Source organism: Trachypithecus francoisi, unplaced genomic scaffold, assembly GCF_009764315.1.
Source record: "Trachypithecus francoisi isolate TF-2019V2 unplaced genomic scaffold, Tfra_2.0 Lachesis_group1, whole genome shotgun sequence".
NCBI classification, from domain to species: domain Eukaryota; kingdom Metazoa; phylum Chordata; class Mammalia; order Primates; family Cercopithecidae; genus Trachypithecus; species Trachypithecus francoisi.
Genome location: NW_022681454.1, coordinates 6,027,651 through 6,171,829, shown reverse-complemented (window position 1 = coordinate 6,171,829; position 144,179 = coordinate 6,027,651). Strand labels below are relative to the sequence as shown.

General features: G+C 45.0%; 1 protein-coding gene across 9 annotated transcripts; it reads left to right on the top strand.

The window, feature by feature from the left end:
• Positions 1–45,525: 45,525 nt before the first annotated feature.
• KIAA0232 (KIAA0232 ortholog) lies at positions 45,526–143,830 on the top strand. 9 transcript variants are annotated; one of them, XM_033213676.1, is made up of 10 exons: positions 45,531–45,778; positions 84,844–85,343; positions 102,733–102,870; positions 117,823–117,889; positions 119,086–119,167; positions 121,873–125,155; positions 127,181–127,249; positions 132,544–132,652; positions 137,636–137,733; positions 141,271–143,830. In XM_033213676.1, the coding sequence occupies exons 2-10, from the start codon at positions 85,113–85,115 to the stop codon at positions 141,448–141,450; spliced, it is 4,257 nt and encodes a 1,418-aa protein (XP_033069567.1). In that variant the 5' UTR covers positions 45,531–45,778; positions 84,844–85,112; the 3' UTR covers positions 141,451–143,830. The 9 variants fall into 9 exon arrangements, with proteins under 9 accessions (XP_033069572.1, XP_033069574.1, XP_033069567.1 ...); XM_033213678.1 differs by lacking the exon at positions 45,531–45,778 and adding an exon at positions 70,223–70,243; XM_033213677.1 differs by lacking the exon at positions 45,531–45,778 and adding an exon at positions 82,699–82,817.
• The last annotated feature ends 349 nt before the right edge of the window (positions 143,831–144,179 follow it).

Below are 144,179 nucleotides of genomic sequence, written 5' to 3'. Positions count from 1 at the left end.
GGAGGCCGAGACGGGCGGATCACGAGGTCAGGAGATCGAGACCATCCTGGCTAACACGGTGAAACCCCGTCTCTACTAAAAAATACAAAAAACTAGCCGGGCAAGGTGGCGGGTGCCTGTGGTCCCAGCTACTTGGGAGGCTGAGGCAGGAGAATGGCATAAACCCAGGAGGCGGAGCTTGCAGTGAGCTGAGATCCGGCCACTGCACTCCAGCCTGGGTGACAGAGCGAGACTCCGTCTCAAAAAAAAAAAAAAAAAAAACTGGGATCTTTATTCTAACCCATTGATTTCTATGTCTGTCTTCATGCCAGTATCACACTATTTTGAAAACTGTAGCTTTGTAGTAAGTTTTGATCAGGAAGGGTATTTTGAACTTTGTTCTTTTCCAAGATTATTTCACTATTTGAGATCCTTTGAGATTCCATATAAATTTTAGGAAGGATTTTCCTATTTCTACAAAAAAAAAGTAATTAGTATTTTGACTGGAATTGCATTGAACCTGTAGATCACTTTGAGTAGTATTGACATCTTACCAATATTAAAGATAAATTTTTCTTTTTTTTTTTGAGACAGAGTCTCACTCTGTCATCCAGGCTGGAGTGCAGGGGCACGATCTCAGCTCACTGCAACCTCCACCTCCCGGGTTCAAGCAATTCTTCTGTCTCAGCCTCCTGAGTAGCTGGGACTACAGGCGCATGCCACCATACCTGGCTAATTTTTGTATTTTTTGTAGAGATGGGGTTTCACCATATTGGTCAGGCTGGTCTGGAACTCCTAACCTCAGGTGATCCACCCACCTTGGCCTCCTGAAGTGCTGGGATTACAGGCATGAGTCACTGTGCCCGACTAGGATAAATTGTTCAAAATGACATTTAGTCATGAAACTGCTGTGGAAAATAGTCTGGCAGTTTCTCAGAAAGTTAAGCATAGATTTACCGCATGATCCAGAAGTTCCTTTCCTAGATGTATACTCAAAAGAACTGAAAGCAGGGACTAGAACAGATACTTGTATATCAGTGTTCAGCATTATTCACAAAAAACAAAAGATGAAAGCAACCTGAGTGTGCAGCAACAGATGAATGGATAAGCAAAATGTAGTGTATGCATACAGTGAAATATTGTTTGTCTGTAAAAAGGAATGAACTTCTGATACATGCTACAACATGGATGCACCTTGAAGACATTATGGTAAGTGAAACAAGCCAGACACGAAAAGAAAAATATTGTATTATTCCACTTATATAAGGTTCCTAGAATAGACAAATTTATAGAGACAGGAAATAGAATAAAGATTACCAGTGGGGAGGGAGAAATAGGGAGTTATTGTTCAATGGGTACAGAGTTTCTGTTTGGGATGATGAAAAAAAAGTTCTGGAAATAGATAGTGCTGATGGTTATACAGTGTTGTGAATGTACTTAATGCCACTGAACTGGACACTTAGAATGGTTAAAATGGTAAATTTTATGTTACATGATATAAATGTGATATGATTAGGCTTTGTGTCCCCTCCCATATCTCATCTCGAATTGTAGTCCCCAGGTATTGAGGGAGGGACCTGGTGAGAGGTGATTGGATCATGGAGGTAGTTTCCCCCAAGCTGTTCTCATGATAGTGAGTGAGTTCTCATGAGACCTGTTAGTCTTATAAGGCAGTTTTCCCTGCTGTTACATGCTCTCTCTTGCCTGCCACCATGTAAGATGTGCCTGCTTTGCCTTCCGCCATGATTGTAAGTTTCCTGAGGACTTCCCAGCCATGTGAATCAATTAAACCACTTTCTTTTATAAATTACCCAGTCTAAGGCAGTTCTTTATCGCAGTGTGAAATCAGACTAATATTAATACAAAACATATATTTTACCATAATAGAAAATGTTTTGAAAGGCGACGTTTATTCCCTGATTACCAGTGTCATGCATTTTCATAGATGACAATGTGGAAATACAGAGAACACACAGAAGGAATGCAGGGAAAGGATGCAAAATGCAAAGAGCTGTCAGATTTGGGGCAGCAGTCCAATTTTTCGGTGATTGCCCCGGGACACGGATGAAGTGGCTTCCCTGTGAGTTCGCCAGCCGTGCACTGACTCTGCTTTCTGGCGGTCACGTCCCTCCATGTGCAGGTGAGCACGTGCCTCTGAGGAGACGTCGTCGCCCTTTAGTTGGCTTGGACACACATTTCCCTTGGCTGTTCCTACTTGAGTTTCTCTCTGCTCCCAGAAAGCTTAGTGAGGATGACTGGGATTCCAAGATTCCAAGATTGTATCTCGCAAGAGTGAAACACTAGGTTTTTTCTGCTGCTGTAGTTATTTATTTATTTATTTATTTCTAAGAATGTTGTACTGGACTTTCTAGTTTTATGTCAAAAGATTGTTTTTGTTATTGTTTTGAGACAGGAGTTTCGCTCTTATCGCTCAGGGTGGAGTACAATGACTCTATCTCACTCCCTGCAGCCTCCGCCTCCCAGGTTCAAGTGATTCTCCTGCTTCAGCCTCCCAACTAGCTGGAATTATAGGTGCAGACCATCATGCCCAGCTAATTTTTTGTATTTTCATTAGAGACAGGGTTTCGCTGTGTTGGCCAGGGTGGTCTCGAACTCCTGACCTCAGGTGATCCACCTGCCTCAGCCTCCCAAAGTGCTGGGATTACAGGTGTGAGCCACTGCGCCTGGCCAATGTCAAAAGAATGTTGATTGCTGGTCATTTTCACACCTACAAAATTATGAAGGCAAATTCTGCAAAATGACTCTTAAACAGAACCTCAACATTACTCATACTCTTTCCTGATAAACCCATGTATAGGAACCTATCCAGAGGAAACATTTGACTTATAAAACAGTGTTTTGCAGCATCATTTACAACAGCAAAGACCTGTCCATCAAGAGGATTATGACCATCCACTCATGGATGCATTTGCATATGTCACTTGCAAGGAGGGCTGTGTTAAAACTGCATGATCTTGCAAGAAGGGTAGAATAAGTGAAACAAGCAGGATACAAAAGTTTCATGCAGTATATGCTGAAACTTTATTAGAGAGGCACAGCAATAAAATCTTTTCAAATACTTTTAACAGCATGGAACAGTTCAGTCCATGATTTTTAGTGAAAAAGACCATGAAACTGTGGATGAAAATTGCTACAATGTCATGTATGATACAATTATGAAAAATATAGGCTGCTGGGTGCAGTTGCTCACACCTATAATCCCAGCACTTTGGGAGGCTGAGGCAGGCAGATCACCTGAGATCAGGAGTTCGAGACCAGCCTGGCCAACATGGCAAAACCCTGTCTCCACAAATACAAAAATTAGCAGGTGTGGTGGGGCACGCCTGTAATCCCAGCTACTCGGGAGGCTGAGGCAAGAGAATTGCTTGAACCCAAGAGGTAGAGGTTGCAGTGAACTGAGATCATGCCACTGTACTCCAGCTCAGGTGACAGAGCAAGACTCTATCTCAAAAGAAAAAAAGAAAAGAAAAGAAAAAAATATAGGCTGGGCATAGTGGCTCAGGCCAGGCAAGGTGGTGCATGCCTGTAATCCCAGCACTTTGGGAGGCCAAGGCAGGAGGATCACCTTAAGGACCCCAGGAGTTTGGAACCAGCTTGGGGAACAAAGTGAGATCCCATCTCAACAAAAACAAAACAAAACAAAACAAACAAACAAACAAAAAAAAACGACAATTAGTTGGGTGTGGTGCCACATGCCTATAGTCGCTGCTACTTGGGAGACTGGGGTGGGAGGATTGCTTGAGCCCAGGAGTTTGAAGCTGCAGTGAACTATTATTGCACCACTGTACTCCAGTCTCCAGGTGATAGAGGGTATCTCTAGAAAAGCAAAAAGGAAGGAACGGAAAGAAGGAAGGCAGGCAGGGAGGAAGGAAGGAAGGACTTTAATAACAAAGACTGGAAGGAAATATACAAACATGTTAATAATGATTGGCTTTAACTTGTGGTACAATGAGTCACTTTTCTTTTTCTCTTTTCTTTTTTTTTTTTTTTTTTGAGATGGAGTCTTGCTCTGTTGCCCAGGCTGGAATGCAGTGGCACAATCTCAGCTCACTGCAAGCTCCGCCTCCCAGGTTCATGCCATTCTCCTGCCTCAGCCTCCTGAGTAGCTGGGACTACAGGCGCCCGCCATCACGCCCAGCTAATTTTTGTATTTTCAGTAGAGACGGGGTTTCACCTTGTTAGCCAGGATGGTCTCGATCTCCTGAACTTGTGATCTGCCCTCCTCGGTCTCCCAAGTGCCGGGATTACAGGCGTGAGCCACCACGCCAGCCCTTTTTTCTTTTCACCTTTTTTTTTTTTTTTTTTAACGTTTTCACTATCACAAAGCCATCCAACTCTTAAAATCAGGAAAGAAAGTAGGTTGTTTTTATGCTTAGGCAAATTGAAACTTCATCAAAATGTAAGTCCTTGTGTTAAGGTGAGAATAGAGGTGTTTTTTCTTTCTATTTATTAAATTTTTATTTGCTTTATTGTATTGCCATTATAATAAATTCTGTGTATCATTTTTAACCCATTGAATTTAGCCATTTCCCTTGTCACCTTCCCACTGTCCCAACGCCAACCCCACTTCCCAGTGACTAGAGCCCAAACTTAGCTGGGAGCGACAGTGTGTAGTTGGCAATGATCCTTCCTTGTTATTTGGAGTGAACAGCAGGAACCAGGCACAGGTGAGACCAGCGAGAACCTCTGGGGAGCTGGCCTGACCTCCCCACCCCTTTGTGACTCTGTGAACTTAGTTCCCAGGTCTCAGGCCCTCTGGCCCGTGCCTCTTCCCATATGTTCCCCTCCACGGAGCCACCCCAGGGTGGGCAGGTGCAGAGGCAGAAACCTGCTGAGGATGCCCACTATGACTTGTTGTCCATTCCCCACAGGCTGGGGGCGCCTTCTCCACCCAGATCGGGTGCCTGAAAACACGTTGGCCATGGAAACCCCTATTAACGTGAAGGTGTCTCGCTTCAGCCGTCAACACTGTCACCACCAAACAAGATTGCCAGGGCTCCCAGAGCAGGAGAGAGGAAAAGGGTTGTGTGGACAATTTAGAGTTGCCAGCTCTGTTTTTCCCTTCCAAAGACATTTTGTTAAAATTTTTCTTGCTAGAATTCTTCTTCTTCCCCTTCCCCTTCCCCTCCTCCTCCTCCTCCTCCTCCTTCTTATTCTTCCTCCTCCTCCTCTTTCTTATTCTTCCTCCTCCTCCTCCTTCTCCTCCTCCTCCTCTTTCTTCTTCTTCTTTGTCCTCCTCCTCTTCCTCTTCCTCTTCCCCTTCTCTTTCTCCTTCTCCTTCTTCTTCCAGGGTTTGGCTCTGTCACCCAGCCTGGAATGCGGTGGTGTGACCTCAGCTCACTGCAACCTCCACCTCCCAGGCTCAAGCAATCCTCCCACCCCAGCCTCCCAAATAGCTGGGACTACAGGTATGTGCCTCCATGTCCAGCTAATTTTTTGTGTGTTTTTAGTAGAGAAAGGGTTTCACCATGTTGCCCAGGCTGGTCTCAAACACCTAGGCTCAGGCAATCTGCCCATCTCAGCCTCTCAAAGTGCTAGGATTACAGGAGTGAGCCATTGCACCTGGCCCACCATTCCTTTTTTTAATTTTTTTTTTTTTTTTTTTTTTTTTTTTTTTTTTTGAGACGGAGTCTCGCTCTGTCACCCAGGCTGGAGTGCAGTGGCCAGATCTCAGCTCACTGCAAGCTCCGCCTCCGGGGTCACGCCATTCTCCTGCCTCAGCCTCCCAAGTAGCTGGGACTACAGGCGCCGCCTCGTCGCCCGGCTAGTTTTTTGTATTCTTTAGTAGAGACTGGGTTTCACCGTATTAGCCAGGATGGTCTCGATCTCCTGACCTTGTGATCCGCCCGTCTCGGCCTCCCAAAGTGCTGGGATTACAAGCTTGAGCCACCGCGCCCGGCCTTTTTTTTTTTTTTTTAGAGACAGGATCTCACTATGTTGCCCAGGCTGGACTCAAATTCCTGGGACCAAGTGATCCTTCTGCCTCAGCCTCACCAGTAGATGGAACAATAGGCATGAATACCACACCTGGCTACTACCATTTCTTAAAAGAAAAACACTTAAATGTAGGAGGAACTTAATCTCAGAATATGGAAAATAGCAAGAGAGAACAGTTGTCAACTGCATACTGATATTTCCAAAATTCTTTTGTAGAGAACATGTGTTAAAAGTTCATTTCAAACAGCGCAAATGTCTATCAACTGATGAATGGGTAAGTGCAAGGTGGTCTATCCACACAGTGAAATATTATTCAGTCATGAGAAGGAATGAAGTGACTGGACGCGGTGGCTCATGCCTGTAATCCCAGCACTTTGGGAAGCTGAGGCAGGTGGATCACCTGAGGCTGGGAGTTCAAGACCAGCCTGGACAGCATGGTGAAATCCCATCTCTACTAAAATACAAAAATTAGCCCAGCATGATGGTGGGTGCCTGTAATCCCAGCTACTTAGGAGGCTGAGGCAGGAGAATCACTTGAACCCGGGAAACAGAGGTTGCAGTGAGCTGAGATCGTGACATTGTACTCCAGCCTGGGTGACAGAGCAAGACTCCCTCTCAAAAACAAACAAACAAACGAACAGACAAAAACAGAAAAGGAATGAAGCACTGATACACCTCAAAAACATGGCGCTAACTGAGAGAAGCCAGGCACAAAAGGCCACACATCGTATGATTCCATTCACATAATGTTCAAAATAGGCGAACTGATTGAAAATAGAAGTGGGTTGCTGGTTGCCAGGGACTGAGAGGAGGGAGAAATGGTGAGTGACTGCTAATGGGTGTGAGGTTTCTTTTGAGGGTGATGAAAATGTTCTAGAACTAAGTAGTAGTGATAGTTGTACAACATTGTAAACATACTAAAAACTACTGAGTCGTATATGTAAAATGATAAATTGTATGTTACGTGAATTATATGGCAATAAAACATACATTAAAAACTAAATGTAGGTTAGGTACAGTGGCTCAGGTTTGTAATCTCAGGACTTTGGGCTTTGGAGGCGGGCAGATCTCTTGAGGTCAGGAGTTCAAGACCAGTCTGGCCAACATGGTGAAACCCCCGTCTCTACTAAAAACACAAAAAATTAGCCGGGCCAGGTGGCCCAAGCCTGTAATCCCAGCTACCTGGGAGAAGGACGCATGAGAATCACTTGAACCCAGGAGGCGGAGGTTGCAGTGAGCTGAGATCGTGCCACTGCACTCCAGCCTGGGCGACATAGTGAGGCTCTGTCTTAAGAAACAAAAAATAAAACAACAACAACAACAAACCCAAAAAGGAAAAACAAAAGCTAAATGTAAGGAAAGGTCTGAGAATGTACACAAATGACAACACTGAGCTTTCTTTTGTATCCTTCTGTCATGGGTTGTTGTCAACTTCCCCTGGATTTTGCAACTGTTGCAAATTCATTTTCAGAGTGGGGTGGGCCGGGGCGGAAGTCAAAGAGCTCACACTTCCACTCAAGGCACAATATTCTGTCTGAGCTGTCCCTGGTCGAGGCTGCTGTGCAGTGTCAACCCCTGGCCTTTCCATCCTGCCCTGAATTGGACAGAGAGGCTTCCAAGAATCCCGTAGGCACAAAGATGCAGATGCTGCCTCCAGCAGAGGGTCTGATGTCCCAGGAGAGGCCCTGAGGGCAGTGGCTGCCTCCTCCGATGGCCGTCCACCTCCGAAGGACGTCTTTGGTGCAGGTGAGGGGTGCCTCTCCCTTTGGAGTTGCTCGTGCTGCTGCCCTGGGAAGCCCCCTCCTGCCTTTGCCCCTCCCCCATTGCTTAGATCTTGCTCTGTTCCTGATGATGGCTGGGAGTGGAATTTTGATGTACACCATGAATTGGAAGCTGACTGTCACACCATGGCAGCAGGGACCAGCACAGAGGCAGTGCTGCCCATAGACACAGAGAGCCCTGAGTGAGGAGAGAGCTGGGAAGGCTTCGGCCGTCCACTGGCAAAGAACAATGGATCTCCAAGGGGAGCAGCGGCTGATGGGTGATGGCATGGATGGAGGGTGGGTACATCAATGCTGGAGCATCAACTCTGTGTGCCCCCATGGGGAGAATCGCCCCTGCTGAAGCCCCGGCTGGTCCAGATCCACACCAGCCACTTTAGGGGTGTCTGTGGACCCAGGACCCACACAGCCTCCAGAGCCAAGAGTCCCGAGTGTGTGCACCTGTCGGCCTGGGTCTGGACTTGCAGCCCCAGCCAATGGGGCCCAGGTCATGCTACCCATGGGTGCACACAGCTGAGCATGAACGCGGGCACTCCTGCACTTGTGTGAGTGCTGGCAGGCATGTGTCCCTCCCAACTGAGCTGTGGGAGAGTGAGGGCAGGCGTGAGAATGTGGGAGTGTGCCAGGGTGCTGCATTCCTGCGCGAGCGACGGCGCTTGTGCATGAAGGTTTGTTGGTGGGCGGGCACCTGTGTGCTTGCCTGGGAGTGAGAGGGAGTTGTTGGGGTGGCTACTGCTGGGAGCAGGGAGGAGGGGACTACAGAGGACCGCCGGGGACCTTCCCTGGCTGGCTGCCTGCCCAGGCTTCCGTGTGTTTTGGTAGGGCTGCCCAGGCCCAAGGGCCCTCAGCGTCCAGGTAGAACTGCTCTGTCCAGACACTGCCCCTCCGCAGCCTCCTTCCCTCCCGCCTCTCTCCTCCCCATACTCCCAGTTTCTTGCTTTGTCTCTGTCTGTGGGTCTGTGGCCCTTTCCATTTCCATCTTTCCCCCTCCATCTCTGTTTCTCTGTCTCCCATTCACCCCCGGCGAAGGATCCTCCTTAGAGGCCCCAGGCCCTGCCAGGCCTTCCCGGCAAGCACAGCCGGCAGCCTTCCCTCCCAGGCACGGTGTGAGTCGGGGAAGGCCTCCGGGAAGTCCTCCCTCTTCATCTCTGACATGGCTCATTGTGACTTCGTTTTATGGGGCCTTAATGAGTCCATTCAGACAGATGGAGCTGCACCAAGGTGTGGGGACAGACGTGATCATTAAAGAGGTTGCCAGTAGCCAGCACGGCTGGCACCAGGGTGTTCAGAAGTGTGACTAAAAAAGGAGCCACCCTACAAACCGGGCAGTGGGTGGGGCCTTCAGAGAGCCAGAGCCCAGGGTAACAGCCCTGAGTGTGCAACAGCCTTGCTCTCTGCTAAGTCTTCCTGGGCACAGATCTGGCAGACTGTCCTCTCACAGATGGAAAAATCGAGGCCAAGGGAGGGTCAGTGGATGGTCTGAGGCCACACAGCACAGCAAGGGTTTGCATGGAGACCGCCCTGCCCCTGGGCTATACAGACTGGGGAGAGCCCCACCCAGCTCCTGGCAGAGAAAAAGGCCTAGGAAGGGGACCTGAGCCAAGTAGCACAGGAGGCAAGGGGGACTGTCTGCCACTCAGACAGCAAACGCTTCCTGACGCCTCCATCACCACTCAACAAGCTCAGCTAGGTGATTTCCCAAAGTCGAGTTCTCTCCCTGCAAAGAATTCTGGGGCCTGCTATAAGGATAATTAAATATTCTCCACGTCACTTCGTTCCTGCACTCCTTCACTCATTCCATGCACTCACTGGACTCCTAGGGCCCCAAGCCACCTGTTAGAAGTTGGGGAGCCAGCAATGAATCTGCACCCGAGAAGCGGCACAAAGGGCAGGTGCTGAGGCCACGGGGCCCCTCCAAGGTCCAACTGAGGGCCCTTCCTCGGGAAAGCCTGGCCCAACACCCTCCCTACCCTGAGCTCCGTCTTATGGCGTGGCTGTCCATCTGTCTCCACTGGCCTGAGGCTCCTGTGGGCCCAGTGCAGGAGCCACCCACAGCTGTAGCTGAACAGCATTGTTTGTCAAAGAGGGTGACAGCACCATTTGGGTGAAAAGCTTTATAAACAGCACGGGTTCACGCACAGGCGAAGGGTCATGAGAGTGTGCACTTAGGCTGGCTGGGTCTGGGGGGCAGGAGAGGGGTCAGCCCAGGGCAGGGGCGGTGTCAGGAGGCCAGAGTGGTGACTTGGCCTTGGTCCAAGAGGATGCTGCCCCTGGCTTGGGAGAAGACCCTGCTGCCGGTCCCACCCTCCCAGGCTGACCTTGGCCAACACAGAGCCCAAGCACTCGCCCTTCTGAAATATTTACAGATTGGGAAATTGAGTTGGAGACGTGATTTCCCAGATCCACAGCTACTCAGAAAGGCGACTAGAATTCAAGTTCTGATATCTCTGGTTTCTCCCACTGAATCCAGCAGCCCCCCTTGTGTCAGTCTTATTTATTTAGTTATTTATTTTTGAGACAGAGTCTCGCTCTGTTGCCCAGGCTGGAGTGCAGTGGTGTGATCTCCGCCTCCCAGGTTCACACCATTCTCCTCCCTCAGCCTCCTGAGTAGCTGGGACTACAGGTGTCCACCATCACGCCTGGCTAATTTTTTGTATTTTTAGTAGAGACGGGGTTTCACCTAGTTAGCCAGGATTGTCTCGATCTCCTGACCTTGTCATCTGCCCGCCCCAGCCTCTCAAAGTGCTGGGATTACAGGCGTGAGCCACCACACCTGGCCCCATGTGTCAGTCTTAACAATAACATAGTAATAACAATAGCAACAGCGGCAGCAACCCTTTGCCGATGAGCCTCGGTGTTAAAATGCACTTTCTCTAATTCTCTAATATGATCTTATTGGATGCTCTTGGGAGCTCTGGGAAGTAGAAGTTCCCACTTGCCTTGATAGCTGGGGAAAAGGAGGCACACCCCAGCCAGGCACCTCCTCACACTGCAGGGCACATCCAGCCCATGCAAAGCTGGGCCTGGTTCCTGGGTGGGGCTGTGTCGGGACAGCTGGGTGTGGACGGGGCTTCCACCCACGCTGGGGCTCCTGCTCAGCCAGGCTGCCTGGTGGGGCGGTGACTGAATGACAAACTTGCTGTGTGGGCTGGACGTCAGGGCGGGAGTAACAGCTCCAGGAAGGCCAGAGTTCAGCCCAGTCAGCCCACTCGGCCCCACTGCTAGGGCTGCCTGCGGAGCATGTGTCATCCTGCCAGGGTCCATCCCACTGCGACCTGCCTTCCTGGCAGCTGCTGTTCAGGAGTGCTGCACCCCGCCCTGGGTGTGCTGCCAAAGCCGAGGTGGCCGTGCGGTCAGGGGCAGCGTCCTCTGCCCTCCCAGTCTCCCTGCCTGTGTGTGCCTTCCATGGCCGAGAGCCTTTCTCCTCTCCCTTCTCGTCTTGTCAGACTCCCACCCAACTGTCACAACCTGCCAAAGAGGCGCTGCTCCAGGCAGCTCCTGGACTCGCCCAGATGCAGCCAGACCCTCTGCTGCGCTCACTGCATCGTCGTGGATGTAGCTGTCTCTCTGCCTGTCCGGACATCCTGACTACGGCAGAGGTCCCCAGCCCATGTGGGATGGGGATGGGCAGGGTGGGGGGTCCATGTCCCCTTTTCTTAGGTGAGGGCAGTCACTTGAAGCCAGGGCAGGTGTGGGGATGGGGGGCCCCAGACTTCAGCATGTGCCAAGCAGAGGGAAAGGGAGCTCCAGAGAGGTCGAGTCAGGGTAGGGGGCTTGATGGCCACACCCAAGCCAAAGAGGAAGCCAGGAGGCTGTGGGCCAGCCCAGAACCCAGCAGCCTCTGCTATGATGAACTAGGGCGCCCCACTCTACCCAGCAGCTCAGCCGACCCCCTCAGACACTCAATTTTATTTAACCAGCACATATCCTGTGCACTCTGGACCAGGAGTGGTTCATTTACTCCTCACGAGCAGGCTGCTAGCAGCAGGGACATGTGCACAGAGGGGCTAGGGAACTTGCCCAAGGTCACACTGCTGGTCGGTGGCAGAACTGAGATTGGAGCACTGACCACTTGGAACCACTGTCCAAGCGCTGCTGCCCAGCTCTTTCCCAGGGAGCCACTCCGGGTGGAAACCGGACCCCAAAGAGCAGGGGGCTGGACTGGGGTGGAGACGGCTGGCGTGAACCTGATGGAGCGCCATGGCCCAGCCTCTTCCTGGCTATGTGGCCTTAGACAAGTTGCTTCGCCTCTCCGGGCCTCAGATGTCTCCGTTCTAGAGTAGGGATAGTAGCAATAACTATGCACTCAGAATGTGTTAAGCACTTTCTGTGTGCCAGGTCCTATTCTGGAATCCAGGACCACAGCTGTGGTGAGGACAGGCGAGACCTGCCTCACGGTGGGACTGGGATGGTGAGGACCACCTGAGACAGGGTGTGGACAAACACCTTCGTCTACTTGTGGCTGGCTGTCCTTAATGCTCCACTGGGCCCTGCAAATTGGCGAAGATTTGGGAACCGCACACCCGGGGGTGAAGGAGATTGCAGGGCGAGGCAGCGCAGGAGCCAGGGCCAGGGGGCTAGGCTGGGCGGGGCAGTGCTGGGACAGCGTTTGGGTGGGGCCTGGGGATGAGATGTCCCTGCTCTAGAGGCTGTGCTGGCGGTCCCGAGGTTGGAATGTCCTCTCTGTGTCCTGGGGTGGGGATGGGTGACAAACGGTAGCATCAGGTCAGCAATCCCTGGGCACGTCTTGAGGTGCAGGAACATCCTGTCTGGCGGCTTCCGCATGACTTCCCTGCCCCGTGAGCAGTCCAGGCTCACCTGCCCAGCTGGGCCCAAAGCATGAACACCCACGGGCGTGGGCTGGGAACAGCTTTTTTTTTTTCCCTGAGAATCCCTTTCTTTCTGAATTCAAAAGCGACATTTGATCATCATAAAAATAAGATTGGCAAAGCTAGGAAGATACCAACATTATATGAAAAAAAAATCATAAAATCACCCCATCCAGCCCCCTAGAGATAAGTGCTAGTAATATGTTGGTGGACAGTCCTCTGGCTGTTTTCCTGTGCAACTTTCAACCTGGCTGGGACGAAGCTATGCACAGACATTGTGTCGGGTTCTTTTTGTTTAACATGTAATATGCCATCCCCTAGAATTATGTTTACGGTTTCTTTCTGATCACAAAATTAGTATGTGCTCATTGTGAAAACAAAGCAAAACCATTATGGAAATGTGGAACCGTGAGAGGCCAGGGTGGAAAAGAAAGTGAAAGTCCCCCTTAGTTCCCAGCCCAGAGACATCGCAGTGTAAACTGTAAATTTTACAGTTTACTGTAAATCGCCAGGTAAACACTGCTGTGTAAACTCCTGGAGGAGTGCAGACCAGCAGGAGTGTTTAGAGCACAGGCCCAGGATCAGGTTGGCCTGGGAGCCAATCCTGCCTCTGCAGGCAAAGCCTTAGCTGACCTCTCTGAGCCTTGGTTTTCTGCAAGCGAAATTGATGAGAGCAGGGCCTACCTCATAATGTTGCTGGAGGAATTAAGGAATATACCAAAAGCATGGCCATCAGTGAGTTACAACAGGTAAAGTGCTCTAAGTAGGACACAGGAAGTGCTGGAAGCACGTTAGGTTGTACAGTAAACACTTGACAGAAACCACAAAGGGGAACGCAGAACTCACCCTGTGCCAGGTAAGGGCTTTGCATCTGTCTCATTTGATCCTCCCCCAAGCTCTGTGAGGTAGGTACTTTGATTATCCCCATTTTACAGATGTGAGAACCGAGGCTGAGAGAAGTTGAGTGTCATAGAAGCACTATTCACAATAGCCCAAAGCAAAAGCAGCCCGAATGTCCATCAAAAAACAAATAAATAAATCGTGATATATCCAATATACATAAAAAGGAATGAAAGGCCAGGCATGGTGGCTCACGCCTGTAATCCCAGCATTTTGGGAGGCTGAGGCAGGAGGAGGCCAAAGCAGGAGGAGGCCAGGAGTTCAAGACCAGCCTGGGCAACATGGCGAAACCCCGCCCCTACAAAAAATACACCAATTAGCCAGGCATGGTGGCATGTCCCTGTAGTCCCAGCTGCGGCAGAAGGATCGTTTGAGCCTAGGAGGCAGAGGTTGCAATGAGCCAAGATTTCGCCAGTACACTCCAGCCTGGTGACAGAGCAAGACCCTGTCTCAAAAAACTTAAAAAAGAATGGAATACTGACATATGCTACAAAACGGACGAGCCTTGAAAACATTATGCTAAGTGAAAAAAGCCAATCAGAAAAGACCACATGTTGTATGCTTCCTTTTCTACGAAATGTCCAGAATAGGGAAGTCCACAGAAACAGAAATAGATTAGTGGTTGCCAGGGAATGGGGGAAGGAGAGTGTGGGGAGAGACTGCTTAATAGGTAATGGAGTCTCCCTTGGAACTAGATAGAGATGGTGGTCACACAGCATTGTGAATGTACTAAATGCTACTGAATTGCTCACTTTAAAATGGTTAATCTTACATTATGTGAGTTTAACCTCAATTAAAATTTAAAAAATGAAAAAGGAAGGAAGGGTGAGTGACTTGCCCAAGCTCAGGCCACACGGCCAGTGATGGTTCTCCTGCTGGGCAGACCGGAGACCACATGGCAGAGCCCTTTCTTTGTAGTGTTTCTGCCCATCACCATGACCCCAATTTCCAGAGTGGAGTCACCAGGTCAGAGGTGGCAACCTGTACACGGATGACACGCTGGGGGACTGGGCCTTGCCCTGCAGGGGACCTGGGTGGGGGGGAACGCCAGCCAGCCACCCCAGCCAGAATCCCACAAGACTGGTCAGTGCAGTTATCCCCAGAGCCCAGCAGGGTGGAGGGTGGGGCCGCCCTTTGGCCTGCACTTTTTGGTTAAGCCTGTGCTTTCAACACCCACCTCCTGCCTGCCTGGGTTATATTTAATCCTGCTCGCTTCCGGAAACCAGGACTCCGAGGACAGCGTGGCCTCCTTCTGGCTTCAGAGCCCCGTGGGGTCTGTCACGGCACGGACCTGCCTTTGGTCACTGCGCAGCCTCAGAACCCTGCTGTGCTTTCTGAGCCCCAGTTTCCCCATCTGAAAACAGATGCGACAATGGCCCAACCACAGGGAGGTTTCGATAGGAGGATGGACCTGCAGGGCCGGCTCGGAGCTAGGCCTATTCAGATGAAGGCACCAGGAAAGGAACTGTTTGTTCAGTTGGCCCTAAGATGTTCCGGGTTTCTCTTGTAGTACCTTGGAAAGTTGACGGTGAATCTAGAAATATGTCCAAGGTCTCTCATTACGTGGAAAAGCAAGCTCAGTGGGTGAGGGGGCCCCTAGCAAACACTCAAGTGGGAGCTATTATTATTTATTTGGGCTTTTGATGTTTGTTCCACATATGTTTCCATACACACAGAACATTTCTAGAAGACTTCATGAGAAACTGTGAACAGCAATTAGTTCCTTCTGGGGATGGGCAGGAAATGAGATTTTTCACTTAATACATTTCTGTTCTCCTGAAAGTTTTCACCATGAGCATGTATTACTTTTATAATAACAGTTTAAAATAACATTAAACTCTGAAATAAAAAATGTTAGTTATTATGACCCTTTCAATTAATGGAAGAGGAAAATGGCACCCAGCCTCACCTCCTCCAAGAAGTCCTCCTGATAGCCCAGGCACCCGGCTTCTCCCAGGCAGAAGGAGTCACCCTGTCCATCACTCGGTTTCCTTGTCTGCCTCTCCTAGGAAAGTAGCAGACTGGGAGGGATGCGCCTGTTTGACTCATCCCTGAGTCCCTAGCACCCAGCCCTGATGAGTGCACTGATGGGCACGGATGAGTGAAGGAATGAGGCTCCTACAGGCGAAGCCAGCCAACTGGGACCACAGAGTAAGTGGTTTTGCAGGGTGAAACCCTGGTCTCTGGGCTCCAACTCAGCCATACCCTGACTTCTCTAGGCCAGCTCCCATCCACTCACCATAAATATCTAATAGGGGCAGCCTGAGAATTGTCCAGATGGCCTCAGGCCTCCTGCAGGTGCTATGGCATTTGGGGCTTGGGAGAAAAAGTTGTTCAGGCTCCAAGTGGGAGCTGGGGATGCCCAAGGTGTGGAAAATTCCAGAGGGTGGTCCAAACAGAGCCAACCAGAGAGGCCACCAAAGAAGAGTGGTTTGTTCTCCCCATTTCCTTATCTGACACTTTAAAATTAAGATTTCAGCCTCCTTAATCAGGTACAAAGTTTTCTGATGATGGCAAAGTCCCTCCCAGGTGAAGAGCAACTGCCACTGCCCGGAAGGCTTTAGAACCCAAAGGTCTGGTAAGGCATCTCTTATGAACCCATTTTGCAGATGGGAAAACTGAGGATCAGAGAGATGTAATGCCTTGAAGAGCAAGGTCTTGCATTGACCCTTCAAAGGCTGGAATGTCTGTGTTGACACCAGTGTCCCACACATGACATGGCTTTGAGTCAGGCTGCCTGGGTTTCTAATCATTCCTAATTCATAAGTCTGTGGAGGATTAAATAACATAGTGCAGTATACAGAAGGCACTTAAGGCTAGTGCCTGGCACAGGGTAAGCACACAATAATAACTACCATTAGTGGCTGTTGCTGACATTGCCGAGGCAGATTTTTGGGGTGTGTATGGCCTTTATTGGTGACCCTCCCAACATGTGCCCATCTACCCCTTAGAAGCATCAAAATGTCTCACCACCCTATCCACCAACCTTCCACTGCAGGGAGAGGCTCCACCCCTATCTTAGAAGAGCTGGAGCCTCTGTAAGCTCCACCCACCCTGGGGGCAGCACCTGGCCTGGCTCTAGCCCTTTGGCCTGCTGTCTGCCTGAAGGCCAGAGGCCAGCACGTGGTCAGTGCTTGCCAGAGAGCCTGGCCGGGCCAGAGAGGGCTGACCTTGACCTCTAAACTGGACTTAGGGGATGTCTTCTTGGCAGACCCTCAACCAACAGCAAACATTTCCACGTGCCTTAAAACAAACAAGTGCAAATTACACTCCTAAATGACAGAGACAGGGAAAATCACCTCCTGCTGTTCTGGGTTGCTTTTGAAGAGGTATCCTTGGAATCATGATCTTCAAACTTTCTGGATTCATATAAGCCGTAAACATTTTCGGTGGCTAGGCATGGTGGATTGCTTGAGGCCAGGAGTTCGAGATCAGCCAGGGCAACATAGCGAGATCTTATCTCTATAAAAATTTAAAAATTAGCCAGGCATGGTGGCACATGCCTGCAGTCCCAGCTACTCAGGAGGCTGAGGTGTGAGGATTGGTAGAGTGGAGGAGTTCAGTGCTGCAGTGAGCTACAATCACGCCACTGCACTCCAGCCTCACTCCAGCAAGAACCTGTCTTAAAAAATTAAAAAATAGGCCGGGCGCGGTGGCTCAAGCCTGTAATCCCAGCACTTTGGGAGACCGAGACGGGCGGATCACGAGGTCAGGAGATCAAGACCATCCTGGCTAACACGGTGAAACTCCGTCTCTACTAAAAAAAATACAAAAAACTAGCCGAGCGATGTGGCGGGCGCCTGTAGTCCCAGTTACTCGGGAGGCTGAGGCAGGAGAATGGCGTAAACCCGGGAGGCGGAGCTTGCAGTGAGCCGAGATCCCGCCACTGTACTCCAGCCTGGGCGACAGGGCGAGACTCCGTCTCAAAAAAAAAAAAATAATAATTAAAAAATAATAAAAAATAAAAAACTGGGAGGAGGAGTCCCATTATGTACTCCCTTGTATATTTATAGGCTGACTCTCCACATTTGTTCCCTGTATTTACACAGCTGCAAATAATGCAATTTCAAATTTCTTTTTTTTTTTTAAAGACACGGACTTGCTGTGTCACCCAGGCTGGAGTGCAATGCCACCATCATAGCTCGATACAACCTCAAACTCCTGGGCTTGAGGAAATTCTCCCACTTTAGCCTCCTGAGTAGCTGGGACTACAGGTGCACACCACTCACTGCACACAGCTAATTAAGAATATATATATTTTTCTAGAGATGGGGGTCTCACTTTGTTGCCCAGGCTGGTCTTGAACTCCTGGCCTCCAGCAATCCTCCCTCCTCAGTCTCCCAAAGTGCTGGGATTACAAGCGTGAGCAACCATGCCCAGCTCTAATGTATTGTGAATGCTGACATTTTAAAACAAAAATTGTGGCCAAGTGTGGTGGCTCATGACTGTAATCCCAGCACTTTGCGAGACTGAGGCGAGTGGATTGCCTGAGCTCAGCAGTTCGAGACCACCTTGGCAACATGGTGAAACCCCATTGTTTCTACTAAAATACAAAAAATTAGCCGGCCCTGGTGGCTCAAGCCTGTAATCCCAGCACTTTGGGAGGCTGAGGGAGGATCACTTGAGGTCGGGAGTTTGAGATCAGCCCAACCAACATGGAGAAACTCCATCTCATTAAAAATAAAAAATTAGCTGGGCATGGTGGAACATGCCTGTAATCCCGGCTACTTGGGAGGCTGAGGAGAAGAGCTTGAACCCGGGAGGCAGAGGTTGTGGTAAGCCGAGATAGCCCATTGCACTCCAGTCTGGGCAACAGAAGCGAAACTCTGTCTCAAAAAAAAAAAAAAAAAAAAATTAGCCAGGCATGGTGGTGCAAGCCTGTAGTCCCAGCTACTCAGGAGGCTGAGGCAGGAGAATCGCTTGAGCCCAGAAGGCAGAGGTTACAGTGAGCCGAGATCACAACACTACATACCAGCTTGGGTTATAGAGTGAGATTGTCTCAAAAAAAAAAAAAAAAGTCACATTACTCTTTTAAATATACTGTAGCTATTTAATATCTACTTTCTTCCACTTAAAAATTCTAGAATGAGCTTTTTAGCAATTGATGGGTTTGCTTTGTTTTTTTCCTCTGTGCTTTTTTTTGTGTGTATATTTCCATTCCACTCTTCCCCCAGAACTTTATACTAATCGAATAGGATATATATATATATATATGTCTTTTTTTTTTTTTTTTTTTAGACGGAGTCTCACTCTGTCGCCCAGGCTGGAGTGCAGTGGCACTATCTTGGCTCACAGAAAGCTCCGCCTCCCGGTTTCACACCATTCTCCTGCCTTAGACTCCTGAGTAGCTGGGACTACAGGCGCTCACCACTATGCCTGGCTAATTTTTTTTTTGTATTTTTAGTAGAGACGGGTTTTACCATGTTAGCCAGGATGGTCTCAATCTCCTGACCTTGTGATCTGCCTGCCTCGGCCTCCCAACATGCTGGGATTATAGGTGTGAGCCACCACATCCGGCCCAAATAGGGTATATTTTTATGCTTAAAAGTATTTTGCTTGCCTGGGCAGCATGGCAAAACCCTGTCTCTACAAAAAATACAAAAATTAGCCAGGTATGGTGGTGTGTGCCTATGGTCCCAGCTACTTGGGAGGCTGAGGTGGGAGGATTAATTAAGTCTGGGAGGTCGAGGCTGCAGTGAGTGATGACTGTGCCACTGCACTCCAGCCTGGGTGACACAGTGAGACTGTTTCAAAAAAAAAAACAAGTATTTCACTATTACCCAATTGTTACTTTCTCTAACAAATAAACATACAAGTTGAAATTAATTTTCTATAACTTCAAGGTTCTATGAGTTTTAAAAACATACTTACGGATTGAGTTCTCATTACCAAAGCGTTCGTCAAAAATATATTATGTGGGGCCAGGCGAGATGGCTCACGCCTGTAATCCCAGCACTTTGGAAGGCTGAGGCGGGCTGATCATCTAAGGTCAGGAGTTTGAGACCAGCCTGACTAACATGGCGAAACTGAGTCTCTACTAAAAATACAAAATTAGCCGGGCATGATGGTACATGCCTGTAATCCCAGCTACTCGGGAGACTGAGGCAGGAGAATTGCTTGAACCCGGGAGGCAGAGGTTGCAGTGAGCCAAGATCACGCCATTGCACTTTCAGCCTGGGCAACAAGAGTGAAACTCCATCTCAAAAAAAAAAAATATATATATATATATAGAGAGAGAGAGAGAGAGAGTTATATATTTGATAAGTAATTATGGAACATAAAAGTAAATTGCTATTAGAAATGTGTTAATTACACAAATAGGCCTTGTTTTCTGAAGTAGTTCATGACATCTGCAGATTAATATTTCTTATAGCTAGAATGAGACATGGTTTAGGGTAGGTTTTATTCTTTTTTGTATTTATAGATATAAAACATGTAGAAAATTTATTCATATAAAGAAGTGTATGGAAAGGAAAGAACATTTGTTATAGAAATGTCCCTTAAGGCCAGGCACAGTGGCTCACGCCTATAATCCCAGCACTCATGCCTGTAATCCCAGCACCCATGCCTATAATCCCAGCACGCCAGTAATCCCAGCCCACCTGTAATCCCAGCACAAGGGGTGGTGGATCACTTGAGGTCAAGAGTTCAAGACCAGCCTGGGCAATATGCGAAACCCCTGTTCATACTACAAATACAAAAATTCGCCAGGAATCATGGTGCGTGCCTGTAATCCCAGCTACTCGGGAGGCTGAGGCACAAGAATCACTTGAACCCGGGAGGAGAAGGTTGCAGTGAGCCGAGATCATGTTACTGCACTCCTAGCCTGGGTGACAGAGTAAGACTTCACCTCAAAAAAAAAAGAAATAACACTTAATTATCTGAATGTCTTAAAAGATATATGGCCAAAAAGTCATAATGATGTTCCATTATCTAAATCAGGGAGGCCAATCTTTTGACTTCCCTGGGCGCCACATTAGAAGAAGAATTGTCTTGGGCCACTCATAAAATACACTAACATCAACGATAGCTGGTGAGCTAAAACAACAACAACAACACAAAAAAACAACTCATAATATTTTAAGAAAGTTAAGGAGGTTTACAAATTTGTGTTGAGCTGCTTTCAAAGCCATCCTGGGCTACATGTGGCCCACAAGCCGTGGGCTGGACAGGTTTGATCTGGATTGTTTTTTTGATAAGTCAGTGGACAACATGGTTAGGATTTTCTTCAATGTGTTGGAAATGCCTGGCCTACGCAGGGATTTGTTACTCAGTCTCTAGAGTCCTTCACTTTCTCAGTTTCTGGATAAGTGTATATATGGCAGACACACCTGACAGCAAGAGCGTGACATAAGCACACCCCGAGAATGACCCCAGGATCTGGGAAGAATGTGTGTTCCGAGTTCCGAGCTAAGGAATCTGGGAGTGGCCAGCCCAGAGATTCATTCCTTATCTGAGGAACATATGAGCCTCCAGCTCATCCCATGGAACTCAGGCTGTGCAGGAGATCGAGACCTTTTGTTTTGGGTTAGATGAAGGTTGCCAGGTGGAGGGTGCTGTGGGGAGGTAGGGTGTCAAGGGAAAAGGCTATATAAACTGCATCCTTTTTACAAGCAACTGTGACTCTCCTGCCCAGCCAACTACCACTGGACCACCCTGGATGTAAGTCCCCTCAATAAACCCCACATCTCATTCTCCAGCCTCTGGAACATGGTGCCATCCCTATTGAAGTCAACAGGAGTCCAGCATAACTGCACCAAAAAGAGTTTCCCAAGAATCACCCAGGAGCTGGTGATTATACCTGTCACTCTTTCACTTAAATAAAGGCACCTTGTTTAACCAGACATTTGCAGAAAGAATTGGAACAATTTAATGTTGTTAATTTCAATATACTTTCCCCCAAAACTATTGTTAAAGGCTCTTGTAATATGATTCATATACACACACACACACACACACACATATATATATATATATATTTTTTTTTTGAGACAGAGTCTTGCTCTGTCACCCAGGCTGGAGTACAGTGGCATGATCTTGGCTCACTGCAACCTCCACCTCCCAGGTTCAAGCAATTCTCCTGCCTCAGCCTCCTGAGTAGCTGGGATTACAGACATGCGCCACCATGCCAGGCTAATTTTTGCATGTTTTTTTAGTAGAGACGGGGTTTTGCCATGTTGGCCAGGCTGGTCTTGAACTCCTGACTTCAGGTGATCCGTCCACCTTGGCCTCCCAAAGTGTCGGGATTACAGGCCTGAACCACCGCACCCAGCCATATTTTCGACAAAACTTTGGAGCTTTAGACTTAATTCATCTGATTTCTGGGAAATATCCACTGTATAAGCAGTTGGCAAAGGCAGTCCTCATTGTTGGTCCAATACGCCAATCAGACATGCTTTCCTCAAGAGGAAATATATATATTTCCCCAAGAGGAAAGCATGTCTTCATCTTTCAGTTCAAATTAAGGGGGCAATATGCATCTCTGTGACCATCACCCCCACTTCTGAGCTTCAGATGAATGATGGGGCGGGTGGAGAAGCCTTTGGTCTTTCTGCCAATGAGCTCTTCGCTCAATCCCACAAGACTCTTGCTCTGAAAACATAAGGCAAAAGAATTGTGTTCATTCAAAGGAAAACAAACAAACAAATAAACAAACAAAAGTCCTCACTCCTGCCCTACTCAACAATAGATCTGTATTCAGAACATTCCAGCAGGAGGCCAAATCCCCGTTTCCAACACCTGGTCTGCTCCTAATAGGGCTAAAAAAGACGGGAAGTCCCATCTCTGTGTCGGGATTAAATGAGCTCTGCCAATCCCCATGGCCTGGGTTCTGATCTGGGGGCCTTCCTCCTACATGGTAGGAGAAGCAGGGTACCGAAGTGGAGCTTGGGAGAAAATGCTGACCTGTCACTCAACAGGGAGGGCTGGAAATCAAGCTCCTTAAACTCTCCATGCCCACGTGCCACTTGGAAAGTCTGTGCAGACCCCCAGAAGACACACTGCCCCATGAAGGCTGCTGCCTTGGGGGCACTCTTAGAACTGGAGGGACCACTGTGTCATTTGCCCAAGGAAAGCAGATCTTACCTGAAAATGTCCTCAGCTGGGAAGGAGCAGGGATGGCTGAGGCCTCCTAGTCCTCTCCCACCAGCCCAGACCTTTCTGCTATGCCCAGAGCCTCATGTGGTTTCTCCTGCTATGTCTCCAGGCACCTCACACACAGCCCAGTTTGTCCCATCCTGCTCCACCTCCTGGGCTCCTCTCTCAGTGAGTACACCACCTTCCACTAGAAATCTAGAAACTATCCCTTAATCAAGGCACCATGGTCAAGCAATCACCAAATGCTACCATGTCCCCCTTCTGGTCATCCAGGGGTCAGTCCCCTCTCTACTGCCATAGACACAGGCCTGGCTGAGACCCTCATCACAGCCCTCCTGGGCCATGGCACCTGCCTCCTAGCAGGTCCACGGATCCCGCCTTGTTCCTCCCACTTAATCCCCCTCCCAGACGCCAAGGGCTCTTTCCGAAGCCTGAGCTTGAGTCTCCTCTGCTCAAAGCCCTCCATGGCTCCATGCAGGCTGGGCATTCGAAGCGCGGTGCCGTCTCATGCATCCTGGCCCTCCACTCCCTCTTCGGCCGGCCCTGACCCCCACCTCACATTGCACACCGGCCACACTCACACTGTATGTGAGTGAGCCCAGCTACCCTCTCTCTGCTCTGTAGAACGGAGCAAGAGCACATCTGTCCATTGTACAGTGGTTGCTAGAATTAAATAAGTACCCACAGTGCTAATCCAGAAAGGGTACTCCTCGGTGTTCACAGCCACACTCCCCTGACCCTGTAACTTTCCGTTTTGGGCCTCAAACTGGTGGGCTTGCAACATGGAAGACAGTTCAAAACAATGCAGGGTCCTGGGTGCAGGCCGGACCAACGCGTGGCAGCCTGGGCTCATGTGTGTGACCTAAGAAAAGTCCTTTTTGTCTCCTGACTTCAGCTTCCCCATCTGAAAAAGGAGAGGGTTGGATTGAAGGATGCCCAGTGTCTCTAGGTGTCTTCTTCATCCACATCCCTTCTTGTCCCAGATGGCAACGGCTCTATCTCGTTTCTCAACTGTCTGTGGACAGGGATCTTGTAAAGGAACCTCCATGTGGCCCTTAACATCCCGCCCTCCCATTCTTTCACCCACCCACCCTCAACAGAACAGGAAACTGTTCCCCTCTAGCCTGCAGCCCTGGCTTCCCGCCACTGAAGGAACACCGCGTCACCAGTGCCGGCAGGCGGAGGACAAAGGCGGCTCTGTCCCCCAGGGCAGTAGTTATCCGCTGTCACCGTGCAGCCTGGACCATCATCATATGCCCCTTGTCTCCCACCTTAGGGTGCTGAGGGTGGGCTGAGGCTTACGTTTCTATACTGGCCCTATTTCTTGCTGCAGAAACGCACTGACTGCCTTCACAGGCTTCCTGCGGCTGAGCTGGGGGCCTCCGCCTGGCAGCCAGGGAGGAGGCGGGCAGGAGGAGCCGCGCAGCCCTCAGGGCCCATCTGGAATGGAGCAGCCTGGAGGACTGATGCGGGTGGAAGTAGCCAGCAGCCAGCCAGCTGCGGGGGCTGGGCCAGGCATGGGGAGGGTGGGTGCCAGGGTGAAGCGGGCTCCCAAACCATGATGGCATGTACCAGCCTGTCTAGTGGAGCAGGCACAGCCCCTGGAACACTGATGTGCATGGTCTGGCTTTTACGTTCATTTATGTGAATGTTAACTATAAATGGATCTTTTACATCGGGTTATCCACAGCACCTGGCTCTGAGTAGGCACTCAGTGCATGTTAGCTATTTTTTCATTGCTCTGATATGCTCCAGTGGTTTTAAGGCATGGCCCTGAAATCCTCGATACTTATTGCCATGAGATGTGGGTTCTGGGTCCCTACCTCCTGACTGCTTCACCTGAAAAATACCGAGGAAGCTTGCCTCGTGCAGGTGGGGTGAAGTTACCTAACCTCTTGTTATGGTCTGAATGTCTGTGTCCCCCAAAGTTCTTATGTTGGAATCCTAACTCCCAAGATGATGGTGTTAGGGGGTGGGGCCTTTGGGAGGTGATTTGGTCATGAGAGGGTACCCTCGTGAATGGGATTGGAGCCCTCATAAAACAGACCAGAGTGGGCATGGTGGCTCATACCTGTGATCCCAGCACTTTGGGAGGCTGAGGTGGGCGGATCACAAGGTCAAGAGATCGAGACCATCCTGGCCAAAATGGTGAAACCCCATCTCTACTAAAAAATACAACAAATTGCCAGCATGGTGGTGGGTGCCTATAGTCCCAGTTACTTGGGAGGCTGAGGCAGGAGAATCGCTTGAACCCGGGAGGCAGAGGTTGCAGTGAGCCGTGATCACGCCACTGCACTCCAGCCTGGTGGACAGAGTGAGATTCTGTCTCGAAAAAAAAAAGAGGTCGGGCGCGGAGGCTCAAGCCTGTAATCCCAGCACTTTGGGAGGCCGAGGCGGGTGGATCACGAGGTCAGGAGATCGAGACCATCCTGGCTAACACGGTGAAACCCCGTCTCTACTAAAAATACAAAAAAAACTAGCCGGGCGAGGTGGCGGGCGCCTGTAGTCCCAGCTACTCGGGAGGCTGAGGCAGGAGAATGGCGTGAATCCGGGAGGCGGAGCTTGCAGTGAGCTGAGATCCGGCCACCGCACTCCAGCCTGGGTGACAGAGCAAGACTCCATCTCGAAAAAAGAAAGAAAGAAAGAAAAACAGACACCAAAGAGCTCCCTGGCTCCTTCTCCTGGATGAGGAGGACCCAGCAAGAAGGCACCTCTGTGAGTTAGGGCGCGGCGCCTCGGTAGACACCAAAATTGCCAGCCCCTTGATTTTGGACTTCCTGCATCCAGAATTCTGAGAAATCAGCTTGTGTTGTCTGAGTCTATAGTCTTCTGTTAATAGCCTGAACAGACTGAAACACCTGTCTAGGTTTACTCTAAGAGGAGATGATGGAGGTCCCTTCCTGCCAAGATGCCTACACAGGACAGAGAGGGCGCATGCAGGCAGAGTGAGTGGCTGGCACCATGCGCCATCTCCCCAACCTGCGTCTCAGCCCCTGCCTCTCCCAGGCCAGCTGCATGTGGCCACCCCTTGTTCCTGTGTGTCCCTTGGCCCACTCCCTTCACCACATCTGCTTTTCCTGTCTCCCTCAAGCACAACCCTTGTTCAGATGTCCATACACACTTCTCCCAAAATCCTGTGCTTAACACGTCTTTACTGAGCACACGGGAGTGCTGGGGCAAGCGACGGGAATATGAAGCGAACGCCACACGCCAGGACGCACCCTGGGAGCTGGCCTCCGGTGGGGGACGCAGGTGTTGAAGACATAATCACATGACCGGTGATTTCATCATGATCTTGCCGAAGGCTATGAAGGAAAGTTCCTAGGGGAGGAAGCCCACAGCCTGTGGGCCAGGGAAGGCTTTGCAGAGAGAAAGCGGGTGAGTGACCTGCACAGAGGTAGGAGGCAGGGCTGGTGAGTGAAGGTGCAATGAGGACAGGACACACGGCACAGAAATGCTGTCCCATAGCCAGGAGACCCGCCTAACCTACCGCCTGTATGCGCCTCTATTCCCCACACATTTTGTAATTAAAGAAAAAAAAAAAAAAGAGCCAGCCTGAATCCACATATATGTTCAGAAACAGGCCGGGCACAGTGGTTCACACCTGTAGTCCCAGCACTTTGAGGGCAACAGAGTGAGACTCTGTCTCAAAACAAACAAACAACAACAACAACAAAAACCCAGAAACAGCTGAAAACAAATCTGTGGGGTTAGGAATCTGAGCAGGAGTTGCCTTTTGGAGGGGTCAGCTGCGAAGAGGTGTGAGGGGGCACTCTGGGCTTGGGAATTTCTGTCTTGATTGGAGGGGTGGCAGCAAGAGTGAATGCATTTGATGCAACTGCATTTTATACCATGTAATTATACCTAAAAAGAAAGAGAGAGAGAGAGAGAGATGGTGGGGGGTGGGGGAAGAGGAAAGGAGGACACATGGACAAAAGCAAGAGGCAATAAAATAATATGAAATGAAGTGCTGGGAAAAAAACAAAGGAGTCAGCCTCGTGGCCTCACACAGGTTTAATTTTTCTGAGCCTCAGTTTCTCCATTCATAAAATGGAATAATCACCTGACCTCCTAGAGCTCCATGGGCCTACATGTCTCTGCCCACAGTGTCTGGTAGACAAGGGTACTCGGTCGTCAGTCCCCTCCTGCTGTTTCTTTCGGGACTGCATCATCCTCGCCCACGAAATAGGGATGAGGGCCTGATGAAGGCTAAGAAAAGCCCCAGTTGGCTACCCAGGGATCTCTACCTGTGACTGACTTCCCTGTTCCTGTTGCCTGCTTTGGCTATATCGATCTTCAAAACATTCCTTTTTGGCCAGGTGTGGTGGCTAACACCTGTAATCCCAGCACTTTGGGAGGATGAGGCTGGAGGATCACTTGAGCCCAGGAGTTCAAGACCAGCCTGAGCAACAAAGTGAGACCCCATTTCTACCAAAAAAAAAAAAAAAAAATCAAAAAATTAGTTGGACATGGTAGCAGGCACCTGTGGTCCCAGTTACTTGGGAGGCTGAGGTGGGGGAATTGCTTGAGCCTAGGAAGTGGAGGCTGCAGTGAGCCATGATTGCAACACCATACCCAGCCTGGGTGACACAGTGAGATGCTGTCTCAAAATAAATAAAAACAAAACAAAACAAAAAACCTCAAAACATTCCTTTTCGTTTGCTTCCTAGAACTATCTGCCACCAACCTGTACTAACTTCTATCTCTCACCCGGGACCATGCAGCCGGCAGCTCCTCCTGCAAGGGATCATTGCTTAGCGCCGTCCACCCCAACATCTCGGAGCTGCCTCACTCTGCAGGAGGAGGCCCTTGCAGGGATGGTGGTGGCAACTGCACGGCAATGAACAAAACCGCTTTTTAAATGTCACTAGTAATTCCCAGGATCACGCACTGCTCTAGAAAGCACTGCAGTAACTATTCCTTCTGAATACCTTGGCACACGAGACACGGAGTGACCCTATGTGGCTTTCACCCAGGGGAATCATGTCCGGGGCTAAATACTAGGACAAGGGAGAGAGAAGCCTGGGGGATGTTGGCTGGGGCAGTAGCCATCAGAGAGCAAAGGGCTTGAAGGTCATACCAAGGAGTCTGAATTGTGTTGTGTACAACACAGAGGGGTGTGGGAGAGGGTTAAGTGGAGAAGTAAGAGACAGTGTACCAGAGATTGTTGCCTCCCCACTATCTGTTTCTCCCTCCTTCCCTTCCAATGAAACCTTGATTTTATTCTGGCCAGAAATGTGTCTGGCCAAAGACTATATTTCCCAGTCTCCCTTGCAGCCAGATGTGGCATGTGACTGTGTTCTAATCAATGAGACATGGGAGAAGTTGATGAGGGTGCCTTGTGGAAAGCTCAGTAAAAAGAGGACACAGCTCTTCTTCCTCCTGCTTTCCACCTGGGATGAAGATATGATTGATGGTTGGTGCTCCAGCAGTTATTTTGGGCTATGAGGTGGTTTCCAGGTTAGAGGCCAGAACTTAGGTAAGGCAGATCAAAGATAGGTTAGTCGCTCCTGATCCTAGTCCAGTGATCAGTAGCCCAAGGATGTCTGGTAGACCGAAGCAGAAATGCATTTAGCCTTTCACATCCCATTCGGAGCTATCGTCTGATGCCTATCCCCCTACATCCTCCCCACCTGGCAATGTGCCGCTATGCTCTAGTTTCTTAGACCAGAAACATGAGTGTCATCCTCCATTGCCAGTTTCTCATCTGAAAATCCCACCAGTTGTGCCTCTAGTTCACCCACTTCTGTTTATTCCTATCACTGGCAGTCTGGCCCAGGCCACCCTCCCCTCCCACCTGGGACACTGCACCCACATCTTATCCGCTCTCCTGGCTTCCACCCTCCTCACAGCAGCCTGATGTTATAGAATGGTAATCCACTCCTGTCTTTGTCTTGTAGCTTCCTCCTGAACTTAGAAAAGAATCTGCACTCCCTGCCTTGACCTTCCAGGACTACCTTCCCTTCCTAACCTGCTCCCACTCTCTCCACTTTTCAAATAAGAAAACTCACCTGTGATGAGCCCGAGGTCACAGAGTGTACTAGGCACAGCAGACACAGAGATGAGCAAGACATGTGTCCCCTCCACGAGCCCCCAGCCAGGTGCTGGACACAGCAGACAGAGAGATGAGCAAGATATATGTCCCCCTCCATGAGCCCCGAGTTGGGTGCTGGGCACAGCACACAGAGATGAACAAGACACAGGTTCCCCTCCATGAGCCCCTGATTGGATGAGAAACCCAGACAAGTGAGATGGTAGCAAAACAACAGGGCTCCTTCTCTCCTTAGGGTCTCCCCACATGCTGTTCTCTCTGCCTGCTGCCTTCCCCTTCTCTCCCATCTGGCTAAGGCCTGGTTAGTCTTTTCTTTTTCTTGAGGATGGTCTCACTCTGTCACCTAGGCTGGAGTGCAGTGGTGCAATCATGGCTCACTGCAGCCTGCCCCTCCTGGGCTCAAGCGATCCTCCCACCTCAGCCTCCCCGAACAGCTAGGACTACAAACACATCTCACCACGCCCACCTAATTTTTGTTTTTGTTTTTTAAATAGAGACATCTCGCTGTGTTGCCCAGGCTGGTTTTGAACTCCTGGCCTCATGCAATCCTCTCACCTCACCCTCCCAAAGTGCTGGGATTATAGGCATGAGCCATTGTGCCTGGCCCTGCTTAGCCTTTGGATCTCACTCAGAAGCCTTCGCTGGTTCCTCCAGCCCCCGAGTCTAAGCTGGTTCCTTGTTATATTCTTGTAGCCAATGGTGTGCTGCCACTGGGGGGGAAGCCATGATTTGCTGTTTGCCAATTTCCAAGGTGGAACTACTCCCACCACAGCTGATTTCAACCTGCCAATATGACGTGAATGTGGAGTCAGGAACAGTAGTTCGTGATCCGGTCCCATAAATCAGTGAGCGCCAATTCCTTGTTATAGTATACCATGAACGCACAAATCCCCATTCCTAGTCGTTTTTGTTTCTTTAAGGTCAGTGTTTCCCACTGCTCTGCAAGGTGACCCTTCCTAGGGTCCAGCACAGTGTCTGTGTCAACACAGGCTCCAGATCAGCACTCAGAGAATGAATGAAAGGGAGAGGTATGGACATCCACTTCCTCCTGGGGTCAGCAGTGTCCTGTCAGGAAAACAGACTAATTTATGTTTTTTTTTTTTTTTTTTCTCTGTTGCCCAGGCTGGAGTGCAGGGTGCGATCTCGATCTCGGCTCACTGCAAGCTCCGCCTCCTGGGTTCAGGCCATTCTCCTGCCTCAGCCTCCCGAGTAGCTGGGACTACAGGCGCCCGCCACCACGCCCGGCTAATTTTTTTTTTTTGTATTTTCAGTAGAGACGGGGTTTCATCATGTCAGCCAGGATGGTCTCGCTCACCTGACCTTGTGATCCACCCACCTTGGCCTCCCAAAGTGCTGGGATTGCAGGTGTGAGCCACTGTGCCCAGCCTGAAAACAGACCAATTTCAAAGAATTGGCTCACACAATTGTAGGTCTGACTGGGCAAGTCTGAAATCCGCAGGTGGGGGCCTGCAAGCTGGAAACTCCAGGGCAGGGGCTGATTCTGTATGATTGGCAGAATTTCTTTTCTTTTTCAGAGAAACCTCAGTTTTGCTCTGAAGGCCTTCAACTGCCTGGCCGAGGCTCACCCACATCAAGGAGAATCCCTTCCCTTAAAGTCAACTGATGGTAGATGTTAAGCACAGCGACAAAACACCATCACAGCAACACCTGGGTTAGCGTTTGATTGAATAAATATGAGTGGAGCCTGGTTAAGTTGATACATAAAATCAACCGGCACATTCCTCTTAGGTGAGGATTCTTTCCCTCTCTCTTTGAGGTTCCTGCTGGAGTAATTCTCCCCAGAGCTAAGTCCACTGTCTTTGGAATGAGTGTTTGGGGGGTGGCCAGTCCCCCTGCCACCCGCTCAGGCCAGGGAGCTTGCCAATGCACGATGGGCTCACTCCTATTCCCTCCTCACTCATGAGTCTGGTGGGACGACTCACCCGGTCAGTCATGGCACCGAAATCTCTGCGGGGAACCCCTGCCCTGAGAGGTCCAGATGGGCTCAGCCTCATGGCACCAGAGCAGAGGGCTCATGAGCAGCCCCAGGGGACCAGCAGGTCACTGGCAACTGTTAAGCTGTGGAGCACTTCTCAGGGCCCAGCTGGCATTCCCACCTCCTTTGCTTCCCACGGGCCTGGGCAGGGCCCCTTCCTTTCGTCCTCAGCCAGCCGCCATTCTGTCCTCTACTGGGAGTCCCTGCCCTCATTACTGCACCAGCTCCCCTCCCCCCACCCTGAGGACACCCACCCTGTTCATTATAAAGGAACACAGGCACAGATAACAAGGAACAATTGTGGGCAGAGTCCAAAGTTCAGGGTTTTAAGGACACTGTTCCCGCCCCGGCCTCGTCTCTGAGATGATTCTGGGCCCACCAGAAGCTTCCGGCTTCTCCTTTTGTGACCCTGAGCTTGTCAGTCTCCCCATCCTCATGCCCCCTGCCCTTGGAGAGGCCCAGCCTTCCTTCTACAAGATCCCCTGTGGAGGGAGAAGGAGCTGGCTGGGGCAGGGCTGTAGGCTCAGGCTACATGCCCCAAGTTCACTCTCAGCTCAAATGCTTGAGACATTGTCCTGGTGCTCAGCCTGCCATCCAGGAGGCCCCTCCCAAGCTCTTGGGCTTCTGTCCTCAGTGATCCAGTGGCCCTGGTTCCCAGAGCTGGGTGGAAAAGGGCCCCTTGCCTCTGGGATGGGAGGAAAATGCTCAGTCCTCCGTCAAGCTGGTTGCAGACTCTGACGAGCCTTTCCAGGGCCATGAGTCATGCCGTTTTCCAAAAGAGGAAGGAGCCTCAGGGAGAATAAGTGTCTTGCCCAAAGTCACACAGTGGAGTCAGCACTTGAATTTAGCTCTGACTCCCAGGGCACCTGCTGAGTCCCTGACCTGACCCCTCCATCCCCCATGACTTGCCTGCTTCATGGTGCAAGGATCACCTCAGCTGTCACAGCTTTAGAAGTGAGCTGTGCGTGAACCCCTGAACCCCAAAGCATCAGGGAGGGTCACACAGAACCCCATACCTGGTGGATGCTGAAGTCATGCCAAATAAATGGGACAACCCTACTCATCATGCAAAGCTCCAGGGATGCTTTAGCTTCCCAGGAAATCGCTCTTGTAATGAGCACCAGTAGCAAGTGACGGCCAGCAGGCCCCACTACAAGCCTGACACTAGGAAGAGGTGTTCCCAGCCCACCACAGACGCCTGAAGAATCACTGATCTGCTGCCCATTCTTGCTGGGAAGAGAATTTTCTGGGAGGAAGGGCTTTGCATGCTCTATCTCACTTAACACACCTAGGAGAAGGAACTGTTATTATGCTCATTTTACAGATGAGGAGACTGAGGTGGTTACTGGTCCAAGGCCACACAAATAGTAAGTGGTAGAGGCAGGTGCAGCATCAAAACCCTCATTCTTTGAACCATATGACAGAAACTCTTTGCAGAAGTTTGCCCCAAGCCCTTTAAAAGTGATTTAATTCCAGAGGGGCTCGGAAACCTGTTCCTAAGCTCTTAACCAGAATTGGATTCTGTCCTGGGGAAGGCTGACTGTGGACATAATTATTCGCTGCTGAACAGATCTGTAGCTTGTTGTTAACCAACACCCTGGCACCTAGAACTGCCATTGGGTCCCTGTGATTCTAGCCAAGGGATTGGCCATCCAGAGCAGGGTATGGGGGGCCCTCTCGGAGCTTGAACCTCTAACAGGATGGGGCCCATACCTGGGTGCAGCTGTGGTCATGGGGACGCCTCTCCTGAGCAGCCGCTGCCTCTGTGTGCCCCCCTTCCTCTCCCCACCCCCACTCTCTCCCCAGGCTCTCTCTGCTTACTACCCAGCATGGGCAAAAGCAGCTGCACCCAATATGGACCAATAGGGGCATGCCCATTTTGAGGTGCTCAATGTGGTGCTGATAACAGAGTCTCCAGGCCTGGCCTGGCCCAAGGATGGTGCACCCCAACACCCCAGCTGTCTCAGGAGCCCACTGCTCAGCGTGGCTCACTACCCGAGGGTGGGTGGTCTCTAAGTGCAGCTGGTGGGCTTGTATGTGATGGTGGACGGAGTCTGGAGTTTAGCAGGGTGACTGCGGCCAAGCTGTTTCTCTCTGGAACTGTTCCTTAGTGTTACTGATGTTGTTGACAGCTGACCGGTCCTGTGCTAATCATTTTACATGGAGAAGCTCCATGTACAGCTTCTAGATTGTAATTCTCATCACAACCCCGTGAGGTAGCTCATATGATCACCTCCATCCATTTTACAGATAAAGAAACAGGACCATAGAGCTCAAACTGATGTGCCTTAGGTCACACAGCTAGTGAGCAACTGAGCCAGGCCTTGAACCCAGGCAGTCCGGCTCCAGGACAAGCCCGCACAATATCTGCACAGAAACAGGACCTCATGCGTTTTAGGGTTGCTGTGATTTTATCCTTATCTGCAGGGGCTTTTACCTCTGATTTCATTTGCCCTATGACCTGTATGGTAGGTTTTATTACCTTGGTTTTATCACACTTTCACCCTCCTCCAGGTCAGAATCAGCTTACAGATGAGGTGACAGGTTCAAAGGGGTTAAGCAACTTGTCCGGTGTCCCACAGCTGGTACGTGTGACAACCTGAATTCAAAGAAGTCTCCTCTCACTGCAAAGCCTCCCATTCACGAGGGACCTCGAGGTGTCACAGAATTCAGACATTCTGAACGTCCTTACTTTATGAGTCCAGATTCAAATCAGTAACAACCCAGTGTCGGAGGAGCTGAAGAATTCTTCCATATATTTGTCCAACCTTGTTCCAGACCTTGTCCTAGGATCCTGGGGGTTGCAGTGGTGGGGATGAAACCATAGAGATGAACAAGTCATAGATCTAGGAACTGGAATTTCAGCAATGCTTTGGGGTTTTCTGACAACGTGCAGGTAGGCCACCTTTCTTGTATGACAGGGCAGGACAGGGCCGGCCTGTGTTCCCGTTCTGGCCATGTCACTCTCATGCTGTGTAACTTAGGACAAGGTTCTGCTCTCTCTGTACATTGGGTCACCAGGCAGGGATGAGCTGCCTGGTATGGTGACTCCAGGTGGCTCCAGGAGGAAGGCAGGAGCCCTCTCAGATGAGCAGCCACATTCCTCCCTATGGCTTGTCCACAAAATAAAGGGATCTCACAGAGACAGTTCTGCACACCTGTCATACTGCAGCCTAGGAGGGACTTGGAACAAGGCTGCAGCTTCCTTGGGGTTGGATCATCACAGGGGCCATAGTCGTGAAGCCAACTGGCTCTGAGCATGGGCTGTGGGGTCCAAAGACCCAGGGTTAACTCCTGGCTCTGCCACCAGCCAGCTGTGTGACCCTGGCCAAGTTACTTAGCCTCTCTGAGCCTCAATTGCTTCATTCATAAAATGGGGAACCTAGCACCGTGCCTAGCCGCTGCTCAATTACGCAGGCACAGTCACTGAAGCTGAGAATTACGAGGCTGATGAGGATAGAGGGTCCAGCCTAGAAAGTGCCACCTACAAGCACCTACTATGTGCCAAGACAAGGAGATAAGAAGGGGACGTGATTTACTTCTGGGCACACAGCAAGAACATGGCAAAGCTGGACCTGAGCATTGGATGCATTGGCGCCTGCCGTGCCTGATGGCTCTGAGCCTGTAGCTAGCTCCCTGGCTGAGGTCTGGGGCCGTGCCCTAGAGGAGGAGTCCCTGTGGCCACTCCTGCAGGCCTTTGGCTGGGGCAGCACCAGCAAATGTCTTCAGTCCGTCTGGCAGGTCTCACTTGCTTGGTCTGAGAACCTGCCCCACAGGCCTGAGCTCTGCAGGGAAAAGAAATAAAAATAGCCAGGTCTGAGAGGGCAGTGGCTGGGCCGTGGGCAGCAATGCGTGCCTTTCCCATGACTCCTGCTCTGCAGAGCAGAATCCTTCCCTGAGCCGTCCTGTGTGCCAGGCCCTGGGCTGGGCGCCCGGGAAGCAGAGTCATGGCAGGCAAAGCTGCTCTCCAGAGTAGCCCATAGCTTGGTGGGTAGGACAGGTTTGTCCAGCACGGCACCTTGGGGTGGGGGCCCGAGAGGGCTAGCAGTGGAGCATGCAAGAGAGACCCTCACCCACCTGGAGGACCACAAGGTAAGCTTCCAGAAAGAGGACCCACTGGAGAAAACAGTTGTTAAGCAGAGTGGCAGGGCAGGGGGGCAGGCATTCCAGGTAGTGGGACCAGCATATGCAAAGACAGAGAGGTGTGACAAGCACAGCCCACTGAGAGAAGTGTAACTATCTGGGTACATCCAGAGGCTGGGGTGCCTATAGGGGCAGGATGCAGGGTCAGGCTAGGAAAGCCGGGAGCCTGGGACTGTGGGGATGATGGGGAGCCAAGGGAGGTTATAAAACAGGGGGTCACGGTCTCTCCTTCTCAAGATCCATAGCCTTAATCCCATCAGCAAAGTCCCTTTTGCCAGATAAGGTAACATAGGCGCTGGTTCCAGGGATTAGGAGGTACACTTCTTTGGGGGGCATATTCTGCAGACCCTATCTCTCTAATAAACTGCCCTGAATCCTCGTCCAAAGGCTTCTAGGGACTCCAAACTAAGATACTCCCAACCTTAATTCTGGTCCCTGGGCTCCCCGTCATGGACCCCAGCTCCAGATCCTTGGCTCAGCCCCTCCAAAAATCTTGGCAGGTCATTCTCTAAACAGGCAGAGCTGGGTTCAAATCCTGCCTCTGCTGCTTACTTGATCTGTGACCTTGGGCACCCCACTGGCCTCTGTCAGAGCCTTGGTTTCCTCATCTGACAAAGGGGGTAAGGGGCCCAAGAGATGACTAAGCAGGTTAAAGAGTCAATAAGTGCCTGGCGCATAGTAGGTGCTCCAGAAACAAGAGCTGTTGTCAGTTACCAGGTAGTTCCAACCCTTCGTTTCCTTCCCCTGTGCAGAAAACAATCATCATAATTACACGCTCTGCTGTCACCCTGACCTACCAACCCTCCTGGGGCAAAGAAGTTTGTTTTGTTTATTTGTTTCCTGGATGCAGAGAATCTGTTGATTTCTCCAAGCCTGGCGCTGGCTGAAATTGTCCCAGCCTACACTGACGCTGCCTAGAAGGTGGCTGAAGTTTTGGGGTGGCACCGGAAAGGGCTCTTTTAAGGAGCCACCAGCACCTTCACCTCAAAATCAAGAACAATACCAGGCCCCGTGACAGCCACAGGAGTAATTAGGCTAGATGGTTTCAAGGCAGAAATTCCAATAGTCCCTGAAATGCTATAAATCTAGCCACAGACTGGAGGTGTGGTGACTTGACAGCAATTTCTCCCTAAGGCAAGGCCTCCGCGGCATCGCAGCCAGCCTCCCCTCCATTTGACGGCAGAAATAAAAGAAATGATGGATGGTGGTGGTTCTTTGCGTTGAATGAAATGGATTCCCTGTGAATGCTGTTTGATATTCTTCTCGATCGTGTCAACTAGACAGACTGTGTTTTTCTAGCATTTGTTTTTCAAAAAAAAGATGTGCGAAATAGGAATTTTCACATAATTCCTGAACAGGTTTTGGTGGCGGTGGTGTTTGTTTTCCAAAAGCCGGGACAGGAACTGCAGAGCCTTCTAGTGCTTTCCTTCATCATCTCCCCAGGGCAGCCAGAACTCGCCCCTGGGGTGGCCGACTCTCCCCACTGGGAGCAGCAGAGACAGCCAGCAGCACAGGCTCGGGCTGTGGGCTGGCAGAATGCTCCCCCGTGAACTCACAAGCACACGTTAGGTGCTCTGGATACAAGAAGCCCAGTCATATGGACGGTATGTGGTTGGGCGGCCAGGCTTTGGAGCCGGTGGCCTGAGTGGTTGTCCCAGCTCTGCCACTTTCTGGCTTTGTGACCTGAGGCAAGGTTGGTATTTCTCTCTGCTTCCATAAGATGGGATAAAAATGGCACCCACTTCATAAGGCAGTGACAGTTCGATGCATACAGACAGGTAGTCTGTAGAAGGTCACCTGGCACACAGTGGGCACCCAGCAAATGCTAGTAATTTACCTCTGCTGATAAAGCCCCTTGTTAAGCAGATGACAGGCAAAGTGAATCACGTATACACCTGAGGACAGGAACACCATTTTGCAAGTGAGGAATAAGGCTTAAGAAAAAAAGAACCAGGCCGGGAGCGGTGGCTCACACCTGCAATCCCAACAGTTTGGGAGGCTGAAGTGAGAGGATCACTTGAGCCCAGGAGTTGGAGACCACACTGGGCAACACAGTAAGACCCCATGTCGATTAAAAAAATATAAAAATTAGCTGGGAGACCTGTAGTCCCAGCTACTCCCAGGCTGAGGCAGAAGAATCTCCTAAGCTCAGGAGGTCCAGGCTGCAGTGAGCTGGGATTGCACTACTGCACGCCAGCCTGGGGGACGAAAAAGTCTCTGCCCCCACCGCCAAAAAAAGAAAAGAAAAGAAGAAGCGAACCGTAGCAACATTAGGCCTAGAAGCCGACAGGTGGAGGCAACCGAAGTGTCCATTGATGGAAGAATGTATAAACAAAATGTGGTCTATCCTACAATGAAGTATTACTCAGCTTTGAAAAGGAAGGAAAGTCTGACACATGTTGCCATGTGGATGATCTCTGAGGACCTGATACCAAGTGAAACAAGTCAGTCACAAAAGGACAAAGACTGCGTGATTATGCTTATATGAGGTCCTTAGAGGAGCCAAATTCATTGAAACAGAAAGTAGAACGGTGGTTGCCAGGGAGGGAGCGGGGAGGGGAATAGGGGGTGAATGTTTAACAGGAATAGAGTTTCAGTTATGCAAGATGAAAGTCCTGGAGATGGACGGTGGTGACGGTTGCACAACGATGTTAATGTCCTTGACACTGAACTGTACGCTTAGAAATGGTTGAGATGGTAAATTTTATGTTATGTGTATTTCATCACAATTAACAATTTAAAGGAAATGAACCAACTTGGCTGGGTGCAGTGACACATGCCAGTAATCCCAGCACTTTGGGAGGCCGAGGTGTGTGAATCACTTGAGTTCAGGAGTTCAAGACCAGCCTGTCCAACATGGTGAAACCCTGTCTCTACTAAAAGTACAAAGATTAGCCGGGTGTGGTGGCGCATGCCTGTAATCTCAGCTACTTGGGAGGCTGAGGCAGGAGAATTGCTTGAACCTGGGAAGTGGAGGTTGTAGTGAGCCAGGATCTGACAAAAAAGAAAAAGGAGAAGGAGGAGGAGGAGGAGGAGGAGGAGAAGAAGAAAGGGAAGGGAAGGAAGGGAGGGGAGGGGACGGGAGGGTAGGGGAGGGAAGGGAAGGGAAGGGAAGGGAAGGAACTGGCCCAGGTCCCTCTTCTGGGAGGTATGAAAAGCAGAATGTAGACCCAAGTTTGAGTGACTACCCAACATGAAAGCCCCTTGCCTTCTAGCTATTGGATGGGTAAAATTTAGCAGAAGCTGGTGGCTTCAGGAAAGAAAATACTTTACCAAGGGAAGACAAGAGGAGACAGAAAGAGATGACAGATCAGTAGGCATGAAGCCAGGAGAATGGGTGTCAGGCTACTTCCGCTGTGTGACTTTGGCACACCACTCACCCTCTCTGGGCTTTGGGTCTCCACTCTTACATAAAGGTTAGGTTGGGAGGGCATCCAGGGCCTTTCAGCTCTAAGGTCTAGGGTTTGGTGGGATGGGATGCCCAGGCATGCTGTGAGAGCTCCACTAGGCATGAGTACTCACCCCATCCCAGGATCCTTGGAGAGCCCACAGTTGGAGGGGAGGGACAAGTTACAGACAAGCACCAATTGGCAAGTGTTGGCTGAGCACCTACCACGTACCAAGCTCTGTCCTAGGCTAGGCTTCTGCTCTGAGGCTGACATCCTGCTGGGGAGGAAAGGCAATAGAGAAGTAAGCAAATAGGAATAGATCACACGGAGAAACAAAGATGGGTAAAGGGGTGCAGGTGCTCAGGGTGGGGCTGCAAGAGTTCCTGGTGGAGGAGAAGGCTGTACTCTGGTTGGTGGCCCCTGGAAGGCACCCTGGAAGAGGTGGCATCTGGACCAGGCTTTGAGCCTGGTTCCCCAAGTCTTTACTGAGCACAGGTGCTAGAGATAGAGAGTTCATGGGCCCATCGTTGTGGGGAAGACAGACATGGCAGCAAACACATCACAGCACAGCCCAGGACTCGCCACCATGGAGTTTGCCTAAGCTATGGGGCAGGAGAGATGGGGACAGAGGAGCATCTCATGGGAGATTTTCCTGTTGAAAAGGACACATGAGCGGGACTTGAGAGGATGAATACATTTCTCAGAGCTGGGAAGTGTGCCCCAGGCTTGGGGAACAGCTGGTGTAAAGGCACGAGGGTGTGCGGCAGAGGTTTGGTGCGACTGAGAGCTTTGGGGTCGGCTGACAGGTTTGTATGCAGGTGGTTCTGCAGGTTTGTATGCAGGTGGCTCTGAATAAAGCAATTAGCTTCTCTGAAGGCAGGTTTCCTAATTTTCTCAATGAAGGAGAGTAATAATGCCACCTGGTGAGGGGTGTTACTTTTTGCGAGTACTTTTGAGTATTAAGTGGTGTAGGGCCTCTTGTTCCTCCCCAGTTCTGCACTGCTGGATCACATGGCATCAAGAGGACAGAGATGCGGAGTGAAGTGAACGGCCTCCATTGTACTCTGGGTCTGCCCCCTTGCTGTACATTGGCTACCCACCGCTCTTATAGAGAATCCCCCTCTGGGACCTCAGGACTCCACAGGGAGCCCACCAGTCCCCAAACTCTAACTATCTCAACCCAATCCATCTAAAGCTCCCCCATCCTGAATGTCATATTTTGGGGGACCTTCCGTTTCTGAATTTGGTGTCCAGGGATGAGTGAAATTCCTACCCGAGGCTAGGGACCTCGAGGGGGCTGCTGTGTTACAGAGACCCCAAATCCTGGTGGTGGCGAAGCCGCCTCTCATCAGGAGAGGTGGGGCAGATGGACATTCCGGCCACCAAGGTCTCCCAGTCTGAACTGAAGGAGCCTCAGGGATCTGCCACCCAGTCCAACTTTTCCATGCAGGAAATGGAGACTCTGAGAAGCAATTCGCCTGCCTTTGACCTGGTGCTTGCTCTAAGCAGGCTCCATACCAGGAGCTTTCCCTGAGGGGTCTTCTCCCAGTCACTTCTTCCTGGAAGATGCCAGCTTCCTGCCATTGCCATCAGACTATGAAATAATTATGGCATGTCAACATAAATATAATACCCATTTTAATAGCCATCATTTATATCTGTTTCCCCTATAAACCCTGTGGCATCATCAGCTGTTACTAGCAATCCTGTGTTTTAGGAACAACCCAAATAGGGCTGTAAATCTTCAGCACTGTCTGATCTTTATTTATTCATTCAATGTATATGAATTTTGAGCGCCTGCTGTGTGTGAGGTCCTGTGCTAGGAGCTGAGGAGGCAGCAGCAAACAAAGTAGACACAGCCCTGCCTGTCTTCCTGGAACTTACAGTTAGAAGGTGAGCAAAGCCATAGGTAAATACATATATGACACAGCATGTGTTGATTAGTGCTAAGAAGAAAAAAATCAGGTGGGCATAGTGGTGCATGCCAGCAATTCCAGCACCGTGGGAGGCCAAAGTGAGAACACTGCTTGAGGCCAGGAGTTCAAGACCAGCCTGGGCAACAGAAGGAGACCACACTCCGGTGCCTCCGACCCCCTACCCTCTTCTCTAAAAGAATTTTAAAAAATTAGCTGGGTGTGGTGGCACACTTATAGTCCCAGCTACTCTGGAGGCTGAGGCAGGAAGATTACTCGAACCCAGGACTACAAGGCTTCAGTGAGCTATGATTGTACCACTGCACTCCAATGTGGTGACAGAGTGAGACCCTGTCAAAGAAAAAGAGAGAGAGAGAGCATAAGAAAAAAAGCAAGAAGGAAGGAAGGAAGGAAGGGAGGGAGGGAGGGAGGGAGGGAGAGAGGGAGGGAGAGGAAGGGAGGGAAGGAATGAGTCAGGTGACACAGAGGGGTAGGTGTTGTGCTATTTTATTACCACAAAAGATTTTTAAGTATAGTGGGTTGAATGTTGGCCGCCAAAACATACGTCCATATATTGATTAAAAAAATCATTCCTGGCTGGGTACAGTGGCTCACACCTATAAATAAATAATCATTTCCAATTCCTTCACATGCTAATTGTCCAGACGCAGGGTACTTCTGGGCAATGCAGAGGAAGCCTCGTGAACGGTTTGTGTGGTTATAATGATGACGGTAAGTCAGAAGCCAGGAGGGAGGTCGGGTCAGGGTCTGGCCTTCAGGCTCCGTGGAGTGAAGCCTTCTTTGCTTGGGTAAATCCCAAAAGGGACAGGGATTCACCAAACATAGGAAGGGGCTTCGTATACTTGCAGATGGATCAAAAGATGAGTGTTCACTGCTGGAGGGTGCTCCCACTGTGTGCATTTGAGAGAGATGCGAGCCAGCCTGGAGAGAGGAAGTGACTTGTTCAAGGTTTCACTGTGCCACATGGCCGTGCTGGACTCAAACCCAGGTCTGTTTGAGCTCAGTACGACTGTAAGGCCATTTCTGAAGCAAATTCACCAGGTCCGTGCACCAGGGCTCCAGCTCAGGCAGCCAGGGAGAGGCTGAGGCTGTAAATACAGCGATGAGGGAAGGGGCCCCTGGGTGGGAAGGCAGTGAGTCAGCCATGAACATGGTGGGGCCTGGGGAGGGTCCCACCAGTGAGGCGGACAAGCCCAAGAGGCAGTTCTGGGCCTTGGAGAAAGGCTGGGGTAGGGGAGAGATATTAGGTGTCCCTTCCATCTTCATGTTACTTAACGGCTACTGGAGTGGAGGAGATTGCCCTAGCGGCACACAGAGCGATCAGAAAGGAGGGAATGGGAGGGACAGAGGAAGAGAAGGACCCGGAGATGGGCAGTCAGAGCTAAGTAGTGAGGGCTTCAAGGAGGGATGGTCACGGATGCTGGTATTTACTGAGTGTTTGCTGTGCGCCGGGTACCCTCTGTGTGGATTCACTTACCCCTTCACCACAACCCTCTGAGGCAGATACTGTTATTATTATGCCCACTTTACAGATGAGGAAACTGAGAGGCTAAGTAATTTACCCATGTCAGTGAGCTGATCAGCCAGTGTGCTTAATCACCGGGCTCCCCTACTTCTGGGATAGAAGGTTGCTGATGACGTTGTTGATTTTCCATGGAGTGGGTGGAGGGATAGAAGTGAGGAACAAATTTGGAAGCAGGAGACAACCACACCTCTGATCTGGTTTGGCCCTGCGGGGACAGGCAAGCGGAACAGGCGTCATTCCTCCGTCATTTCCTGCACTAGGAAGCCAAAGCCCTCAGAAAGTCGGGGGCTTGCTCAGCGTCACATCATGAGGCTATGCCAGAGGCTTGAACTCAACTCTTTCGGCCTGGAATGATGTTACTACCCCTAAGAGGAATGGAAAGCCACTGAGAGGAGAGGCTGCCAGGATGCAGGTGCAGGCCTGGGGTGGTCAAGAGAGAAGGCCAAGACGTGGGCCACCCTGACTGACAGCATCTAAGCTGAGATGCCCAGTTAGTATCCCAAGTGAGGGTCTCGGTCCCATGGGGAGGCCCTGGAGAGATTATCTGGTTGTGGTTTTATCTTGGCCTCATTCATTTAAAAGTCATCTCATGATGGAGTTTAATGATACTGTGTGGCCCAGGAGCAAGCACACGGCTAAAATGAAATCCTGGTGCTGCCTTTTAGTAGCAGTGTGGCCTGGGCAAGCCATCTAAAATCTCCAGAGAGGCCTTGGCTTCTGTGGCTGCAAAATGGGGATCATCTCTTCCCTGCCTGGTATTGTGGGAGTTCAGGACAATGTGAACAAAGCACTTGGCATGCACCTGGGGGTCCGTAAACAGGAGCTGGCATTGTTCGTGTCAGGTGACAAGTGAGGGTTTGTAGATCTTTTATCAAAGTGTAGCTTCATTGAAATTTTGTTTCTAAATCTCTCTCACACACACACAGGCACAGAACAAAGGAGATATCTGAAATCTTCCTGCCCAAGTCCCTTGTTGTGCAGATGGGGAAACTGAGGCCCACAGAGGGAGATTATGTACCCAAGATCACAGAGTCAAAGAGGGCTGGCCCCTGCCTGCCGTCAGTCCATATGCCACACGACATCACAAAGCGTTCTGAACCCAGCCTCATCCCTGCTGTTCACTAAGCATGCACATTACACAATCACTGCCCCAGATGGCAGTTGCCAGAATCCTCGCTGGCATCGAACATCCAAGTCAGAGGGCACTCAGACTCGTCAGCTTTCTCCAGCATTGCCTCACCTGGCTGTAGGGGCTACAAAGCTGTGGCAGGTGCTCCTGAGACTGGAGAAATGAAATGAATGATCGCAGACATACACAGGAGACAATGATTTCTTCTTAGAAAATGCTGAAGGGGAAGTCTACCGCCTCCACACCAACCCTGCCTTAACGCAGGAGTCCTCTGGCCTCATTTGCATACCCAAGGGATCTTAGCCCACACAAGGGAGAAAAGCTAGTGTTCTCCTGTGTTTAAGTTGGCTGATCTCTACCCGGGAGCTTTAAGGAAGGTCGTGGGCAGTGTGGCACACTATGGGCGTAAGGGGCTCATGCAGAAGAGGCCTGTTCCTGATTGCTCAAGGGAAGGTGGGATTGTTTTCTCCCTGATGTCCACTCTGACTATATCACAGATGATAGTTCAGTCCTACACCTACAAACTGGCAGGCCCCGTGCTGGGCTCTGGGCATATGAAAATAAGCACCACAGGCAAGATGCCTGCTCTTGTAAGATACAGGTCTTGAGTGAGGAGGCTGAGATGAATGAGGACACATACAAACGAGATAATCTCAGATACTGATAAGAGCTGTGAATAAAGAAACAAAACAGAGCAGCGACATCATGACTAGAAAGGTTGGCTACTCCAAATTGGGCATCTAGGTGTCTCTGGGCAGGTGACATTGTATCTGGGCCCTTAACATGAAGGAACAAGCTACGCGCTCTGGGGAGGGAGTTCCTCAAAGAAATCAGCAGATGCAAAGGCCCTAAGGCTGGAGTCAGCTGAGACTCCTAGGATTTTTATCAAAATAATTTGGAGGACAGGGGGCTATTTCGTTAAGAAAACAAAGTAAACCAGACACTTTCTTTCCCTAATCTGTCATCTTTCCCCACCAGCTCCAAATCCTATTAATACAAGATAATTCCTACTTAAACACCTCTTCTTCCAAGAAGCCTTTAGGTTCTAGTAGTTCATGGTAGAACTAGTATAAAAACTGGTCTGTGGCAAAATAAAAAAAGGTCAATAAAATGTGTGTGTGTGTGTGTGTGTGTCACTATACAGGTGCCAACTGTGTTTCCTTTCTTCAGAGACTGAGATATATCATTATTACTTTTCAAAAAATTTTGCTGTTAATACTCTTTTGTAAAATATGATGTAGATGACATGTCACCGATGTAGCAAAAATCAAAAGTTGACCATCCTTTACAAATCTCCCCTACTTTGGTCTGTGAAATCCTGGAGCCTGGGGGCATCTGTGAACTAGGCTCTGAAGCTCTGCTACTCTTCCCTCCTTTACTCCCAAGTGACCCTGGATTTCCCATACCCTTTCCATTCTCTTCCCTGTTTTTAGAGTTTGAGTTCCAGGGGCACTGGGACTGTGCGTTCCTGGCACTAAGCCAGGTTCACAGCAAGCACTCAGAAGACATTGACTGAACGCGTGATTTATGATGATATACGTTCACCTGAGAGAATGCTCAGAGAATCCAATTAGGAGCAAACTGGTGAAGGGAGACCGTAGGGTAAAGGAAACGAAACCCCGTATGTCAGAGCCAGGAGCCTGGGTTCACATTCTGTCTCCTGCAAGAGGTGGTTTAGCAGGGTCAGAAGGCCCTGTCCACTCAGCAGCAGCCAGGCTTGGGTGAAATCACTTTCTTTGAGCCTCAGCTTCCTCACCAGTTAAATGGGGATGACACAGCTTTGTCCCACGATTTTTGTAAAGAACAAAAAGATATGTTTGCAGAAAAACACTCTGTAGAGACTATGTAAGCGACAGTTCCTCGGTTTGTCCTTCCATGGATGCATGGAGCATCCAGCCAACTCAGCAGATGACCTCCTTCCAGTGTTTCAGCATCTGCTTCTCCCACAAGCCGGTGAGGTGGTGCAGGAAATTCTCCTACAGGTTCTGAACAGAAAAGCATAGTGCCTGGCACCTAGTGGGTGCTACATAAATGAACAATGAGCCCAGGTAAGTCACTCCTCCCACTGGACCTGTTTCCTCTAAGTAATCTCTCTTCCGTTTCCAGGTCCATGATACTTATCTGCCTTTTTAGAACAGGCCTAGGAGTCACATTTAGGGAAGGTAGGTGGGTGTGAAGACACTTTGATTAAAAGGTTAATGCACATTTTTGGTTTCCACTTTCGAATCTTCCAGAATTTATTTTTGCTTACTTAATAAAAAAAGAGCCATGTCACATTTCTTTAGCTTGTGTTCTGGGTTCCTTAACAACAATAACAAAAAATTAAAGTCTTTATTTTAAACCGCCTACTCCAGCCATCCCAGGACACGGCGAGGAGGGGGCGCGGACAGGTGGCGCGCGTGCCCGGGAAGGCGGGGGCTGTACCGGGCCGCGGGCGGGGCCGTGCACTCCGAGCCCCACTTCCCCAGCGCGGGCCAGGGGCGGGGCGCGGCGGCGGAGTTTGGGGGCTGCTGCCGAGGGCAGTCCCACCTGCCCCTCTGCGGGAGGCGTCTCCTCTCCGACGCCCAGCACACGGGTGGGCTCCCGCTTCCTGCCTGCCCCCTCTGCTGCCTGCCCTCTCACCTCCCAGCGGCTTCCGCCGCCCCAGCCAGGCTGCACGGCGCGTCCCGGGCCCTAGACCCCCACCCACTAGGCACCAGCCCCGGCGTGTCCCCCGGAGTCTTCAGCCCGCGACCCACCGCCCGCGCGCGCCCGCGGCCCAGCCGGAGGGAGGGGCAGGGGAGGGGCTCGGCCGGCGCTGATGTAATCCCGGCACCCGGGCGGAAGGATATGGAGCGCGCCCCTGGTTGGCGGGGCGCTGAGGCCAGTTGCCGGGTAACGGAGCGGAGCGGCTCCCGGCGCGCCGCCTCCCGCCCTCCGCCGAGTGGCGCTGGGGCCGCCGCCGCCGCCGCCGCTTTACGTAAGGCGCAGGCCAGGGCCGCCCTGCGCTCGGCAGCCGCCCGCAGCCCCTCGGATCAAGAAGAGAGGCGCCCCCGCCGGCCGCCGCGCCGCCCGGCAGCCTCGGCAGGTACCGCGGGCAGGCGGCGGGGAGGGAGGGCGCGGGGCAGCCCCTCGGCCGGGTGGGCGCGGGCCCAGGCAGGCCGGACGCTCGCCGCCCTGGGGCTCCGGGGCCAGCGCGAGGGAGGCCGGGCCGCCGCCGAAGGCTTTGGGGCCAGCCCGAGGGAGACCAGGCGGCCTCCGGGGGCTCCGGGACCAGCCTAAGGGAGGCCGGGCCGCCGCCGAGGGCTTCGGGACCAGCCTGAGGGAGACCTGGCCGCCGCCGCGGACTCCGGGGGCAGCCTAAGGGAGGTCGGGCCGCTGCTGATGGCTCCGGGGACAGCCTAAGGGAGACCGGGCCGCTGCTGATGGCTCCGGGGTCAGCCGAGGGAGGCCTGACCGTCCCCGACCCTGGTGGTGCCCAGGCGTGCGGGTGAGCTGTGGGCCCTGGGACCCCCGCCTCGACCCCAGGACGCCGGGACCCCGACTTGCGGCTCGTGCGCCCGGTTGGGCAGCGGACGATGAGTCCGCACAATGGGTTGCCGTCGGTTGCCTCCTGCCTGGGGCAGGTGTCTCCGCGCCGGGGCAGCTCTTTTGAGAGAGACGAGGCGGGGGTGCTTAGACTTGAGGATAGGACGCGGAGCCCCGAAAGCGGGCGCGGGAGGAAAGCTTCGGCCGGCGGGAGGCGCCCGGCGTCCCCGGCAGCGGGGTCAGGCCGGCAGGCTGGGCCGCTCGCTCGCGTCCCCTCCGTTCCCCTCCCCTCCAGCATTGTCCTTTTGGGGCCCCGGGAAGGGAAAACCGCGGGGCGGGGGAGGAGGGCAGCAGGCGGGCGGGGCCGCCGGAGGCCGGCTGAGCGACTGGCGCGTCGGCCTATGGCGCGGGGCGCGGCGCGGGGGGCGGGCCTGGCGGGCGGGGCCGGTGCGGCGCAAGGTTTGGCGAAGGTTACAGCTGAAGCTAGGAGTGACAGGCCCACAGTCACCTGTGCGCCTCCAGGCAGACCCCGGCGCAAGGGGCGCCCCGAGTTGCTGCGGGGCTTGATCCGCCTCCTTTCCAACAATACGCGTCTCCAGCCGGCATTTCCAGAGCTCTGCTTCTTCCCGCTGGAGAACCCAGTGTGTGTCGTGTTGGAATGCTTCGTGTTGCCCTAGAATTCAGCTTGCATTCAGGTGCGCAGATGACAGGACCTGCCGAACTCTTGGTACAGACCCCTAAATCATGGCAGAACTGTCTTGATTTCTTTTTTGCCACCTTTCTGTTTTTGCCTTCTATAGGCAAGCCATGAAGACTTAACGCAGTTAAAAACAGGAGGGAGATTCAGCAGAGAGGAGGCATGCGAGATTCTTTGGAAAAAAATACATAAATGTGGTTCTTGCTAATAATTACCTGGGTTGGATACTTCGACTTATTGCCCAAGTTCCTAAGAAGGGGTTTTACATTTCTGGGTCTTGTTTTAAAAACTCTTAGAAAGCTTGTAAGGGAGTAGGGACAAGTAGTGTTGATAATAGGCGATGCTGTGGATAAAACTGTATGGTAAAATGCCCAAGCTATATTCTTCCTGTGCAAAATAAGACCCGTTCCAGAACACTTTGACCATTTCATGGACTTAGAATTTAAAGGCGGGGGAGGAGAGGGGGGAAATCTGTCACTGCATCCTCAAGGTCAAATATTCTTCTATCAGTTATTTCGGATTGAACCATTCTTAAATAGGTCTCAGAATCTCTATGTCGCTGCCTTATGATGGAGCCTGTTTCCTAGATTGTGCCTTTGCATACCTATAAAAGCTCCTTTCAATTAATACATCTTATAACTCAGATTCAATTGCTGTACTTGCCAAATAATGCATTTTTAATCAAGAAGTAGTTTACGGCTTCCATTTTGGGTATAATGGTTTTTATGTAAGCCCGTTACATCAGTGATATGCCAGTTTTTAAACATTGAAGGGAAGGGAGAATATTACTTAGGTCCATGGGAAGTAGAATTCAAACTGCAGGTGCTTTTTTGTTTGCTTTAGAGAAAAAGTATAGTTCTTTAACGACGTTAACATAAGTCAAATCCAACTGTTGTAAGGATAATTAGCTCGTTTTACAAGTTGCAAACATTTAAGAAAATTAGATGATTTTTTTCTTTTTAGACAGAGTCTCGTTCTGTCGCCCAGGCTGGAGTGCAGTGGCACAATCTCGGTTCACTGCAACCTCTGCCTCCCGGGTACAAGCGAGTCTCCTGCTTCAGCCTCCCGAGTCGCTGGGACTACAGGTGCGTGCCACCATATCCGGCTCATTTTTTGTATTCTTAGTAGAGACGGGGTTTCACCATGTTAACCAGGATGGTCTCGATCTCCTGACCTCGTGATCCGCCTGCCTCAGCCTCCCAAAGTGCTGGGATTACAGGTGTGAGCCACCGCGCCCGGCCGATTAGATGAATTTTTAACACTTCCAGTGATAATATAGGGTAATATAACCAGCTTACTCTCTGCTTTATTGTACGGTAGCACTCTTCAAAAGAAATTAGATTGTTCTTGTTCTTTATTTTTCATTGTGTGGAAAAGTACTGAGCCTGGGCTTTGTCCTTGTTTTTGTAGCATTTGACTTGGCAGTTAATGGCTTGTGAGCTAGTTTCCTCATCTGTAAAATGGGAAGATTGATGACACCTGTTTCACAGAATTGTTGGGATGATCACGGGAGGGAAGACATGAAATTTCGTCAACATTCCAACCCTTTTAAAATGCTCGAGTAGTGTAATTGTTAAAACCTCAGATTGCTTGCTTGGCTTGAAGCTTTTAACTTTGTCTTCAGGCTCCTCCCCACCCCTTCCTATCCATGCTTTGCCTGACTGCCAGAGTCAGATCTTGTCAGCCTCTGGCTCAGCAAGCTTCTAAGACTGCCTGTGGTTTGGACCTTAGAATTCAGAGATACCAGCATCACAATGCAGGCCTCTCGCAGTCTGGCCCCCAGTCATCTCTGTACTTTATCTTGTCCTTTTTGTCCCCTTTCCACACTGTCCAGTGTGAAACCAAGACTGCTCTTGGTTCTCTGAACATGCCAAGCTATTTCAGACCTTCTTTGCTTATATTCTTTTCTCTTATTGGAATGTCCTGTCTCACTCCCACTCCCTCCAGTCCTTAAAAGTTCATATCAAATATTCTGTTCTCTCTGGAGTCCTTTGGAAGTCGTATTACAATGAATGATGCCTTTCTGCAATCATAGTTCTCTATTCTTCCTTCATTATTATCTGTATCATGTTGTATTATAAATTGGTCATGGTAAACTCTGGCTGTGGTGTCTATCTCATCATTTTGCCTCCAACACCTTGCTCAGGCGTTTAAACGTAAGTGCTTAATGTTAAACGTAAGTGTTTAAATGTTTGCTAAATAAAGTTAAAGTCTGTAATCAATCTTAAAGAGTATGTTAATGTTATAGAGTATATTTATTTTTATTTTTTCTGACCCTGGCTTAAGTCTCCACATGCAGTTTTTTGTTTGTTTATTTTTTAAAATTTTTTATTTATTTATTTTTTTGAGACGGAGTCTCGCTCTGTCGCCCGGGCTGGAGTGCAGTGGCCAGATCTCAGCTCACTGCAAGCTCTGCCTCTCGGGTTTACGCCATTCTCCTGCCTTAGCCTCCCAGTAGCTGGGACTACAGGCACCTGCCACTTCACCCAGCTAGTTTTTTGTATTTTTTAGTAGGGACGGGGTTTCACCGTGTTAGCCAGGATGGTCTTGATCTCCTGACCTCGTGATCCAGCCGTCTCGGCCTCCCAAAGTGCTGAGATTACAGGCTTGAGCCACTGCGCCCGGCCGTTTGTTTATTTTTGAGACAGGATCTTGCTCTCACCCAGGCTTGGAGTGCAGTGGTGTGATCACAGCTCACTGTAGCCTCAACCTCCCAAGCTCAAGTGATCCTCACACCTCAGCCTCCTGAGCAGCTGGGACCACAGGCATGTACCACCATGCTCAGCTGATTAAAACAATTTTTTTAAAATAGAAATGGGGGTCTCCCTGTGTTGCCCAGGCTGATCTCGAACTCCTGGGCTCAAGCAATCCTCCCACCTCAACCTCCCAAAGTGCTGGAATTACAAGCATGAGCCACCGCACAAGACCCAGATGAAGTATTTTTAATAAACATCAGTACCAACAACAACATTAGAAAAGGTAGTTTTACTATGTTGAATGTAGTTACTATTTAGAATATTTCTTTACAGTATTTTTGGCCTTTCACATAATCACATAATAAGTGGTATTTTATACAAAGTAAAAACTGTCATCTTTCCCATTTGTATCTGAACTTGTAGGGTCTAATGAAATAGATTCAGCAGCTGCATTGCTGACTGTAAATCACCGGCCCGTTTTTTGGGTAGAGGGAACCAGAGCACAAGGTTCAAAATATTCCTTATATTGGCCAGGCACAGTGGCTCACGCCTGTAATTCCAGCACTTTGGGAAGCCGAGGTGGGCAGATCATGAGGTCAAGAGATTGAGACCATCCTGGCCAACATGGTGAAACTCCATCTCTACTAAAAATACAAAAATTGTCTGGGCGTGGTGGAGCACGCTTATAGTCCCAGCTACTTGGGAGGCTGAGGCAGGAGAATCTCTTGAACCCAGGAGGTAGAGGTTGCAGTGAGCCAAGATCGTGCTCCAGCCTGGCAACAAAGCGAGACTCTCTTTTAAAAAAAAAAAAAAAAGTTCCTTATATTTGAAGTATAATTTAATTCCCAAGAGATTACATGTTTTTTCTTTAAAAGTTTTTTTTTTTTTTGAGATTTATTATATTCATCAAAAGCAATTGTGTTTGAGGGGGCTTCTTAAAAGAGTATTGGAACTGGATTTGAAAGACTCAGGTTTGTTCTTGGCCGTGGACACATTTGTTAAATCTCTCTTGGAAGTCAGTCTTTATTTGTGAACTGAGAATAGTTACTCCTTTTGCTTTGTAGTACATTTAAAGTGGCTATGCTTTGTGTACTGCACATCCTTACACAGATATAAGGTAACAAGGTATTTTGCTTTATAGCATTTTTGTCCTGCTTATTACCCAGCCTGGAAACCTTTAGAGATTTCCTTTCTTGACCAGATTTTTACCAGGTTTGCTTCCACGAGTCTTTTCCATCAGTCTTTCTCTTGACTCTTTTCTTTCCTGTTTCCTCTGCCCCTACCCTCCCTGAAGCTCTTACTCCTTTTGAAGACAGTTACTGTAGTCCTCCAACTGGCCTCTCTTTTTTCTGGTCTCTCTTCCTGTGTTCTATTGCCAGAATTATTTAATATGCACATCAAATCATATCATGGCTCCTCTCCCAAATATACACCAGAGGTTCTCAACATTTTCCCCTGTTCCATCGCACCTGAGGGATATGGCAGTTTTGTTGATATGGGCTTTCTCCTCCGAAGATTTTTACCTTGGAAGTGCTACCACCCTCCTCCCCTGGTTGAGAATTAATGTTAAAGAGTTAGGAAATACTCTAAGATCTTTGCTGTCTGGCCTAATTCTTACTTTTAGCTTAATCTTTTATTGGATCTCTTTTTAGTTTTTGTTTTTTTGAGACAGGGTCTTGCTGTGTCACTCATGCTGGAGTGCAGTGGTGCCCTCTTGGCTCACTGCAACTTCCACCACCCTTCCTCCTCCTGCCTTGGCCTCCTTCGTAGCTGGGACTACAGGTATGTAACACCATGCCTGGCTAATGTTTGTATTTTTTGTAGAGATGGGGTTTTGCTCTGTTGCCTAGACTGGCCTCGAACTCCTGGCCTCAAGCAATCTGCCCGCCTTGGCCTCCCATCGTACCGGGATTATAGGCATGAACCACCATGCCCAGCCTGCATCTCTTCTTGTCACCTTATATTTCAACACAAGACCTCTGGCCACTTCCATTATTGGCAGACTACTCTGAAATGTCCTTTCCACCTTTCTCTCTCTTTCTGAATCTTGGAGTCTTGGCTTAAATACTGCTAACTCTACTTCTGTAATCTGATTTTCAGAATTAACTCATTATTTTTCTCTCACACAGTGCTAGCCTGATACCTCTACTTATCTATTTTTTTCTTATAACTTTCTTGTTTATATACATGAAGGTTTTTCCTGGTTTATAAGCTCCTTGAGAGATATAGAGGAAAATCTTAATCATTGCTAATTTCCTCTACTGTGCAACATAGTCTTTTACATAGTACTCATTTGTTAAATGTTTGACTGAATTAACTGAGAATTTACAGTCTCTGATTTCAGGAGGAGGAGGATAGAGTTGGAATAACTTTGTATGAGAACTTCGTGAATCCACGTGACATACTCAGAACAGGGCCCAGCATATAGTAAGTGCTCAGTAAGTAGCAGCTTTTAGCTATTAATTTGTTTTTTTTTTGGAGACGGAGTCTCGCTCTGTCGCCCAGGCTGGAGTGCAGTGACTGGATCTCAGCTCACTGCAAGCTCTGCCTCCTGGGTTTACGCCATTCTCCTGCCTCAGCCTCCCGAGTAGCTGGGACTACAGGCGCCCGCCACCTTGCCCGGCTAGTTTTTTGTATTTTTTTTAGTAGAGACGGGGTTTCACCGTGTTAGCTAGGATGGTCTTGATCTCCTGACCTCGTGATCCGCCCGTCTCGGCCTCCCAAAGTGCTGGGATTACAGGCTTGAGCCACCATGCCCGGCCTTAGCTATTAATTTGAACAGGTAGAGAGAACACTAGTGGTTGGATACATTGGTTGATTGTATATGCTAGTTTATTATGACAATGTCCACATACTTATTTCTGGTGTGTGTGTAAATAAAAAAAAAAATCTCATTTTCTTTCTTTCTTTCTTTTTTTAATTTTTGTTTTGAGACAGAATCTCGTTCTGTCGCCCAGGCTGGAGTGCAGTGGCGCAATCTTGGCTCACTGCAAGCTCCGCCTCCCAGATTCACACCATTCTCCAGCCTCAGCCTCCCGAGTAGCTGGGAGTACAGGCGCTTGCCACCACGCCTGGCTGTTTGTATTTTTGGTAGAGCCAGGGTTTCACCATATTAGCCAGGATGGTTTCGATCTCCTGACCTCGTGATCCACCCACCTTGGCCTCCCAAAGAGCTGGGATTATAGGCCTTAGTCACTGCACCCGGCCTTTGTATTTTTTTAGTTTTTTTTTTTTCGTCTTGAGACCAAGTCTTGCTCTGTCGCCCAGGCTGGAATGCAGTGGTGTGATCTCGGCTCACTGCAACCTCTGCCTCGTGGGTTCAAGTGATTCTCCTGCCTCAGACTCCCCAGTAGCTGGGATTACAGGCGTGTACCACCATACTCGGCTCATTTTTGTATTTTTTAGTAGAGATGGGGTTTCACCATGTTGGCCAGGCGGATCTTGAACTCCTGACCTCATGATCTGCCCATCTTGGCCTCCCAAAGTGCTGGGATTACAGGTGTTGAGCCACCACGCCTGGCCAGTCATCTCATTTTCAACTTGTACCTATGTTCTTTCATTAATTTTGTGAGTAAGTTGGAGAGGGCTTTTGCATAAACAGATTCATGATGGTGGTCCTAAATTATTCTGAAGACAGCCAAACCTGTCTGTAGATGAGCAGGTTTTTTGCATATGGCTTAAGAAGATCTGGAGAATTGGCCAGGCATGCTGGCTCGCCTGTAATTCCAGCACTTTGGGAAAGTGAGGTGGGAGGATTGCTTGAGCCCAGGAGTTTGAGATGTGCCTGGGCAACATGGTGAAACCCTGTTTCTACAAAAAAATTTTAAAAATTAGCCAGATGTGGTGGCACATGTCTGTAGTCCCAGCTACTTAGGAGACTGAGGCAGGAAGATCACTTGAGCCCAGGAGATCGAGGCTTCAATGAGCCATGATTGCACCACTGGACTCCAGCCTAGGTGACTGAGCGAGACCCTGTCTTAAAAAAAAAAAAAAGTGGAAAATAGAAATTGTCAAATTTTACAGTATACAGTATGTTATTTTCAGGAAAGTGAATGTTTTCACTTTAATCTTACATCTTGTTCTATACATTAAGCAGTAGAAACCTCCTGTTTGGTATTTGGAATGACTCTTGAAATTCTGTTTCTGACATCTTCCCCAAGTGCTTCCATGTTGCTAGGCTTTCTCCATATCTGCCTTTTCCTCAGTGTTGCCCCTGGTTGAATAGGGAGAAGATAAGGAAAACCAGCTATAATTATTTCAAAATTGTTTGCCCAGTTTGGAGATTTTTTGAAGCCCTTCCTTTTTTTATTTAATTTTTTTTTAAATTAAAAAAGGTTGTTTTTTTTTTGAGACAGAATCTGACTCTGTCACCCAGGCTGGAGTGCAGTGGCGCAATCACAGCTCACTACAGCCAGGACCTCCTGGGCTCAAGTGGTCCTCGGGCCTCAGCTGGGACTGCACGCTCATGCCACCACTCCTGGCTAATTTTTCTTCTTCTTTTGTAGAGACAGGGTTTCGCCATGTTGCCCAGGCTGATCTCAAACTCGTGGCCTCAAGCAGTCCTCCTGCCTTGACCTCTCAAAGTGCTGGGACTGTGGGTATGAGCCACCATGCCCAGGCAAGCCTTTTATTTTCTTAGATGTCTGATTAGTATATTGCTCCTTGCTAGCATTTTCCCTGAATATTTTAATGGAGAGAAAGTTGAAATAGAGTAGACACGTTTTTAATTCTTTCTTTGGTTGTTTTCCTTGCCATTGCTTTCTTTGGTTACCATCATAGATAATTGAGTCCTGATTGTATGTTTCTTAATCTTTTGCCAGTACCATCTGAAGGAGTTTCTTGTTTTTATATACTTTTTTTTTTTTTTGAGGCAGTCTTGCTCTGTCGCCCAGCCTGGAGGCACAGTCTTGGCTCACTGCAACCTCCACCTCCCAGGTTCAAGCGATTCTCCTGCCTCAGCCTCCTGAGTACGTGGGACTACAGGTGTGTGCCACCATGCCTGGATAATCTTTTGTATTTTTAGTAGAGATGGGTTTTTGCCATGTTGCCCAGGCTGGTCTCAAACTCCTGAGCTCAGGCAGTCTGCTTGCCTTGGCCTCCCAAAGTGTTGGACTACAGGCGTAAGCCACCGTGCCTGGCCTGTTTTTATATACTTTAACGTTTAAATTAAATTTGTTAAAGTATATTTTGTATGATTTGCCAAAACATTGGAATATAAATAGCTGTTATAAAGCCTTTTTTTTTTTTTCAAGATGGGGTCTCATTCTGTCACCCAGACCAGAGTGCAGTGGCGTATTGATGGCTCACTGTAGCCTTGGCCTCCAGGCTCAGCTGATCCTCCCACCTCAGCTCCCCGAGTAACTGAGACTACAGTTGTGCGCCACCACACCCAGCTAGTTTTTAAATTTTTTGTAGAGATGGGGTTTTACCACGTTACCCAGGCTGTTCTGGAACTCCTGCACTCAAGCAATGCTCCTGCCTCCGCCTCCCAAAATGCTGAGATTACAGGCATAAACCACTATGCCTGGACTCAAGTCAATTTTTTAACATGAACATTAAGTCTCTTTCTTCATCTGCCTTCCCTTCCTGTACTCATCTTCCCTTGAAGACCACAGATAAATTGTAAAAAATGGAATCATGGTAGAGAGTGTTTTTATGTCATTATTTAAACAAACACTGACCTTTGTATCTTGGAATGCTTTCCATATCAGACATACAGATTGATATGGGTTGGCTGTGTCCCCACCCAAATCTCATCTTGAATTCCCACATGTTGTGGGAGGGACCCAGTGGTAAGTGATTGAATCATGGGGGCAAGTCTTTCCCATGCTGTTCTCATGGTAGTGAATAAGTCTCACGAGATTTGATGGTTTTAAAAAGGGGAGTTTCCCTGCATAAACTCTCCTCTTTTGACTGTCACCGTCCATGTAAGATGTGACTTTGCTCCTCCTTGCCTTCCGCCATGATTGTGAGGCCTCCCTAGCCATGTGGAACTGTAAGTCAATTAATCCTCTTTCCTTTCTAAATTACCCAGTCTTGGGTATGTCTTTATCAGCAGTGTGAAAACAGACTAATACACAGATCTACTTCAGGTACAGATTTGCTTTACCGTGTTCTTTTTTTATTTTTTTTATTTTTTTATTTTTTTATTTTTTTTATTTTTATTTTTATTTTTATTTTTTTTTTGAGACGGAGTCTCGCTCTGTCACCCAGGCTGGGGTGCAGTGGCCAGATCTCAGCTCACTGCAAGCTCCGCCTCCCGGGTTCACGCCATTCTCCTGCCTCAGCCTCCCGAGTAGCTGGGACTACAGGCGCCGCCACCTCGCCCAGCTAGTTTTTTGTATTTTTTTTTTTAGTAGAGACGGGGTTTCACCGTGTTAGCCAGGATGGTCTCGATCTCCTGACCTCTTGATCCGCCCGTCTCGGCCTCCCAAAGTGCTGGGATTACAGGCTTGAGCCACCGCGCCCGGCCTACCATGTTCTTTTTTTAATGTGCCTAGTATTACCTTGTGTGAAGGTGCCTGAATTTATTTAATTAGTTGATATGAAGAGTTTCCAGGTTTTTGTTGTTTGTAACACAGTGCTACCGTAAACTTTTTTGTACATATGTCATAGTGAACTTTCATGAATAACCACCTTACCCTCAGCAGCCTTAAAAAAATTGACCAACAAGTTTCTAACTACTCTGAATAATCATTTGTCATGTTAAAAATTTTCTTGGTGGCTATATTGGTTTTACTACTTTCATTAAGGCTGGATATTTTGTTCTCTGAAGTAGTCCTGTGATATAATTTCATACAAATGAGGAAGCCCAGATTTTTTATATTGCACATAGAATATTAGGTTCATAAAGTTTATAAAGGCACAGGGTTGGCTTTATGAGCCTGTAATTGTATCATATGGGGCCCTTGCTTGGTTCAATGATCTGCTGTTGTAGTTGTAGTCTTGATATTCTTCGTTTTTTGTTTTTGTTTTTGAGACGGAGTCTCGCTCTGTCACCCAGGCTGTAGTGCAATGGCACAATCTCGACTCACAGTAAGCTCCACTTCCTGGGTTCATGCCGTTCTCCTGCCTCAGCCTCCTAAGTAGCTGGGACCACAGGTGCCTGCCACCACACCAGGCTAATGTTTTTGCATTTTTAGTAGAGACGGGGTTTCACTGTGTTAGCCAGAATGGTTTCGATCTCCTGACCTTATGATCCGCCTGCCTCAGCCTCCCAAAGTGCTGGGATTACAGGCGTGAGCCACCGCGTCTGGCTGTTCTTAGTTATTGTTGAACTCAGAACCCACATTATTGTTCTGCATTGGGGCCCACAAATTTTGTAGCCAGTCCTGTAAAGACTTCATAAAAACTCATAGTAAGAACCCCTCATCCTCTCACCTCCTACCCCTGTTCCCTGTGAGTGAATACCATTAACATTACCTAATGTTAACTAATTAACTAATTACCGTTAGTTTATCCACTTGGAGACTTTTTAGAATGTGTGTATAAACAGCATTGCATATTATGCTTGAGCCATTAAAAAAAAGAAAAAACTATTTTAAATTCACACAGAGTCAGTGTGTATTTTCCTGAAATACTCCATAATGGATCAAGAATACTACAGACTTTCAGAAAATAGAGGCTCTAAAAAACTTAGCCTTAAGAAGTTGGTACTGAACTGTAGTTTTGGATTTTGGTTTGTTTTTGAAAAAGTATGCTTAACTTGAAGCTTTAGCGAAACAGCCTAAGTTTCAGTGTTAAGATAGCTATCTCTGAGATTTGACCTTCTAAAATGAAGTAAAACCTTAAGCTCGTCATAGGTGAGGCAGGAATGAAAATAAAGTTTATTCATCAATCAGGTTCAATTGAATAAGGGATTCGCTAGGATTATTTGGTGCTGTCTTTAAAAGTGGTTAGAATTCTTGGTGAAGTAAAAGGGCTAAGGATTCTTAGACGTAGCTGCAGAAAATGGGTAAGAGGAGAGTGAGCTATCACTAGATAACAGTTCTAATCTGTTAGGGCATAGTGTTAGGGACCTTAGATAAACCATTTCATTTAAGCCTCCTAACAACTCTGAGGGAGATGGGATGATTGTCATTTTACAAATGAGGAATCTACAACTCAGAGAGATCCCAAAAAACTTCCCTATGGTCACAGGTAATATATGGCAGAGCAGGAGCCCAGACTTCCATCCTTCCAACTTAAAGTTCATGTTCTTTCCACTGCCCTACTCTACCTAGAGATTTATTCATTCACAAAATATTGGTTGACTGCCTACAGTGGGCTAGGTACAGATGCCAGGATGGATTAGACATCCAGGAGGTTTACTGGGGAATAAGGGTAAGGCGAGAGGAAGCAGGAGTAGTATGTAGTAAAAGCCTTTTGACTTCCACTCGGTCTGATTCCTGTGAAAGGAGAGAGGAGAATAGTGCATAGGAACACCCTCAGATCACTGTACAGTTCTGAGAAAGTCTTGACCAAGCTGATAGGAAATTCTCATGCTAAAGCCGTGCATCCTTCTCCAGGCAGAAAGGCCTGAGTCTGTTATCCCTTTTGGATTAAACCATTAGTTGGGGGCAGCCTGATGGAAGCATGGCTTGGTGTCAGTGCTGTTGCGACTCTGAACATGTAGCAGCTTGAGGCTGTCAGCTTGATTTCCTGTAGCAGCTTCTCTTGAAGGGTGATCTGAGCAGGGCACCCTCATAGTAGCTGCACACGGTCCTGTCCTGGTGTGTTTGGGTAGAAAGACTGATAATACAAATAAGCAAGTAGATGCATATATGAAGTGTGTGGAAAATTAGTGCCAAGGGGAAAAACAGAGCAGAAGATGGGGTGTTGCATTGTATGTGGTGGACAAGGAAAGCCTCTGTTGATTCTTGAGCAGAGACCTGAAAAGTAAGAAAGAAAGATGTGGAGACACCTGAGGAGCAGAGCATTTCAAGGGGTAGGGGAGAGCAAATGAAAGACCTTGGTTCTGCATCCATGATGAAGGTACGCCTAAGAGGGTTTGCTGATGGATGAGATGTGGGATGTGAGAGGAGAAGCCATCGTAGTGTGGAGTTGCCCTTTACTGACATGAGGAAGGTCATGGCAAGGGTAATGGTGGTGAGAAATCCGGGTTGTGTTGTTTGACTTTAGACAAGTTATAAGTTTGAGGTGCCAGTTAGATACCTCCTTGTCTAGTAGCTTAGTAGCATTAGAATCCTGGAATTAAGGAGAAAGAAGCAGGGTAGAGGGAAAGGGTGGAGCAGTGTCTGCATAGGTAGTATTTATAATCATGGGGCTAGAAGAGGTAAGCCAGGATTGTGCTGTTAAATAAGGCAGACACAAGCCACATGTGGCTTTTGAACTTTGCATGTGGCTAATCTGAATTGAGATGTGCTGTGTCAAATACACACCAGATGCCAAAGACAGTGTGAGAAATTACAGTGTAAAATATATCATTAATAATTTTTACCTTCATTATATTTGAAGTGATATTATTTTGGAAATATTGGGTTAAATCAAACATTATTAAAGTTAATTTCACCTGTTTCCTTTTTAATATAGCTACTAGAAAATATATTTATTTATTTTTGAGCTAGGGCATCACTGTGTCACCTAGGCTGGAGTTTGATGGTACATTCACAGCTTCTTGCAGCCTTGGTCTCCCAGGCTCAAGTAGTCCTCTCACTTCCGCCTCCTGAGTAGCTGGGACTACAGGCATGCGCCACTACATCCAGCTAATTTACTTTTTTTGTTGAGACTGGGTCTCACTATGTTGCCCAGGCTGAGCTCGAACTCCTGGTCTCATGCAATCTGCCTGCCTTGGCCTCCCCAAGTGCTGGGATTACAGGAATGAACCACTGCACTTGACCTAGAAAATTTTAGTTACATACATGACTGGCATTATTTTGCTGTTGGAGGCACTGGTGGAGGAAGTGAATGGAAATAGAGAAGTCCAAGGACAGAGCCTGGAAAGCTGGGAGGAGGAGGAGCAGCCAGCAGAGGATCCAGAGAGGGTGTGGACTGGGTGAGGAGAGGATGATGAGAGGTGTGGTTTGTGTGTAAGTGAGCTGCACTAAAATTTCTTTAGAACTTGTGTAAAAGGAAGGAAAGTATCAGAAACTAGGTCTACTTAATATGTAGTATGTAGAATTGGTTATTCGTAGAAGTGAACAAGTCCTGGAGATGGTCTGTAGGATCAGGATAGGGTCGGGATCCTTCCCTATATTGTGTTTTGTTTTGTTTTGTTTTGTTTTGTTTTGTTTGGAGACAGAGTCTTACTCTGTCATCCAGGTTGGAGTGCAGTGGCACAATCTCAGCTCACTGCAGCCTCTGCCTCCTGGGTTCAAGCGATTCTTAGGTCTCAGCCTCCCAAGTCACTGGGACTACAGGCGTGTGCCACCACCCCTGGCTAATTTTTGTATTTTTAATAGAGACAGCATTTTGCCATGTTGGTCAGGCTGGCCTCAAACTCCTGACCTCAGGTGATCTGCCTGCCTTGGCCTCCCAAAGTGCTGGGATTGCAGGCGTGAACCACTGCACCTGAGCATATTTTTCTTTTTTAAGTGATTTTCATGCCACTTGTTTAAAGAAAGCTCTAACGTAGCCTAACTGAGGAATCAATCATGATAGTAGAAAAGAAAGCACACATGTATAGGATTTGACACAGTTAGTGCAAGAAGGTGACTCTTACGGCCCTTAAAACTTTGGTCACAGGGTTTTCTTTCATCTTGTAATCTTCACTTAGTAATAACTACCATAAGAATATCTTACCTGCCTTTTGCCATTTCTGAGCTCATAGGATTTTTTTGAGAATGTTCAAGTAGGCTCCTTGAGTGGACTTAGCTACCATGATAGGAGGGCTTTGTTTCCATTCTTAGTTTTCTGGTTTATATGTTGGTCATGTGGTTACGTTAGTCAGCATCCTTTGGCACTGCCTTCTGTCCTGATCATCTCATAGAGTACAGGAACAGACTTAGGGACATTTACTGACAACCGTCAGTTGGAGAGCCTTCCTCATGCAGCACGGCGGCTTCTTTTTAATATGTTGGTAGCTATATCCGTGTAGTATCAGGCAGATTTTTTTTTCTTTAGACATTATACTTTTTTCCTCTGTATTTTATTATTTCATTTCCCAAAAAACACACTTGCACATTTAAGAGCAGTGTTTTAACAGTTTTTTCCCAAGCCATGAGATAGAAACTGTCATGGAAACCGAAGCTCCTCTGAGTGGAACTTGCTTGGGCCTTGCCAGGGTGGGCAAAAGATGACGTTGGAAAGGATCAGGTAGCACCCTGCGTTTTGCTGTTGGCTAAAGTGGGGTCAGTGCTGGTTGCCATTTTCTCTCCGTCTTGAGGTTCAGGCCTGTCATCTTCTTAAAATGCTTCCAGGCCTGTTGGGACAGTGAACAGTAATGGCCAAACTAAAAACTTTAAGGGTATTATAGGCTAAATGCAGGGAAAAAGGCTTTGCTTTAACCGTCAGCAAATGTATAAAGAGGGCCAGGTGTGGTGGCTCACATCCGTAATCCCAGCACTTTGGGAGGCCAAGATGGGAGGATCGCTTGAGTCCAGGAGTTTGAGACCGGCCTGGGCAACATAGCAAGATCCCATTTCTTAAAAAAAAAAAAAAAGCTTAGCTGGGTGTAGTGGTGTATGCCTATAGTCCCTGCTACCTGAGGCTGAGGTGGGAGGATTGCTTCAGCCCAGAAATTCTAGGCTACAGTGAGCCATGGTTGCACTACTGTGCTCCAGCTAGCCTGGGTGACAGAGCCAGAGTGTGCCTCTCAAAAAAAAAAAGAAAAGAAATAAATAAAATTGTATGAAGGAAGGGCTACAAGTTAGACGAGGAGTGAACAGTGTGATAGAAAGGGCACCAGCTTTGGAGATAGGGCACATACCTGGTGGCCCTGGTTTTGACTCTCCATGGGACCCTGAATACCTGTCTAAATTTCTTAATCCATGAAATGGAAGGTTTGGCTTAGTTCATGCTTTTTCATGTGAAAGCAGCATTTGATGCTGAGTAGGTGCTCAGATGTTGATTAAATGAACAAGGAATAAAATAGAGCGCCTAGGCACTTAAGGCATGAGCTAGGGATCAAGGTGATGGGGAGATGGGTATTGGCCACCCCTGCTCCTCACCTGTCCCACCTTCACCTGTGTAGCGTAGCATTGACATCTACTACTTTAAGACATGTTTGAACAACACTAGATTAGATGATCTCTTTCTAAGCTTAAATATGTCATGCTTCTTTTTTTTTTTTTTTTTTTTTTTTTTTTTTTTGAGACGGAGTCTCGCTCTGTCGCCCAGGCTGAAGTGCAGTGGCCGGATCTCAGCTCACTGCAAGCTCCGCCTCCCGGGTTTATGCCATTCTCCTGCCTCAGCCTCCCGAGTAGCTGGGACTACAGGCGCCCGCCACCTCGCCCGGCTAGTTTTTTGTATTTTTTAGTAGAGACGGGGTTTCGCTGTGTTAGCCAGGATGGTCTTGATCTCCTGACCTCGCGATCCACCCGTCTCGGCCTCCCAAAGTGCTGGGATTACAGGCTTGAGCCACCGCGCCCGTCCTAAATATGTCATGCTTCTGATGCTGACACCAACTCTTCTCTTTCTTCTCACTTACGTGCTTTATTTTTGAGACAGGGTCTCGCTGTCGCACAGGCTGGAGTGTGGGGGCATGATCATCGCTCACTGCACCCTTGACCTCCAGGGCTCAAACGAGCCTCCCACCTCAACCTTCTGAGTCTCTTGGACTACAAGCATGTGACATTATGCCCGATTAATTATTTATTTTTTTGTAGAGATGGCGTCTCCCTGTGTTGTCCAGGTTGGTCTCAAACTCCTGAGCTGAAGCCATCCTCCTGCCTCAGCCTCCGAAAGTGCTAGGCTTCCACACGATGCCCAGCTTCTGTGTCCTATTTACAAAGATAAAAGTTGCACGAGAAAAAATGCAGTTTCGTCAGGTGTAGGGGAGGAAGTCAGAGGTGCTGTGTTTGTTTCCTAGGGATGCTATAACGAAGTACCACAAACTTTGATGGATGGCTTATAACAACAGAAGTGTATCTTCTCACAGTTCTGGAGGCCAGAAGTCCAAAATCCAAGTGTTGGCAGGGCTGGTTCCTTCCAGAGGTTCTGAGAGAGAACTTGGTCTATGCCCCTCTCTTAGCGTCTGGTGGTTATTGGCAATACTTGGCATTTCTTGGTTTGGATTGGTACATTACTGCAGTCCCCGCATTTGTCTTCATGTGGGATTCTCCCCTGTGTGCCTCTGTGTGAATTTCCCTCTTCTTATAAGGACATCAGATCAATGAATTTGAGTCTCTCATCCAATTTAAGTGGCTCATAATCCAGTGTGACCTCATTTTAACTTCATTACATTTTCGCAGACACTATTTTCAAATAAGGTAATATTCACAGGTGATGGAGTAAGGACTTGAACATATCCTTTTTGGAGGAAACAGTTCAGTCCACAGCAGGTGTTAAAGTTGGGGGTAAACCATGTCTTAAAAATTGTGACTCATGGCCGGGCGCAGTAGCTCACGCCTGTAATCCCAGCACTTTGGGAGACTGAGGCGGGTGGATCACAAGGTCAGGAGATTGAGACCATCCTGGCTAACATGGTGAAACTCCGTCTCTACTAAAAATACAAAAAAAAAATTAGCCAGGCGTGGTGGCGGGCGCCTGTAGTCCCAGCTACTCGGGAGACTGAAGCAGGAGAATGGCGTGAACCTGGGAGGCGGAGCCTGCAGTGAGCTGAGATCGCACCACTGCACTCCAGCCTGGGCAACGGAGCGAGACTCCGTCTCAAAAAAAAAAAAAAAAAATTGTGACTCATTTCCTCAAATTCATTTCTTTTCATTAGAGCCAGGTCTGTCAGAGGAATTGGGATGAAACAAACCAAAAATTCATGTCTACTAGGAAGTATCGATTTGGCCTCAAGTCAAAATGGTGGATGGCATTGCCTTAGACTATGTAACTATTAGAAAGACTCTTATAGAGACTAAGAATTCTGTTTTTTACACATCGGGTTTTTGCTTTGAGATTAGTTGTTTCGTTTTTGTTTGTTTTTTGAGACGGAGCCTCGCTCTGTTGCCAGGCTGGAGTGAAGTGGTTTGATTTCGACTCACTGCAACCTCTGCCTCCCAGGTTCATGCCGTTCTCCTGCCTCAGCCTTCCGAGTAGCTGGCACTGCAGGTGCCTGTCACCACGCCTGGCTAATTTTTGTATTTTTAGTACAGTCGGGGTTTCACCATGTTGGCCAGGATAGTCTCCTTCTCCTGACCTCATGATCCCCCCGCCCCAGCCTCCCAAAGTGCTTGGATTACAGGCGTGAGCCACTCCGCCTGGCTGGCTTTTGTTTTGCATATGCTCTGTTTTCTTTTTCTTTCTTTTTTTTTTTTTTTTTGAGATGGAGTCTCACTCTGTTGCCCCGGCTAGAGTGCAATGGCATGATCTTGGCTCACTGCAACCTCCATCTCCCGGGTTCAGGTGATTCTCCTGCCTCAGCCTCCTGAGTAGCTGGCATTACAGGCGTCCGCCACCATGTTCTGCTAATTTTTGTATTTTTAGTAGAGATAGAATTTCACCATATTTGCCAGGCTGGTCTCGAACTCCTGACCTCAGGTGATTCGCCTGCCTTGGCTTCCTAAAGTGCTGAACCATCGTGCCCGGACTTACATATGCTCTGTTTTCTTGATGTGTTCTGATTTTATTATATTTGAAAATTTGGGGCCGGGCGTGGTGATTCATGCCTGTAATCCCAGCACTTTGGGAGGCCAAGGTGGGCAGATCACCTGAGGTCGGGAGTTCAAGACCAGCCTGACCAACATGGAGAAACCCCATCTCTACTAAAAATACAAAATTAGCTGGGCGTGGTGGCGCACACCTGTAATCCCAGCTACTCAGGAGACTGAGGCAGGAGAATCGCTTGAACCCGAGAAGTGGAGGTTGCGGTGAGCTGAGATCATGCCACTGCACTCCAGCCTGGGTGACAGAGGGAGACTCCGTCTCAAAAAAAAAAGAGAAAATTTGGAGGAAAAGACCTTGCTCATTATATTTGTTTGAATTCTGTAAATGAAGTAAGCAGAATGGCAGAAATGTCATTTGGTAACATTTTCTATAGTTTTGGGTCACACAGAAGATGCAGAGCCCGGTTGGCTCCTGGGCTCATCACTGTGAAAGGTTATGTGAGGGGGGTGATACCAAGGGCCCCGTTAGGAAGGGCAGGCAGGTTCTTAAGGGTTTGTTCAGTTCAGCGATGCTTTTCCAACAGCTTATTAACGGAGTGTAGTGGGAATACAAATATAAATATAGACAGAGTTCTTGATAATTTGGTCATAGGATAATTTGTAATTTTCTTAGTTTGTAGAAAATTAAGTTCAGCAGCTGGGATTGAACCAGGATGTGGAATTGTCATCATTTCCCCACATCTTGATGTGTTAGACTTGTTGTGTCCAGTAGAACTTTGTTTGATAATGGAAATGTTCACTGTCTTTTCTCTTCAGTATGCACTGGCTACATGGGGCTGTTAACACTTGAAATGTGGCTTGTGCCATTAAAGAACTGAATCTTCAGTTTTATTTAATTTTAATAATTTTAAATGTAAATAGTCACTAGTGGCTACCATATTCATTGGACAGTGCAGTTCTAGAGATTCAGTTCACCTTTGTTCAAAGAATAAGTGGATAGTGGTTATAAGAGACTGAAGAGATGCTACTAGGCCAGGCGTGGTGGCTCATGCTTGTAATTCTGGCCCTTTGGGAGGCTGAGGTAGGAGGGCTGCTTGAGCCTAGGAGTTCGTGACCAGCCTGAGCAACGTAGTGCAACCCTGTCTCTACCAAAGAAAAAAGCTGGACTTGATGGCCACACACTTGTCGTCTTAGCTACTCTGGAGGCTGAGGTGGGAGGATTGCTTGAGCCCAGGAGTTCTAAGCTGCAGTGAGCTATGATCACTTCACTGCACTCCAGACTGGGTGACAGGACAAAAGAGGAAAAAAAAGAGAATGGTGCTATTAAGTGGCTTACAGTGCTTAGGACTTTAATTAGCATATCCATGTTTTTAAATGTAGAACATAGGGTTTTCATAAAGTAGAAATGTGGATTCTGGTTTATTTGCAGTACAAAGAAAAATACAGGGCCTTCGAGGATGGTCATTTTGTGCATGTGCTGAAATCACATTCTTTTAGCTCTGGAAGTTATTTGTAAACATGCCACCATTACCTTCCAGATTAAGTTTGTGTCCCTCACTGTGTATTGCACATAGTAAATACCCGCTAAATGCTGGTGGTTTCTGCTGTTTATATGCAGTAAAGGGGCCGTTGATCCTGAGAGGACTGTTAGTTCCTTCATGAGTGTCACAAGTTGGGTTCTCTGGGAAGGCGGGAACTTTGGGAAGCAGATGCAGACAGTTTAGCGTGCAGAATGTTGATTAGGGCTTGCCTGTAGGGTCCAGACTCAGGGAATGGAGAAGTTGAGCTACCTTGCATGCCCAATTATAGCATGGCCTTGGCCAACCCCGTTAGAATAGCCCTTTGGAGCTGTCCTGGGTTGGGTTGGGTAGCCAGGCCTGTACACTCTCTTGTCAGTCAGGATGACTTGCCCGGAAGAGGGCAAGATGTCGGGTGAGGCAGTTCTCTGTAGCCACAGCAGTATTTGAAGGGGCTGATGGAGCAGTCTGGGTCCTTCAGTTGAGGGTCTGGGTTGTACATCACAGCGTGCCACAGTTAGACAACATTTGTCTTAGAAATTTTTTTGATTGATTTCATTTGATTCATTGGTTGACCTTCTGGAGAAATATGGGGTAAGTCTCTTCCTCTTTCTCTGTGACTCTTCTCGACTCCCCCACCCCACCTCCCCACTTACTAAATAACTATGTGTGTGTGTGTGTGTCTTATGTATGAACAGAGTTACAGTGCACAATTAGCCTTTTCTTCTGGTGGAAGCTGACTCCAACCAGAATGCTTCATCTTTACCTCTTCCCCAAGGACATAAAAACAGAAAGGGGATTTTGCTATAACATAGAATACAGAGGGGTGATTCAGGTATAGAGCAAGGTGTGGTATGTTGGTGATGTAAGGAGCACAGAAGAATGAAATTAATTGGTATGAAGTTCTCTCAAGGAAGGAAAGAATGACAGAAGATGGAAAGAAGAGTAATAGTCAAATATGAGTGCATATAGCTGGGAACAGTGGCTCATGCTTATAATCCCAACACTTTAGGTGGCTGAGATGGAAGGATCACTTGAGGTCAAGAGTTCAAGACCAGCCTAGGCAACATACTGGACATACTTGAGCAAGATACTCCGTCTCGACCAAAAAAAAAAAAGTTTAGCCAGGTTTGGTGGGTGCACACCTATAGTCCCAGCTACTGTGGTGGATGAGGTGGGAGGATCACTTGAACCCAGGAGTTCTCGGCTGTAGTTAGCTATGATTGTACCACTGCACGCCCAGCCTGGATAACAGAAGAATACCTTATCTCTTGAAAAAAATAAAAATGAGTGCATGTATATATATATATGTATGTGGACTTTCTCATATTAATTGAAGCCCAGATCCCTTAAGTTCCAATGGAAATATTCCATGAGTACTTGGAAATATAGACTGAGAAGACAAGGTAAGAGAAAGATTTGTAGGGGGTGACTTTTTATACATTGCACAAATCTTTGACGTTATCAAACATGAATGTCAAACATTGAAACATGAATGTTCAAGGGCCTGCAACACAGCTCTCAAGTTATATAGTTACTGGTAGTTAGGTAATACTTGGAAGATTCCAATAGTTATGTAGTTACTGGTAGTTAGAAAATACTCAAAAGATTCATTTGCATAAGATTACCCTGATTAAAATTTCAAATATAATTTCTTTCTTTCTAGAGTTGTCTAATTTCATATTCACTTACAGAGAATGCTTTTTACTAACCTCAGAATCAAGTATTTCATGTTAGAGAACTTGACCAGAATTTATAAAAAAGGAATAACCAATTTTATATCTGACATGAGTCATTTAGTCATTTGGAAGTGGATTTTTATGTTTAATGTTTGGATTGTTAGCTATTTTTCTTCCATGTTTGTTTTTGCTTCTCTGAGCCATACAGTGTGTATTTTTCCTACCTATTTTCTTCCTTTACATTTACGTGTAACATGGTATTGTAACTTGAACATATCTGAAATTTTAAGACAGTATCCTTGTAGGGCTCTACAGACAGTCATTTTTGAGGGGAGAGGTTTTAATTAACATAAAATTCCAATCCAAGATGTGTCACCTTTGTTAAGTATGGTACTTTGCTAAGTATTTAAAATGTGTTTTTGAGAATGTTACATGTTAACCTGTCTTTAAAGTATTTGTATTTGAGGTTTTGAGAAATTTACCTGTTTTATTAATTTAGGGAGAGTTCCGTAAGATCAACATCACAGCTAGCAGGAATTCTCAATGTGTTTCCCAGATTCAAGGATGCCTTAAAGTACAATTAAATTTGGTAGCATTTCTAACACTTTTAGTAGCTGTGCCTAATACTTAGCAAATGTTTGTTAAATACAGGTATTCCTGCTCTGGCAGGCCTCCCTCCACCAGCCCCTGGAGTGCTCCCTCTTGTTCTGGTCCATGAACCCTAGTGTGCCATACTCTGCCATCCTCAGTTTAGAGCCACTGACCAGTTGGGTTCATTACCTAGTGGAAGCTTTGCCATTAACATCCCATTGTCAGACAGCTGTCTTTTAGTCCATTAAAAACTGTGATTGCTTTGTAAAATGTAAAGAAACTTAAGATCATTTTAATGATGGTAAGTGCGTTTTTGGTAGTAAAATGCCTGCTTCACTGTTGTGTAGGTCGTGTGCGCTGATATAGGCAGGGCGCGGTGGGCTCTGCTCTTGTAGCCATTCCAGAGGATGCGTGGAGAATGAAGACAGCCAGTAAGCCCCTACGTGTATGCGGGAAATGGAAAAATGTGGAAGTTTCTGATACCATTTAAAAGGGAATACTAAGTGATTTGCTGTATAGAATAGTACAACTTATGCAAGTTCTTTAAAGGAAAGAAAAGGAGAGGGATATAATTAATGATCTTATTCCTAAATTACATCTTCAGTTTAACTTTTTAATCCTGGGAATTCAGGATTTAAAGACCTCAGGTCAGGTGATCTATACCTTGCTTATATTAATAACTTGGGCCTTGGGGAAAATTCTTTCTGATTAGAATGTCTCCTGTTTCCCAAACTGTGTTCCAAGGAAGCAAAAGGGGTCAATGAATGAATGAATGAATGAATGTTCTCCACTACTTTGTTTCCTTCTTGTAGGTTCCGAGTGCATATTAGCCTGTTAAAGGTTTCAAGATGTCCTGAAATAAACCTGCTCTTGTTTCAGCTTTGGTATTTCCCTCATTTATGCAAAATGAAGAAGTTTATAGCAAAGGAATATATATATATATGTATTATTTTTTTGAGATGGAGTCTTGCTCTGTCCCCCAGGCTGGAATGCAGTGCCGCGATCTCCGCTCACTGCAAGCTCCGCCTCCCGGGTTCACGCCTTTCTCCTGCCTCAGCCTCCCGAGTAGCTGGGACTACAGGTGCACGCCACCACGCCCGGCTAATTTTTTTGTATTTTTAGTAGAGATGTGGTTTCACCGTGTTAGCCAGGATGGTCTCGATCTCCTGACCTCGTGATCCACCCGCCTCGGCCTCCCAAAGTGCTGGGATTACAGGCTTGAGCCAGCCTACCCATCGAGTAATATATTTTTATGTCACCCAGAATATACTTTGGGGAAACTGTAGCAAGTTATCCTTTAAATGATGACACTGTTTATTTAAATATCTTCCTAAGGTCCAGAAGAATTACTATAGTTATCTTCAGAACCATATCTAAAGACTTGATTTAATGTTGGAAGCATACAATTAATGGATGAGAAATGAACATATGTACTACTTTGATCCTATTCTGAGTTCTCTAGTGTATATCTTTTTGCATAAACAAAATTTTATTTGGACTCTTTAAAATTTTTAACTATTAGGATATGAATCAGATAATCCATATAAACTTTTCATATAGAATTAGATTATTGACAGATATAAACACATTATTGAAGTATTGCTTCTTACCTAAGTCCATTTTGGAGAACTATAATTTGTATTACTTGGCTATGGCATTTATAGTAATTTTAAAAAGCTAACTCACTGTCTTACCAGTGAGTTACAGAATTTCATGCTACCTTTCCCCCACTCATTGAAACTCAGAAGATATTTGTGGTTTTGAGTTTAGTAGTTGAAAGCTATAGAATTTATATGCCCAGACATTTTGAGGGCCAACAGTATCACGTTGTAAAATTATTTTGGTACACTATGATCTAGTATTTTATATGATGAAATGTTTCAACGTTGACAAAGTGGGTTTCATCATGCTGGAGCTTTTTGCATTTTCAAAAAGTGTAAAAATTATTTATTTTAGTTTTTCTCCAAGTAAGCTTAGGATTTTTGAAATTTTGCATTTCTTAATGTGTAGATGTTTCGGTTTCTCCTAATTGAAATTTTTAAATTTCTAAAATTTAGTTGTTTCATCCCTTTTCCAACAATTTATCTAAAAGCTTTCAGAATTTCATAATAATGTTGTTTTATGTTGTTTTTGCATTTTGTTTGGTAGCTATTTTGTTATCTTTTGCAAGGAAGGAGGAGGATTTGCTTCAGTTGTAAGTATATACATTTTCCCCTTCCCCTTGGGCCCAAATGTTTTATCCTTTGTCCTGTAAAGCGTCTAATGTGAGGTTTACCCTTGCTAGGTAAAAAAGGCATTTTTTGTAAATCTCCATAACCTTTTGAAGGCATAAAAACTGCCATTTTGTAGCCCTGCTAAAGAATTTTGACATCTAATTGGTCTAAATGAACTAAATGTGTACATTGGTTATTATAATTTGATAACTTATAAAAAAAATTTAATACAGCAGTCCAGCTTTTCAAACCAGAAATATTAACAGATGAATAAGAATCATCAAATAACTGGAATCAAGTAAAAATTAGACATAAAACAATGTAACTTTGCATAAGCAGTTCATCTCCATAGTACAATTAAACAATAAGTTCAAACAGTAAGAATTAAAGCAATAAGAGGCCGGGCGCAATGGCTCACACCTGTAATCCCAGCACTTTGAGAGGCCGAGGCGGGTGGGTCACGAGGTCAGTGGATCGAGACCATCCTGGCTAACACGGTGAAACCCCGTCTCTATTAAAAATACAAGAAATTAGCCGGGCGAGGTGGCGGGCGCCTGTGGTCCCAGCTACTCGGGAGGCTGAGGCAGGAGAAAGGCGTGAACCCGGGAGGCGGAGCTTGCAGTGAGCCGAAATCGCGACACTACTCCAGCCTGGGTGACAGAGCGGGACTCCGTCTCAAAAAGAAAAAAAAAGAAAGAATTAAAACAATAAGAACATACAGGCTGATCGAAACTTTCAGGTCTATGAGCATTTGACAGTAGCATGGTCAGTAGAGGAAAGTTTATCTAGTGTGCATAGAAAGCTTTTCCCTTTTATTTAGTCTCATTACACACTAGTCAAATTACACTCTCATTTGTTTTGTTTTAATAGAAGTCTGTTTAGTACCTGTCAATCTATGTAGAACTGATCGCTTTCACCTACACTTTATCATCATAAAATTGGTTTTTCCTTTTTATATATGTATCCATTTATTTATTTATTTAAGACAGGGTCCTGCTATGTTGCCCAGGTTGGCCTGTACACCTGGGCTCAAGTGATGTTCCTGCCTCAGCCTCTCCAGTAGCTAGGATTATAGGCACACACCACAGCGTCCAGCTTTTCTTCCTTTTAAACATAAAGATTAACCAAATGTGTTACAGGCTTGCAATTTATGAAAACATTTCCTAGTTCTCTTGCTATCAAGTAGTAATCTTGTCTGTAAGAACAATCCTGTTTATGAAAATATTAATAATTCATTTTAATTGTCACTGGAGAATATTATGTGTTTATTTCTGATGACTAGTAAGGATGGAATTTCTCAATCTTTATGCAGTTTTTCCTCTTTTCATAGAAAGAACTCAAGTCTCATACTAGTTTTGTTGATTACATTACTTTTTTAAAAACCTTATTCATTTCCTGGGACTTGACACACTTCTAGAATGGGGAAGAAAACTGTAGGTCTGATTGTCCATTTCTACATAGCTTTTCAGAAACCTAGAGTAAACTAGTTTACATAATTTAGTTTATAGCCCTTGGTTCCTGTTTTCAATGCTTGAATTCCAGTTTGGGTTGTAGATTCTTTATGGATTTTCTTTTCTGGGTGTAGATTGGCTTTGGAGCCATGTTACCTACTGAAGATAATAAGCATTATCTTGGGTTCCAAATTCGTGTGCTGAGATCAGAAAATAACAGACAAGGCCAGGCACAGTGACTCATGCCTGTAATCCCAGCACTTTGGGAGGCCAACGCAAGTGGATCACTTGATGTCAGGAGACCAGACTGGCCAACATGGCGAAACCCCATCTCTACCAAAAATACAAAAATTAGCTAGGTGTGGTGACGTGCACCTGTAGTCCCAGCTACTCAGGAGGCTAAGGCAGGAAAGTCGCTTGAACCTGGGAGGTGGAGGTTTCAGTGAGCTGACGTCATGCTACTGCACTCTAGCCTGGGCAACAGAGTGAGACTATGTCTCAAAAAAGAGAAAAAAAATAACAGACAAGAATTGTATAAATGTATAACTACTTAATTGTATGTTCGCACTGCAGGCAAATATTATTTAGGATTTTGGTGAAAAGTAATAGAGTCCAAAAGCCAGAGTCTTAATATTTCAAATGTCTGTTTTCTTTATTCTCTTTTCTATATTCTTTCTTTTACTTTATGTTATATATCCTTTATGCCTTCCCCCTCAAGGCTTTTCCTTGTGTGAAAGTCCTATAAACACCCAAATCGAATAATTATGAAAAGACAGTTGCAGGTAATGCTGAGTCTTGGGTACCGAGCACATCAACAATGTGAGTACGAACTTTGTAGTGAGAAAGGACCAGTTAAAAATAGAGTTCAAGCATGACTTGCAGAAGTACCGTACTAGATCAAAGGGAATGGTAGAGGGCTTCAGTGGGAAGAGTACAAGTTGCTTTACCTAAGGTGAAAGCCTGCTAATATAGGATGGTAAATACCTGAAGGAAAATTCCGAGAATTCCGAGAGGGTTGTGATTGTCTCGATATCACTGACACCGTGTACAGTGCCTTGTACACTAGAAACCTCTAGGGCATGGGATTGTGAGAGAATGAGTTAAAATTCCTGTGTTAGTTAGTCCCTGCCTGTGGATTCAGAATGTGATCGGAGTTGGATTTTTTCCTCCCACCTGCTAGTATTACGAATATCGTTTTATTTACCAGACTTCTCTTTTTCAGAATTTATTCTCCATTTAGATTTGGGAAGTAGTTAGTTCAGCACAGTTTTGATCACCTGCCAAGGCCTAAGCATTCTACTAAATAGTACATGTGGAGTATGTCACAGTTTGACCTGAAGAACTTGAAGCCTTATTTGATAAGGAACCCATTCCCAGGAGGCAGTTAGAGAATAGTGTAAAAGGACATCATCACAAGGCAGAAGGCCATGAGGACAGCCAGCACTCTGTAAGTGTTGGGAGGAAGACCGTGGTATGCCCTTAAATAATTAGAAAGGGCTTCTTCAGAAAGGCAGGGCAGGAATGATTCCGTTGCCAGTTGCGTGTTAGTGTTTCAGCCATATCTGTGCTTTCTGAAACTTTTATGATCCTATTACTTTTGTCCCCGATAGTTGTCTATGTTTACCAGAATGTTAGTTTCAATAATGTTAGATTTCAGAGTTGTTTCCTATTAACAGCCCCATATTCTACCCCTTGAAGTGGTCATTAGGGCTAGTGATACCTGCCCTATTGAAGTGAAGTGAGGCTAAGAGACTTGCTTTGACTCATAAAATGTGAGTAGCTCACTTCCAAGAGGAAGCTTTCGAAGTACCAGTGCCAGCTTTGGTCCAGATCTTATTTTCTCTGGCCCCCTGGACTAGCAGGGTTCAAGATGATGGCCATTTTGTCACCCTGTGTCCCAGAATGATTATAATGAGTGATTACCCTGAACATTTCTGCCAATCCAGGATGAACACATAGTATGGGAAGGATATAAACCTTTGTGGAAGTCCTAGCAAGAGAAATTAAGCAAGAGAAAGATATAAAAGGCATCCAAATCGGAAAAGAGGAGGTCAAATTATATCCCTATTTGCCATTGATATGCTCTTATATCTAGAAGAACCTAAAGACTCCACCAAAAAACCTCCTAGATTTAATAAATAAATTCAGTAAAGTTGCAGGATACAAAATCGGCATACAAAAATCAGTAATGTTTCTATATACCAATAATGATCTAGCTGAGAAAGAAATCAAGAAGGCAGTTCCATTTACAATAGCCATAAAAAAGGTACCTAGGAATACATTTAACCATGGAGGTGAAAGATCTCTACAAGGAAGACTACAAAACACCAATAAAAGAAATTATAGATGACAAATAAATGGAAAAACATCCCATGCTCATGAATTGGAAGAATTAATATCATTAAAGTGACCATACTATCCAAAGCAATCTACAGATTCAATGTAACCCCTATGAAATACCAATGTCATGTTTTACAGAATTAGAAAAAAAATCCTAAAATTCATATGAAATCAATAAAGAACCCTAATAGCCAAAGCAATCCTGACCAAATGAACAAAACTGGGGGTATCACATTACCTGACTCAAATTATATTACAAGTGTATATAGTAACCAAAACAGCATGGTACTGGTGTAAAAATAGATGTATGGACAATGGAACAGAATAGAGAATCCAGAAATTAAGCCACATATTTATAGCCAACTGATCTTTGACAATGCTAACAACAACATACATCAGAGAAAGACACCCTCTTAAAGAAATGATGCTGGAAAAATTGGATTGCCCTATGCATAAGAATGAAACTGGACCCCAGTCTCTCACCATATACAAAAAATCAACTCAAGATGGATTAAAGACCTAAACGTAAGACCTGAAACTATAAAAATACTAGAAGAAAACCTAGGGAAAACTCTTCTGGACATTAATATAGGCAAAGAATCTGTAACTAAGACCTCGAAAACACAGGCAACTAAAGCAGAAATAGACAAATGGGACTTAATGAAACTAAAAAGCTTCAGCAAAGCAAAAGAAATCATTAGCAGATTGAAGAGACAGCCTGCAGAATGAGAGAAAATGTTTGCAAACTATTTATCTGATAGAGAACTAATATCCAGAATATACAAGGAATTCAGACACTTCAACGGCAAAAACAAAAAGATCCCATTAAAAAGTGGGCAAAGACATGAATAGACTTTTTTTTTAAAAAGAAGACATACGCATGGCCTTACATGTATATGGAGAAAAGCTCGGCATCACCAGTCATCAGAGAAATGCAGACCAAAACCAGAATGAGTTGTTGTGTTACCCCAGTCAGAATGGCTATTACTAAAAAGACAAAAAACAAAAACAAAACCAAAAAAACACCTTTTTGCACGGATACAGAGAAAAGGAAACTCTGAAGCATTTTTGATGGGAATGTAAATTAGTATAGCTTCTATGGAAAAGAGTATGGAGATTTCTCAAAGAACTAAAAATAGAATGAGCATTTGATTCAGCATTCCCACTGTTGGGTATCTACCCAAAGTAGGTACTCAAAGGAAAAGAACACGTCAGAAAGATACCTGTACTCATATGTTTATTGCAGCACTGTTCACAATAGCAAAGATGTAGAATCAACCTAAGTGTCCATCGGTAAAGAAATGGGTAAAGAAAATGTGGTCTGTGCACACTATAGAATGCTATTCAGACATAAAAAAAGAGTGAAATCATGTCTTTTGCAGCAACGTTGATGGAACTGGAGGTCGTTATCTTAAGTGATAAGGCACAAGCCAGACATAGCCAGATACTGCGTAAACCCTGACTTACTGTGCAATCTATGCATGTAACAAAATTGCCCACGTACCCTATAAATTTTTCTTTTTCTTTCTGAGACAGGGTCTCACTCTGTCACCTAGGCTGGAGTGCTTTGGCACTATCTCAGCTCACTGCACCCTCTGCCTCCTGAGCTCCAGTGATCCTCCCACCTCAGCCTCCTGAGTAGCTGGGACTCCAGGCGTGAGCCACCATGCCTGGCTGATACTTGTATTTTTTTGGTAGAGATGGGGTCTCACCGTATTGCCCAGGCTGGTCTTGAACTCCTGAGCTCAAGCAATCTCCCTGCCTCGGCCACCCAAAGTGCTGGGGTTATAGGTGTGAGCCACTGTGCCTGGCCTAACGTTTCTTTCTTTCTTTCTTTTTTTTAAGATATAAACCTTTGTGTTAGGCTACTGTAATTTGGGAATTGTTTTTGCTGCATAATCTACCCTATTTTTAACCTTTTCCCTCAGTTTGTTCTTGACCACATATCCTAATTATTCTCAGTTCTCTGTTTTGTCAGTAAGCTTTAGTTGTTCTTATTATTCCATACAGTCTGACTTTGTCATTGAACCTTCCATGATTACATTGAAATGTAAGAAATTTGACCTTTTGAAATTTGATGCCTATCAAACATAAAGTAGATGTTTTCCAGTTCTCTCAAACAATTCTTTCTGAACTCATTGTGTTATTTCAGAGTAGCTGTGATTAGTAGCCTTCCTTCCAGGTAGTGTCTTGGACAATCTACGGGAACGTGCGGGAGGGGCATAGCTCTGTTGAAAGAGCTAATGAGTCTTTGTTAAGCTCAATGTAGTCATTTACTAGAGAGGAGAGAGTCAAAACCAGTGTCGTTTAGTAGAACTTCTGTGATTATGGAAATGTCCTATATTTGCGCACTAGCTACATGTGGCTGTTGAGCACTTGAGCTGTAGCTAGTGTGACTGAGGAATTGACTTTTAGTTTAAAATAGCCACATGTGACTAGTGGCTACCATATTGGTCAGTGCGATAAGGGTCTTAGAACACCATGGGGATGACATGATGCCAGGTGAAAAAGGCAGAATACGAAAGTGTATGTATGTTATCATTTAATATATAGAAATAATAATAAATTTAAAGTTCTACGCAAAGGAAAAAACACTAATAATAAGCACACCAAAATACAGTGAATATTAGGTGCTGAAATTATGTATGAGTGTGTGTTTCTATTTTTATATTTTAAAAATACTTTAAAACTTTGCTAATAAAGGTATATATGATAAACATAAGAAAGAAGTGCTGTGATACTAATAAAGACCACTTCAGCAAGTGAATATATCAGTTGAATAGAACTGCCCAGATTTTTCTCCATAACATCCACATTTTACATTTTGCCCAGAGAAGCCCAGTTTGTAACTGTTTACTGTGTGATGCTCTTTTTGATCAGTTGTGCTGTAACAAAAGTAAATAGAACAGTCCGCAAATAGTATTTATGCAGCCGTGTTCAAAAGACAGTATGCTTTTTGAAATCATTTTCATATGTTGTAATCACACCTAAAATTATTTATAGTGTATTACGAAACAGGGAAATATCAATATTTAAATTAACTTGGCCACATGTCTGCTGTACTTGAACATTAAAGAAACAACTGTAGATAGTATGTCACTTATAGCTTATAAATAATTAGGAACACCAATGGGAGTTGTAATTTGAATTATTTTTAGTAATATATGTCATATAGAGTATAAAAAGATGGTTCCATGTTTCCTGGAATATTATTACATGAAGAATGAGATTTTGGGAAGATTTATGAACTTCTTCAAAACAAGTGCTCACTGCTCCAAAAAAGCCTTCATTATTAAATTACTTGTGTGAAGTGTGGCATTATGTTTGGTCTGCTTCTTGGAAAAGTGTTTACTTATATAATGATTTAAGTACTTTGATCTGTTTTTTTCATTATTATTATTTTTTATTTTTTGAGATGGAGTCTCGCTGTGTCGCCCGGGCTGGAGTGCAGTGGCCGGATCTCAGCTCACTGCAAGCTCCGCCTCCCGGGTTCACACCATTCTCCTGCCTCAGCCTTCCGAGTAGCTGGGACTACAGGCGCCCGCCACCACACCCTGATAATTTTTTGTATTTTTAGTAGAGATGGGGTTTCACCATGTTAGCCAGGATGGTCTCGATCTCCTGAGCTTGCGATCTGCCCGCCTCGGTCTCCCAAAGTGCTGGGATTACAGGCGTGAGCCACCGCGCCCGGTCACACCCAGCTAATTTTTTTGTACTTTTAGTGGACACGGGGTTTCACCGTGTTAGCCAGGATGGTCTCGATCTCCTGACCTATGATCCGCCTGCCTCGGCCTCCCAAAGTGCTGGGATTACAGGCATGAGCCACCGCACCCGGCCTGTTTCTTGTAATATCTTTATTGGCTTTTGGTATCAGCTTTTAATGCTGTCTTCATAACATGATTTGAGAAGTATTGGGAGAGTTTGTATAGAATTGGAATTAGTCTTTTCTTAAATATTTGGTAGAATTCACCTATGAAGCTATATGGGCTTAGCGATTTCTTTGTGAGTTTTAAACTACAAATTCAGTTCCCTTTATAGATACAGGACTATTCATTCTGTTTCTTCTTGAGTAAGCTTTGGTAGTTTGTATCTTTCAAGGAATTTTTCCATTTCATTTAAGTTATTGAATTTATTGGTATAAAGTTTTTTTAGTATCTCTTATTCTCATTTTTATACCTATAGAATCTGTAGTGATTTCACCTCTCTCATTCCTGATGTTGGTAATCTATGTCTTCTCTCTTTCCTGATCAGTCTGGCTAGAGGTTAAATAACCTGTTTTTGGTTTTATTGTTTTTCTGCTTTCTATTTCATTGGTTTCTGCTCTGATCTTTTTTCTGCTTAGTTTAGGTTTCGTTTGCTCTTCTTTTACTAGCTTCTTAAGGTGAAAACTGAGATCATTGATTTAAGACCTTTTCTAATATAGACGGTGTTCTACTTTTCTTTCTCAGTACTGCTTTTGTGGCATCCTAAAAATATTGATAGGTTGTGTTTTCATTTACATTCAGTTCGAAGTATAGTACTTACTAATTTCTCAAATTTCTTCTTTCTGCCCCCCCCCCCGCTTTTTTTTTTTTTTTTTTGAGATGGAGTCTCGCTCTGTTGCCCGGGCTGAAGTGCAGTGGTGCGATCTCGGCCCACTGCAGCCTCCGCCTCCCAGGTTCAAACGATTATCTCGCCTCAGCCTCCCGAGTAGCTGGGACTACAGGCACCCGCCACCACGCCTGGTTAATTTTTTTATATTTTTAGTAGAGATGTTTCACCGTGTTAGCCAGGATGGTCTTGACCTCCTGACCTCGTGATCCACCCGCCTCGGTCTCCCAAAGTGCTGGGATTACAGGCATGAGTCACCGCACCTGGCCTCCCCTATTGTTTAGAAATATGTTTTTAGTTCTCACATATTTGGAAGCTTTTCCAGACATCTTTATGTTACTAATTATAATTCCGTGTGGTCAGAGAATATGCATGTATGGTTGAATTCTTTTAAGCTTATTGCACCTTTTCTGTGGCCAAAGATACAGTTTATCTTAGGTCAAGTTAGTTGATAATGTTGTTCTCTCTATATCCTTATGGATTTTTTTGTGTATTTCTTCTTGCAGTGACTGACAAAGAGGTTTTGAAATCTAGTGTAATTGTGGACTTGTTTATTTATCTTTGCAGTTCTATCAAGTTTTGTTTCATATATTTTGCAAATATGCTATTAGATGTATAATACAAAGTGCTGGTACGTCCTTTTGATACATCCATCCCTTTATCATTACGAATTGACCTTCTTTATTTCTGTTACTATTTTTTGCACTGAAATTTACTTTTGTCAGAAAGTGATGTAGACACCCTAGCTTTCTTTTTATTAATGTTATTGTAGTATTTTTTCTATCCTTTTACTTTTAACCTATTTGTGTCTTTATATTTAAAGTGGATTTTATACACCTATAACATTCAGACCAAGAACCAAATTAAGAATACATTCCCAGGTTGGGCGCAGTGGCTCATGCCCGTAATCCCAGCACTTTGGGAGGCCGAGGCAGGTGGATCACAAGGTCAGGAGTTTAAGACCAGCCTGGCCAAGATGGTGAAACCCTGTCTCTACTAAAAATACAAAAATTAGCTGGGCATGGTGGTGGGTGCCTGTAATCCCAGCTGCTTGGGAGGCTGAGTCAGAGAATTGCTGGAACCCAGGAGGCAGAGGTTGCAGTGAGCCGAAATCGCACCAGTGCACACCAGCCTGGGTGACAGAGCAAGACTCCGTCTCAAAGAAAAAAAAGAATACACTCCCTGTACTGGCAGTAGCTCAGTGGTTCCTTCAACAGAGAACACTTCCATTTACAATAGACAACGCGCACGCGCGCACACACACACACACACACACACACACAACCTAGGAATACATCTAACGAAGGAGGTGAAAGATCTCTGTAAGAAGAACAATAAAATTATAGATAACAAAAATATGGAAAAATATTTCATGTTCATGGACTGGAAGAATTGATATTGTTATGATGGCCATACAGCCCAAAGCAGTCTACATATTAAACACTGTTCCCATCAAACTACTAATGTCATTTTTCACAGAATTGGAAAAAAAAAAACTATTCTAAAATTAATATGGAACCAAAAAACAGCCCGAATAGCCAAAGCAATCCTAAGCAAAAAGAACAAAACCAGTGGTTTCGTGTTACCTGACTTCAAACTATACCGTAAGGCTACAGTAACCAAAACAGCATGGTACTGGTACAAAAATAGATAGGTAGACCAATGGAACAGAATAGAGAACCCAGAAATAAAGGTGTACACCTGTAGCCATCGAATCTTCAACAAACTTGACAAAAATAAGCAACAGGAAAAGGACTCCCTGTTCAATAAATGGTCCTGGAATAAATTACTAGCCATATGCAGAGGAATGAAAATGAACCCCTACCTTTCAGCATATATAAAAATTGACCCAAGATGGATTATAGATATTTAAATGTAAGAAAACTATAAAAACCCTAGAAAAAAAACTTGGAAACACCATTCTGGCCTTAGGAAGGAATTTGTGTTAACTAAGTCCTCAAAAGCAATTGCAACAAAAACAAACATTGACAAATGAGATCTAATTAAGCTAAAGAGCTTATGTATAGCAAAAGAAATTATCAACAGAGTAAACAGTGTACCGTATTGATAGATACACTATTTTGTATACAGACTACCTACAGAATAGGAGAAAATATTTGCAAACTACATCTGGATATTGGACACAGGTCCAGTATCCAGAATCTATTGGAAACTTAAACAATTAAACAAGAAAAAAACAACCCCATTAAAAGTGGGCAAAAGACATGAACAGTTTTCAAAAGAAGACATACAAGCAGCCAACAAACGTATAAAAAAAAGTTCCACATCGCTGATTATGAAAGAGATGCAAATCAAAACCACAATGAGTTACCATCTCACTTCAGTCAGAACGGCTGTTATTAGAAGTTAAAAAACAGATGCTGACGAGGCTGCAGAGAAAAGGGAACACTTATGCACTGTTGGTGGGAATGTAAATTAGTTCTGCCACTGTGGAAAACAGTTTGGAGATTTCTCAAAGAACTTGAAACAGAACTACCATTTGACCCAGCAATCCCATTACTGGGTACATCTCAGAAAAAGACACATGTACTCATATGTTCATCATGGCACTATTCACACTAGCAAAGATATGGAATCAACCTGGGTGCCCATCAACAGTGGATTGCATAAATAAAATGTGGTACATATATACCATGGAATACTATACAGCCATTAAAATAAAAGAATGAAATCTGTCCTTTGCAGCAACGTGGATGCAGCTGGAGGATAATATCCTAAGTGAATTAATGTAGGAACAGAAAATCGAATACTGCATGTTCTCACTTAAAAGTGGGAGTTAAACATCAGTTACTCGTGGATGTAAAGGTGACAGCAGTAGACACTGAAGATTGCTATAGTGATGATGGGGGGAGGCTGTAGGTGTTGAAAAAACTGTTGGGTAGTTTTCGATGGCTACAGGTGTACACCTTTATTTCTGGGTTCTCTATTCTGTTCTATTGGTCTACATATCTATTTTTGTACCAGTACTTGGGCAATGGAATAATTCATACCCCAAACCTCAACATCATGCAACATACCCAGGTAACAAACTTGCACATGTATCCCCTGAATCTAAAATAAAGGTTAAAAAGGGAAAAAAAGAAGCCGTATCTTACTTGGGTAGAGCAGGTAGAGAAGTTTGGGGAAAAACTGGCATGTTTAGGCTACATCTACCAGATTGACATTTAGGAAAATAAATTTGAATTCTGTGGAAAGAATTAAGTGGAGGGTTTTTTTAATAAGCAGCATATAATTAGGTCTTGCTGTTTTAAAATTCAGTCTATCTCTGCCTTTTAATTGATGTGTTTAGGTCATTTACATTCATTATTATTAACAGTTATATTATCAGAATTTGTCTTCAAGTGATAGTAGATATACCATTTTCATACAAGAACCTTATAATAGTATTCTTACATTTGTCCACTCCTGGCCTTTATGCTACTGTTGGCTTACATTTTACTTATATGTATGTTATTAAATAAAAGCTCTACAATGTTTTGTATTATTTTTGTTTAAACAGTTATCTTTTAAAGATATTTAAATAATAAGACAAATGTTGTTATTTCTGGTGCTTTTTGTTCCCTTGAATGGATCCACATTTTGTTCTGTCTTAGTCTGTTTTCTGTTGCTATAACAGAATGACATAGATTAGGTATTTATAAAGAATAGTTTATTTGACTCACAGTTCCTGGAGGCTGGGAAGTCCAAAAGCATGGCACTGGCATGTAGTGAGGGTCATGCCATGGCAGAAAGCATCACATGAGGAGGAGGGTAAGAGCAGGCGAGAGTGCTTTAGACAGAGAGAAATGGGGCTGAACTTATCCTTTTATCAGGAACCCACTCCTGTGATATGAGGTTGGAGCCCTCATGACCTCTTAAAGGTCTTACCTCTTAATACTATCACAATGGCAGTTAAATTTCAACATGAGGCTTGGAGGTGATATTTAAATCATAGCATTTGCTGGCAATAAATTCCTTCAGTTTTTGCATATTAGAAAAAGTCTTTGTTTCACTTTCATTTTGAAAGTTTTTAATTTTTTGCTTTTTATTTTTATTTTTTATTTCCATAGGTTTTTGGGGGAACAGGTGGTGTTTGGTTACATGAACAAGTTCTTTAGTGGTGATTTCTGAGATTTTGATGCACCCTTCACCTGAGCAGCATACACTCTACCTGGTTTGTAGTCTTTTATCCCTTACCCATCTCCCCCTTTCCCCCCGAGTTCCCAAAGTCCACTGGTATCATGCCTTTGTATCCTCATAGCTTGGCTCCCACTTGTGAGTGAGAACATACAGTGTTTGGTTTTCTATTACTATATTACTTCACTTAGAATAATGGTCTCTAGTTTCATCACGGTCACTGCAAATGCCATTATTTCATTCCCCTTTGTGACTGAGTAGTAGTCCATTGTATATGTGTGTGTGTACGTGTGTACACACACACCACAATTTCTTTATCCTCTCATTGATTGATGGGCATTTGGGCTGGTTCCATATTTTTGCAATAGCAAATTGTGCTGCTATAAATATGCATGTGCAAGTATCTTTTTGAAAGACACTTTCAGTGAGTATAGAATTCTAGGTTGACAGTTTTTTTTCTTTCAGTACTTTAAAGTTTTTGCTCCATTATTTGCTCACTTGCATTGTTTCCAACAAGAAAACTGATGTCATACTTATCTTTTGTTTGCTATATTTAATGTTTCTTTTTTCTCTGAGTGCTTTAAAAATTTTCTGTTTATCACAAGTTTGGGCAATTTTTTTATAGTGTTCTAGGGGTCATTTTCTTCATATTTCTTGCACATCTCCAGAATTGAGTATATTATTTAATTAACAATCTCTCTGGCATCCTGAGATCCAAACGTTAAATGAATTATGGAATGTTTTGAAAGTCAGTTGGAAAAGTTCAGCTGGTGAAAGTTACAGAAAATCTTTGCTTTAATTTATCTAGTTGTCATAATTCAGATAAGAGTGTAGTAGAGAGGATTTCAAAAGTAGCAAAACATGTATTAGTGACACATTAATTTAGTAACTTAGTCCTGTGGTGAACTTAAAACTGCTGTCTTTATATTTAATGTGTGTAAAATTTACCATGTAGCGATAGATAAATTTAAGAAACTCAGTTTTAAATCTTTGGGTAATAGTATTTGTCTTTCTGACTTGATGCTTTTACTAACATTTATTAACAATACTTTGAAAGTAATTTTTGATAACCCTCTTATTGTCTGTTAAAATTCATGCAAAAGTTGAGTTTAGGAGGTTTACCTTTCATTACATTAGTTTTCATTTTCTAGTGGTTTGTAAATTAGCCAGAACTCTAATATAAATAATATTATGATTTAATAAAGCAATTGTTAGATTACTTTCACATATTGAAAGTATGTTAATTTGGGGGAAGCTATTAAACTAAAAGTGTGTCATCTGTCGTAAAAGCTAAGAAATGCAACCTAGGTATATAAGAAGAAAAGTTGCAATAGGTATAAGAGTATAGACTGGCTGTAACAGACTGGTGCTCCACCTTTATTTGTGTGAAATCAGAGGTGACCAGTCCTAAAGTTTCAAGCCTTACAAAGTAATTAATTACCTGTATAAAACATAAAGAACTACTTTTTTTACCCATGTTTCAATGAAATTACTCTTCATCTACTGATTTCCGTTATACTTAGTTATGAACTAGTGATTTATTAGTTAAGTTTTTCAGCATTAAAGAAACAAAATTTTACTAGTCCAATCTCTTGAGATAGCAAAAAAAAAAAAAAATTGGTATAATTGAGCAGGAGGAGAGCATCAACTTCTGAATTTTTATTTGTTTCGAATGATACTCAGCTTTTTAAAAGTTCACAATGTTGTTTTAAGTTTTTTAAACATTTATTTTTAAAGACAAGATCTCAATATATTCCCCACGCTGGATCACAGGGGTTATTCATAGGTACAGTCATGGTGCAGGGCAGCCTGGAACTCCTGGGTTCAAGCAGTCTTCCTGCTGCAGCCTTCCAACTTGCTGGTATACAGGAAGGTACCACAGTGCCTGGATTCATTTTAGAAGTTTAAAATGTCAAAGATTGTAGGGGGTGGATATCAGTGTTCTAAGAAACCAAAAATATTTTAATAAAGAGGGACATTTGATTCATTTGATTTTTATTCTCAAAAGGTCAATGATTTATTATTTATATATAATGCATATTTTTTTCCTCTCATTTTTGTAGGTTCTGCCGGAGACTTCCATTTGGCCTCAATGGGAAATTAAAGTAGAAAATCACATCTACATGTATGTTGCTATCAGGATGTTGATTCATTAGTCATGCCTGAAGAGGGAAAGTCTGTTTTAGGTGGCTGACTACCAGCAAAAATAAATGCTTATCCTACATGTCAAGCATCTCTCCTTTTTACTGGAGTGAAAATCCCCTCCAGATACCAACAGAATATCAACTGCAGAAAATGCTTCACATTTTAAGGATGTCGGCAACCTAAATTCATGTACCCTATCTGTACAGTTGTTGTGGATGGTTTGCCATCTGAAAGCTCCTCAAGTTCTTATCCAGGCCCTGTGTCTGTTTCTGAAATGTCTCTGCTTCATGCTTTGGGTCCAGTGCAGACCTGGCTGGGACAAGAGCTCGAGAAATGTGGCATTGATGCCATGATTTACACTCGGTATGTCCTCAGTCTTCTGCTGCATGACAGCTATGACTACGACCTGCAGGAACAGGTATTTACATATTTTAAGTGTTTTGTGAAAACTGATTGTATCTGTATGTATACATTCCTCTTAAACAAGCACTTTCATACTTTAAAACTGGGCTATTCGTGTGTGTCTGCAAACATTTAACCTGTCAGTGACCAGATGGTAAGATTGCCTTGGAGTGTCAATCAGCCTGTGTCACTGAGCACCCTGTTAAGTGCAGTTATTTTATTCATGGTTAGACTTTCTCACTGTTGATTACGTTTTGGCATAGACTCCAGATCTTGTCATGGATTGGTCATAGTTTGATGACCTGCTACCTTTGAGTAGCAGTGCTCTAGAATGTTGATTTCTACTATTTAGAAAACTCACACATTATGAATAGATATGTAAACATTGTATCTATTATACTTCTTACCATTCCAAATTTAATATTGTATTTTATCTGCAAGAAAGATATTTAACTGCTTATTAGTCAGTATGTATGACAAATCAGTAGACTTTAAACTTCAGTAAAGCACACAGTTTTGCTATAAGTCAGTGTGTGTCACCTTGTAAGTTGGTCATTACATATTTTACTTGACTTTGCTGCTGAGTTTATAGTGAGAAATTGGGCTGGGTGTGGTGGTTCACATTTATAATCCCAACGCTTTGGGAGGATCCCTTTAAACTGGGAGTTTGAGACCAGCCTTGGTAACATAGAATCCAGTCTCTAAAAAAGTATTTAAAAATTAGCCAGGCATGGTGACACGTGCCTGTAGTCTGTAGCTACTCAGCAGGCTGAGGTGGGAGGATCGCTTGAGCCCAGGAAGTTGAGGCTGCAGTGAGCCATGATTGCGCCACTGCACTCCAGCGTTGGCAACAGAGCAACACCCAGTCTCTCTCACATGCATACACATGAGAGAGAGAGACAGAGAAAGAAAAGAAAAGAAAAGAAAAGAAAAGAAAAGGAGAGGAAAGGGGAGGAAAGGGGAGGGAGGGGAGGAAAGAAAGAGAAACCAAATACAGGTTCTTGAAAAAAATCTTAACCTTAGTCTCATTCTTAAGAGGAGCTACTGAAAGTGAGGCCTGCCAGAGGGAACCAGAGTCATCAGTAGTGAATAAATGGGCTCTGGGTGACTTCTGTGTACAAATTTCACGTAAAGTCTTTTGGTTTTTATGGACAGTAAAAAGAAGGAGGTATTTTGTGGGCAGTTTTTGTTGCTGTTTTAAACCATCGTTACCCACACTGAAAGCAAAGCAGGAAGAGTTTCATTGTCAGAAGAAATTGGCTTTGCCCCTCCAAACCACACAAAAAATCCTCAAAGTTCTATAAATAACACATACAGAGGATTTCACCAAGATGCTTTTTTTTTTTTTTGAGACTGGGTCTTGCTCTGTCACCCAGGCTGGAGTGCATTGGTGTGATCATAGCTCACTGAAGCCTTGAACTCCTGGGCTCCAGCCATCCTCCCACCTCAGCCTCGCAAAGTGCTGGCATTACAGATGGGAGCTACTGTTTCCAGCCAGCTTAACATTCAGTTGTACAGAGCATGTTTGATGAGATGGTTTCCCATCGTGTCTAGCTGGACATGATGGACGTGTCTTGCTTCCAGGTTGCTTGCTGCCTTGGCTGGCAGTAGATCCAGTAAGGTTTTGAAGCGATTAACTTATAACCTAATAGTCAGCCAGTGTGTTATTTTGGTGGTAAGTATTTTGTATAATTTCCTTACCAGAGCTCTGTTATTTGCCATCATCTTTCTGGTAAATGTCAAATATACTCCTTTACAGGCAAGTAAGACGTTAAATCTACAAACATGGAAGGACTTTCATTTCCAGAAATGAGGAAAATATTTCTCATCATTGAAAAATTATATACTTCATTGTAAGCATGTACTCATAGGGAATGATTTTTTTTTTTTTTTGAGACAGGGTCTTGCTATAATTGCCCAGGCTGGAGTGCAGTGGCGTGATCATAGCTCACTGCAGTCTTAACCTCCTGGGCTCAAGCGATCTTCCTGCCTCTGTCTCCTGAGTAGCTGGGACCACATACGTGTGGCACCCCACCCAGCTAATTTTTTAAAAACTATGTCTCTCTCTGTTGTTACCTAGGCTGGAAAGAACAGTTTTTTAGTAGGACTTGAACTTCCCATTTCTTAGAGTTGTATGTCAGCAATATCAGTCTAGAATATTTAATCAACACCAATACATTTACTAGCACAAAGTATGTTCTGGGTGCTATAGGACATACAGGATAAAACAGGCCAGATGTTAATAAGATTATAGTCAATCACATCTCTGATCAGACTTGTGAATCCTGTGGTTTCTTTACTAGCTCTAGGGGGTTGTGGTCAGAGATAAGATGAACTATCAGTATCTGCAGCTGTGTTTGATCCTCCCTCCAGAGTTCTGGTTCATTCCTCAGGACACAAGACAGATAAAGGTTAGGGAAAGCATAACATGTCTGGAGTTACAAGGAGAATCCATAGGGAAATAAAAGGCCCTAAAATACTTTTCTACTTGGTCCAGAATAACAGCAGTGTGTGCCAAGTCCCATGCCGATGAAGAAGGTTAAATTTTAAATGATACCTGTTTTAATAAGACATGACTTGAGAATCCTTTATCCCCTACATTACTTTTCCGTGAAGTTACAGTCTCTCGTTAAAGGTGGCAAAAGCCAGATGCCTGACTCAAAGGGAGGATGTGCTTACTGTTTCCCCAGGCAGAGAGGATGCAGAAGCCAAGGATGGTTCTCTTCTAGCAAGAGTAAGGAGAGTGGAAGGGCCCTTAGCTTCTGTCATTCAGAACTCCGGCTAACAGCAAGGCTGACAGACCTGGGTGAAGATGTGTGCCACCTTTCCTGATCTCTGGCTCATGCTTGTGATAACACAGCCCCTCAAGTGGAGGCCAAACCACTCTACTCCTGGGTGTTCATTTCCTCACATCTTCTCTCACCCCTTTGTCCTTGAGTTAGTCTAGCCTTGAGCGGCCAGTTTTAAGACCCATCACTTTTCCTGGTTTAGGCTAAAGCAGACACACAGTGCTCTTGAGTTCTGAAACAGATTGGATGCCTCAGTTTGGTCTCAGCTGTGCAGGATGATAAGGAAGTAAAGCTTGATCAGATCCTGGTCTTGTTTAAGGCTGAGTCACGTATAAACCTCTAATTTGGGCAGGGTTTAAACACAGTTGTGGTGGTGGACTGGTTACAATGTAGTTCCAGAGAACAACTGCCTTGTAATATGGAGATATCATCACTGTGCCAGTAGTTTTATAGTTTTATTTCCACAAATGTTTCTTCTTTCTTTTTTTTTTTTTTTTTTTTTTTTTTTTTGTCGTGATTACTCTGTCTGGGAAGTATATTCTCAAATAATCAGGAAATCACTACATACCACTTTTATTTTATATAACCGCTTTTCTTCACTATCTTTCAAAGCCCAGGTCACCTGTCTCTGAAACTTTTTCTGATAATTTCTGATGAAAGCAATGTCTTCTACCAAACTTGATAATATTTTACTGTAAAGCTTTTCATTAGTGTTACCGGAATGTATTCTGTTTCTCAGTAGGTTATAACATCCTTATGGGTAGAAATCATATATTAATCTTTTTTAAAAAGTTTAACCAGCCTGGGCAACATAATGAGACCCCATCTCTTAAAAAAAAATTAGCTGGAGGCAGTGGGGTTTACCTGTAGTCCCAGCAACTTGGGAGGCTGAGGTGGGAGGATCACTTGAGCCTGGGGGTTGGAGGCTGCAGTGAGCAGTGATCGTGACGCTGCACTCCAGCCTGGGAAACAGAGCGAGACCCTGTCTCTTAAAAAATAAATAAATGTAACTTTTTAAAATGAAGTAATTTCAGACCTCAGAAGTACAGCTAGGATAGTACAGAGAACTCTCATGTTCTCTTCAGTCACCAATTGTTAGTATTTTCACACGTTTGCTTTCTTTTTTATTGATATATAATAGTTGTACATATTTGTGGAGTATTGTAATGTTTTGATGCATGTATATAAGACGTTATGATCAAGTCAGGGTATTTGAGTTATAACCTATCTCCTTAAACATTTATCTTTTCTTTGTGTTGGAAATAGTCCAATTCTTTTCTAGCTATTTTGAAATATACAATAAATATTGTTAGCTATAGTCTCCCTACCATACTGTTGAATACTAGAAGTGACTCCTTCTGTTTAACTGTATGTTTGTACCCTTTGTACCCTTTAACCCACTTCTCTTCATCTTCTACTTTTGCTTTATTTCTGTCTTCTCTTCATGTTGACCTCTCTGAGTTAACTAGCATGTTCTTTTTAAGATCAAAGACTTTCCCTTGATCATATTACAATTACAAAATTCAGGAAAATTAGGATAAAACTTTATTGTCAGATATACAGTCAATACTCAGTTTTTGTCACCTGTCCTGATACTGTTTCTCACTGCAGTTTTCTCCCTCATCTAGTATCTAGTTTGAGATTATGCATCGACTTTAATGGCCACATCCCTTTAATCTCCTTTCGTCTGGAATAACCCCTTGTTTGTCCTTTGTGTCTCATGACATTGACACTTTTGGAGAGTCCAGGCCAGTTTTGCAAAACATCCCTTAATTTGGGTTTGTTGGGTATTTCCTCGTGTTTAGAGTTGGCTTGTGCGTTTATGGTAGTAGCATTGCATAATGATGTTTCCTTTTTTTCTGCATATCACATCAGAGGGCCAGTGACAACAGTCTTTTTCATTCTTGGAGACGCTGACTTGGTTCCTCATGGTTCAGATGGTGTCCACCAGGTTTCTCCTTGTAATGAATAAGCGATCTGTGCAGGGAGACTTTGATACTTTTACCATCCATTGATGTCCTTGCCTGAATCAGTTATTAGTTGGGTGGTTGAAAAATGGTGATTTTTCGGCCGGGCGCGGTGGCTCAAGCCTGTAATCCCAGCACTTTGGGAGGCCGAGACGGGCGGATCACGAGATCAGGAGATCAGGAGATCGAGACCATCCTGGCCAATATGGTAAAACCCCGTCTCTACTAAAAAAATACAAAAAACTAGCCAGGCGAGATGGCGGGCGCCTGTAGTCCCAGCTACTCGGGAGGCTGAGGCAGGAGAATGGCGTAAACCCAGGAGGCGGAGCTTGCAGTGAGCGAGATCCGGCCACTGCACTCCAGCCCGGGCGACAGAGCGAGACTCCGTCTCAAAAAAAAAAAAAAATGGTGATTTTTCTAACTCAGTTTTCCCCTCTACAATTAGTAGTTGACATTCTACTACAGTGCCTTCCATCTTTTAAAAATCAGTAGCCTAGTCACATAAGGAACATTACAGCATGTAAGATGCAGCGCCAGCCACTTCATATATAAGGATTGCCTTATTCAGTCTGCAAGCCAAACCTCGAAAGTAAGTGTTAAGCTCCCACAGCCTGAAAGTGAATGGCATGGCAATGTGCATTGACTGGTGACCTGGAGCATGAAGCCTAGATCCTGTACATCTTACAACACATCTGTTACATTCGTTTAAAACATTTTACAGTTTTACTCAAAAATGACTAAAAGGAGAACTTCAGTAACATTATAACTTTAAATGGAGTGAACTTTTCCTGCCTAGAGGTTGTGCTAGATTGATAGCAGCAGATCTCCCCATGATCTGTCACAAGTGGGAAGGGATACACTAGCAGATGAGGGTGGCTTTCACTATAGTTCTTATAACCCCAAATATGCTTTTGTCTCCTTCATAGCTAATTAAACTACCAATTGAGAGTTTATTAAACCTTTTCTTGTATTGTTATACATTGATGTTCTCAGCATAATGCATTCTTTGTTTATTATTATTATTAGGAGTCTGTGATGATAACAGAAAACCCAGCTCGGTCTGGCTTAAACAGAAGTAATAGTAAAAGCAAACACATTTATTTCATGTGCTGTGTGCCAGCCGCTGTTGAAGGCACTCATTTTCCATTCACAGTAACTCATTTAATCCTCCTTACACCATCCTGTTATTATTTGTATTTCATAGGTGGAGATACTGACAGTGGTTAAATAGCTTGCCCAAGGCCACACAGCTAGTAAATTTTGGAGCATTTACTGAAATATCTGGGAATCAGCGCTGACCCCAGTGGCAACTTGATCCAGGACCTACAGTAAAATCAGTACCCCATCTTTTAGCTTGCCTTCTCTGTTGTCTTTTTTTTTTTTTTTTTTTTTTTTGAGATGGAGCACTCACTCTGTTGCCCAGGCTAGAGTGCAGAGGTGACCTTGGCTCACTGCAGCCTCCACCTCCTGGGTTCAGGTGATTCTCCTGCCTCAGGCTCCTGAGTAGCTGGATTACAGGCATGCATTACCACGCCTGGCTAAATTTTATATTTTTAGTAGACACAGGGTTTCACCATGTTGGTCAGGCTAGTCTTGAACTCTTGGCCTCAAGTGATCCACCCACCTTGGCCTCCCAAAGTGCTGGGATTATAGGTGTGAGCTGCCATGCCTGGCCTGTTTTCTTTATTCTCAGGCTTCACCTCTACCCTGCCTGCTGTGAGCTCAGACTCACACCCTTTTTTTGTGTATGTGTGTCCAGCAGAAAGAGCAGGCTTCTCATCCTCATAGGTCAGCTTTGCTATGGAGCTGTTCCTGACCTGACCTCTGCAGTGACAAGACTTGGGTGGCTAGGGTACAAGCACCTGGAACCACAAGGACTAAGAATTGGAGAGGATGATTCTCCAAGGGAAATACAGAAGAATACTGTGCTGAACCACCCCAAAAAAGTCCTAACTACCTTTGTACAAAGTAGTGCTTTCTTTCTCTCCTTCCTTCCTTCCTTCCTTTCCCCCCTCCCCTCCCCTCCCCTCCTTTTCTTTCATTTGTGAGACAGAGTCTTACCCTGTCGCCCAGGCTGGAATGCAGTGGTGCGATCTCGGCTCACTGCAACCTCCGCCTCCCGGGTTCAAGCAATTCTCCTGCTTCAGCCTCCCAAGTAGCTGGGATTACAGGCGTGCGCCACTATGCCTGGCTAATTTTTGTATTTTTAGTAGAGATGGGGTTTCACTATGTTGGTCAGGCTGGTCTCGAAATCTTGACCTCATGATCTGCCCGCCTTGGCCTCCCAAAGTGATAGGATTACAGGCGTGAGCCACCATGCCCGGCTCTCTCTTTTTTTTTTAAAGACAGAGTCTCAGTCTGTTGCCCAGGCTGCAGTGCAGTGGCACAATCATTGCTCACCAAATTCCAGGGCTCAAGCAGTCCTCTCACCTCAGCCTCCCAAGTAGCTGGGACTATAGATGTGCACCACCATGCCCAGCTAATTTGTTTTTTGTAGAGATGAGGTCTTGCTTTGCTGTCCAGGTTAGTAGTACTTTCTTTTTCTAATCTATTACTAGTTTCTAAGTTGTAGGATGTATTCCCTGATTGTACTGCATTCTAGGATACAGTCTTCACATAAACTGTTTTCTAGTATTATCCCTTCTAATGATTTTGTTGTCTTTCTTTCTTTTTTTTTTTTTTTTTTTGAGATGGAGTCTCGCTCTGTCACCCAGGCTGGAGTGCAGTGGCGCCATCTCGGCCCACTGCAAGCTGTGCCTCCCGGGTTCACGCCATTCTCCTGCCTCAGCCTCCCGAGTAGCTGGGACTACAGGCGCCCGCCACCACGCCCTGCTAATTTTTTGTATTTTTAGTAGAGTCGGGGTTTCACTGTCTTAGCCAGGGTGGTCTCGATCTCCTGAGCTCGTGATCCACCCGCCTCGGCCTCCCAAAGTGCTGGGATTACAGGCGTGAGCCACGGCGCCCGGCCGATTTTGTTCTCTTTCTCTAGGAGTTTTTTTTGCAGATCGCCTCAAAAATGATCCTTTCATGATGGCCCCTCCATCTGAGTGATGGCTTTAGGTGTTGTTGGACTGTTACATTTTCTTTTTTAGATCTTAGGACTCCCAGAACTTTACTAACTGTTCCAGATAGAGAACAACCATGGATTCTGTACGAGAATAAGAGGTTTTTTCCCTTAAACTTTTTATTGAGGCATAAAATGCATACAGAAAAATGTACAACTTGATGAATTTTCGCAAAGATCACATCCCTGTAACTATAACCACACACAGAAATAGAAGATGACTGGCAACCCAGAAGCCCACCTCGTGTCCCATACAGCTTCAGAATTCCTCGCATGATCAGATGGGAGTCCAGCAAAGTGGCCTCTGCTTCCGACCCCTTCTTCTTCCTTGGCTCCTGGCGTCTGTGTCTCGGGCTCTCTCCCTCTTCTGCTGCTTTCTTTGCCTCTTTGAAGGGCCACCTTTTCCTCAGCCTCTTGGCCTGGACCAAGGTCAGCACATTTCCCCAGGAAGGAAGCAGCTGCAGATGTCAGTGCCCTATGCCCACACCTACCCTGCCCTTGGCATTCACTGTCTTCTCAAGGCCTGGCACCTCAGCAGGGCTCTGATGCCCTGGAGCAGGTGATGTGGGTTTGGTTTGGCTTTGTGTCGCTACTGGCTTTTCTAGTTAATCTGGGCAAGAGAGTTGTGATGCCACCAATTACTTTTTAACAGAGTATTTGTTTAATGGCGTAGTTTGGTTTTGATATGTATTTTGTCTTATCCTCAGTCTTTCCCTGACCCACTGTATTTAAAATAGAAGCCTCCCATTCTTAACCCTCTTACCTGCTTTATTTTTCTTCATGACATTTTTTATTACCTGAAATTATATGATTACTTGTGATTTAACTATGTCTCTCCTACTGGCATATGTAATTATGTAATTCTTTTTTTTTTTTTTGGAGAGGGACTCTTGCTCTGTCGCCCAGGCTGGAGTGTAGTGGCGTGATCTTAGCTCACTGCAACCTCCACCTCCTGGGTTCAGGCAATTCTTCTGCCTCAGCCACACGATTAGCTGCCATTACAGGTGCCCGCCACCATGCCCGGCTAATTTTTATATTTTTAGTAGAGATGGGGTTTCACCATGTTGGCTAGGCTGATCTCCAACTCCTGACCTCAAGTGATCTGCCTGCCTTGGCCTCCCAAAGTGCTGGGATTACAGAAGTGGGCCACATGGCCAGCCAAAGTTGGGGACCTTTTCTGCTGTTTTCTGTTGGATTTCCAGCCCTTAAAACAGTTCCTGGAATATACAAGAGGCTCAGATACGTATTAGACAAATGGATAGCCATATGCTTCTTTCTCAGGCAGTGACTTATGCATAGGAGGGAAGCATGATAGGGAGTGGGTGTAGACCCCATAATCACACACTGGGGCCTGCCCTGCAGAGAAGTTACTGTTGCTAGTTTTAAATCCCCTAATCAAATTGTATCTTCTAGCTCAGAGTCCATCCTTCTAGAAACGTAACTGGATGATTACATTATCCGTACTTGCCCACAGGTTGTATAATAATAATCCCAGGCCTGATTGCTAGGCGAGACTCATCCCCTCTTCACTCAGCGAAGCTCATTTGCTCCTTTAGCCTATTTGTAACACACTCCTGTAGTGTGTCCTGTTCAGCGTTTCGCTTTTGGAAAGCTAGCATCTGCGGTGTTTCCTGTTAGAGTTTATTAGAATCTGTAACTATAGGAACTATAAAAGTCTGACCATAAAGCGCTCCTCGTGTGTGTCACTGCATACACTGTATTTCAACAAATATTTATTCAACAGACTTTAATTAAATACTTTCTACATCACAAGCATTGTTGTTTGCATTTAAACAACATTTCCTATTTTTATTCTCTTATTTCAAATCAGCATTTCAGAGCTCCAGGAAGGAAGCCAGGAGTATCTTTCTAGAACCTTCCCTATCCCTGAAAACTTCCTAAGAATTATTCCATGCTATTGCTTGAGCCCAGGAGTTTGAAACTAGCCTGGGCAACATGTAGAAGCCCTGTCTCTACAAATAATACAAAAATTAGCCAGGCATGGTGGTGTGTGTCTGTAGTCTCAGCTACTTGGGAGTCTGAGGTGGGAGGATCACCTGAGCCCGGGGAGGTCGAGGCTGCAGTGAGCCATGATTGTGCCACGGCACTCCAGCCTAGGCAACAGAGTGAGACTCCATCTCAAAAAAAAAAAGAAAAGAAAAAGAATGTGTCTATGCTACTGATGGAAGAACATATACATGCCAGTATTCACTTTGACTCCCATAGTGACAAAACCATTCTGGGTGGTGGGTATGAAATAGCGTATACATCACTGAATAATTCATGAAGAATTAAGCAGGAGGTATCAGAAGGGTTACAGGGTGAAAAAACTTGTACCACTGACCCAGACCAAAATTTCCTTTAATAGCACCTTGACTTTGGAGGCTGAGGCAGGAGAATGGCGTAAACCCGGGAGGCGGAGCTTGCAGTGAGCTGAGATCCGGCCACTGCACTCCAGCCTGGGTGACAGAGCGAGACTCCGTCTCAACAACAACAACAAAAAAAATAGCACCTTGACTTTTATCCCAAGCGACTGTCAGACCCCCAGCCTCCTGTTCTCTCTCTCCCTTTTGAGATTCACCCCCTTACAGTAAGTCAGTATCACATTGTTAAGAACGTAGGCCTTGGATGGAGTCTGAAGACCTGGGTTCTAACCCCACCTTCTTTACTTTCCAACTTAGACCACTGACTTGGACAAGTTAACATCTCTGTGCCTGACTCTCCATTTCCTCCTCCTCCTCCTCCTCCTCCTCCTCCTCCTCCTCCTCCTCTCCTCCTCCTCCTCCTCCTCCTCCTCCTTCCTCCTCCTCCTCCTCCTCTCCTCTCCTCCTCCTCCTCCTCCTCCTCCTCCTCCTCCTCCTCCTTCTTTCTTCTTCTTCTCTTCTTCTTCTTCTTCTTCTCTTCTTCTTCTTCTTCTTCATTATTATTATTATTATTATTATTATTTTAGAGATAGGGTCTTGCTCTTTCACCCAGGCTGGAGTGCAGAGTCTCTCAGAGCTCACTGCAGCCTCGATCTCTTGGGCTCAAGGGTCCTCCTGTCTCAGCCTTCCAAGTAGCTGGCACTACAGCCGTCTTTTCATTTATAAATTGTACAAATTATGTGCATATCTGATATCATTACTGAGGATTAAAGGAGATTCATTTATTGACCATATAGGTGCCAGGCATCATTTTATGTACTGATAATATAGTTAGAGGAATACTAGACATGAAGTAAGTGCTCAGTAAATATTGACAACTATTGCTATTATTATTGCTATTCATACTATTCATACAAACCTTTCCTTCAAATAGTTATTTTCCTATTAACTACTCCTCTTCTAGCAGGTAGGCTAATGCATTTATTAGAGGCAGAGATAAGCTGCTGATATGGTATTTCCAACATTTACCCTAACAATCTCAATTTGAAATATTTGGCCCTGCCATGTATCCTAATTATGTGTTCAGCAAACATGGTCACTATAATATTTCTGTATGTAATTATTACCTTTGACGCAATTGAGTCCCTTGAAAGGGTATTCTTTAAGACTGACAAATTCCAGTGGCAATTACTGTTATTTTTTGTGACATGATGACCAGGTTAAAAAAACAAATTTTAGGAAACTAAAGTAAAAATCTTTTGATGGTGCATATAGATAGAATGAACCTGGATTTGTTCACTGTAAAAGGTATAATGGGAGGCTAGGGGTGATGCTCTTGAGTTTAAAAGAGAGTTGTTTAGTACAAAAGAAATACTTTTATTTCTGATAAGAGTGTTGTTGCCTAAGAAACTACCCCAAAACTTAGTACCATTAAAACAACAACAACAATACTATCACATGAGAGAATCTGTAAGTAAGGAATTTGGGCAGGGCTCAATTGGGTGATTCACCCAAAGTCACTCATTGGTACTCAGCTGACAGATGGGCTGAGCTAGAAGGCCCAAGATAGCTTTACTGACATGTCTGTCACCTTGGCAGGTGTGCTGGAGGGCTGGATGCAGCTGAGATTGTTGACCAGGGCCTCTTCATGTGGGTCAGGAGGTAGCTAGGCTTATGTGGTTGGCTGGGTCCCTCAAAGCGAGTAGCCCAAGAGAATCAGGTAGAAGCTTAAGGCCTTTTTACCACCCAGCCTTGAAAGTCACTTAGAATCACTTCCATTGCACTCTGTTAGTTGAGCCGACTGGAGCCCACACAGGTTCAAGGGGAAGAAGCATCACTCTCTTGATGATAGAACCACCACTCTGTCAAGGTGCTTGGTTTTGAAATTTCCAAGGACAAAGAAGCAGCTACGATTTTTCCAAAGAGAAAACAAGCCTTGCCCAATGAATTAGGATTTGTTTTTATTAGTAGTATACTTTTAAGTTCTAGGGTACATGTGCACAACATGCAGGTTTGTTTCTTAGGTATACATGTACCATGTTGGTTTGCTGCACCCATCAACTTGTCATTACATTAGGTATATCTCTAATGCTGTCCCTCCCCCAGCCCCACACCCCTCATCAGGCCCCAGTGTGTGATGTTCCCCTCACTGTGTCCACGTGTTCTCATTGTTCAACTCCCACTGATGAGTGAGAACATATGGTGTTTGGTTTTCTGTCCTTGTGATATTTTGCTGAGAATGATGGTTTCCAGCTTCATCCATGTCCCTGCAAAGGACATGAACTCCTCCTTTTTCATGGCCGCATAGGATTCCGTGGTGTATGTGTGCCTCATTTGCTTTATCCAGTCTGTCATTGATGGACATTCGGATTGGTTCCAAGTCTTTGCTGTCGTGAACAGTGCTGCAGTAAACATATGTGTGTGTGTGTCTTTATAGCAGCATGACTTATAATCCTTTGGGTATATACCCGGTAATGGGATGGCTGGGTCAAATGGTATTTCTAGTTCTAGATCCTTGAGGAATCGCTACACTGTCTTCCACAATGGTTGAACTAGTTTACAGTCCCACCAATAGTGTAAAAGTGTCCCTGTTTCTCCACATCCTCTCCAGCATCTGTTGTTTCCTGACTTTTAAATGATCGCCATTCTAACTGGTGTGAGATAGTATCTCATTGTGGTTTTGATTTGCATTTATCTGATGGCCAGTGATGATGAGCATTTTTTCATGTGTCTGTTGGCTGCATAAATGTCTTCTTTTGAGACGTGTCTGTTGATACCCTTTGCCCACTTTTTGATGGTTTTTTTTTTCTTGTAAATCTGAGTTCTTTGTAGATTCTGGATATTAGCCCTTTGTCAGATGGGTAGATTGCAGAAATTTTCTCCTGTTCTGTAGAATTAGGATTTCTAACTTACAGTGTTGCATTTGAGAGTATATGGAGCAATACCTTTCAGATTCTGAGAAAAATTATCTCCATTCTAAAAGATCTTACCCAAACTAGTAAGTTTGAGGATAACAAAGATAGCTTTTTTTTGCTTTTTTTTTTTTTGAGACAGGGTCTTACTCTGTCACCCAGACTGGAGCACAGTGGCCTGATCTCTGCTCACTGCAGCCTCCACCTCCCAGGCTCAAGCAGTCCTCTCACCTCAGCCTCCCAAGTAGCTGGGACTACAGGTGTGCACCACTATGCCCAGCTAATTTTTGTATTTTTTGTGGAGTCAGAGTTTCGCCATGTTGGCCAGGCTGTTCTCAAACTCCTGGGCTCAAGTGATCTGCCCACCTCTGCCTCCCAAATTGCTAGGATTATAGGCGTGAGCCACCATGCCCAGCCTAAAGATAGCTTTTGACACATGAGGCTTCTAAGGTTACTGGGAGTATTCTAGGTCTGACTGTTACCTGATAGATATATTATTATTCTTAAAACTGTACGTTTACATTGTATATGCTCTGCTATGTGGGATAAATTCCACATTTAAAATAAATCTGTTGGCCGGGTGCGGTGGCTCACGCCTATTATCCCAGCACTTTGGGAGGCTGAGGCGGCGGATCACAGCTAAGGAGATAGAGACCATCCTGGCTAACACGGTGAAACCCCGTCTCTACTAAAAATACAAAAAATTAGCTGGGCGTGGTGGCAGGCGCCCATAGTCCCAGCTACTCTGGAGGCTGAGGCAGGAGAATGGTGTGAACTCTGGAGGCGGAGCTTGCAGTGAGCCGAGATGGCGCCACTGCACTCCAGCCTGGGCGACAGAGACTCTGTCTCTAAATCAGTCAATCAGTCAGTCAATCAATCTGTTAAGATATATGCCAATTGTTGACAATAGTTACCCCTGAGGATTGATGTTGGGGTGGAACTGACTTGTACTTTCAAAGCAGCTTTTTTTTTTTTTTGAGAAAAAGTCCATTTCAAAATTGTTATAAAGGTTGCTTGAAGCTAATACATGTTTTTGATAGTTAATGAATTGATACATTTAAAATAAAGCTGGCCAGGTGAGGTGGCTCACGCCTGTAATCCTAGCACTTTGGGAGACCGAGGCAGACGGATCACTTGAGACCAGGAGTTCAAGACCAGCCCGGCCAACGTGGCAAAACCCCATCTCCACTAAAAATACAGAAATTAGCCAGGTGTGATGGCGCAGGCCTGCAATCCCAGCTACTCAGGCTGAGGCCGGAGAGTCTCTTGAACCTGGGAAGCAGAGGTTGCAATGAACCAAGATCACACCACTACACTCCATCCTGGGTTACAGAGCAAGACTGTCTCAGAAATAAAAAATAAAGCTAAGAATTCTTCCTCTCAAGCTTCTAGGAATGACCTTGATTAATAAGATTAGTTTTAGTTTTTATATGAAAATTGATTAAATTTTTTTCCCATTGCCATCAGGTTTAGATTTTGCATTAGCACTTACGTTAGGCAGAAGAAAATATATAAAATTATACACATAAGGAATATGAAAATAATTTCAGAGTGAGAATTGGTGCTAACGATTGGTACACAAATTCATACACTTCCCAAGACACCATTAACACTTTGTGTGTGTGTAAAATGTTCTCATGGAATAGAGAAGTTTTGAATATAATATTCCATGTTTAAAAACTGACATTTCTGCTTTGATGTGCAAATGTGAATGCATCAATACAGAGAAAACTAGGGATGGTCCCTGAGTGACAACTGCCAGTGTAGGAATCACCTTGAAAGAAGAACAAAGGAATAGTGTGTACAAAGACACAGAAGTAGGAGGGGCCTGGTGCTGTAAGGTCAGGAGTGGGTAGTCGAAGGTCAGAGTGGGGCAGGCCCGCGGGAAACAGACCCTGAAGAGACTGATGTGCTGTGCGAGGGCATTTCTAGTTATGTCCTAGAGACAAAAGACCTGTAGATCTATTTAGCCAGCAGGACTTAATGGCATAGCAGTGGGCAGATGGGCTTGGGCCACTGAAGGCAGGGAGGTCAGTGAGGAGGTCATCACTGTGGGCTGAAGACCTAGTAGGAAAAACAGGAATATAGTTAACCTGAAATTATGCTTGTTTGATTGGAGTGGCTCATCTTTTAGGGGCAAATAGGGGTTCTTTTGAGTAATAGATCAGTAGATTATTACTGAATGCTCTCAGAATCTGACTGTATCTAATTCACAAGCCACCAAAAGTTTTGCCTAAATTGGCTGAAGGGGGAAAAAAGGCTTCAATAACTAAAAGTCCACATGTTGGGCTGGCCCCTGCTAGGTTTGATTCAGAGCTTCCCAGTGTCATTCAGGCTTCTGCTCTGCCTCTCTGCCTACCACTTTTTGTCAGCTTGGTTTTGCAACCAGCTCCTTATAGGGTAAAGGGCAGTAACAATGAGCATGTTTCTGGGATCATATTCTCACACACTGTCCAGAGGTCATGTTCCCTACATTCCCAGCAAGAACCATGAAATGTGCATTTCTGATTGGCCACGTGCCTCTCTCTGGGCCAATCTTTGTGGCCCAAGGGGGATGATGAGGGTAGTGTTAATCCCATGCGGACACATTGTGGTTTTGGTCATTTAGGCACTGGTAGGCAGGGGCGTACGCTGAGCAGCGAGCCTCCAGTGACTGCTGATGGATTTCCAAGTGGCGTGTCCTTTTTCTCCCCCAGTTCCCAGTCTCCCTTTTGATACAGACAGCATGGGAAAGTCAACCAGAACTCTAGCCTTACGTGACCTCCCTGTAGTGTCTAGAAAAGTACCTGATAATAGACTCTCGTGCTGGGGAGTTCTTTAGTTGTATCCGCTTTTGGTACTTGATAATTATGTTCTTTCTTTAAGATTAGGATTTTCTGAGTAACTATTTGAGAAATGTCTCATATTTTATATTTATGTATAAGCAGACTTTTTTTTGGTTTTGAGACACTCCTGACCTCGTGATCCACCCACCTCTGCCTCCCAAAGTGCTGGGATTACAGGCATGAGCCATCGCCCCCATCCATAAGTAGACTTTTAATAGTACAGGATAGGAGACTACAAGGATAACAATAAGTGAAATAGAAACATCTCGGCTCTTTTTGTACTCATGTCTTTAAACTGTGATTAACAATTCAGTGCTGTTAAATTTTCGTTAAGTTATGATACATTAACACAGTACCTTAAGCCAGAAAAAAAATAGCATGAGGGACCACTCACATATAAGTATAAATAACAGAATGCAAAAACAAGTGTGTATAATATACTATTGTTGATGTAACTTTTGCTACCGATTTGATGTTTCTTAATTCAACCTAAAATTACAAGGCAAAACAGAACTTGTATACAAAATTTATAATGTGATAAACTCACTCTAACGTTGTTTGAATCATAAAAATGTCAGGCTCCTTCATACGTTTTTTTATTCTGTCAAAAGTTAAAACAAGAAGTGAAATCTCCATCCCCACACAAATTTATCATGAATAAGTTGTCCAGGCTCCAACTGCTGTTCCAGCAGCACTTTTCATACCTTGATACACAGTGCAAAGGAAATTTCTTTATCTCAAAATCTGTTTGCCTACTTAAGTTAGCAAGGAGCTTTCATTAACTTTCATTCCTTAGTATTAATCTACAATGTACTGACATGCTAGAAGGCAAATATCAAGATACGAATTTAAAAGAATTCTGTAAATGCCTTCTAACCAAATTATGTTCAGTTAAACTCATGCTTGTGGATTAATACCAGCATTTGGCAATTTCTATTTGTGTGAAAACATTTTCAAAGATGAAATACACAAACTTTTATTATAAATCAGCATTAACAGGGCAGTTAGGTAAGGAAAAGACATCCAAATTGAAAAGGAAGAAGTAAGACTCTAGTCACATATGACATGATCTTGTATAGAATATAGAGAAAATCCTAAGGAATGAAATTAAGAAAAAACTCCATTTGCAATAGTATGAAAAAGAATATAATGCTTAAGAAAAAATTTGACAAAAGTGCAAGACTTGTGCAAACTATAAAGCATCTTTGAAAGAAATCAAAGAAGACCTAAATAAATAGAAAACATCCCATGTTTGTGATCAGAAAACAATACTGTTAAGATGACAGTATACCCCAAGTTGTTTTACAGAATCAGTACAATCCCTCTTGAAATCCCAGCTCCCTTCATCGCAGAAATAGACAAGCTGATCCTAAACTTCGTATGGAAATGCAAGAGGCCTTTTTGTGACTGAGTATGTGTGGTAGGTGGAATATAGTAGTGTCCGTGTTAGCCCTGGTCATTTAACCTGGTGCAATTTCATTGCAGGAGAATGACATCTTCCTGGGCTGGGAAAAAGGAGCTTACAAGAAATGGGGAAAGAGTAAGAAAAAATGTTCAGATCTAACTCTAGAAGAAATGAAAAAACAGGCTGCTGTCCAGTGTCTTCGATCTGCTTCTGATGAAGTAAGTTTACATTTTATTTCTAACACTTAAGAGAATAAAAGGGGTGTTTTAAGTTTACAGATAGGACAACTTGACCTCCAAAAATTGGGAAAACAAACTACTTATTTATCTTACAAAGTAATGTGAACATTACCACTTTTCCTTTATAGTATTTTTCCATATTTTCTGAAGTTTTATAAGCTTTTCTTTTATATGTGCTACTCTAATTAAGAGTATACACAAAATTTTATATCCTTTTTCTGACTTGACTATTTCATCCTGTTATTACATTGTCTTTATTCTTTTTAGTGGCTAAGATGCATTTCATCAAATAATATTTCAACAGCAGTATAATATTATTATCTTTATTACTGGATGTTTACCTTGTTCTTGATTTTTTTGTTTGTTTGTTTTGTTTTAAGACAGCATCTCACTCTGTTGCCCAGGCTGGAATGCAGTGGTGTGATCTCGCTCCACTGCAACCTCCGCCTCCCAGGTTTAAGCAATTCAGCCTCCTGAGTAGGCAGAATTACAGGCACGTGCCACCATGCCTGGCTAATTTTTTTTGCATTTTTTAGTAGAGACGGGGTTTCACCATGTTGGCCAGGCTGGTCTTGAACTCCTGATCTCAGGTGATCTGCCTGCTGTGGCCTCCCAAAGTGCTGAGATTACAGGCATGAGCCATCACGCCCGGCCTGCTCTTGATTTTTTTTGTTATGCTGTCTAAAATATTTTATGTGGGGTTTTTCTGTGGTCTGTATGATTACATTTGAATACATTCCTAGAAGGGAATAGCAGTTCAGACACTTCAAAAGTACTATATTGGCATATGATTTATATATTTTTTTGTTTTTAGAAAATATTACAAGATTATTTTATTCTTTTAACATTTCATATAAAATATTTCTCATGTCTTTCAGTTTCCTGAAATAACAAAATATCTTTTGCAGTTAATATTATGAATTATTATTTTATTATTCACTCTAAGATGTAATCTGTGAGATCATGACTACTGAAAGAATTATTTTGCTTTGACCATGCTATTTGAGATAGTATGGTTTAAGGACCTTTATGATGCAAGGCCAAATTGAGCGGACTCCGACCTCCAGAAACTTCCTTCCTGAACTAATTGTTGAATGGTCTAGTGTTGCCATCGTTGGCTTTGTTATCTTTGCAATCTGCAGAAGTTTATTCTCTCTGGCTGCCACTGATGCAAATGGTTTTTAACGCTTATTTGTTTAGTGTTTCCCACCTTTCTGTTCTCATCCAACTCCAAATTATCTCTGAGTCTAGGAACAGTGGCTCAACACCTGTAATCCCAGCACTTGGGGAGGCCAAGACGGGCGGATCACCTGAGGTCAGAAGTTCAAGACCAGCCTCATCCAACATAGTGAAACCCCATCTCTACTAAAAATGCAAAAATTACCTGGGCATGGTAGTGCATGCCTGTAATCCCAGCTACTTGGGAGGCTGAGGCAAGAGAATTGCTTGAACCTGGGAGGCAGAGGTTACAATGAGCCAGGATCGCGCCACCATACTCCAACCTGGGCGACAGAGGGAGACTGTGTCTCAAAAAAATAAAAAAAAGAATTGTCTCTGAATGCCTGACTCCCCTGGCCGTATACTCATGATACAACACGGCCCTCACATCCTAAATTGCAATTACTCATTTGACTGTGCTCACTGGGCGCAAGGACCACGAGTTCCCCATCTTTTTTATCTCCTACCGCCTAGCACAGTGAGTGCTTATCATATGAAGGGTACTGATGTTTTTAAATGAATCTAACGTTCATTTTTTAAAAGGCTACCCTTTCATCTGATTGTTTTTTCTCTTCCCCGCTGTTTTCTTCTCCCCCACTTCTGATTTTTTAACTTTAACTTCTTAATTTCTTTTTTTTTTTTTTTTTTTTTGAGACGACAGAGTCTTACTCTGTCACCCAGACTGGAATGCAGTGGCGCAGTCCTGGCTCACTGCAATCTCCACCTCCTGGGTTCAAGTGATTCCCCTGCCTCAGCCTCCCAAGTACCTGAGATTACAGGCATACACTACCATGCCCAGCTAATTTTGGTATTTTTGGTAGAGATGGGGTTTTACCACGTTGGCTAGGCTGGTCTCGAACTCCTGACCTCAGGTGATCCACCTGCTTCCGCCTCCTGAAGTACTGGGATTACAGGCGTGAGCCACCGCGCCTGGCCAACTTCTTAATTTCTTAAAGTTGCTGCTTCATACAGCATGGAATAGGAGTTTGGAAGTTACCACTTATACATACAGCTATCTTAGGCACCCTTTCATTACAACAATTAGGAACATAATTAACCTGGTTTAAGGAAAAATAGAAATATATGTAAAGGATACAAGGATGTCTTACTGAAGCCAAGTGCTAGAAGTATAGCAGCCTCAAGAGAGAGCTGAACTGGGAATTAAGTGATAGACAAAGTCACTTTCAGTAACAACCAACCTGCAATCTCTCATTTCCTTCTGTACCTGAGTCGGGGTCATTCCCTCTCTGTCCAAACTCTGGTTTTCTCTGCTTTAGCACATAGTGAAGAATGGCCATTCCAGCTTCCAGCCCAGCATGACCATGGAACTCTACTGTCCGACACCATTCATCTAGAGAGAGAATCTGATTGGCTGGGCTTGAGCCAGGTGATTGAGCCTGGGCTTGATCAGGCTTGAGCCAGCCTGATTTGATAAGCCCTGGTGAGGGGGCAGGGCTGCCTGGAGGTTCATCACTTCAGCAGGGACTGTGAGTGACGTGCCCAGAGAAAACTCTGCAGAGAAAACTTTGTGGTTAAAATAGCGGGTTTTTTGTTTTTTTTCTTTTAATTTAAAAAAATATGGGGACAGGGTCTCCCTGTGTTGCCCAGGCAGATCTTGAACTCCTGGGCTCAAGACATCCTCCCACCTCGGCCTCCCAAACTGCAGGGATTACGGGCCTGAGCCACCATGCCCGGCCAAAATGGCGTTTTCTTTATGACACTGAAGGGGAGTAAATTGGTAATTTGTAGATTGATAAAGTAATTTAGAGCTTTTAAAGGAATTCAGAACGCAGATTTTTTTTTTTTTTTAACAAATGAGAAGTTAATTCAGGTCAATTATTTGAGTAAAATCCAAAGAAACTGCTGAGTTGTAGTTGGAAAGAAAATATGGGTAGTGCAGTTTCAAACTGAGAAAGGATCTTATTTCTTCTTTGGACTAAAGTTGCTGAGAAATGAGCCTAGCCTTTGACTCATGGTTAAGCTGAGGAAATGACAAGGGCAGCTGAAATCAGCGGTGAAAAGATGAAGATAATAAAAGCCTTGTATGAGTAATGCAAGACCCTTCTCCTGTAGCTTGTTGAATTTGCGTGTAATTCATACTAGCCAAGTATGTTGTGTGAGGTGAATAACTTAGTATGAGGTAGAAACAGTGCAAGGGAATAGTTGTGGCTTACAGAGATCTGTGATTCTTTAGGTTATTGCTTTGGGAAAATGCTTTCCTTTGCCTAGCTGTCATAGGCGGGATTTTTATTTTCAACCCCAATAAAGCATATTTGTACTTCCTTGCTCTTTCCTTCTCATTTTATTAAAAAAAAAAAAAAAAAAGTCGGATTCCTTTTTCCTAACAACGATTTTTTAAAATCTTACCAAATTAAAATTAGCTGAGGAAGTGAATGTGCCAGGCATAACCAGATGCTCAGTAATTACTTACGGAATGAATGAGGAGAGTCTTCAAGTCCCAGTCCGTGCTCCAGAGCCATGTGCTGTTGTTTGTGCATCAATCTATAGACCCTTTAAACCAGGTGTCCCCAACCCCTGGGCCGTGGACAAGTACAGGTCCATAGCCTGTTAGGAGCTGGGCTGCACAGCAGAAGGTGAACAGCGAGCAAGCTTTAGCAAGCTTTACTGCCTGAGCTCCACCTCTTGTGAGATCCGCAGCGGTGGCATTAGATTCTCATAGAAGCACGAACCCTATTGTGGACTGAGCATGTGAGGGATCTAGGGTGAACTCTCCTTATGAGAATCTAATGCCTGAGGTGGAAGTTTCATCCCGAATCCCAAGCCTCCCTGCTGGGTCTGTGGAATAATTGTCTTCCACGAAACCAGTCCCTGGTGCCAAAAATATTGGGCACCACTGCCTTAAACCAGCTCACCCACCTCTTGGGGAGCCAATGAAAAGAACCCTCTTTAATTATTGCCTGTTGCAATAGAAAGAATCAGTGTGTGGTAGTTTAGGAAGGGTAGGCCATCTGTGTGTCCCCTGGGTTTCTTTTTATAATCTGTTGGCTTCAGTGGAAAGAAAGGAGCAAAAAGAGGACCTCCATCAAACATTATAATGCAAAATTTTATTTTATGTTTTTGACATGAGTGTTTGCATATGAAGTAGGCTAATTTCCTGAGGATGGTCATGTTTGTGGTATTGTGTGTGCTGTGCTTTCCCATCCAGTCCAAATGTCCTCTTTTGAGACGGAGTCTCGCTCTGTCGCCCGGGCTGGAGTGCAGTGGCCGGATCTCAGCTCACTGCAAGCTCCGCCTCCCGGGTTCACGCCATTCTCCTGCCTCAGCCTCCGGAGTAGCTGGGACTACAGGCGCCCGCCACCTCGCCCGGCTAGTTTTTTGTATTTTTTTAGTAGAGACGGGGTTTCATCGTGTTAGCCAGGATGGTCTCGATCTCCTGACCTCATGATCCGCCCGTCTCGGCCTCCCAAAGTGCTGGGATTACAGGCTTGAGCCACCGCGCCCGGCCCCAGATGCCCTCTTAAAAGCGCTTTTCAGTACAGCTCTTTAGACAGTCACTACCAATTGGTCATAGTCAAAAACCACTAACAATTCAAGTTTATAATCTAGTAGATTAAAATGTTAATGCCAAATAAAAGACGATATAGGTTATATTATTATATTAGATATAAGTGTAGGTAGGAAGTAGTGGTGATGTTATGCATTACATGTGAGGTGAATTATTTTCTCATGTGTATGTGACTATTATATGTGTATGTGACTATTATAGTTACAATGTGAACTGTTTCTATAAAAGCATCCATAGTTATCAGACAGTTCACTGATGTCATGGTTTAAGGAGAATGGCTTACTTCTCTGGCTCCACTTACATGCTTGTGATACTACACTGTGCCTCCACTTTATCCTTGTAACAAGTTGTACCCCACATTATAGCACCTCTCTTGGCCTGCTCAGCTCATTATTTTATGAGAGACATTGCCAAAACAGAGGGCAATTCAGTTGCATCGCAATGTAATTTTATACGTTGATTAAAATGTGGCTGTCCCCGTGTAAAGGTTGGCTGAGCAGTTGGTGAAGATTTACTTCTCCAGGGAATCATGGCCTTTGATGGGCTTTATTGGTGGTTAGGTCCCACTGGAAACTGCCTTGGCTAATTCCCTTTCATTTACATGTGCAAATAACGTGCATGTCTCTGGGTGTTCGTTTTCGTTAAAATATTTTGCACATGCTTTGATTGCAGTTAGTTATGGGGTCTGTAAAGAGGAATGGTGTTATGAATCAGTCGTAGGCAATTCAGCCCTCCCCTAGATGCATATTTTTTAGGTGATTATTATCCTAAGCTGTCTGTTTCATTCCTGCTATCAGTGGACCTGGCATATACCTGATATTTGTTAAATGTATGTGAACCTCTCTTCGTTTCCCCCTTTAAAAAAATAACTACTTATATTTGTTTTATTGAGCCACTTAAAACTGAATCAGAACTAGTACTTTATCTCCCACTTTGAGGGTGGTTAGAAGATTAAAAACTTAATGAGGCCCTGTTTGGGGAGTGAATAAAGTTAAAAATGCAATAACTCTTTCATAATACCATTCATCTGGGGTTGTTAGTTTTGAAAGTAGCAGCACTGCAGCTTACCCGGGGGAGCTGACCAGCCCCATTGTTATTTAAAGAGCCTTAGAGAGGACTTACACCCTAAGTAGGGTGGAGTCCTAACATTCACTTGTTTATATTCTCACATTGAGCTAAGTCTACCAGTAAAATTCTTTTTGCCAGTAAAAGTATAGAGTATATCTTAGTATTTTGTATATGCATTATTTATATGCTGTACAGGGTTATATGTACAAAAAACCATGAAAAGTATGTCATGGCAGTGTTTACCCTCAAGGGGAATTCTGACCATATACAGTTGGCCCTTCATACCCATGAGTTCTACATCTGTGGAGATAACCAACAGTTGATCAAAGATATTTGGGAAAAAATGGATGATTGCGTCTATGCTGAACATGTATAGACTTTTTTCCTGTCATTCCCTAAAAAATGCAGTATAACAACTACACCCATAGCATTTACATTGTATTAGGTATTACATGTCATTTAGAAATAATTTATATAGGAGGATGTGTGTAGGTTATATGCAAATATTATGCCATTTTATATAAGGAACTTGAACATCTACAGATTTTGGTATCCTCAGGGGGTCCTGGAACCAACTCAGTATAGGGATAGCTATATACTGTGTCTTGACACATGGACTGTTGAGCCCAACATTTTCTGGGTAATACTAAGAGCATCATACAATGATAACATTTATTGAGCGCTTACAATGTGTGAGGTGCCTATCTGAATGCATTATGTACATTGCAAGAAGTGATGCTGTGCTCTCTACAGACCAGAACCCCTCAGAAGAAGCCAGCGATTACTAAAGCTGTGAACGCTCACAGTTGTGTGATCATAGCCAGTCCTGCCTGAGGAAGCCTAAGTCCTATCTCTTTGGGTATATAGATGGCAGTGGAGCTGGAGCATTTGAGGAAACTCGCGGGCCATACTAGGGACTTGGGCTTTTCCCCTGAGCAGCTGTGAAGTGTTAGGGTTTGGAGAGGAGTAGTGCAACCTGACTTACTTGCCAATCAGATACTGATCAGAGAGCATACTGGTTGCTGCACTGAGACTAACTAAACAGGGTGAGTGAGCTGTGCTGGAGGGACAGAGGGCAGATTGCGAGCCCCCAGTGAAGATGCAGTTGCAGGGCTCCAGAAGGCAGATGGCTGGAGGATTCTGCATCTGTTTTTGAAGATGGAACTGACAGGATTGGATGTGGGGTAGAGATAAGAGGAGGAGACAAGAAAGACAGCCAAGGGTTTTGATCTGAGCAACTGCAAGAATGTCATTCCCAGGCGGGCACAGTGGCTCATGCCTGTAATCCCAGCACTTTGGGAGACAGGCAGATCACTTGAGGTCAGGAGTTCGAGATCAGCCTGGCCAACATGGCAAAACCCCGTCTCTACTAAAAATACAAAAATTAGCCGGACATGGTGGCGCCGGCCCATAATCCCAGCTACCTGGGAGGCTGAGACAGGAGAATCACTTGAACCCAGGAGGCGGAGGTTGCCTTGAGCCGGGATCGCACCACTGCACTGCAGCCTGGGCGACAGAGCAAGACTCCATCTCAAACAAACATACAAAAAATTATCCGGGTGTGTTGGTGCATGCCTGTAGTCCCAGCTACTTAGGAGGCTGAGGTGGGAGAATCGCTTGAACTGGGAGGTGGAGCCAAGATTGTGCCACTGCACTCCAGCCCAGGTGACAGAGCAAGACTCGGTCTCCAAAAAAAAAAGTAATTTTCATTTACTAAGGAAAAGGAACCTAGGGAAGGAATTCTTTGTGGTATGAATAAGGATTAACCTATGAGATGCCTCCTAGGAGATAGCTAAGTGGAGATTTTTGAACAGGCAGCGGAATAAACTGAATATGCATGTCTAGGGTTGGTGGGGTAGAGTGGTTTATGAGGACCAGGCATGAAATAGACCATTTTCTTTTTGTTTATCTAGCCCAATTCTTCTGATCTCTTTTTAGAAAAGGTAGAAAATTGGGATTTTTTTAGAGGAAATTTTCTGATCTTTCAGATGTTGAAAAGTGAGAATATGAGAACAGATACAGAAGTGGAAGGGGCTGCTGTAAAAATTTGAGAGGGAGGCACTATCAGATAGACACGTGTGGGGCTAAGGGCTGGGCTATGAAAACAGATTGAGAGTTTGAGGAGCAGAAAGGGCCAAATGGTGGCCCAGTGAATCCCTGTGTGTCCATTGAAGTTGAAGAAGCCAGGTGTTGGGAGCACAGCTGGAGACCCATGTGCCCTTTCCTCATGACTTTCCTCCTCATCCCTCTCAGGTTACCACTATACCCAGCTTGGTGTTTTCTTTCCCATGCTTGTTTTCGTATGTTTACTAAATATTGTTTGAAGACGTACACAAATACTCATAGCATGATTTTGCATGTACTTAAGCTTTCTATAAATTATACCATACTCTATATGGTTTTGTAACTTCTTTTAGGTAAAAGTTTTAAAATTTTATCTATATTGATAACATGATCTTATAGTGTCTTCATTCCTAAATAGTTGTCCATTGTGAACTGTGTCACACTGTTGATTCTCCCGGTAATGGGCCTTTTCATTGCTTCTCATTTGGGGCTATTATGAAGAATGTAGAAAGGAACATTCTTGTTTTTTGTTTTTTAGATGGAGTCTTGCTCTGTGCCAGGCTGGAGTGCAGTGGCGTGATCTCAGCTCACCACAGCCTCTGCTTCCCAGGTTCAAGCGATTCTCTGCCTCAGCCTCCCGAGTAGATGGGACTACAGGCACACAACACCATGCCCAGCTAATTTTTGTATTCTTAGTAGAGATGAGGTTTCACCATATTGGCCAGGATGGTCTCAATCTCTTGACCTCGTGATCCGCCCACCTCGGCCTCCCAAAGTGCTGGGATTACAGGTGTGAGCCACCGCGCCCTGCCGAAAGGAACGTTGTTATACACTTATCCTTGTGTGTGTGTACGGGACTTTTTCTTGCGTGTATACTTAGGTATCAGATTACTAGATTGAAGTCAGTGGTTTTTTTTAACTGTTACACCCTTATAGACGAGTATGTGATGAAAGCTATGGACCTAACCAGAATGTTATACTTAAACTTTTCTTGTATGAATTACTTTGTTATGTGCCCACTAGTGTGGCCTCCTTAAGAGCTCATGCTTCCTAGATTAAAAATAACTGGTCTAAATTCTGACTATTCTTAATTGAACCATGAGGTGAAACAAATAATATCCAGATATTCAACTCATAGCTTTCTGAGCTTCTATAGCCAAATGTCCTTCAGGAAGTTTACTTGTTAGATATCTAAAGGGAAAAGAAACTGCCATCTTCATATGAAAGTAAGAAACAGGACTTTTTTTGCATATAATAAAAAATAGGGTTTGCCTGGGCGCGATGGCTCATGCCTATAATCCCAGCACTTTGGGAGGCTGAGGCGGGTGGATCGCTTGAGCCTGGCAGTTTGAAACCAGTTTGAGATGGGGTTTTGCAGAAATCACGTCTCTGCAAAAAGAAAAGAAAGAAAGAAAAAGGAAGCCAGGTGTGGTGGCACACGCCTGATTTCCAGCTACTTGGGAGGCTGAGAAGGTGGGAGATGAGTCCTTTAGGTCAAGGATGTGGTGAGCTGTGATCGCACCACTGCACTCCAGCCTGGGTGACAGGACAGAGCAAGATCCTATCTCAAAAATTAAAAAAAACAAAAACAAAAAATGGGGAGGGGTTTGCCTAAATCGGTAAGATGCTATAATGAACTGGGAAACTTGAAGGACTTAAATCAAGCTGAAGTATTTTCCTCTTTTTGTAAAATGATGAAATGGAGGCTCAGAGAAGTTAAATAACTTGTCTAGCTTCACACAGCATAGCAGGTCTCATGAGTCTAGATCATGTTCCCTTTATGTTACATCACCCTGCTAAAGAGCGGGGCTACCTTTTTCTAAGCTTCGATTGATCACGTTATTTAATCATTGTAACAGTTTGCTATCCTCTACTTTTTGTTGCAGATTTTTTTCAGCATTCTAAAGAGTACATAATCTGCGCCCTAGATCATGTTTGAAGATATTTGTCCGTTGGATACTTCTCTCCTACTCTGTGTCATTTTCTAGAGAGCAAATGTGCATGAGAGCTGGAGGCAGGCCAATTTCTGTAGACCATTCGGTGACCAAGGATAGGAATCTCAGCTCTCATACAGGGGCCTTGGCAGAAACAGCTGTTTATTTGGGGGAGTTTTTTTAACTTTGTATTACTTCTCTGGCTATTGAAGGCGTGAGTTTGTGAACCCTGGTACATATTCTCAGTCTTCTCGCTTGGTGCCCTTTTGTTTATTTGCTTAACATTAACTTAGTTCTAAATTTTAAAAGGGTTTTTAAAACTTCTAGTCATTAAAGTATGGAATTGATCCTTTACTTTCCAGTAAAATGATTACTGTGATCACCAGTAGTCATTCTATCAGTATCTAGTTCGGTTTCCTACCACTAATCTTCAACTCCCCTTTAAACTGAAGACTAAGATCTGAAAAACTGTAAAAGCCCCATGTGCAGGGTTGGGCTGAAAACAGGAGTGTTTGAAAGCCTGTGCTTCAGTTATTGCTGCATAACTAAGTACCGCAAAACTTAGTGGCTTGAAACAACTATTTTATTTACTCACAATTCTGTGAGTTAGCTACGGCTCAGCTGGGAGGTTCTTCTGCTGTTCTTGCTTGGGGTCTGTGAGGGCAGGTGGAGCTGAAACATCCAGGATTGCTCTCCTCATGTGACTGGTGCTTCAGCAAGCACGGCTGGGAGCTGTGACCTCTCCCCACATGGCAGATGGAGAACACTCAGAAGGTAGCATTCCAGGAGGGCATATGTCACACTCGGCAACATCTTATTGTGAAACCCAGCCACCGTGGGAGGGGCCCAACCTATAGGCAAGTGCTGGGAGGTGCAGTTCACTGGGGGCACTACAGTAGCAGCCTTTCCTCTGACAGTTACTTTCTGGAGAAATTGAGTAGACAGGTTTTGGACTTTGGGATACCAGGCACCCCTGAGGGAAAGCATGAGACACTATAATGAAAATTGGGGACTGAGTGATTCCCCCTTCCCTTTCTGGTACCTGACTGACAAATAGGTTTATATTCCAAAGATAGAAGTGTGGAAGATTTCTTAACGAGGAAGTGGTTACTGTAAAGAAGAAATATTTGAGGGACGAGATGATCTTTTAAAAATTATAACCATGATAATAGAAATGAAAAACTCAATAGACGGTTTGGAAGACAGCTCTGGAAATCTTCCAGAAAGTAGAACAAAAAGATGAAGAAATGGTGAACAGGAGACAAAAGAAATTAGGGGACCAGTACAGGAAATTCAGTAACCAGCTATTAGGAAATGTGTCCATAATACTAGCACCCTTTTCCAGATGTAGAAACTGAGGCTTTGATAGGTAAATGATTTATGTAGGGTCATGTGGTTGACCCTAGGGTGAAATTTAGAACCAGATCTCTCTGACTCCATTGAACCATGTGCAAATGGAACAGGCAATGAACACTGAGTATCATGTAGGTTAGTAATCACACTGGCAGCACCTGTCTGGCATTTAGGGAATATCCAGTCTAAATGAACCCGCCATAAAAGATAAACTTGTAAGGTGAGTAATATGGCACAGAAACCTTTTGAGTATGGAGAGGAGAGGTGAGGCAGCATAAGTCAAATTGCCTTTCTTCTACTTTACACTTACTAGCTAAGGTCCAAGTTGAGAAGGATGGGAAGTAAGAAGATGGAGGAATACTGGAAATGTTGTAGGGATGGGAAGTGATAGGAATTTGTCAGGGAACAAATAAGACCCTCATGAAGTAATAGGACACCAGTTGCTGTGTTTGACCGAGGCTCAGTCTCCATCATCATGTAACCCTTCAACCCCACCCCCCAGCCAGGAGCAGAGAGCACAGCAGTGGCAAGAACCTAGTGTGTTGGTCAGAGAGAGAAGGAGCAGCCCATGAAGTCCATGGAGAATCCAGAGGGGTTTGGGTGGTATGCATTAGGTTAATTATCTTTTTACTCCTCCAGCCTCCAAATCAAATCATAGCAAAAATTAAAGGCATTTTTGAAGTGATGAAGCAAAAAACAAGATTGTAGAAAATTAAAAACGTACAAAATCTAGAAATGACACCAACACTTAAGTGACTAAGATGACAGGGACTCCGGGTGCCTCACATGTGTCATGTTAGCTTTTTCTACTGAATCTTCGGAGAGAAGTGCTGACGTTCTTGGGTCTAGAGAGAGGAAGTGGCACACGTGTCCTTTGCTGCCCGGTGAATATAGCAGGGCAAGAATTCAGACCCCGGCCAGCGTGACTCCAAACCCCAAACCCAAATACATTCCACTGAGTCCTCTTCTCAGAGAAATCCTCTTCTCAGAAAAATTAGAGTGGTTATCATGTCAACTGCAGGAGGACAGGGGTCCTCCTAACCGTGTGTTCACTGGGGGTATGAATGAGCCAGTTTATGGTAAGCGAGTGGCCAGCTGGCCATGCGTTCGGAAGGTTGCTCACCGAGCGTGCCCTGAAGCTTGCCAGTGTCTGCGTGTGGCTCGCCACTTTGCTGGTTTAGAGTAGTGTAATTTGGATTTTAGAGTGCTCTTAACAGTTTGCAGAGTGTTTTACATGTGTTGGATACTGGAAGGTGGGTGATTATTACCCATTTTACAGTTAGGAAAAGCAATTCATGAGTTCAGTGGTGGAGTGGTAGCATTTTGTTCACCTACGGTTTGTGCTCTCAGGGTTGTTATTAATATATAACTTAATCTTTCTTTGTTTTTTAGGATACTATAGGCTCTCAAAATATTCTTGAATGGCCTTATGGATATGCTATACTACTGAAATTTGATTATTAATATTTTCTAATGGTTTATATAATTGGGAAAGTGAATAAAAATTTCTCATTAAAGCTGTAAATTAACGCTTTGGAACGCCTGCCAGGAGACAACAAAGGGTGACGACAGCTTCTGCTGTGCCTCTATGCTTCCCAGCTTGCTGTGATGGTGACCTGGGGTTCTCATGATTTTTTTTTTTAATTGATTTATTATTTATTTATTTATTTGAGATGGAGTCTCGCTCTGTCGCCTAGGCTAGAGTGCAATGGCGTGATCTCGGCTCACTGCAACCTCCACCTCCTGGGTTTAAGCAGTTCTCCTGCCTCAGCCACCAAAGAAACTGGGATTACAAGTGCCTGCCACCACGCCCAGCTAATTTTTTGTATTTTTAGTAGAGACAGGGTTTCACCATGTTCACCATGTTCACCAGGCTAGTCTTGAACTCCTGACCTCAAGTGATCCACCCACCGTGGCCTCCCGAAGTGCTGGGATTATAGGTGTGAGCCTGGGATTACAGGTGTGAGCCACTGTGCCCAACCGACTTTTTAAAAAAATATAAGATGCTACAGGTAGTCAAAAGAACAAAAAAACCTGGTTGATAGAGCTTGCTTTTACACAGAGAGTAAGGAGTAAGCTCTTAGTTTATTTTGCTGTTTAAACATGAGAGCAAAATAAAAAAATATATATATATGTTTATATATGACAGCAAATATATATATATCATTCATATATATAGTATATATACTCAGATATTAATAAATATATGTGTATATATGTAAATCTAAGACAAAGCATGAAAAAATATGCAGTAGCCAGGTTGTAATGACCATTCTGATTAAATGGGACCCCATTTTAGAGTATTGGAAAACATTTAATAAGCGATCCCTAGAGGTTCGGTGTTCTGCATTGGAGACTAGCCCTAGGTTTAAAAACCTAGTGACATAGGCTTGCTGTACAGAACAGTATGCAGTGTGTCAGCTGACACTGGTGTTGCTTTCACGATCCGAAGGAAATGGAATATAACTGTCGTCCTTGTCACACCTTGAGCATTATGGTAAGCAGATGCTTTCTGGTGCAACTTTTTGTGGTTGAATAGTGTTTATGACTAATATCTGCCATGGTTTTTAAGAGTGTTTCTAAAGGAAAGGGCACCTCTTGTCTGGCCTATTTTTCTATCTTCCTATTAAAAACTGTGGTATGACGTGGACAGAATGTAGCTCTAGATGTTTACAATTAACTGTTTTCATTGTAATCTGTTTCTTGCTACTCAAACTGTGCAACTGTGGGATTTCTTATGTAGGATATCTGTAATATTTGTGCTGAGTCATTTTGAGTTAAGTGAATGCGGTAAAGTTCTATTTTTAGCCCGTCAAGGCCTAGTGAGGGCACTGGCTTAGCAGAACTCTCCATCACGCGCATCTGTTTGGGTTATGCCCACCAATAAAGACTTGATTCCAGTTTAAATAGGACTTTGCTCACTGAGTAAATCTAAAGTTTTTGAGAAATAAGTTCACTTTTTTTGTCCACTGTAAAAAATTTTTTTTTCTTCCTGTGAGAAATTGAGACTCTTAAAAGTTAAAGTCTACATAGTGAAAGGTTATTTGCTTGTGCCTGTTTTCAACATTCGTTTTTCTTTAAAGGTTGACTCTTATTTTTACCCTCCCAAATCCAGACTCTTCTGTGTACTCTCCTTAAATTTTAAACTCCCAAGCTTTGTATAGAAGTCGCTAATCTGATCCAGATGCTGAAAAGGAGACAAAGCTTTCACACTTGCAATATTGGCTTCGTTTTCTGGACCTTTGTTATTGTTGTCATTGTAATCATGAGTGTTCATGTTTCTTTAAAACAGAAAAAGAAAAAATCGGCTTTTTTTTTCCAGAGTGTGAGCTCCTAGAGAACTAAGATGAGGTTTTGTGATTTTCCTTCGTTTTAACTCTGGTATAAGACCTTGCTCACATAAATATTGAATGCTCTTTTTGATGGTGACTGACTTTTGGTCATATGATGGACATTTAGGCCCTTAAATCTGCCCCGTGAACAAGATGACACACCTTTGAAAAAGCAGAAGCTATTCTGGGAGGTACATGCATATGTTCACGTTTTATCACTAAGTTTCATTTAGTATGCTTTATTAGTAATCATGTATACTAATTTGTATCTACAAACCTGTAATTTTTAAACTGTAGTATTCACGTAAATATTGGTAATGTATTTATTTTGGAACACGGATGATTTGTAAAACCTATGTATTAAAACAAAAGTCTACAAATACCTGATTTGTACATACCTGGCTGTAACCTAATGTGTCTTTTTGTTGTCATGCAGAGCTCTGGTATCGAGACTTTAGTGGAGGAGCTCTGCTCCAGACTGAAAGACCTTCAGAGTAAGCAAGGTGAGGTCAAAAGCGCTGTGCACACACATGCCAGGATTACATTCCTGAGGAATCTGGATTGGGGAAAATCTTAGAACTGATCAGAAAAGAAAACCAGAACAAAGTCTTTGTGTCCAGTGTGTGTCACTAGGCCAGCCTCATGCTCCATCTGCAGCTCTGTTAGTGGCTTCTGTGTCAGTTCCAGCAGTCACTCATAGAGAGTCCTGCAACCAAGGGAGGGACTTTGTCCACAGGTGCCCTCACAGATAGGAAACACTTCATGTTTTCTGTTTTTTGGGTTTTTTGTTGTTGTTGTTGGCTTCAAGTTGAAGCTCAGAGATCAGGAACAATATTGTCTCTTTCCTTTCGCCATCTTTGCCCCTCTGTTAATATCTGCCTGTTGATGTTAAGACTGCTAAATTAAGACATTAAATTAAGATGTTAAGACATGAATTACTTCAGGTTTGGAAGGGACTTCTGTTTTGACTCAACTTTTTTGGAAACACAGACTTGGCAAGTTTATTTAGTCATTTCGATATATGAACCCTCCTCATACTTATTTCTAACTTTTCTGCAATCTCTAAGAGTGAGGCCTTCATATTAAGGGTAAGGATCCTTGTTTCCTTACCCTCTTCATGGTCATTTTGCTGCCCACCAAGCCTTGAGCCTGCCTCTTAAGGGCACAGTTTATTTGTAACCTAAGACAGTATCCTAGGCTAAACTAAAGGTATAGCCCTTTTTCCTATTTTAGTTGAAATAGCCCTTGCTCACCTACATGTTAAGTAATAGAGCAAATTGTAAGAAAGAATATTCTTTACAGATTAGTTTTAGTCAAGATGAGTCAGTGTAAAGTCTATGAGTGTAGAATTTTGTAAAAAAATATTTTTGGAATCTAAACAGATGTTCTGTCCTTCTGGTCTAATTAATAAGTACACAGGGGCCTTCAGTCTCTTAATTAAGTGCCTCTAGAGCACTGTATCAGTGACAGGATGAACAGCTCTCACCTCTTGGCCTAATGCTAATGTGGTTAACCGGAGAATTCCCTCTGGCACACTGAAAAAATAGATTTTTATTAAACAGACAGATTGGTCTCGAGTTTGCCTTTTAAACACCAAAGTCTCTATTTCTTGTTAAAATTAGTTGAGAAACTTTGAAATACATGGGCATTTATTAACTAGATATAAGACAAATCTTTCTGAATTTTTGTTTCATAACAGAAGAGAAGATTCACAAAAAGTTAGAGGGGTCTCCCTCTCCAGAGGCAGAATTATCCCCTCCAGCAAAGGATCAAGTGGAAATGTATGTAAGATTGTATTCAGTAATAAAGTGTGCATTTATTAAAATCAAATGAATAACTGCTACATGGTTTCCATTTTCTGTTTGTCATCTTGTTTAGTTTCATTATATATAATTTAAGACACATTTATCAAGCGCTTATGTGCTTGACACTGAGAATTCAAAGGTGAAATAAGATGGTTCTATCCTTAGTGTGCATATTCAATAAATATTTGTGGAACAAATGAGTGAAACGAAGGTTATTATTTGCTAAGTCTGTGTATGTACTATTACCTTTAATATTCACAACAGCCCTTTGAAACAGCTGTAAGAAATTACGATTATCACCCAGGCACAGTGGCTCACGCCAGTAATCCTAACACTTTGGGAAGCCAAGGCAGGTGGATCGCCTGAGGTCAGGAGTTCAAGACCAGCCTGGTCAACATGGTGAAACCCTGTCTCAAAAATTAGTCAGGCATGGTGGTACACGCCTGTAATCCCAGCTACTCGGGAGATTGAGGCAGGAGAATTGCTGGAACCCCGGAGGCAGAGGTTGCAGTGAGCTGAGATTGTGCTATTGCACTCCAGCCTGGGCGACAGAGCGAGACTCTGTCTTATAAAAAAAAAAAAAAAAGAAAGAAAGAAAAGAAGTGATTGTCTATGTTCACAAGCAAGAACACTGAGTTCCCACTGTTTACTGCAAAGGGAACATAGGCAAATTCTTGACCTGCCAAACCTGCTTCCTAAAGATAATTTTCTTTTTTTCTTTGTAAATAATTAGTCTTAAAATAATCTGCATTATAAACAGACTTCCCTATTATACATTTTATTTTAATCTTCTGAACCTCTGACACCTAAGAAAAAAATGGCATTTCCTTGGTTTGTATAGACCTGTATTGTCCAGCACAGTAGCTGCAAGCCATGTGTGACTACTGAGCGCTTGAAATAGGGCTGGTTCAAACCGTGATGTGCTGTCAGTGGACAATTTTCATTGGATTTCAAAGACTATATATGGCCGGGCGCGGTGGCTCAAGCCTGTAATCCCAGCACTTTGGGAGGCCGAGACGGGTGGATCAGGAGGTCAGGAGATCGAGACCATCCTGGCTAACACGGTGAAACCCCATCTCTACTAAAAATGCAAAAAACTAGCCGGGCGAGGTGGCGGGCGCCTGTAGTCCCAGCTACTGGGGAGGCTGAGGCAGGAGAATGGCGTAAACCCGGGAGGCGGAGCTTGCAGTGAGCTGAGATCCGGCCACTGAACTCCAGCCCGGGCGACAGAGCAAGACTCCGTCTCAAAATAAATAAATAAATAAATAAATAAATAAAGACTGTATATAAAAAAGAATGTAAAGTAGTAAACATTTTAAACTACTCATTACATGTTGAAATGATAATATCAGGAGTTTAGTTGAATGAAATATGTTACTGGAGTGAATTTCACCTGTTTCTTATGTTTTTAATGTGCCTGCTAGAATACTTAAAATTACCTGTGAAGCTCAAAATACATTTCTGTTGGTCAACTCTTGATGTAGACTGAGAAAGAGAATCAAGTTCAGGCCCTTTGAAAACATGGCCTTTTATGACTTCATGTGTGACCTTGAGCATTGCCTCAGTAGCCAATGTGACATTAAATTCTTCCTTTCACAGTGTGTTCTGCTCTGAAATCTTCAGTGGCTCCCAGTTTCCTAGCAAATCAAAAACAGTTTCTCATTTTCAAGCCCCCTGAAAACAGCCTCCCTGGCTTTTTGTACCCTGCATTTCTAGTGATCGCTGCTCTAATGAGTTCTCCATTCTGTGAGCATAACGTGTGTCTTCGTGTCCTCACACAGGTTCTCAGGCCTCACAGGTAGTACTCACTAAATTTGCGGAATAAATCTGGAATTCCAAGGCTTAGTTGTGGCCCGCTTTAATTGTTTTAGACCTCACCAATATCCTCTTTCTGAATACTTGAATGTGGTCATTCCTACCATTTCGGAGGGCCTGCTTCAATGCCAGGCAGTATGCTAGCGGTTAAGAAGCTGCTTTTCCGACTCATTTTGCATATTAATTCCTTTACTCCTCAGAACTCTTGAGAGGTAAATACTACTAGCTCTATTTTGTAGGTGAGGAAACTGAGCTATGGAGAGGTTAAGTAATATGCCGAAGGTCACACAGCTAGTAAAGTAGGCAGAGCCAGGATTTGACCTCAGAGAATGTGGCTTTAGAGCTCATACTCTTGACTGATTTGCTACCGAGCTTTTCAACTGCGTGTATTTTCAATGCTCACAGTAACTTCATGAGGTAAGTCATAGGATCACCATTTTGCAGTTGAGGAAATAGTCCAAAGCAGTAAATAATGAGCTTAAAGTCGCAAGCAGTAGTGACTTAGCTGAGATTCAAATTCAGATATTGCTTACTGAAGAGACTGCATTCTTTTTTCTATTATTTGTCCTTTTTGACTTCTTCATTCAAATGCAAACTTTGAAGACAAAAACTGTCATCTTACATATTTTCTCAGTATTCTTAACAGTGCATATCACAGTGCTGAGCAAAATGGTGCTTGATGCATGGGACTAATCTTAAGCATATTTTACTGTATTATAAATTATTGTAAAGTTAATGATTCTTGGATGATGTGAATGTAGACACTGCTAAAATGAAATATTCCATGATTTTGGTTGGTAGTGTTGTTTTACTGTAACTAAAAAATCTGTATACTCATATTTTGAACTCTTCACTCTGTTTTTTAGGTACTATGAAGCGTTTCCACCGCTTTCTGAGAAACCAGTTTGCCTGCAAGAAATCATGACGGTGTGGAACAAGTCTAAAGTCTGTTCTTACTCTAGCTCTTCTTCATCATCCACAGCCCCACCAGCTAGCACAGATACTTCCTCTCCTAAGGACTGCAACAGTGAAAGTGAAGTCACCAAGGAAAGAAGCAGTGAAGTGCCCACCACTGTGCATGAGAAAACCCAGAGCAAAAGTAAAAACGAGAAGGAAAACAAATTTAGTAATGGCACAATGGAAGAAAAGCCTGCTTTGTACAAAAAGCAAATCCGACATAAACCTGAAGGAAAGATTCGCCCTCGCTCATGGTCTTCTGGCTCCAGTGAAGCAGGCTCAAGTTCCAGTGGGAATCAGGGAGAATTAAAAGCATCCATGAAGTATGTTAAAGTAAGACACAAGGCACGAGAGATTCGAAACAAAAAAGGGCGGAATGGGCAAAGCAGGCTTTCTTTGAAGCATGGTGAGAAGGCTGAAAGAAACATTCATACTGGAAGTAGTAGCAGTAGCAGCAGTGGTTCTGTCAAACAGCTGTGCAAGCGGGGTAAGAGACCGTTAAAAGAAATAGGGAGAAAAGATCCTGGGAGCACTGAAGGAAAAGACCTGTACATGGAGAATAGAAACGACACAGAGTATAAAGAGGAGCCCTTGTGGTACACCGAGCCAATTGCTGAATATTTTGTTCCTCTGAGCAGAAAAAGTAAACTAGAGACCACATACCGAAACAGACAAGACACAAGTGATCTGACGTCAGAGGCAGTGGAAGAATTGTCTGAATCAGTGCATGGTCTTTGTATCAGCAACAATAATCTTCATAAAACATACCTCGCAGCAGGTACTTTCATTGATGGTCATTTTGTAGAAATGCCTGCAGTTATAAATGAGGATATTGACCTCACTGGGACCTCATTATGTTCTCTATCAGAGGACAATAAATACCTGGATGATATTCATCTATCAGAATTAACGCACTTCTATGAAGTGGATATTGATCAATCCATGTTGGATCCTGGTGCCTCAGAAACAATGCAAGGAGAAAGTCGGATTTTGAATATGATTCGACAAAAAAGCAAAGAGAACACAGATTTTGAGGCAGAATGTTGCATAGTGTTAGATGGTATGGAGTTGCAAGGGGAACGTGCAATATGGACAGATTCTACCAGCTCCGTGGGTGCTGAGGGCTTATTCCTGCAGGACCTTGGCAATCTGGCTCAGTTTTGGGAGTGCTGTTCATCCAGCTCCGGTGATGCGGATGGGGAGAGTTTTGGAGGAGACTCTCCAGTTAGACTCTCTCCCATCTTAGACAGCACAGTGCTCAATTCACACCTGCTTGCTGGCAATCAAGAGCTCTTTTCAGATATTAATGAAGGATCTGGTATAAACTCTTGTTTTTCAGTGTTTGAAGTGCAATGCAGTAATTCTGTTTTACCATTTTCTTTTGAAACACTCAACTTGGGAAATGAAAATACAGATTCTAGTGCTAATATGCTTGGGAAAACACAGTCTAGATTGCTAATATGGACCAAAAATAGTGCCTTTGAAGAAAATGAACACTGTTCTAATCTTTCAACAAGAACTTGTAGTCCATGGTCCCATTCGGAAGAAACACGTTCAGACAATGAAACATTAAATATTCAGTTTGAAGAATCCACACAGTTTAATGCCGAAGATATTAATTATGTAGTTCCTAGAGTCTCGTCAAATTATGTAGATGAAGAACTTCTAGATTTTTTGCAAGATGAAACTTGCCAGCAAAACAGTAGAACTTTAGGTGAGATTCCTGCATTAGTTTTCAAAAAAACATCTAAACTAGAATCCGTCTGTGGTATTCAGCTAGAACAAAAAACAGAAAACAAAAATTTTGAAACTACACAAGTATGTAATGAAAGTCCACATGGAGATGGCTACAGCTCAGGGGTTATTAAAGACATTTGGACAAAGATGGCAGACACACATTCTATGGCTACAGTAGAAATAGAAAGAACTGATGCTGAGTTGTTCTCGGCAGATGTCAATAACTACTGCTGCTGTCTAGATGCTGAAGCTGAACTGGAGGCCCTTCAGGAGCCTGACAAGGCTGTGCGGAGGTCAGAGTACCATCTGTGGGAGGGACAGAAAGAGAGCCTGGAGAAAAGAGCATTTGCTTCTAGTGAGCTATCCAACGTGGATGGTGGTGATTATACAACACCCTCTAAACCCTGGGATGTAGCCCAAGATAAAGAGAACACATTCATTCTTGGAGGAGTTTATGGAGAACTCAAAACCTTTAATAGTGATGGGGAATGGGCAGTCGTACCACCTAGTCACACAAAAGGAAGTCTGTTACAGTGTGCAGCTTCTGATGTAGTGACGATAGCTGGTACAGATGTCTTTATGACCCCGGGAAACAGTTTTGCTCCTGGGCACAGGCAGTTATGGAAACCCTTCGTGTCATTTGAACAGAATGATCAGCCGAAGAGTGGGGAAAATGGGTTAAATAAGGGATTTTCTTTTATCTTCCATGAAGACTTACTAGGAGCTTGTGGCAACTTTCAAGTCGAAGATCCTGGACTTGAATACTCATTTTCTTCCTTTGACTTAAGCAATCCATTTTCACAAGTTCTTCATGTAGAATGCTCATTTGAACCTGAAGGGATTGCATCTTTCAGCCCCAGTTTTAAACCGAAATCAATCCTCTGTTCTGATTCAGACAGTGAAGTGTTGCACCCCAGGATATGTGGTGTTGACAGAACACAATACAGGGCTATTCGGATCTCTCCTAGGACTCACTTTCGCCCAATTTCTGCATCCGAACTGTCCCCAGGAGGAGGAAGCGAGTCAGAATTTGAATCTGAGAAAGATGAAGCAAATATTCCCATTCCTTCTCAAGTTGATATATTTGAAGATCCGCAGGCAGATCTCAAACCTCTGGAAGAAGATGCAGAGAAAGAAGGCCATTACTATGGAAAATCAGAGCTTGAGTCTGGAAAATTCCTTCCCAGGTTAAAAAAATCTGGGATGGAAAAGAGTGCTCAGACATCACTGGATTCCCAGGAGGAATCAACTGGGATTCTGTCAGTAGGAAAGCAAAATCAGTGTTTGGAATGTAGCATGAATGAATCCCTGGAAATAGATTTAGAAAGCTCAGAAGCAAATTGTAAAATAATGGCACAATGCGAGGAAGAAATTAATAATTTTTGTGGTTGCAAAGCAGGTTGTCAGTTTCCTGCTTATGAAGATAATCCAGTTTCTTCGGGACAGTTGGAAGAGGTATGTGTCTGTGTATTGGTATTTGACAAAAGGATTTGATCAGAGTTTAACCAAAGAACAGACATGTCAGGCAATGAAAGATAGGGTTAAATTATTGGGAAGTTAGCATAAATGTCTTAAAACTATAAATTGTTCTAATTTTACATGTAAGGACTTAAAATGGATTTGATACTTATAAATTTGAACTAGACAGTAGAGTTTTTCTGGAGAGAAAAAGCTTTTAAAAATCACAGGATGTAAGATTCCTATGTGTTGTCTTAAGATACATGTTATTGGCCGGGTGCAGTGGCTCACGCCTGTAATTCCAGCACTTTGGGAGGCCAAAGCGGGTGGATCATTTGAGCTCAGGATTCAAGACCACCTTGGCCGACATGGTGAGACCCCATCTCTACTAAAAATACAAAAATTACCCAGGCGTGGTGGTGGGCACCTGTAATGCCAGCTACTTGGGAGGCTGAGGCAGGAGAATTGCTTGAACCCGAGAGGCAAAGGTTGCAGTGAGCTGAGATTGCATTCTGCACTCCAGCCTGGGTGATAGGGTGAGACGGTGAGACTCTGTCTCAAAAACAAAACAAACAAACAAACAAAAAAAAACCATGTATTATGCTTAAAGCAAGAACCTAACATATAAGTGTTCCAACATTCAAAGTTGATGAATCAGGAAGTGGCTGCTATTAACGTGTAGCAAGCCTGTCTAACTGACTCTTAGAAGTTGATCATTTTATCAAAACTTGTGTTTTCCATATAAAACAAATTATATTTCTGTGGAGTTCTCAAAAATACATTGTGATACATGTAGAAATTCACCCACACCCCAAATGCAACAAAATTGCTTCTAAAGAACCTATAAAGAGGTATCTTGCTTTATACAAAGTCCATTTTCCAGGAGCTGTGCGGGTTATATATTAAGGCTATGGAATGAGGATAATACTAAGTTTTGTTAATGAGAGTCATTGTACCCCTCCACTGTATGCCCAAGAAATGGCTTGAAGTTAAACTGATTGTACAAGAAATAACACTTAAGACAATAACCTGTTTCACAAAAAAAAGCATAGCAGTCTGCCCACTTTTCCACTGTTTCCAATATGTGAGTGCCTGGCCTTTCTCCAGAAACAGCTTATTTAATTTTGTTTTTGATTTTGTTTTGTTTTGGGGACAGTGTCACTCTGTCGCCCAGGCTTGAGTGCAGTAGTGCGATCTCAGCTCACTACAACCTCCACCTCCCAGGTTCAAGTGATTCTCCTGCCTCAGCCTCCTAAGTAGCTGGCATTAAAGGCATGCACCACCACGCCTGGCAAATTATTTGTATTTTTAGTAGAGACAGGATTTCACCAGGTTGACCAGGCTGGTCTCGAACTCCTGACTTCAAGTGATCCACCTGCCTTGGCCTCCCAAAGTGTTGGGATTACAGGTGTGAGCCGCCACATCCGGCCCAGCTTATTGAAAAAAAAGAGATGGAGGTGTTTAGAAGTCATGCTACCTGTGGCCAGAGAGCAGATGAGTGTTGCCCTTCCTCCCAACTGTCCTGCACACCCTCCCCACCATTGTACATCCAAATCCTACCCATACTGTGAGACTTCCTTCATATGCCACCTCCTTCACTGACACTTTTCCTAATTCCCTCTCTCCCCTGCTCCAGCCCCACTCTGCATCAGAATTAATTTCGCCCCTCTCTTAATTTTCATGCACTTTATGCCTCTTTTTGATTGCATTTTCCATTTCTCATGAGTTATTTATATCCTGGACTACAAGCTCCTTGTGGCTGTGGACCATGCCTTACTCACTTGTCGCATCAGAGTGCCCAGGTGTGGGGCTGCTTGCCTGTGATTCTAGGAAGCCCCCAGGTGACTTGAGAGTCATTGCTCTAATCAGCTACCTGGAGACCCGTAGAGGATGAATTTAATCCTATTGAAACACTGCTAAGAAAAAACCCAGTAATGTTGTTAGCCTTTATCTGTTTGTTTATTGCCCCATTTTTCATCCTTAAATATTCCTTCATGTACTTTGTATTTCACCTGGTTCCAGATTGGGAAGAAAGAAAAAAAGGAAAGAAGCAAGATTCTACATACCACTACCATATTCCTTCGCTTTCTAGTATGTTGATGTATTTATGTGTTATCAGAATTCTGGGTTTCCTTGAAAGGTCTTAGCTGCGAAAAACATTCCCAGAGGACATTCTGGGATGGTCTGATAGTTTAGATGTTGCCAGCACTGCTCTCTCAGCAGCGTTGTTACAGTTCAGAAGCCGGGTTCAAGCTTACTTCATAGATTCATCTGAGATATGGAAGAGGCTGAGAGAGTGACCTGAAGGGACAGTTTGGGGCCAGCCTGGTACTAGAACCTTTATCTTTCTGTTCTGTCACATTGTTTGGTCAGTTTTAAAGGTGCTTTTAAGAGGATGTGCTTCCGACCCTTTTCCTGAGTCAGTCCAGTCTTTTCAGAAAGCAATCTGGGAGGCGTGTTTGAAGATCAGTAGAACGCCATCTATTTCAGACCTAGATGATGAAACTGTAGGATTTCCAATAGAACTGGTGTCTAACAGCATGAAAATATGATTATTTCCCAAAGTTTAGTGTAGTTCAATTCAGCAAACATTTAGTGAATAGCTGTTTATATGCCTGTTGCTAACGTAGGTGTTCTGGGTGAATGAGACTTTGTCCTTGCCCATACAGAATTCAGCGTAGTGAAGATGACCAACTTGTACCATGTTACTTCTTTTAATTGAAGTAAGTAATTTATTCATGTGGTTCAAATTCAGAAGTTACAAGTGTATATGTACATACACAGTGAGAGGCTCCCTCCCCAGCAGCAACCACTAGTGTGAGGTCTGATGTATTCGCCAAGGATATTTTTTGCACGTATAGACAAATAAATGTTCCCATGTATTTCTTCCTATTTTTTCTTTTTACTGAAATAGTACTTTATTGTAATCACCCTTCCTTTTTTTATTTTGTGCATACTATGCCATTGTATGGATATACCATAATCTGCCTAGTCAGTTCTTTATCTTTTAGGGCATTTGACCAATGCAGTTTTAGGTGCTGTAGGTAGAATGGCGGAGGGGAGCACAGAATGCTGTGGGAACCTGCGGGAGAACCCTCCTAGCCTGTGAAGGTTGAGGAAGGCTTCTTGAGCATAGCTGAGTGTCCAGGGTAGAAGGAAGGAGGCAGGGCGGCCCAGGCAGAAGGAACAGCAGAGGCAAGGGTAAAGAGATTTCAATCTGCTGATGTGTGCAGGGCAGCTGTGAACAGTTATCTCGTGGTCTCTGGAGTATAAACCGTACAGTTAAGAGTAGCACAGATCAAGCACAGTGTGCCTTGGTATCTGTACATACATTGGTGGTGAAAATGTTCTTGTTGTTTCCTTGGTTGCCAACTTAGTACCAAGCACCTTGAGGCACAGAAAATAAGCAAAAGACTTAGTTGCTGTCTTCAGGGAATTTCAGTCTACTCAGGAGAGGAGCTCACTGTGCTGTGGAGGTCAGCAGGTCTGGAGGGACGGAAAGGCTCGGATGAGTGAAGAAGGAGTGGGGGTCGGGTCTTCCTGGTGATGTGCCACCCAGCCCATCTATGTTGAGGCTTCTGTCACCACTACCCTACTGGATGCCCATGTAGACCTCATGCGATAGGTGATTTTCCCCACTTCTGAAGACACATAGGCTCTGACAGGTGAGACAACTGCCCCAGATCCCAGTGTGAGGGACAGGCAGAGCATCTTCCGCCGCTCTGCACCTCTGTGAACTGAGGAAGGCTCACACCAGCGGTTCTGCATTTCATTTGTCTCTGTTGCACTCAGCATCTCTTCATTGATGTTTCATTTCTTCCTTCCCAGAGAACAAGGTACATGGAAGTCTTGCTTCTGGTGTGACCCAAATGAGAGCTGATTGTGGCAAAGGGGCAAGATTCCCAGAGTCAAACTAAAACCAGGCACCTTTCTCATTACCCAAACTAGGAGTATTTTGGGAGAATGTAAAGCTTGGAGCCTTTGTTTCCTTCACCCAGCTTCCACCTTCTAAAGAATTTCTGAATTTTACTTCTGTTGCTAAAAACATTTCTGGTTAGGCTTTTTGGATTAAGTTTATGTCTTCTTTTCACTGTTTCTTTCGTTCATCAACTATTTCTTATGTACCTGCTCAGCCAGGTACTGTTCTTGGTGCTGGGAATAAGTAACAAAGCTCTCGGTGCTGGTGGTCACATCCCACCTTGGGGAGCTGACAATAAACATGTTAAGTTATATAGTGTATTACAGTATAAATGCTGTTGGAAAGGAGGAGAGCTGGACAAGGGGCATTGGGGTTGGGAGTGATTGCAGGAGTTGGCTGTGTTATGGGCAGTATGAGAACAGGCTTCCTCGCCAACGTGCAATTTAAGGAAATACTTAGAGGTAAGAGAGTGAGCCGAGGGGATGCCTGGCAGGAGAGGGAGGGCAGCACTGAGGCCGCTGCTGTGCCTGCCTGTCCATGACAGTGACGTTCTGATCTGCTTTCAGCTTCCTCCATTGTCTCTTCATTCTTTTCATTCCCAGCTACACCAGAAGTTGAATTAATACATTAGATGGTGTATTAGATGAACATAGCATGATCCAGCCTAGAAGTTACAAATGACTGAGAGGAGAGATGTCATGACAAGATACATATTCCTTGACTATGTTTACTGAAGTATAAAATGGGACAAATAAGTCCCTGCCGTAGGAATTGACATTCAAATGGAGGATGCAGAAAAAAGACCCCCAAATTTATGGTAGAAACTGGTGTGCTCTTCCCAGTGGTTTCAGCAAGAGAGAGAGAAGAAATGATGCATGAGATAGTCAGAGACTGTTGGCCTGGGGAGACTTTTCTTTACATCAGCAGACACTGAGTATCTACTTTGTGTGGGGGGCCCTGTACTTGGAGATGCAAAGATGAAGACATGGTCCCGCCCCTCAGGAAGCTTACAGTCGGGTTCTGCTGGGATCTAAACTCCTCTTGGTTCATGCTGCCCCTGCTCCCCAGGTGCCTGGCCCCTCCAGCCTGCTTTCCCTGACCTGTCCCATCCCCCACCATGAACTCACTTCCTTTCTTGATGTTAATCCTCAAGAGAGGATGAAAAGATAAGCAGTATATTTAAACTGATCATTCCTGCAAAGAGCCTTTTCTTTCTCAAATAAGAGACTGTTAACCTCTAAATCCATTTATCTTCAATAGCACCTGAGGGAGCTGATGGAGAGAGTTCTGACTGGGGCACCTTCCTTGCTCCCCCTTAGCAGCACTAAGGAATCTCACAGGACAGGCTCGACCTTTCTAAGAGGTCTTAGAGTGCAGGGAATTGCATGCCAGGTGCTGTTAGCCACCTTGGAAGAACTGCAGGCCTTGCGTGGTGCCGCCTTGTTTGCAGGAAGCCCAGCCCTGTCCATTCCCCTGGCCCTAGCATCTGTTTATCCCAATTTTTATTGTTAGGATAAGCTGTAGGAGGAAATAGCAAAGGTTAACTTGACTTCTCTGGGTAGATAGTACAATTCTCCTTCAGTTTCTGACTTAAGGAGTGTTTCCGAAAAGTTAAGTGAAAACAAAAGTTGGAAGTGTTCCCCTTTTAGTTACATGACAGACACTCATTACTGAATTGAACAGTTTTAGACCCATAAATAAGTTAAAAGTGTAACAAAATCCTATTAGGAAATTGATGATCAATTTGTTTCTAAAACACTTTAGATTTTAAACTTGAACACGTAATGAAATGTCTTTTAAAGCAGTGAAGATGGGTGCGGTGTTCACAGACCTCTCCACTGAGCAGATGTCTGCTGGGAACGCAGCATTAGGGGATGTAGGTGGTAGAAAGATACAGTGGCCGAGCCTCACCCTGGGCGAGCGAGCTGGTGGCAGGCTCACCCTCTCAGGCGCAGCGAGGAAGGCACACAGAAGGGGGTTGCCCTGACTGCCAGCATGCCAGGTATACATGGTGACTGAAGCTGCCACAAGGCTTCTATTGACCACACTACAAGGACTCTCCTTGGTCACCAGTGAGAGCTGTTGTCTGTCTGCCATTGGCCACACGATCCAGTTCTCACTGGCCAGGCAGGTGGGGCCCAGCCAGGACTTGAGAATCCCACTGGGAAAGGACGGATCCTGGGTTCAGGCTGGGTCCCTCTCCTGGGCCTGGGCAACTTGCAGATGTGAAGGATGTGAGTCTCTCCTGCTCTCAGGAATCATTCTCATCTCATTTGGTTGGCTGTCTCCTATTTAAATTTCAATCATGGAATTGGAATTTGTAATTTGGTTTTAACCTTAGTTTCCTTCTGGGTCACACCTAAGCAAGATAATTTTAAGACATGTAGGTCAATAACTCTGCCTCTAAGAATTTCCATTGGGCCAGGGGTGGTGACTCACGCCTGTAATCCCAGCACTTTGGGAGGCCAAGGCAGGCAGATCACCTGAGGTCACAAGTTCGAGACCAGCCTGGCCAACATGGCAAAACCTTGTCTCTACTAAAAATACAAAAATTAGCCAGGGTGGTGGTACATGCCTGTAGTCCCAGCTACTCGGGAAGCTAAGGCACGAGAATCATTCGAACACTGGAGGCAAAATTTGCAGTGAGCTGAGATCGCACCACTGCACTCCAGCCTGGGTGACAGAGTGAGACTCTGTCTCAAAAAAGAAAAAAAAAAAAGAATTTTCTTTTATTCCATTTCTTCTTTTACTTACTTCTGCCTGAGTATATGAGGGAGAAGAGGGTTCCCCCTGTTCTCTTCAGAGCACCTCCTGCCAGTAAAGGCTCAGGGCTTCCCCGTTATCTCTGTGCACTTGTGGAACCTAGAAGTTTGCCTTACCTGGGAGCGTTTTTATTACATTATATTTTTGGCTTGTAAGAGTTTTTTTGGTTAAGATTTTCAAGTCGCTTCCCATCTAAGTACTTCTTAAGCAATACTTTATACACTCTGAACACGCTGCCTTTTAAAATGCACCTTTTTCAGGATTGTATAAAAACTTACCAGTTGACTGGGCATGGTGGCTCATGCCTGTAATCCCAGCACTTTGGGGGGCCAGGCTGGGCAGATTGCTTGAGCTCAGGAGTTCGAGACCAGCCTGACCAACATGGCGAAACCCTGTTTCTACAAAAAGCACAAAAATGAGCCAGGCATGGTGATGCCCACCTGTAGTCCCAGCTACTTGCAAGGCTGAGGTGGGAGGATCACTTGAACCCTGGAGGTGGAGGTTGCAGTGAGCCAAGATCATGCCACTACACTCCAGCCTGGGTGACAGACCCAGACCCTAGCTCAAAAAGAAAGAAAGAAAAATCAAAAAAACCTCACCAATGTAAAAGTTCTGGGTTTATAATCTATAAATAATGCTTGAATATTCTTCCTCTAACTTGAGAGTTTATATGCTTTTTCTATATTTGGTTTAATCTAAACAGTTCCCTGTATTGAACACTGATATACAAGGAATGAATAGAAGTCAAGAAAAACAGACCTGGTGGGAAAAAGCCTTGTACTCTCCTCTTTTTCCTGCATCAGAGTGTGAAGGTAAGAAGACTTCTTCAGTTCATTTATTCATTCCAATTTGTAATTTATTAAGAGCAATAATTTCTTTTTCTATGAACATCAGTCCAAGAAACATTTACCAAGAGGTTTCTGTGTGGGTGGCACTGTGTCATGCACTGGGACACAGACGAATGAGAACTGGGTCCTGCTCTGGAACAGCCACAACCCAATGGAGGGGAAAGGCATGGAAATACATCCAAGCATTACTGACCATGGATGAGATGTGTATAAGCCACCATTGAGTCACAGAGGAGGAAATAGCGGACAGTCCCTGTGAAGAGAGTTGCCTGCACAGAGGCAGGGGAGGGTCACAGCCAGGGGAAAGCACAGGGCCCCATGGCTTAGCTGAGGCGGGAGAGACAGACACGGCAGGAGCCTGTCAGAAGGTTTGAGGACTTGGCTAAGTTAGGTCCGGAGAGACACGGCAGGAGGCTATCAGAAGGTTTGAGGGCTTGGCTAGGTTAGGTAGCATCTAACATGCAGGAAGGGAACGCCGTTCACAGAATTTAAATTGGAGGTTGTCAAGGTCCAATGTTGTTGAGAACAATTCTAGTAACAGAGTGGAAATGGAATTAAAAAACTGAAGGGTATTGGCCGGGGTTTTAGGCTCTTGCAGTAGTTTGGGAGCCATAAGCTAAGGGCTGGACTGAGGTAATAATCGCAGGGACAGAGAAAAGGAAACAGGACCGAGAGGTTTTGTAGAGGAGGAGCTTGTTGATGACTTTCTGTGAGGAGTAGTTATGGGAGTGTAGGTAAAGAGGGAGACAGGAGTGGGCGCTGATACGGTGAGGAAAATTTTAGTTTAGGGTATTTTTGAATGAGCAGTCTGTGAGGCCTTCCAGGTAGACTCCCAGAAGTTATTAAGAAACCCTGACTTGAAATTTTGGGAGAAGTAGGAACTAAGGATGCAACCAGAATTGATTAGCTCAGGAAGTTCAGCTTGTCCAGATTGTGGTCTCCTGGGCTTCTGTTGGCTACCACATTTATTCAACAACAGCCTCCTGTCAGAGCCCTGAAGGGGTTATGCAAATCTCTTGCATTTGAATTTATGGGTTCATGTTTGTCACATGCCCTCAGGTAATTTGTAGTTAGTGTGGAGCCAAGTGACTTCTCTCACTAGCTATGACGCCCTACACACGCCTGTGCTGTCCTCGGAAAGCCTTCCTGGCATTCCTCGGCAGCATGAGCTGTAGCTGATGGGATGGAAGGCCAGATCGGCCAGGTTGACTCTTTAGGAGTGGAGTGTGTGCTATTCTCTGGTCTGTAGCCACAGACAGCTTTCCAAGACCCTGCCTTCCTCCTTCCCGGAGGTTCAGCTGGGTCATAAGGAAAGTGTAGAGCTGAGTCTTCACTGTTAACGTCTTTGTTGATTGAACAGCATTTATTAAAGGCCCATTGCTGCTGCCGCCCTACCATTGGCTCATATCTGGACAGCCTTGATTACGTGCAAGGTGCTCTCAAGCTTTTCTTTTATGTAATTCCCACAAGAACCTTAGGAGATGCCCCCCGCTGGTTTTCAGATGAGGAAGCTGAGTCTCAACTTTAGTACTGTAATTTGCCCGAAATCACAGTGAACTATTAAGCATGGGTTAGAATCTAGGTTGTGATTCTTGTGGTCCAGAAGTTTTGCCCTGTACAGCAGCTCCCTGCGCTTGGTACCAAGGTAGATGCCAGGGCAGTAGGAGCACAGACCTTCCCTTCATGTGTGTCCAGGCTGGTAAACTGGGCAAGTGTAAGACATAGACACAGTTAATGGAATGCAGGTGGGATGTGGGTGGCCAGAGCTGGGCCACAGAGGGCCTCTGAGGAAGAGCTAGCAGGGAGAGGAGGACGCCACTTTGTGGCGAAGAACCAATTCCTTGCAGTGGCATAGGATGATTTTCAAACACAGAGTTCATGTTTCTTTATAAAGGGCAACCTTGGCACCCTTAGTCCAGCTTTCTGGAGCAAAGAATCCAGTTCCAACTCTTAGCGCTAGGTTCCTGGTTATCTGTACATCTCTTAGTAGATACTGGTGTTTGTACATAATACTTTTGTTTTTACAGTGAAGTGGTATATAGAGAGACTTTTCGTGCATAAATGCTGGTAATTATTTCTTTTGAATGACCTTTAGCTCGCAGTGTGAGTTAAGTCCCTGCGTATTTGCCCTGTAGCATCATGAAATATCCTTCTTTAGCTTATGTGGGTTGGGGTATGTAGTCTCAGAAGGATAGCCAAGAAAACCGGTAGTCACTTACCTACTCAGCAGAAGTGGTGGGGACTCCTGATGCTTCTAACGTTGCATATGGTACGTCACAAGCAGGTGCTGCTCTGAGCCAGGGGCTGACCTGGGAGCTCACAGCATCTCTGGAAAGGAAGAGTAGCATTGTCCGCTTTACAGTAAGGCGGACAAGAGGCTCAGAAAAGAGGCAGCTTGTTGAGGTACCCATATAAGAAAGCCCAAGCTTTTTGCAGTCTGCCACCTGCTGGCCTTGCTGTGTATTCGTGTGTGCATCCATTCAGCACTTGGGTTAGGCACTGCTCTAGACTCTGGGGATGCATAGGCAGACAGATCGTGTCCCTGTCCTCCTCCTGCTCAGGTACCTTCTCAACAGGGACTTAAGGAAATAGGGCACAGACCATGTGACAGCTGGGGCTGCCTGCAGGGAGAGGTGCCAGGCAGCAGTGGCTTGTGCAGGGGCAGGAATGCATTGGGTATGCCCCAACATGACTGGCAAAGAGGGGATGGCATGGGAGTGTGGTGGGGATGAGGCCAGCCAGGCAGCTGGGAGTCAGAGGGCCTTACAGACTGTGTGCACCAGCAGTGCTGTCCCAAACAGCAGTCTCCACAGCTCACGCCCCTGGATTTTCAATGCTTTCAAGACTCAAGTAATGTAAGTGTCTGGATGATTTTAGCATTAAAGACAGAGAGTCCTGCAGGGAAGCAGTATAGACAGTCGGTGAAGGGCTCAGGATTGAGAACTGTATCGGAATCCAGAGTCTCTTTCCCCAGCTGTTAGGCTTTGGGTGCTGACTGAACCGTTCTGTGCCTCTGTAGTCTGTATGTATAAAAGGAGGCTAGAGGAATGCCTTCGTTGTAAAGTGCCTAGAACAGTGCCTGGCATGTCATCATAGCCTGAAACAGGGTGGCGGTCAACTTGAGCATCATGAAAACTATCAACAGCAGTTCAGCATCACCTTTTCCAAGTACCCTGTGGCACAGTAAAACCCTCTTGTATGTACAGAATTCCTAAAGCAGGAAGAGAAAATGAAGGAGTGGCGTGTGGAAATGGGCCTGCCTGCCTCTGAGCATATCCTCATCAAGGAAACCATGTCCTCCCCACTCCATGCCCCTCAGCCAGTATGAGTGGTGGCCAAACGGAGTGGGCCATGGAGTGAGAGGTCAGCCAAGGAAAAGATGCCTCCTTAGGAGAGATGAAGCCAGCCTCAGCAGAGGACACAGGGCATCCTCCCCAGCTGCCCTAGGGTGACCATGCCTCCAAGCCTGTGGCTTTGATCAGCAGTGGTCATAGGTGCAGTGTGTGTGCCAGGTACTGTGCTTGAGGCTTCACCTCTTTGAATTTGCACAGAAATGTAGGAGGGAAAATGGTGATGTTCTCATCTTAGAGGTGAGGATACTAGGGCTCAAAGAGGTTAAATAATTTGCACAAAGTTACATCACAAGTAAATAGCGTGACCTGGAATTGACCGAAGTCTGTCTAATCCCAGAGCCTGGGGCATTCTCATGAACTTCAACTAGTAACTTGGAATTCTTGGCGCCATCAGAGTGAACAGAAGCTTGTGGAGAGTCTTCCATGTGGCCAGTGCAGCTGCAGGCAGCAGCCCAGCAGGGTCCAGGTGGTCTTACCCTTGGCAGAGCCTCGCTACCCTGTGCCAAGTAGAAGGGCGCAGCAGTCACTTGCTCCAGCCTTGTCCTTTGGGGTGTTGTGCAAGGGGTCGGCATGCCATCTCATCGAACTGCCTTGTAGTAACTCTATGGCAGGGGATGGGGGGTGTGATCTGCTTTTGAGGATGTAGATGCTCAAGGGTGTTAAAGGACTTTTGCACCATGAATGTCAAAGCCAGAGTCCAAAACCCTGGCCAAGTTCCTCCTTTTCCTCTGCACTGTGCCTCTGCCTCACCTGTGTTTCTCATGGAGGTAAGGGAGTAAGAGGCTGTTCTGGATGAAGACCAGCAGTTCTCAGTACATTAGAATTGCTTGGGAGCAGTTCTGCCTTTCAGAAAGTGCCCAGCCCCTGCCCGGGACAGTTCATTTGGAATCTCTGGCAGGAGTCTAAGCCTCTCTAAAGCCCCCAGATGATGAGAATATGCAGCCAGGATTGAGAACCACTGGGCTCATTGGATTTATTTGATTTCTTCTCATCCCAGTTTCTTTCCCGTTTTGTGGGCCATTTGCCTGATGGACTCGCTGGCACCATTTCTTTTCCGTAGCCATAGATGAGACACGTGGTTCAGTATGTTGTTGAGCTGAGGAAGAGCCCACAAGGACGTGGCCCTGTGTTGTTTCTCCATCGCCTTCCCTCCTGTCTGAGCTGCCTTCGTTCTTCTGTTCTCTGAATGTGCTAGGATGCACCATCTGTCTCCTCCTTCCATTTGTTGTGGAGAGCATGGGCCCTGTGGGTCTCTCTGTCCTGTGTTCCCAGGGCCGATCACTTTACAGGTGTGAATAGAAGCTTGTCTGGTGAATGTCTCCTGGTAGAATAACAGGACTATATGGTTATGGTGGCCTATTTTTTTTTTTTTTTAACTCACTAAACCAAGAATTTTTGTCCATGTAGCGTTTTTTTCTCTTACACACCTGCCTGGCTGTGCTTTCAGTGATGACTTAAAATCTCCGAAGGGCTGGGAGACCTAACTGATCTAACTTTTTAGTGAAAAATGAACCAAGGGTGTATGTTTCATAACTGTGTCTTAATGGAATTTCCCCCTTTCCCTCTTTTCCCTTCTCCATTCAAAATGATTAAGAATGTTACACAAATGCCAAGGGAGAGAGTGGTTTAGAAGAATGTCCAGATGCTAAAGAGACACCCAGTCATGAAGAGCGCCTGTTAGATTTTAATAGGGTAAGTGGACTGTCCTCCTCCTCCTCATTCACTTACAAACAGCCACCACCTCCACTTGTCCCTCTAGTCAAACACCTGGGAGTCATGTGCGTGGACCCCACCTCCCAGGAACCAGCCAGGTCTGCGGGTGCGGACTTCCTCTTCTCTGGCCTTTGTTTTGAGTCTGCATTATCCCCGCCAACCCCCTTGACTGTTGACTGCCAGCGCTTCCTGAAGAATCCCCAGCTCTCTCCCCACTCTTGGCTCCACACTACTGCCAGAGGGCATCGTATTACACATGCAGAGCTGGCCCTGTTGCTTCTTGGGTGGGCACTCTTTTCATCTTCCTTTTTTCTTTTTTTTTTTTTTTGTTTACCTAGTAAGTGGGAGACCCAGCCTTGTCGTCTTTGAAAAGCGTGCAGCCCGAGGCAGCCTTGCCAGTGTGCTTCTTGCCGCTGTCCTGGCTTCTGCAGAACCATCCTGCCCCTTCCGTGTCCTTGCTGCACTCTGTGCACAGCTCTTCTTGTTGCAGCCAGAGCATTTTCCTGCGTTCAATTTCTGCATGTCTGCCTCTTCCACAAGCCCCTGGGCACCGTGAAGGCAGGTGCAGGGCCTGTGCCTGGTTTAGTGTAGTCTTAGACCTTCCCCAGTTAAGCAGGCAGGCAGGCAAATGAACCTAAGGAAAATTCTTTTTCTTTAGTATGAATTGTCAGTGTATTAGGGTTCTCCAGAGGGACAGAACGAATGGAATAGGTATATATATAAAGGGGAGTTTATTCAGTATTAACTCGCACAATCACAAGGTCCCACAATAGGTCGTCTGCAAGCTGAGCAGCAAAGAGAGCCAGTCCGAGTCCCAGAGCTGAAGAACTTGGAGTCCAATGTTCGAGGGCAGAAAGCATCCAGCACAGGAGAAAGATGTAGGCTCGGAGGCTAGGCCAGTCTAGTCTTTTCACGTTTTTCTGCCTGCTTTATATTCTAGCTGTGCTGGCAGCTGATTAGATGGTGCCCACCCAGATTGAGGGTGGGTCTGCCTTTCCCAGCCCACTGACTCCAATGTGAATCTCCTTTGGCAGCACCCCCACAAACACACCCAGGATCAATACTTTGCATCCTTCCATCCAATCAAGTTGAGACTCAGTATTCACCGTCACACGTCCACCCCTTGTCAATTTGAACCCATCTCCTGAAATTATACATAATCTTCAAATAAAGACAATAATAAGGTCATAATTATACCTAACATAATACAGCTATCCTTCATACAACCAGAAAAGCGCCAATCCCAAACCCAAATACTATTACATAGAGTTAACAATACTTAAATGCTGATATGAAGTCAATAAATCTTATGTCAGCCGGGCACAGTGGCTGACACTTGTAATCCCAACACTTTGGGAGGTTAAGGTGGGCGGATCACCTGAGGTCAGGAGTTCAAGACCAGCCTGGCCAACATGGCAAAACCCCATCTCTACTAAAAATAGAAAAATTAGCTGGGCATGGTGGTGCACGCCTGTAATCCCAGCTACTTGGGAGGCTGAAGCAGGAGAATTGCTTGAACCCGGGAGGTGGAGATTGCAGTGAGCTGAGATCAAGCCACTGCACTCCAGCCTGGGTGATAGAGCAAAACTCCATCATTCATACATACATACACACATGCACACACACACGTACATACGCATACATACAGAAGTCGTGTCCCATTATAAAGGACAAAGCAAAATGCGATTTTCTTAGTACAAGTGTATACATGCACAGACATGTTTTTCACAGAAGAAGGAGGAATACTGAAGACAATTACAGTCCTGGTGTCTGCAGCTGGTCACATGGTCGTAGCTGGCATTGCTGCCTACCTTCTTCTACTACCCGTTCTGTATTCCCTTTACCTTCAGCAAGCACCTCAGCAGGTCGTGGTGTTTTCCTGGTGGAGTGACCTAAACCTTCATTCCTGAAGAGTCTGGGCCGTTTGTATCCTGTCTGGATGGGGCTGTTGTAGTTTCCCATTAACTTTAATCACAGGGCACGTGATCCAGTGGACACTCAGTATTCACCACCAGTCAGTGTCCATTCAGGTCCTGTAAGAACTGACTGCCCAAGCACCTAGAGCATCACTGTCCACGTCCTGCTGCCCACTGACCTGTCCGGCTCCACACATCAAGGCAGACGTTTGAGGCCCCCACCAGCTCTCTCCTCAGTGACTAGTTCACATCATCCTCCCAGCCTCAAACCCCAAACCAAGACGTGTTCCCCAGTCCTCTCTCTCATCTTCCACACACAGTCCGCCTGCCAGTCCTGACTGTTCCACCTCTCGGCCACTTCACATCCTCCCACTTCTCCTCCTCTCCATCATTACCACTTTGTTCAAGCCACTGTCCCTGCTCCTGAACAGCTGCCATGGTATTTTCATTGTCCTTCCTGCTTCCGTCACGCTTTCCAGCCTTCTCTCCGCACAGTAGACAGATTGACCTCACGAGCAGTAGCTTGTTTAGTCCTCACCACAACCCTGTGAGGTGGGTGCTGTTGTCACGCCTGTGCTGCAAAATAGGAAACTGAAGCACAAAAACATCAAGCGCCGTGTATCCAAGGTCAGAGAGCCACAGATTCAATGTGGACCGGAACTCTGAACCTCAGTAGTCTGCCTCTAGGACCCATACTGCTAATAACCATGATGTCGCTTTGCTGTTGCATTTGAGACAGATCAAACTCCCCGCCACGCCTCTACAGCCCTGTATGTTTTGCCCCCATCTGCCTTTGACCTCATCTGCCTCTGCTCTCCCCTTAGTCTGTGTGGCTTTTCTGTGCTTCTGCCTCAGGGGTTCTCAACCAGGGACAGTACTGCCATGTGGAGATGAGGTGGCAGTGCTGCTAGTTACTCTGGCACGGGGAGGGGAGCTTTGGTAATGACTGTGACTGGGGAGGGGCTACCACTGCGTCTAGTGTCCTGGGGTCCAGAGATGCTGACCGTCTGGTGTAGGGGGACAGTCCCACACAACAGAGTGTTGGCACCTCTGCATGGCTGGCTTCTCAGCTGAGCAGGCCTCTTCTCAAAAGAACTCCCTTCCCAACCACACCCGTCCGCAGTGCCCCCCTCGCCATCTGTACCATGTCACTGCAGAATCCCTTCCCAACCACACCCGTCTGCGGTGCCGCCCTCACCATCTGAACTGTGTCACTGCAGCTGGCGTGTGTTGATTTGCTCGTTCATCTCCCCGGCGGGCCTGGCATGTCCCTTGTACTGCTGGAGTCCCTGTGCCCAGTAAAGCTCCTGGTACGGAGCAGGTACTCAAAGACTTCTGAAAACGAAAGCATTCTCTATCCTCCCCTGACATGGCTAACATTTTGTCCAAGTGACTGAACATGTGCAGTTAGGATTTTGGATCCTTCATGGATCAGAGGAGAGAGGCGGTTTTGCTCTGAGACAGTGAAACTCTGCATTTTTCTAACTCCACAGGAAAACATCGATGATTTGTTACTTCTTCTCTGTATATAAATACAGCATCTCACCCTTTTGAAAAAAAAAAAGTCTTTTTGATCTGTTGAAAATTGTTTGAATCTTAGGTGTCTTCTGTTTATGAAGCAAGATGTACAGGAGAGAGAAATTCTGGAGCTAAGTCAGATGGCTTCCACGGAAAGATGTGCTCCAGCGCCAGCTCCACCTCGGAAGAGACAGGCTCGGAAGGCGAAGGCGAGTGGGTGGGCCCTAGCGAAGAGGAGCTCTTTTCTCGAACTCATCTCTAAACCTGCAAAATAGTACAAATTATTGTTTAAAAATGATATGTGATGGAAAATTACTCTTCAGTGAGACCTGTTAATCTAAAACACCAACTTAGATTTCCTCTTCAATTAACTGATTCAGATCGGTAATAATTATCTTTCTCTTCTTGCTTATTTTAGAGTTGAGGACAGCTATCCTGTTAAAAGATTTTTTTTTCCCAGCTGTTAAATTCTTGGCTATTTGAAATAGACTAGATTGTGTTGTCAAATCAAGAATGGGTGTGCATGTGCTTGTCTTAGAAGTATCACTGCTTTTTGCATCTTAGCTGCAGTTAATTTTCCTTCTAACTGCGGTTACATCACTATGACCTTATTAGCACTGCAGTGTCAACAACCACTTCTGCTCTTCAGAGACTTTAGCTTTGGAGCATTTAGGCTTTGTTCTCCAAGAACTGGGAAATCCGTTCTTACCCTGCGGTGGCTCGATGCCTTTCTGAAGGCGAGAGGGAAGCGTGGGTGACTCAGCGGTGGTCTCCATTCAGCAAAACCTCATGTATATTTGAAGTAGGAACCACAAGGGTGTGCTTTTCGAGACTCACAAAATACTGTGTTTTCTATCTTAGGATTTCTTTTACCCTAAAGTATCATGGAAGATACTATGGTTTGTGACTTTTCTTGCTAACTGAAGAAGCCAAGGATTTGGGGTGTGGGGTCGTATGCAAGACACAGTAGGGTAAGGGTGCGTACCCCACCCCTTACCTGTTCTCATACTGCAGTTACATTTACACCAAAACCCCATGCAGGGTTCTGTGTGGTGAGTGTCACATATGTGGTAAGGACCTTAGTTGCAGATTGTTATTTTCTGGTGACCTGTGTTGAATTGAAGCCCCCAAAACTTGAAATTGTGAACATTTAACATGCAGTAAAGGCCACCTCATCACCCAGAGAAATCTTTGGCTGCTGCAGCTAGCCGCTCCTTGGCTGTGTTGTAGTATAGCTTCGATCTCATTTTGTGTTTGAGAGAATGTTCTGGGCAAGTTCTGTGTGTGGTAGGTTGGGGCGGGTAGAGTCATGAGTTTTCCACGTCCCTGTGTGGTGGCTGTGCTGACTGTCGCTCTGTGGGACTGGCTCCCAGTTCTCCTTGGTGAGCCCGGGGAGCCGGCGCATCTTGTGAGTCGTGTCTGTGCATGGCGATCCGCTCCTCCAGCTCTCATGGCATTGTGCCACAGGCTGAAGCCAGGAGGAGCAGGATGTGCAAAACCTAAACATTTTACATTGTTTTTCTTTTTTAACCAACTCATTGTTTAAAAAAACAAAACAAACAAAAAAAAAAACCACCTAATCTGTGAAATCAATGTAGCATGTCCGGAACATCAGGAATGGCAGAAAAGTCTGATACGGTCTAGACAGCTTCACCACTAATTTTGGCAGGCAGTAAACACACATATAATTTATTAGCTGGGAGCTGAACTGGCTGTGAAATCTATGATTTGCTTTGAACATTTGGGTTTTGTTGCCTTCTTCTTAATTGATAACACAGAAAGTACCATCAAAGACTGTGGAGTCATTGAGGTTCTGTGTGTCCTCACCGAGAGGGACCTGGCGTGCCCGCCGGGTTGATCTTCCCACATGTTAGGGTTTATTTTTATACAACACATCTTTTGACACTTTAAGGTGTGTGTGTGTGTGTGTGTGTGTGTGTGCATGTGTAAGGTTTTATGTTGCTGTTATTTATTTACAAACTTCAGATATGTTTTTATGTATTTTTCATTCTTCTGGAGCTTCCTAAAAATTGATAAGCATCTGCACTGAAATATAATTTAACAGCAAAGATAAAAAAGGATTGAAAGTTGTAAATTCCTCATATCACTACAGTGACGATTATTCTAGAAATCGTTGCTTATGTAGCAAAGACCAAATAAATCGATTTCAGACACAACCTTGAGCACAGTTGATTTTGGACAGCTGCTGTTCATTAGGAAAGGGCTCCAGGTGGCCAAGGTGCACACTTCCTCAGACGCGCGTGAGGAGATGCCGCACCTGCCACAGGTGAACGGGACGGATTCGAAGTGAGCAAAGGGATTCACAAATTATGTATTTATTTGTTTTCATAGTTAAGTAGCTGAAGCTCAGAGGCTTTCAGCAACAGAGATGAAAGTGTGGTTTTTTAGTTTTGTGAATGGATGATCACAAAGAAAAAGCATTTTTAAAAAGTTGGCAAACGCTGAAACGCACTGTGGTATGAAGCGCATTGCATTTCCATTAGCACTGAAGCACCAGTTTCCATTCCTGGGCTGAGATTGCTTTCCTCGTGGTTGTATTGTTCTGATTTCACGTTCACCAGAGTAACTGATTTTTTTTGTTTTCTTGTGGAGTTAACACCAAATAAAAATTGTAAAAAACAGTTTGTTGTTTTTATTTCTCATAGCAAAGCTTCTTTTGTAAAAAACTCCAGCTTCCTTTCACTCATGAGCATCTGTGGAAGAGCGAGGGCCCAGGTTACATTTGTTCTAGATGGAGGTCATTTAGCTCTCCTTGCAGATGCTGCTAAACACATTGTGCAGCTTTGCTAGAGAAGAAAGTGGTGTGACCTGCTGAGAAATGAGTGACCCTCCCCATCTCACCCCCGGCACACGCAGGGACTGCTGCCAGAGTCTGCAAAACACATAGCATTTTTGTCCGTAGATGGTACACAAAGCTCGATCTTTTTGTTTTCTTCTGGGGAAAAAAGTAAATCTTTATATGTTAATATG

Coding starts and splice junctions, on each gene's coding strand:
- KIAA0232 (XM_033213676.1), top strand. CDS start 85,113: ATGTACCCTATCTGTACAGTTGTTGTGGATGGTTTGCCATCTGAAAGC. Junction 125,156..127,180: donor CTTCGGGACAGTTGGAAGAG/GTATGTGTCTGT, acceptor ACCTGGTTCCAG/ATTGGGAAGAAAGAAAAAAA. Junction 127,250..132,543: donor CCATATTCCTTCGCTTTCTA/GTATGTTGATGT, acceptor TAATCTAAACAG/TTCCCTGTATTGAACACTGA.